Genomic DNA, 144,179 nt, shown 5'->3' with positions numbered 1-144,179 from the left:
AGTGAAATAGAGTTCCATGTAGTCATGGCTCTATGTAGTACTGTGCACCTCCCATAGTCTGTTCTGGACTTGGGGAGTTATAGTTCATAGATGGAAATCAGTCAATTGAAATAAATAAATTAGGCCCTAATCTATTGATTTCACATGACTAGGCAGGGGCACAGCCATTGGTGGGCATAGACCCACCCACTTGGGAGGAAGGTCCACCCACTGAGGAGCCATGTCCAGCCAATCAGAATGATATTTTCCCTACAAAAGGGCTTTATTTCAAATAAATTGTCCTCAGCACCCCTTCCCCACAAATTATCCTACAGGTGAAGAAGCCGGATGTGAATATTCCTGTCGTGGTTACACATGGTCTGAGGTTGTGAGCCCGGTTGGATGTACTGTCAAATTCTTTAAAATGACGTTGGTGGCGGCTTATGGTAGAGAAATTAACATTCAATTATCTGGCAACAGCTCTGGTGGACATTACTGTAATCAGCATGTCAATTACACACGCCCTCAAGACTTGAGATTTTGTGTGACAAAATTGCACATTTTAGAGTGTCTTTTTATTGTCCCCAGCACAAGGTGCACCTGTGTGATGATCATGCTGTTTAATCAGATTCTTGATATGCCACACCTGTCAGGTGGATGGATTATCTTGGCAAAGGAGAAATGCTTACTAGCAGGGATGTAAACAAATTTGTGCTCAAAATTCAAGAGAAATACGCTTTGTGCGTATGGAACATTTCTGGGATCTTTTATTTCAGCTCATGAAAAAAATGGGACCAACACTTTACATGTATTTTTGTTTAGTTCAATACATTTTGGAATATTGTTGAATTCCGTTTTGATGTCTGGATTCCGTGATACTATCCTCATTCTCCGCAGAGCAGATTTTATTGGGCCTTAGTTACTTACAGCTAAAGTTGAGGACCCAGCAGCCGATCAGGAGACCCAGGAGAGAGAACAGGGTGGTGGGCATCGGCCCATCTGGTACCACCACATAGGTGACTGGAGGAATGGGAGAAAACTGGATTTCATTGAAGAGCTACCATTCACAATATGTTCCAATTAATAGAAATAGACAGTTGAATAAAAGTTTAATAGAATACTCCATAACATTATTTAAATAAAAAGCTTGGTAGTGTCGTGCAATGTCTTTGTTGTGAGTGATTGCAACACAGACGTGGGTATAATCGGCCCCATTCACAACAGGCTTAGATAATGCGACTTTCTTCTAATAAAAAATGTAAGACATTCTTATTGCATCTTCAGTCAACAAGGCTCTGTGGCTGACAATCTGCAAAATGACCTTAATTGTATCTCTGGGCTAAACTTTATGGTTTACATGCTGTGGAGCTTTGCTTTGCCTTCACTTTAAATAATAGGAGACACTCAGACACTAAAGTCTTTACTACCCAAAGCCCTAAAGACAGACTTTGAGACACAGAGAGAGACAAACATTTCCATTTTCTGTTCATTTGAATACTGTAGTCTAGTGTTCATCACAACAGAAGTCACAAACAGCTTATGAGAAATTACTTCAATTACTTTACAGGCATTCAGCCATGTTCCCGGTTCTAACTGCCATTACCAGAGAGCTGACAAACTGCCTTCTCTGTTGCTCTCTACTACTAGGATTTGCAAAGCTCCAAGAAACATATAAGGTACATCTGTATCATCATGTACCTGTATGAGAAACGATTTTGCAACTATTCCTTTCACACTACTAAAACTGTCTTTGATTTCCGGTAGTATCTAAGCACTATGGTTAGACTATCTTGGGTTGTGATGAGATCATCCCAGATACAGTTAAGGTAACAAATGTGCTCTAGCAGGTTGAAGTGGACAGGTAAGTTACCTGAGCAAGAGAAGGCATCAGCCCTCTTTCCTCCCAGGGGGATTCCCAGTTTGGCCAGCTGGTTATGTTGGGACAGTTTACTGCCCAATACTACCACCTGTTCACCCCATCAATGGCCTGAAACACAATAGACTGTAGACAGACCAACTCAAATATTACATAGATATTTTGGGGGGGACCTTAATTTATACAGGCCCATTGAGAATTTTTTTTTTTTTTCAGAGACCAGTTAAAACACTACCCACAATACCACAACTCCTTTAAACTCCTTTGTTCATAGTTGTATTGTACATTGGGGAATAGTACATCCAGGAAATTGTTAATGTAACATTGATTTTATCTGAGAACAGTGTTGGGATGATGACCATACCTTACTGAGGTTGGGTGGAGGACAGAGAGGGGAGTTGGGGTCCTTCAGAGGCTGACTGACGGATTGGCTGAGTTCACAGCATAGTCCACATGACGAAGACCAAACATATTCCTGTTTGACAAACTGTCTATCTCTGTCTAACTTAAACCAGACAAACCATACAAAATACTATATCCTGACACTAATCAATGGTTATACTTGTCTCTTGTGACATACCCTTTGCCATCTAGTAGCTGTCCTGCATGAAATACAGATTTTCTTCTGGATGTGGAGATTAGGGTTACACAGGCATGGTAACATGAAATCGCTCATTGGTGACAATATGATACAAGAACACACGGGCTATGCGAATCCAGTGTGCAGCAACGCAGCATAGAGACACCGAAGACAATGTGAAACAGCACGTTCCTGAAGGAGGAGGGGAAGAAGGAGGGATGAGAAAAAGGAGGAGAAGAGAGGGGAGAAGCAGAACGGGTTGGTGCCTAAAGATTAGGCGTCAGCAAAGATAACACCTGGGGGACAATTAATAGGTCCACTGGTCCATAAAATATTTCATTTGGATTCAAAACCCCCCATACACACTGATAGATACACACAAACATATATATACAGATAGGCACACACCTACAAACACACACATACAAACGCCTGCACACACACACACACACACACACACACACACACACACACTGAAAGGAAGTGCATCGTTTTGGTTCATGGAACAGCACACCAACGAAGTAGCTAAATAAAAGTTAAAGGCATGGAAAATGTTTTGGGCAGCTGTTGTGTGTCTCCAAGGCCTCGATCAGACCGACATTCACCTTTTGCTACTATTTCTGTCAAGGTTGCTCATACAATTGAATTAAATCCAACCTACGCACCACACAGAACACATTGCAAACGCAGCATTCCATTGGAAATGAATGTACTTCTGGTGTACCAAATGCAATAACGCTGTTGGTCTGATCGAGGTGTTAGGGGTGTGGGTAACCACTGAAACCAAGCCTTGCATAAATGTATTAATCGATCAATTCAGAGTTGCACACATACTGTACACAGTGCAAAGAGTTCTGTCCTACAATTTGCTCAAACTTCCCCCATTTACATATGACAAATCCTGCTATAAATGAACAGGCCAAATGTTTAATATTGAAGTAGATACCCCATTGAAATCCAATTTTATTGATCCTGATGCATACATAATGTGTGAGGATCCAAGCCAAGCCATTGACAGACAGAAGAGGCACCAGAAACACCAGATGCATGAATGTGCAGCTGGGGAAGCAAGGCGAACAGCTGTGAACACTCCAAAACACCTTGTCTGGGAGTGCCGGGAGGGGAGCATGTCATCTGTAGCTTCAGATATCGTCTGTCTATAATCATCATTTGGTGGGTGCTTTTATTTGTCCTATTTCACACATGTAGAAGTGTGTATTAATGTGTGAATTTGATGTAATATTGTTTTGCATATCCAAACTATTTCCGAGTCTACAGAGACTATGTCATCTGTATTGACAGAGAAGACATGTGCCTCCACCCGTGACAAACACACACTTTCCAAGTAATCTAAATCCACAAACAAAGAAGACAGTCTGTCCAATGTTGCAGATGCAGAGCTGGGTTGAGGCAGGCACTATCAAGATGGACGATCTCAAAGTGGATATGGCCACAGAGAAATATTCGTCCCCTCACTGTGCAGCTCTGTGTGGCAATCAATCCAGTAGGAATGGCACTGGTTCTCTGTCTCCAACCCAGCCTTTAGGGAAATAATTTCTGACTTAGAGAGCCAGGGGGTATGTGTGTGTGTGTGTTATCGCGCAGCAGCATGTGTGCATCCCTGCGTTTGTGTGGAGGCTAGATTAATTGATAGTGTGTGACGGGCAAGGGTTGCATTTGTCTTGTGGCATCATGACAGATTGTCTGGGAACCGGTCTCTTTTGCCTTGCAGACAACTAGCAGGCAGGTAGGATAAACCTGAGTAAATCTGCTGTCGCTAACCTCCGTCGCCAAGGCCCCGGGCGCCACCCACTACAGCACATCAATGTGATGAGTTGGGAAAAGAGAAGGAAGGAGAGAGAAAGGAAATATGGGGGGAGATAGAGGTGGAAAATATATCGTAGAAGGGATAGAAGGAGGAGAGAGTAGAGAGGGGGGAATGGTAAAATCAAGGGAGGAAGGAAGGAAGAACAGACTGGAAAAAGAGAAGCAGGAAGGAAGGAGGAGAGAGAACAGACTGGAAAAAGAGAAGCAGGACGGGAAAAGACAGGACTAAAAGAAAGCAATTGCTGCTCCAGCTCTCCATTAATGACTGTCCTCTCACAACACACACACCAGAACACATCAGCCCCGCTCCATTGGTCTGTACATTATGAGGTCACAACACTTCACCATCCAACAACCAATGAGTGTCACCTACTGTGTGATTGTAGTTATCCATCTAGTGCACATCATGCTACAAGAAAAATTATTACTACCTCAGTCTCTTTTCATGCTGACTTCAGGTGAATGATTTTAAATTAAGTCAGCATGAAAAGAGATTTTTTCTTGGGGTTGCAGGTAGCCTAGCAGTTAGAGTGTTGGATCAGTAACCGAAAGGTTGCTGGTTTGAATCCCCGAGCCGACTAGGTAAAACATATGTTGATGTGCCCTTGAGCAAGGCACATTGCCCTTTTTCTGTGGTGCAAAAGAATGTAGAAATAAACATCTCTATTCTATCCATACTCACAAAACGCTCTGTGAAGCCCAGTGTTGACAGCGTCAAGTAGAGGAGAGTCGTTCTCATTGCCTGGTGTGTTCAACAGCACCCCTCTAGTAACCAATGCCTCCACTACACACTGGTGGCCCAGGTTATACGCTTTGTGCTGAAACACAGGAGTGTTATTACATGCAATATACAGTCCCAGTCAAAAGCTTGGAGACACCTACTCATTCAAGGGTTTTTCTTAATTTGTACTATTTTCTACATTGTTGAATAATAGTGAAGACATCAAAACCATTTTTATTTTTTATTTTTATTTCACCTTTATTTAACCAGGTAGGCTAGTTGAGAACAAGTTCTCATTTACAACTGCGACCTGGCCAAGATAAAGCATAGCAGTGTGAACAGACAACACAGAGTTACACATGAAGTAAACAATTAACAAGTCAATAGCACAGTAGAAAAAAAAGAGAGTCTATATACATTGTGTGCAAAAGGCATGAGGTAGGAGAATAATTACAATTAAATAACACATATGAAATCATGTAGTAACCAAAAAAGTGTTAAAACAAAATATATTTTATATTTGCGATTCTTCAAGTAGCCAGCTTTTGCCTTGATGACAGCTTTGCACACTCTTGGCATTCTCTCAACCAGTTTCATGAGGTAGTCACCTGGAATGCATTTCAATTAACAGGTGTGCCTTGTTAAAAGTTCATTTGTAGGGAATTTCTTTCATCCTAATGAGTTTGAGCCAATCAGTTGTGTTGTGACAAGGTATGTGGGGTATACAGAAGATAACCCTATTTTTTAAAAGTTCAAGTCCATATTATGGCAAAAACAGCTCAAATAAGAAAAGAGAAACAGTTCATCATTACTTTAAGACATTCAGGTTAGTCAATCCGGAAAATTTCAAGAACTTTTAAAGTTTTTCCAATTGCAGTCAGAAAAACCATCAAGTGCTGTGGTGAAACTGGCTCTCATGAGGACCGCCACAGGAAAGGAAGACCCAGAGTTACCTCTGCTGCAGTGGGTAAGTTCATTACACGGAACACAAACTGGCTGCGCGCGTGCGTCATCGTGCGCTATCGTGCATACATTTATTTTGCCCCCCCACACCAAACGCGATCAGGACACGCAGGTTAAAATATCAAAACAAACTCTGACCCAATGACATTAATTTGGGGACAGGTCGAAAAGCATTAAACATGTATGGCAATTTAGCTAGTTAGCTTGCACTTGCTAGCTTACGTTAATTTGTCATTTAGCTAGCTTGCTGTTGCGAGCTTATTTGTCCTGGGATATAAACATTGAATTGTTATTGTACCTGAAATGCACAAGGACCTCTACTCCGACATCACATATAAAAACGGCCAACCGAATCGTTTCTAGCCATCGCTCCTCCTTCCAGGCTTTTTCATTGTTTAAATTATATGGTGATTGCATCTAAACTTTCATTGTATTACCACGACTACCGGCAAAACAGTTAGTCTTTCAATCACGTCTTTCAATCACCTGCTTCTATAAACCAATCAGGAGATGGGAGAAGCAGGACTTGCAGCGCGATCTGCGTCAGATATAGGAATGAGTTCTATTTTAGCCCTTGGCGTGGCAGAGGCTAGTTGGCGCGCGAGCAGTCTGGGTGCAATAATTGAATAACATGGATTTCTAAATGTATTTTGCAACGCACGCGACGTGTCCGGTATGGTCAGCATGTTAGAGTTAGCAGTCTCAGAAATTGCAGCACAAATAAATGCTTCACAGAGTTCAAGTAACAGACACATCTCAACAACTTGGGACAAGAAACACAAGCAATGGATATTAGACTGGTGGCAATCACGTGCCTTTGTGAGACGCAGTGTATGTGAACAGATGATCTCCGCATGTGTGGTTCCCACCGTGAAGCATGGAGGAGGTGATGTGAGTGGGTGCTATGCTGGTGACACGGGTCTGATTTATTTAGAATTCAAGGCACACTTAACCAGTATGGCTACCACATCATTCTGCAGCAGTATTGCCATCCCATTTGGGTTGTGCTTAGTGGGACAAGTAATTTGATTTTCAACAGGACAATGATGATGGAGTGCTGCATCAGATGACCTGGACTCCACAATCACCCGACTTCAATCCAATTGAGATGGTTTGGGATGAGTTGAACCGCAGAGTGAAGGAAAAGTAGCCAACAATTGCTCAGCATGTGGGAACTCCTTCAAGACTGTTGGAAAATCATTCCAGGTGAAGCTGGTTGAGAGAATGCCAAGAGTGTGCAAAGCTGTCAAGGCAAAGGGTGGCTACTTTGAAGAATCTAAAATATTTTGATTTGTTTAACACTTTGTTATTACATGATTCCATATATGCTATTTCATAGATTTGATGTCTTCACTATTATTTGACAATGTAGAAAATAGAAAAAAATAAAGGAAAAACCCTTGAATGAGTTGGTGTGTCCAAACTTTTGACCGGTACTGGACATTTAAGCAATAAGGCCTGAGGGGGTGTTGTATAGGACCTATATACCGCGGCTATGGGTCATTTTATTTTGCACGAGTACCTGGATACAGCCCTTGACCGTGGTATATAGGCCATATACCACTTAGTCCCCGAGGTGTCTTATTGCTTTTATAAACCGGTTGCCAACACAGCAAGGCAAGGAACGACACATCTAAATTGAACATTTAGCTTTAATAAATATATTCATAAATACATTCCACCAGAAAAAGTAGTCCGGACAAAAGTTGTTGCTAGACTGGCTGCTGTGAAACATAACCACAGGCTAGATAGCAAACGTACATTACATTCATGTAAAAACTGTGTCTGTACATATTTTAAATTAGTCAGTTTTAAGAAAATGTTCTCCCTCCTTCCCCTTCGCCCAAAATTAAATTGAACATCAAACCACACTTTGTTCACCAAACCCTCAGATGTTTCAGTGTCCAGAGCCTTGGATTGTTTGATGAGCTGCATGTCGTGTTCAAACTTCAGTTATGGCTGCGTGATGGGCAGTTTTGTCACGCCCTTCTTCCCTCAACTTTTTAATTACGCCAACAAACACATTGTTGCTCGTTGTGAATTTGGTGTCCTTCTGTATATTCCATGCCAAACTGAGAGGGGGGTCGTTGACATGTCGGTTCAAACCAGCTCTGAGTGACTCCTTCGCCAGTCATGTTTCTCACTGAACCATAACAGTCCTGTAGAATGATGTTCAGCTGTTTTTGTTGTATTCCCCAACTCAATGAATCCCTAAGAAAATGGGCACATGGCTAAATCTAGTGGATGATCCCTGCTGTATCATATTACAATTTACTAACTACATCACTAGCACTGATAACATTACAAATAAAGGTACATTTCACTTGAATATTTATGGTAGATATTCAGTGAGTTCGTTAAAAATACAAAAATCATAGATTAGAAATATGCTTAAGTATAACAGCTCCAGCAAGACAAAGTTAAAGACTGGCATGCTATAACAACATGTACTGTAGATGGTTGGTTGTATTTTGCTGTCTAGACAGGAAGACTGAGGGAGATGAGGCTTCACTCACCAGTGGGGTCCATCCAGCGTCGTCTTTCAGGTTGGGATCAGCCCCCTGGCCTAGGAGCTCCTTCACGGTCTCCACATCTCCCTGTGGGGTGGACAGATCGGTGAGACAAGCCACAAGTTTAGGGTCAAAGACACATGTGCACATGCTATCCAAACACATTGGCTGATCCAAACTTATCTTACACAGGCATCATGGGCCCTGCAGCTGTTATCAAATCAGGTTATCAGGTACAGAGTCAGTAATTAGAGACATGAGAACATGCCCTTCACACAACCGGCATCATATATATATATAGGGAATAGGGTGAAATTTGTGACATGTCCAGAAATGAGATCAGAGACATATTCCCCCAGGTTTAATGTTTGTCACACCCTGATCTGTTTCATCTGTCTTGTGCTCGTCTCCACCCCCCACCAGGTGTCTCCGATTTGTCCCCATTATCTCATGTGTATTTAAACCAGCGTTTTCTGTTTGTCTGTTCGTCTTGTCCTACCAGCGTGTTTCCTGTGCTCTGACCTTTCTGCCTGTCCTGACCCTGCCTGCCGTCCTGTACCTTCCTGACTGATTGATTTGGATCACAACTCTTTGCCTGCCTTTACTTACCATTTGCCTGCCCCTTGTACTGTAATAACCTCTGAGACTCGTACGCTATAATTGGTACTATTACAGCTCAGGCTAAGACCCATATGCTGACACAGGAGGCGGATAGTACAAGTCTCAGAGTGTATTATAGTACAAGGGGCAGGCAAAAGGTAACTCGTAGACAAAGTCGTAATCCAAATCAGAGTCAGGCAGGTACAGGACGGCAGGCAGGGTCAGAACTAGAGCACAGGGAACACGCTGGTAGGACTTGACGGGACAAGATGAACTGGCAACAGACAAACAGAAAACGTAGGTATAAATACACAGGAGATAATGAAGACAAAATGGGAGACACCTGGTGGGGGGTGGAGACGAGCACAAGACAGATGAAACAGATCAGGGTGTGACAATATTACTCTTGTATTTTATTGTAGTCTTAAGGTTTTCTGAGTGCCTTTTGAATCTGGCTTAAATCTGACTTTCTAAATCTCTCTTGGTTGTACTGTGGTTCTCTCATTGCCCATAGTACTACTCTTAGCTGATCAGACAAGCATTCCCTTCCTTTCTCAGCCCTGGGAGAATAGTGGGAGCTTAACATAAGCCCTGTAAACACAGCTGTAATCCCTGCCTGGATCCTCCACAAGGTAATCAATGTTCCAACGCTGTGAATGGTTGATAATAGCACCAGGTCAGGGATCAGCTGCTGCTGTGTAGAGCACATGTTGACATGTCTCTAGTAACTGACTCTTGGCCTGTAACCCTGATTGATAATAGCAGCAGGTCTGGGATCAGCTGCTGTGTTTGGAGAGCACCTGTCTCTAATAACTGAACCTGGGAATGATTGATAAAAGCAGCATGCCTGGGATCAGCCTGAGATCAACTGCTGTGTTTGGAGGGTATTTTGCCATCTCTCTTAAGAACTGACCCAGACCCTGTGAAACATGTCCTGTTAATCTCACCTTTATAGCAGCCAGGTGCAGGGGTGTCTATCCCTTGCGGTATCTTTTCACAACAGCTGGGCTGCTCTGTGAGACTCTCCCTGGAGATGTCTTCCCCAGGGGGGCCGGGAAACAAGGGCTGCTGGTGCTCTCCTCCTCTGGATCTCCTGGTGCTGGTGATGGTCCTTCTGTCTGGGACTGTCAACATGGTAGGAAGGGCTGGGAGTGGAGCCCTCTCCAGTCTGACATCTACTCTGGCAGGGAGAAGCCTTGTTTTTTGGGGGTGTACTCTGTGAAAGGTTTTTCTCTTCTGCACAGGATCATTTGAGAGTGTGCTTGGCATGAGAGAATAGAACTGGCTTTGTAGTAGATTTCTCATTTTGTTTGAGGTGTTTAGCAGAGAATTTATCTAGCCGAGAGGGGCTGGTGTATGACCTGCTCTCCTTCCTCTCTGACATCTCCTTCTCCCCCACTGCCAGTTGATCGCCTCCAACCTCTGCATCTTGATCTTCTGCTTGGTTTCTTTACGTGTCGTTGGTTTCTGCCAACCCCAAGCTGCAGGCTTCCTGACACCACCATTTCTTGTCTTAGTTTTTGTGCTTTAACACAGTTCTCTGACTGTGCTTGTAGTTCAATGGGAAGGGCATCTGAAATGAGTGAAGAAAACAAAAGGACTGAAAAACACCAAAACTACTCTCACCTAAGCTAACATTGCAAGTCAAAGTACATTAGACTATTGCATTTCCAATAATCTCATCCCCAGCCTATCGCGCACAGCACATATAAACCTGGGATTTTAACAATTCAAAGTTTGCCTTAATGGGAGTGAACATAGATTACTATTAGATTGAACAACTGAGTAAATTATTTATCATTTCATTTTGGTAAATTATACGACTGTGAGCTGCACAAGACATATACAGGGGAGGGTGAGGGGTGAGATGATTGGTAAATTAAGACCATTAAGACAATGCATATGCACCAGGAGTTTCTCCAAGTTTGACTCATTGGTCCACCAGACTCTGCATATTTGGGTGGAAACGTCTGGGAATGACATTACATTTCCAAAAACGAATCCAATACAGGGGCTATAATGGCATTGGTGAAAGCAAGCAGTAAGGTAGCACTATAATTTCCTCTTTCCTTGTCACTGCACAATTTATATTCAACTAGAATCACCTGTGGTTGTGTTCGGTTGTCTGCTCTGCATTCATTCACAGAGTCTGCCTTGCTTGTCACACACCCAGCCTGTTCTGCCTAGCAAGCAAGCTAGCATCTAATTTGGTGACCCAGGGGGGCATGTAGCTGCCAGTCAGTGTAGTCCTCTACCACTTCTATAACATGAACATCACCCCTGTTTGTCAGAGCAGAGGTCTACAAGCTAAACACCACCATACATAATAGCAATGTATTATTACTGTCATTAACAGGGTGGCTGATGGGAGATAAGGAAAAATCCCAGAGGGAATACATGGTAATACTGCCATTCGGGGCTTAGGGATATAGGCCTACCTATGTTAAAGAATACTATCATTTATATCCTACAGGTTGTACGTACCTACAGGGGAAACAATGGGAAAGCTTAGTCCTTTGACTAGCTTATTATCATATTTAGTGACACAGTCTTAACCTGTCCTCAGGGGGAATCAACAGTGAGTCTAGGTTGTGGAAGAGTTCAGTGCTGTCTGTAAAATATTTGTCTATTCATCCTGTTCAGTGATGGTTGTTATACTAAGGTTATAAGGTTATAATACTTTTGTAAAGTACCTGAATCTTTGGGGCCTGAGGGATTAAGCAGTGAGTCAAAGTTATGGAAGAGTTCTGTGATATTGATAAACTGTCTGTTTATTTTGTATTTATTTAACCTGTATTTAACTAGGCAAGTCAGTTAAGAACAAATTCTTGGGCCTGTGGTCAAATTCTTGGCGCACTGGTCTAAGGCATCGCAGTGCTAGCTGTGCCACTAGAGATTCTGTGTTCGAGTCCAGGCTCTGTCGCAGACGGCCGCGACCGGGAGAGCCATGGGGCGGCGCACAATTGGCTCAGCGTCGTCCGGATTAGGGGAAGTTTGACCACCAGGGATGTCCATGCCCCATCGCGCACTAGCAACTCCTGTGGCGGGCCAGGTGCAGTGCACGCTGACATGGTCACCAGGTGAACGGTGTTTCTTCTGACACATTGGTGTAGCTGGCTTCCGGGTTAAGTGGGCATTGTGTCAAGAAGCAGTGCGGCTTGGTTGGGTTGTGTTTCGGAGGACGCACGGCTCTCGACCTTCGCCTCTCCTGAGTCCGTACAGCAGTTGCAGCGATGAGACAAGACTGTAACAAATTCTTATTTACGATGACGGCCTACCCGGCCAAATGCTCCGTTTCAAAACAAGAAAATCAAGTCACCATTTTGAGCATCTGTGGGTGACGTCAGTGTGTCGCATACTGGAAAGGGGTCTGTCTATATGATGGATAATCTGTGGTTGTTTTTCACTATATTGGATCACTCTGCAGAGGATGGATACATCTGAGGTGAGGATTTAGAGATTTACTCCCGTGTACACCTGTGTCACGGCTGGGGTATATAGACCCCATGGCCGCGACACACGTTCTATTTCATTGTCTCAGCGGACGTCTGTATTGTTTGAGGAACACATCTTCTGAAGTTCGCTTGGTAAGTCACTGGTAAGTGTAATATCTTGCATGGAAGTATACTCACTCGCTGTGAGGCATTAACTTTGGAGTTCCTGAACGGAGTTACTCCATCAAATGGTGCTGTTTTTACTGCTTGGATATTCAACCAGGTAATATTGCAGTTTGCATAAAACATCAAAACAAATCAATCAAATCCATTACCTGGTTGCCGTTTTTTGTCTGCCTGTTGTCCCACACGGGTCTTCGCCATTTTTTACAGAGGCACTGGGTAATTATCCCTCACCGGGTTCCTATTCCTTCAAGCGAGTCATGACATAAACTCTCCCAGGGCGTCAGACCCCTGCTCCGTGGCCTTGTAGGCTGGGCTGAGCTTATGGCTTCCCTTTGTGACAGGTGTGATGTTGGCATCCCCCCTGGGGATCCGGATACCTTGTGTATGCACTGCCTGGGTGTGAGCCATGTGGAGAGGGCGGTGGAGCACCCTACTGGATGCCTGTTTTGTGTGGTGGTCTCAGAACGCCTTTGCCTGGCGCAAATGGGGGCCATGCGCGATTGGGTCGGCCAGGCTCGGCCTCAGGCGTCAGCGAGCTGTTAGTCGCACTACTGGGCCCAGTACCCCGTCGGAACCTACCTGCACCCGAACGACAGTGGGGTCCTTCTCCTGCCATCGCCTCATGCTATGGGACGACAATGGGGAGGGGCACAGCGTGCGGTGGAGCAACAACCTGTCAACCGTCACAGGGATGTGCCTGGAGGACCCAGGCGCTCGGAGCACCAGAGGAGTGGTGGGCCTGGGGCAGGACCCCTGACACACCCTTCCCTGGCCTCGGCCGGTTCTCCCGGTCTCAAAGGGCGAAGTGAGAGGAGGGTATGGAGCTCTTATCCAGAAGCGACTTACAAATTGGTGCATTCACCTTATGACCTCCAGTGGAACAGTTTACAATAGTGCATCTAAATCTTTTCAGGGGAGGGGGTGAGAGGGATTACTTTATCCTATCCTAGGTATTCCTTAAAGAGGTGGGGTTTCAGGTGTCTCCGGAAGGTGGTGATTGACTCCGCTGTCCTGGCGTCGTGAGGAGTTTGTTCCACCATTGGGGGCCAGAGCAGCGAACAGTTTTGACTGGGCTGAGCGGGAACTGTACTTCCTCAGTGGTAGGGAGGCGAGCAGGCCAGAGGTGGATGAACGCAGTGCCCTTGTTTGGGTGTAGGGCCTGATCAGAGCCTGGAGGTACTGAGGTGCCGTTCCCCTCACAGCTCCGTAGGCAAGCACCATGGTCTTGTAGCGGATGCGAGCTTCAACTGGAAGCCAGTGGAGGGAGCGGAGGAGCGGGGTGACGTGAGAGAACTTGGGAAGGTTGAACACCAGACGGGCTGCGGCGTTCTGGATGAGTTGTAGGGGTTTAATGGCACAGGCAGGGAGCCCAGCCAACAGCGAGTTGCAGTAATCCAGACGGGAGATGACAAGTGCCTGGATTAGGACCTGCGCCGCTTCCTGTGTGAGGCAGGGTCGTACTCTGCGGATGTTGTAGAGCATGAACCTACAGGAACGGGCCACCGCCTTGATGTTAGTTGAGAACGACAGGGTGTTGTCCAGGATCACGCCAAGGTTCTTAGCGCTCTGGGAGGAGGACACAATGGAGTTGTCAACCGTGATGGCGAGATCATGGAACGGGCAGTCCTTCCCGGGAGGAAGAGCAGCTCCGTCTTGCCGAGGTTCAGCTTGAGGTGGTGATCCGTCATCCACACTGATATGTCTGCCAGACATGCAGAGATGCGATTCGCCACCTGGTCATCAGAAGGGGAAAGGAGAAGATTAATTGTGTGTCGTCTGCATAGCAATGATAGGAGAGACCATGTGAGGTTATGACAGAGCCAAGTGACTTGGTGTATAGCGAGAATAGGAGAGGGCCTAGAACAGAGCCCTGGGGACACCAGTGGTGAGAGCACGTGGTGTGGAGACGGATTCTCGCCACGCCACCTGGTAGGAGCGACCTGTCAGGTAGGACGCAATCCAAGCGTGGGCCGCGCCGGAGATGCCCAACTCGGAGAGGGTGGAGAGGAGGATCTGATGGTTCACAGTATCGAAGGCAGCCGATAGGTCTAGAAGGATGAGAGCAGAGGAGAGAGAGTTAGCTTTAGCAGTGCGGAGCGCCTCCGTGATACAGAGAAGAGCAGTCTCAGTTGAATGACTAGTCTTGAAACCTGACTGATTTGGATCAAGAAGGTCATTCTGAGAGAGATAGCGGGAGAGCTGGCCAAGGACGGCACGTTCAAGAGTTTTGGAGAGAAAAGAAAGAAGGGATACTGGTCTGTAGTTGTTGACATCGGAGGGATCGAGTGTAGGTTTTTTCAGAAGGGTGCAACTCTCGCTCTCTTGAAGACGGAAGGGACGTAGCCAGCGGTCAGGGATGAGTTGATGAGCGAGGTGAGGTAAGGGAGGAGGTCTCCGGAAATGGTCTGGAGAAGAGAGGAGGGGATAGGGTCAAGCGGGCAGGTTGTTGGGCGGCCGGCCGTCACAAGACGCGAGATTTCATCTGGGCAAAGAGCTTCCTAGGGTTAGAGGCAGATGCTTGGAATTTAGAGTGGTAGAAAGTGGCTTTAGCAGCAGAGAGAGAAGAGGAAAATGTAGAGAGGAGGGAGTGAAAGGATGTCAGGTCCGCAGGGAGGCGAGTTTTCCTCCATTTCCGCTCGGCTGCCCGGAGACATCAGAACGACTAGGTGGGTTCTACTCCCCTTATTTTGTGGTCCCCAAAAGAGACGGAGGGTTTCGACCAATTCTGGACCTCCGCAACCTCAATGGGTACTTGAAGGTACTGAGGTTCCACATGCTGTCCCCAGCCCCAGTGTTGCAGGCCATTCCAGGGACCAGAGGTTTGTTATGATGGACCTGAGGGATGCGTACTTCCATGTTCCTGTTCACCCAGCTCATTGGCAGTACCTCCGATTCACTTTCGAAGGGATGGCTTACGAATTCATGGTTCTTCTCGTAGAACTCTCCTTGGCACCCCGCACTTTCACAAAGTGCATGGACCCTGTCCTGGCACCTCTCACATCCCAAGGATTGTTGATCCTCAATTACCTGGACGATTGGCTGATTTGTGCCCCGACCAGGACCCAGGACCTGTCAGACAGAGAGATGCTCCTGACCCACACCGGTGGGCTGGGCATTACTGTAAACAACAAGAAGAGTCGTCTGATCCCCACCCAGAGGGTGGCCTTTCATTGGCATGGAACTGGACTCAGTCCCCACGAGAGCACGCCTGCCCACCAGAAGGCTTCAGGCGATCTTATCTTGCCTCGACCACTTTCGTCAGGGGTGGTATCCACCTGTTGGGCTTGCTGACGGCAGCCTCATTGCTGATTTCCCTGGGCCTGCTCCATCTCCGGCCTCTTCAATGGTGGATCAACTCCCACCGGCTGCACCCGAAGCACCACTGCCGCATAGTGCCTCAGGCTATTGTTGAGGTGGCGCTGTTGCTCCTTTCTCTCAGGTGGGGTGGAGATGCTGAGGATGTGTCAGCACAGACGCCTCCCAGATCAGCTGGGGGGAGGTGTTACCAAGGGCAGGTCGGCCAGCGGCTGTTGGCTGCCCCCTTGGAGCAGCAGGCACATCAATACACTAGAGCTCCGAGCTCTACTCAGCCTTTTCTTCCACATCTGAAGGGAAGACATGTCCTGGTGAGAACGGACAACACCACAGTAGGTGGCTTACATCAACCATCAGGGTGGACTGAGGTCACACCGCCTCCATCTTATGGCAAGGGAGCTCCTTCTTTGGGCTCAGGGTTGTCTAGTGTCTCTACGCGTGGCGCACATACCTGGCATCCTGAATGTGGCAGCGGATATGGTCTCGGGGGAGGGCCTGCCACCTTGGGATTGGAGCCTACATCCCCAGGTGGTGTAGCACCTGTGGAATAAGTTCGGGAGGGCACAGATGGACCCGTTTGCCTCCCTGGACAATGGACACTGCCCCCTGTGGTACTCCATGTTGGAGCCACCAAGACCTCTGGCTCATGATTGGCCAGGGCTGGAGCTTTACACATTTCCCCGCTTTCCCCTGATCCAGGCTGTGCTGGAGAGGACCAGGATGGTGGAGCATCGTCTGCTGTTGGTGGCCCCATACTGGCCCAGACGACCCTGGTTCAGCCTTCTCCTGTCACTGTTGTCTGGGACACCTTGAACAGCACCAATGGTCCATGTTAGGACTACAGGAGGGTGTAATGTACACCATACAGAGCGCAAGGGCACCGGCTACAACCGCGGAATACCAGTTGCGCTGGCGGTTGTTCTGCTCTTGGTGCACTGGTATTGAGGTTGTGCCCGAGTAATGCGGGGTGTAGTATGTCCTCCAATACCTGCAGTCTCACTTGGATGAGGGCTTGGCAGCCTCTACACTGAGAGGGTATTTTGGCTGCTACGTCTGCCTGCCATGTGGGGTGGATGGACAGGCCAGTGGGCCGCCATCCCTTGGTCTCCAGGTTTATGAAGGGGGTTCGTCGCCTGCGTCCAGCTAGGACCCACTCAATGGCGGGCTGGGATCTGGATGTGGTCTTGGCAGCTTTGGCAAAGCTGCTTTTCGAACCATTGGAGTCTGCCTCCCTGAAACACCTCTCTATGAAGGTGGCTTTCTTGGTAGTGATTACTTCCATGAAGAGGATGGGTGAACTCCATGCTCTTTCGATAAGTTCTGAGTGCTACCGGATGGTGGGAGGAGTATATTTCTCTGTCCCAACCCTTAATTTCTCCCGAAGGTTCTGTCAGGCAGGCATGACAACATCCCTTTTATCCTGTCTGCTTACGACCCCCCGGCAGTGGCGGGGGAGTCTGGGTCTCCCCCCGGCATGCTGTGCCCTGTGCGGGCACTGGCTGCCTATGTGGAGCGGACACAGTGAGAACAACAGACCAGCTCTTTGTCTGCTTTGGTGAGAGAGTCCTGGGGGCTGGGCTATCTAAGCAGAGGCTCTCTCACTGGATCGTGGACACGATTACGACAGCATACCACCTGGCTGGCAGGCCAGTGCTGGGATCTGTGATGGCACATTCAACACAAGGTGTGGCTGCGTCCTTGACTCTACTGAGAGGAGTGCCCCTCTCTGATATCTGCGCTGCGGCCAGCTGAGCTTCCTCTTGCACCTTTGCTAGGTACTATCGGGTAAATGTGGCACCTCCCTCTGTGGTTGGTTCAGCGGTCTTGGGCATCGCCTCCCCTTCCAGGGACTGTGCCGGAACCCCCCTTTCACATTGATGGCCTCTGTGACTCGGTCCCACACTGGGACTTCGCCACTGGCTGGCCACGTCCCTCTAGCACCGACTAAATCTGGTACGAGTATACCAATATATTGGAGTGACCCAATATAGTGAAACATAATAAAGGTTACGTATGTATCACTCCAATCCTCTATGGTGCTAGAGGCGCCTTAAAATGATGTAGAGAACGTGTGTCACGGCCATGGGGTCTATATATAGGGGCGGGCCCCAGCTGTGACAAAGGTGTACACAGGAGTAAATCTGTAAATCCTCACCTTGGATGTATCCCTCCGCCACGGAGTGATACCGATATATTGGAGTGATCCATATAGCTCACATAACCTTGGTTTACATACGTAACCTTCATTCTGACAATCTTTGGTCCACTACCTACTGTGTTGTTTCTCCTGCCAAAGCGTCAGGGAGGGGGGTGTCCGTGATGTAACTGCGTTACCCCACCTTGCAATTCTTTGTTTTCTTTTTCTTCTTTGGTATTATGGCGGTCTGCAAACAAATGTTAAATGTACATGCCGCCACCTACTGTATTGGATGTGTATCAGCCTACTATTCTGTAGTATGAATTCATTACACTTTGTGAAAAAATGTCCCTACCAACTAACTCAGGGTACAATAAAACCTCACCGCTATTCCACTACTTTGGCCCTATCTGATCCTACCCCAAACCAGCAGCCTGGGAGGGCAGGACACTATCATTTAAAACATCATGTAACTATTTTGCAGTAAAATCTTGTACAACCAAGTATTTCTCTGCAGCTGCCACCACAACATATTTCCTCTGTGATTTATGTTCCATTCCTGCAGTACAATTGACAACCAGTTTACACACACAAATTTTCCACTGAATCTACACATTGCTTTGTCTCATATTGTTGGAGGAAATTATGGTTACATTTACATTTACATTTAAGTCATTTAGCAGACGCTCTTATCCAGAGCGACTTACAAATTGGTGCATTCACCTTATGACATCCAGTGGAGCAGCCACTTTACAATAGTGCATCTAAATCTTTTAAGGGGGGTGAGAAGGATTACTTTATCCTATCCTAGGTATTCCTTAAAGAGGTGGGGTTTCAGGTGTCTCCGGAAGGTGGTGATTGACTCCGCTGTCCTGGCGTCGTGAGGGAGTTTGTTCCACCATTGGGGGGCCAGAGCAGCGAACACTTTTGACTGGGCTGAGCGGGAACTGTACTTCCTCAGTGGTAGGGAGGCGAGCAGGCCAGAGGTGGATGAACGCAGTGCCCTTGTTTGGGTGTAGGGCCTGATCAGAGCCTGGAGGTACTGAGGTGCCGTTCCCCTCACAGCTCCGTAGGCAAGCACCATGGTCTTGTAGCGGATGCAAGCTTCAACTGGAAGCCAGTGGAGAGAGCGGAGGAGCGGGGTGACGTGAGAGAACTTGGGAAGGTTGAACACCAGACGGGCTGCGGCGTTCTGGATGAGTTGTAGGGTTTAATGGCACAGGCAGGGAGCCCAGCCAACAGCGAGTTGCAGTAATCCAGACGGGAGATGACAAGTGCCTGGATTAGGACCTGCGCCGCTTCCTGTGTGAGGCAGGGTCGTACTCTGCGGATGTTGTAGAGCATGAACCTACAGGAACGGGCCACCGCCTTGATGTTAGTTGAGAACGACAGGGTGTTGTCCAGGATCACGCCAAGGTTCTTAGCGCTCTGGGAGGAGGACACAGTGGAGTTGTCAACCGTGATGGCGAGATCATGGAACGGGCAGTCCTTCCCGGGAGGAGGAGCAGCTCCGTCTTGCCGAGGTTCAGCTTGAGGTGGTGATCCGTCATCCACACTGATATGTCTGCCAGACATGCAGAGATGCGATTCGCCACCTGGTCATCAGAAGGGGGAAAGGAGAAGATTAATTGTGTGTCGTCTGCATAGCAATGATAGGAGAGACCATGTGAGGTTATGACAGAGCCAAGTGACTTGGTGTATAGCGAGAATAGGAGAGGGCCTAGAACAGAGCCCTGGGGGACACCAGTGGTGAGAGCACGTGGTGAGGAGACGGATTCTCGCCACGCCACCTGGTAGGAGCGACCTGTCAGGTAGGACGCAATCCAAGCGTGGGCCGCGCCGGAGATGCCCAACTCGGAGAGGGTGGAGAGGAGGATCTGATGGTTCACAGTATCGAAGGCAGCCGATAGGTCTAGAAGGATGAGAGCAGAGGAGAGAGAGTTAGCTTTAGCAGTGCGGAGCGCCTCCGTGATACAGAGAAGAGCAGTCTCAGTTGAATGACTAGTCTTGAAACCTGACTGATTTGGATCAAGAAGGTCATTCTGAGAGAGATAGCGGGAGAGCTGGCCAAGGACGGCACGTTCAAGGGTTTTGGAGAGAAAAGAAAGAAGGGATACTGGTCTGTAGTTGTTGACATCGGAGGGATCGAGTGTAGGTTTTTTTCAGAAGGGGTGCAACTCTCGCTCTCTTGAAGACGGAAGGGACGTAGCCAGCGGTCAGGGATGAGTTGATGAGCGAGGTGAGGTAAGGGAGAAGGTCTCCGGAAATGGTCTGGAGAAGAGAGGAGGGGATAGGGTCAAGCGGGCAGGTTGTTGGGCGGCCGGCCGTCACAAGACGCGAGATTTCATCTGGAGAGAGAGGGGAGAAAGAGGTCAGAGCACAGGGTAGGGCAGTGTGAGCAGAACCAGCGGTGTCGTTTGACTTAGCAAACGAGGATCGGATGTCGTCGACCTTCTTTTCAAAATGGTTGACAAAGTCATCTGCAGAGAGGGAGGGGGGAGGAGGATTCAAGAGGGAGGAGAAGGTGGCAAAGAGCTTCCTAGGGTTAGAGGCAGATGCTTGGAATTTAGAGTGGTAGAAAGCGGCTTTAGCAGCAGCGACAGAAGAGGAAAATGTAGAGAGGAGGGAGTGAAAGGATGCCAGGTCCGCAGGGAGGCGAGTTTTCCTCCATTTCCGCTCGGCTGCCCGGAGCCCTGTTCTGTGAGCTCGCAATGAGTCGTCGAGCCACGGAGCGGGAGGGGAGGACCGAGCCGGCCTGGAGGATAGGGGACATAGAGAGTCAAAGGATGCAGAAAGGGAGGAGAGGAGGGTTGAGGAGGCAGAATCAGGAGATAGGTTGGAGAAGGTTTGAGCAGAGGGAAGAGATGATAGGATGGAAGAGGAGAGAGTAGCGGGGAGAGAGAGCGAAGGTTGGGACGGCGCGATACCATCCGAGTAGGGGCAGTGTGGGAAGTGTTGGATGAGAGCGAGAGGGAAAAGGATACAAGGTAGTGGTCGGAGACTTGGAGGGAGTTGCAATGAGGTTAGTGGAAGAACAGCATCTAGTAAAGATGAGGTCGAGCGTATTGCCTGCCTTGTGAGTAGGGGGAAGGTGAGAGGGAGAGGTCAAAGAGGAGAGGAGTGGAAAGAAGGAGGCAGAGAGGAATGAGTCAAAGGTAGACGTGGGGAGGTTAAAGTCGCCCAGAACTGTGAGAGGTGAGCCGTCCTCAGGAAAGGAGCTTATCAAGGCATCAAGCTCATTGATGAACTCTCCGAGGGAACCTGGAGGGCGATGGTTGAAATGATTAATTATGTATACATTTAAATTAGAACCATTTATTTTAATACTATTATGTTATGGTATGAAATGTATGGGTTCTTGGTTAAACTAGGACCGAAAATATAGGTAAAACAAATTAATTGTCTGTACCTTGCGGGTTTAAGGGAGAAAGGAGGGCATACATCTTTTCAGACAGATAAGAATGTTTATTTGATGTTCCATTAGTGGAGAAAAGTATATATTTTAGACAGATTGGAATGTTTGTTTTATGAGGGGAGTAGAAGACATCTCCAGACCTGAAGACACTGCGCTATTGTGTGGATCGGAGAGAGTGTGAGAAACTGATGACGTCATTTTATGTTCTCTCTTTAAAATGTAATGTTCTTTGTATTTTGGGTCAGTACTCTCTTGAATTAAACGCTGTTACCTGACTTTTAAGACTGGTCTCCATCTATTTCATGCATAAATGATAAACTTACAACTTATTATGGAATAGAGAGAGGGTGAATTTGGTTTTGGCTACAAAACATATAGGAATTTAGAATTCCTCTAACACATGTCCTCCTGCACACTTCTCACATCTAGGAATCTCCCTCCTACAGACTGCTGCCACATGCCCATAAGCTTGACACCTAAAACACCGTAATGGAGTCGGGACAATAGCTCGGATAACTGACACATCCTAACTTGACCTTGTCAGGCAAAGGCTCTGCACCAAAATTCAGCAGGACAGACTTAACGCAACCCAGTTATCACTCCTTTCAATGGTGCCTTGCTCCGGAGAGCAAAGCAAGTCAGAGCTCTTGTCCCTATTTGCGTGGTCTAGAGCGCCTGCTCCCTCTGGACAGAAGAAACTCTAAAAATCAACAGTCCCCAACCTCTTCTCCCACCCTCCAACTCTCTCATCAGCATCATTGAAAGGGGAGAGTTATTAGTGAAAGAAGATAGGAATCCCATTAGCCAATGAATGGAGAAAGTATAACACCTCAACCAGCAGACTGTCGACCAATCCCGTTCCATTTAACTATCTTGTGTCCATAAAAACAGCTGGATGTAATGACATTTTCACAAAAACCTACAATTTCCATACAATTCGCAACAGATATGTATTGTATGCGGATATTCTAAAATCTGCATTTAAACAATATCCACATTTTCCCACCAGAGATGCTTTCATCAAATTGACTTGTTGTGGATAAAAGGCTGTGCCTGATGTACTGCACACAATTTACTTTTTCATAAAAGTTTTCATGTACCAAATCAAAATGTAAAGTTCAATGTGTTTCCATCCCATTTTTAACTCTACCGATAGTTGGGTCACAAAAACTGTTGCGTTAAAAAGCAAATATCCCTACAATGGTTTTGACAAATGCTTATAATCAGCCGCTTGCACATAGAGTGCAGGTAGGCTAGTCTACATGAAGAGATTATTATGGATAAGAGTGAGAATATTTTTATTTGTCAAGCGGCAGTCAAGCCTCGATTATCATGTTACCTGGATAAGACCCTCAATATTTATAGAAAATGAGCATCAAGATCACTGTGAACTTACACCACCCTGTGAAGTTCATCATTAATGATTTCATCTGTAGTCTAATAAATGGAATGGTTTCCAGAGTCTAGTGGGAGGACCACACAGTATATCATTTGCGTGACTCCCAAGTTTACTTCCATATGATTATTATTATATCAATATTTGCGCATAAAGCCGTTTCCACCGACATTCCTAACACATATTTTATCCACACAAAAAGATCCCACCATGTCGACCTAACAAATTATCTGTCGGCATTTAAAATTGTAGGCCTATCGAAACTTCCTGTTTCCATCACAGCTGATCGTAATTTGTTTTGTTTATACTGTGATTTTACTCACATAAAACTGTGGATGGAAACATGGTTAGTGTCTAATAAGAATGTAGTGGATGAAGTGTTTCCATTACTCATTTAGGAAAATTGCGCATGAATAAATTGCCGACAGCCTGTATGCCCTTCCACCTATCTGTTTCATGTCTCAGGTTGCCCGCGAAAGCCAGCATTGATGAAATGTAATAATTGACTAATATTTCCCATATTCTAATCATTCTAATGTGCCAATGTATCGCCATGGTCTGTGCCATGGTGAACCTTGCACTCCTGTAGATCTTAAATAATTGGATGGTGAAACTTGCATCCAGCCAACCAGAAAAGCAAGGCGAAGCAATTCAGTAATTCTTGAAAGTCAGGTCAATCCCTGTCCTGCAAAGAAACATTATTTGTATAGTTTTATTTTGGAAGCATTAAGCATTACTATCATGTAATACGGTGTATAAAAGAACCATGTACAGTGGCAAGAAAAAGTATGTTAACCCTTTGGAAATACCTAGATTTCTGCATAAATTGGTCATAAAATTTGATCTGACCTTCATCTAGGTCACAACAATAGACAAACAGTCTGCTTAAACTAATAACACACAAAGAATTAGACGTTTTCATGTCTTTATTGAACACACAGTGTAAACATTCACAGTGCAGGGTGGGAAAAGTATGTGAACCCTTGGATTTAATAACTTGTTGACCCTACTTTGGCAGCAATAACCTCAACCAAATGTTTTCTGTAGTTGTGGATCAGACCTGCACAATGGTCAGGAGGAATTTTGGTCCATTCCTCTTTACAAAACTGTTTCAGTTCAGCAATATTCTTGGTATGTCTGGTGTGAACTGCTCTCTTGAGGCCATGCCACAGCATCTCAAACGGGTTGAGGTCTGGACTTTGACTGGACCACTCCAGAAGGCATATTTTTTTTCTGTTGAAGACATTCTGTTGTTGATTTACTTCTGTATTTTGGGTCGTTGTCCTGTTTCATCAACCAACTTCTGTTGAGTTTCAATTGGCGGAAAGATAGCCTAACATTCTCGGGTAATGGGTATCGGGTAATGTTTCTTGTGAATAGCAAACTCAAATGTTGTGAGTGTTTTTTATAGGGCAAGGCAGCTCTAACCAACATCTCCAATCTCGTCTCATTGATTGGACTCCAGGTTCGCTGACTCCTGAATCCAAATAGGGGTTCACATACTTTTTCCAACATACACTGTGAATGTTTAAATTATGTAATCAATATCGAGAACAAAAATACAATAATTTGTGTGTTATTATTTTAAGCACACTATGTTTGTCTATTGTTGTGACTTGGATGAAGATCAGATCAAATTTGATGACCAATTTATGCAGAAATCCAGGTAATTCCAAAGGGTTCACATAAGTTTTCTTGGCTATGTTAAGTTAAATAATGACTATGCAGATTTGAAGTAAACCTATTTTGGGTTAAGACAAGTAACTATGAGTAAGAGCAAACATGATAAGCTTGCTATGAGTTTGAATAAGACATTCAATTACCACTTTGCATTTAGAATGGTTGGTTTTATTATAGCTAATAAATAACCAAATCATTAATGGATCACTAAATAACAGAAATGCATGTCTGTCGTCTGCCCCGGCAAGCCAGTTGGCATACGAGTCATCACTCTCCCTCATCAGTTAGTCATTCCTCATCATTTAGTCATTTCCCACGAACAGTAACATGCTGACCAGAACGGACACGTCGCTTGAGCGAGCGTCGCAAAATAAATGTAGAAATCCGTGTCATTCAATTATTGCACCCACACTGCTCCGCGCGCCAACAGCGTCTGCGATGCCAAGGGCTAACATGCTGACCAGACCGGACACGTCGCGTGCGCGAGGATCGCTAAATAAATTTAGAAATCCATGTTATTCAATTATTGCACCCACTGCTCGCACGCGCCAATGATCGTCTGCGTTGCCAAGGGCTAAAATAGAACTCATTCCTATTTCTGACGCAGATCGCGCTGCAAGTCCTGCCTCTCCCATCTCCTCATTGGTTTATAGAAGCAGGTCCCCACGTGCCAACGTTAGCTAGCAAGTGCAAGCTAACTAGTTAAATTGCCAAACATGTTTAATGCTTTTCGACCTGTCCCCAAATTAATGTAATCGGTTCAGAGTTTGTTTTGATATTTTAACCTGCGTGTTGTGATCGCATTTGGTGTGGGGGGCAAAATAAATGTATGCACGATGGAGCACGGGCGCAGCCGGTTTGGGTTCCGTGTTAAATAGAAGTCCTTTATATTTCTGACGCAGATCGCACTGAATGTCCTGCCTCTCCCATCTCCTCATTGGTTTATAGAAGCAGGTACCCACGTGCCATCTCCTCATTGGTTATACCCACGTGGGTGATTGAAAGACGAACTGTGTTGCCAGTCCTCGTGGTAATACTATGAAAGTTTAGATCCGATCACCATATAAGTTCAACGATGAAAAAGCCTGGAAGGAGGAAAGATGACTAGAAACGATTCGATTGGCTGTTTTATGTGTGGATTAATTTGTCGGAGTAGAGGACCTTGTGCAGTTCAGGTAAAATAACAACTCAATGTTTATATCCCAGGACAAATTGGCTAGCAAGTGCAAGCTAACTAGCTAAATTGCCATAAATGTTCAATGCTTTTCGACCTGTCCCCAAATTAATGTCATTGGTTCAGAGTTTGTTTTGCTATTTTAACCTGCGTGTTGTGATTGCGTTTGGTGTAGGGGGACAAAATAAATGCATGCACGATGGCGCATGCGCGCAGCCGGTTTGTGTTCCGTGTTAGCCGGCATACGTATCATCACACTTCCTCATTTTATATTCATTAAATATCTTTTTTTTAAGCAGACTTTCTTTTTTTTTACCAACAAATCAATACAGGAAGTACATGTGGGAACACAAGTACATATAAATAATATACAAAAGACAATTGGGCTAGGGGGTACAATATCACATTACACAAGGACCTAACTACACTTATTATTCTACCAGCTTTTGTGTTAGTAGAGTATTTAATTGTCTTAAAATACAGTTACATTTATTTTTGTAAGGTAAGAGAATGTTGTGTTTTGTTTGTAAATGTACATTTGTGAATATGAAATTTGGCCTAAAGAATGATGAAATTAATTACATAAAATTGTTTCAGCTTATTTATATTGTAGGTAAAGAATCCAAGCAGTACATCACTCCACAATAGTGTAAAATCTTCATAAATGTGTTCAATTATGAATCTACTGATGTCTTGCCACAGTTTTCTTACATGAATACAATGCCAAAAAAGATGCAGCACTGTTTCTGGGTGGTCATTACAAAAGGTACAATTTGAGTTGATGTTTTCCTTAAACTTCTTCATATAGTAGTTGGCAGAATAATATTTATGAATAATTTTAAAGTAAACTTACTTAATTTTGTTAACAAGTAGGTATGTGTGGCAACATCCAAACTTTTTTCCAACAGATATTATCAATATATCCAATAAGGCATGACATAAGGTATAGATACAACATCCTGCTGAAACAAGGTTCGTATCGCTCTGTTGTTGAATGGACCAAAAGAGAAAATATTTCCTACTGATGAGTCAACAGGGCCAATGGAAGGTAGGCTCTAAGGGTCAGGTCTTGACACGTTCCTGAATAATAAAGCAACACTTGAGGGAATGGCATTTAAAACAATTGCAAAATCTTTAGGTGTTACAGGGACCTTGTAAATTGATAAGAATTCCTTATTAACTATGTAGAAGACCCTCTGCATTTACCAGTTGGCTCACCAATAGGATATTATTTCGGAACCAATATTCTACAAAGAAAAGTATTTTTATACAATATGCCCCGATTATTCCATATATAATATCTGTGCGGAGAAAAATTATGCTTATAAATTAAGGACCATGACAAGAGAACTTTCTGCTTTTCATCAGTAGGTTTCACCTGAACTTTGTCAATATTATAATTGCAAACCAACATGAAGTTAAGGCCACCAAAAGTAGAGAAGATATGATGAAGAACACAATTCCACATGGAAGTGGATCTTCTTAGGAATTGTTTTATCCAATTGATCTTAAAAGTATTATTTAAGGTAGTAAAGTCCAGAAAATTCAGCCCACCATACTCATGTGTTTATTTAAAGTGTTTCTAATGTAATGGGTACTGTACTGTCTGCCATGTTTTTGGATGACGTCATAACGTCATCGCTGCTCGCACTGCGTACTAGCGCGCTTGTGATGTTGGTCCTTTATAAATGTTCATATCTTTGCCTGTGAGCGATGGAAAATAATCCATCTCAGCGACAATTGTTTGAATAATTCAACGGATGTTTTGTACACAAAGGTGATGACTAAAGTATCTTATTAGGAATTTTCAAATCTGACTTCTCTATGTGGCCGTCTATGGAAATTGTCTTTCTGGGCCGGGCATTAGTTAAACTGCACTACCAAATCAAAACTGTAGCTGTCGAAACCATTTTTCGAAACCGGAACATTGGCCAACTAAGGTATAAAGAACTGGAGATGGCCGACCATTGTTTTCAACGCACTCTACTCTACTCACGTTCGCAAACGCTGTCGTGGCTGCTGCCATCTTGGGACTACTCCACCAGAGCAGCGTGAGAATGAGCACGAGCAGCAATGTCATCACAAGCATAAACTCAGGAAGGTTTTGGACATTCTGCCAGAGTAGCCTGGGACGTCGATCAGCATGGCTGCGACAAGTTGGGTGGAGGGGAAATCTGCAGGCACCACAGTTCCCACAACCACTCTAAACATGAAAGGCAATTTTGTGTATGTAAGTAATTTATCGAGGACTAAATCATACATGCTCTTGCTAGCTCTACATGTGCACCTCTGGAGACCTAGCAGTTGTATATTTTCTATTCAACACAATACATACCACTATACAGTTATGATTTGCCTGTTCATAATTCAACCGGTGTCCCAAGTATTCAGTCAATTCATCAGTAAAATGGCCTTGTATTATTTGACAAAAGCTTTATATACAAGTAATATAATATACCACCTCAAGGATTCTATTAGACCCTCACAACATTATGTATTTACAGAGCCACTGATATTGTGAGTTATGTCCAACCAATATTAGGAGTGATGACAGAGACAGTGCATTCAGAAGTATTCAGATCCCTTTACTTTTTCAACACATTTTGTTACGTTACAGCCCTATTCAAAAATTGATTAAATAAATGTTTTCCCCATCAATCGACACACAATACCTAAAATGACAAGGTGAAAACAGGTTTTTCCAAATATATTAAAAAGAAAACAAATACCTTATTTACATAAGTATTCAGACCCTTTGCTATGAGACTCAAAATTGAGCTCTGTTTACATTGAACATCCTTGAGATGTTTCTACAACTTGATTGGAGTCCATATGTGGTCAATTCGATTTATTGGACAAGATTTGGAAAGGCACACACCTGTCTTTTTAAAAGGTCCCACAGTTGACAGTGCATGCCAGAGCAAAAACCAATCCATGAGGTCGAAGGAATTGTCCATAGATCCCGAGACAGGTTTAGGTCGAGGTACAGAACTGGGGGACGGTACCAAAACAAGTCTGCAGCATTGACGGTCCCAAAGAACACAGTGGAAGAAGTTTGGAACCACCAAGACTCTTCCTAGAGCTGGCCACCTGGCTAAACTGAATAATCTGTACTGGTACCCCCTGTATATAGCCTTACTATTGTTATTACTATTGTATTTATTGCTGCTCTTTTGTTACTTTATTTCTTATTCTTATTTATTTTAATTTAAAATGCATTTATGGTTAAGACTTGTAAATAAGCATTTCACCCGTTGTATTTGGCGCATGTGACAAATAACATTTGATACGATTTTAATCCGGGCTAGAAGGGCCTTGGTCAGGGAGCTGACCAAGAACCCAATGGTTACTCTGACAGAGCTCCATAGTTCCTCTCTTGCGATGGGAGAACCTTCCAGAAGGACAACCATCTCTGCAGCACTCCATCAATCAGGCCTTTATGGTAGAGTGGCCAGCTGGAAGCCACTCCTCAGTAAAAGGCACATGAGAGCCTGCTTGGAGTTTGACAAAAGGCACCTAAAGGATTCTGACCATGAGAAACATGATTCTCTGGTCTGAAACCAAGATTAAACTATTTGGCCTGAATGCCAAGCGTCACGTCTGGAGGAAACATTCCACCATCTCTATGGTGAAACATGGTGGTGGCAGCATCATGCTGTGGGTATGTTTTTCAGCAGCAGGGACGGGAAGACTAGTCAGGATCGATGGAATGATGAATGGAGCAAAGTACAGAGATCCTTGATGAAAAACCTGCTCGGACTGGGGCGTAGGTTCACCTTCCAACAGGACGACAACTATAAGCACACAGCCAAGACAACACATCAGTGGCTTCAGGACAAGTCTCTGAATATACTTGAGTGGCCCCGCCCGGGCTTGAACCCAATCGAACATCTCTGGAGTGAACTGAAAATAGCTGTGCAGCGACCCTCCCCATCCAACCTGACAGAGCTTGAGAGGATCTGCAGAGAAGAATGGGAGAAACTCCCCAAATACAGGTGTGCCAAGCTTGTAGCGTCATACCCAAGAAGACTTGAGGCTGTAATCGCTGCCAAAAGTGCTTCAACAAAGTACTGAGTAAAGGGTCTGAATACTTACACATTTTTTTATTTATATACATTTGCACACAAAAAATGAAACTGTTTTTGCTTTGTCATTATGTGCTATTGAATGATGAGGAAAAATAATTATTAAATCAATTTTAGAATAAGGCTGTAACGTAACAAGATGTAGAAAAAGTCCAGGGGTCTGAATGCTTTCCGAATGCACTGTACTATTTGCTGTGACATTAGGGGGTCCACCCTTTAACCCCTGCCAAGAGATCTCTTTGACCTGTCTTTTCAACATGAGTCTGTCCTGCTATTCAAAAACAATCAAGTGCTGCATCAGAGTAAGAATGACAAGATAAGAACCCCTTACAGAAGTGGAAGATTGTTCATCCTGATGTAAACTATATGTTAATTTGCTCCTATTTATGTGTAATATTTTGAATTTATACAACATGATCTAATCTTGAATGCTGATTGGTTAAAACCGCATTCCGGCCAGTGTATTCCACAAGTTACCACCGGCTAAATCTATGACATTAAAATGCCTATTTACTCTGTTCCATCTGATTGCGCAATCCACTGTCCTATCAGCCCAGCCAAGGAATTTATAAACTTGATCTCCACCAAAAAAGCATATAGACATTATCTCACATTTTCTTTTAGACATTCAGTTTTCAACAGCAGAGATTTGTATAAACCTGGCTGTCTGTCTCTCCGACATTTGCAACACTGTTTCAATATTCAAATTCAATCTCCAAATATCCCATAGTAATGAACGAGTCGGGATGAGACAGACAGGCAGCTTTTGTCAGCCTGTCGAAATTATGAATCAGCATCATGTTTATGGATATATACAAATAACTATCAATAGAAAACAGGTAAAACAAAACAAAGTGCAGCTAGTTTGCTGTCTTTTCCAGCTTCAGTCTGAAGTGATTGTGTTGGCTAGCTCCTCTGAACAAGTGTCCTGACGAGAGAGCAGTTTCTACGCCAGGCAAAATCGCATATTTAGCTCATTGTTATGGATGTATCCAAATAAATGTCACTAGCAAACAGCTTAAATAAGCTACTAATAAACTACTATTCTGGCTGCACTGTTTGATGTGACTGTAAGTTAGCCCTAGTTGGCTAGCTAACAATCAAGGGATAAGAATGTTGCCAGCCTGTATGTAGATACAGAACAAAAATACTGAACGACTAGGTCGAGTCTCTGGCAACTGAACCAATAGAACGAACGAACGGCCAGCCGGCTTGGGTAGCAACTCTAGATTTGTATCGGGACAAAATATTTTTTTCATGAAAATATGTCAATCATTATTTGAATATGTTAGTAACCCGTTGTATAAAAGTGATAATGGCCTCGAAGCCGGTATTTTGAGGATATATCAACACCCGTGCCAAAATATCCTCCAAACCCCGGCTTCTTGGGCATTATCACTTAAATGTTATCTGTAAATAGTCAAATAAATTGGGCTTCTTCTACTGGCCACCTACTTGTTTTCTTTCTTGTTCTACACAAATACCATCAATACTTTCTGTCTGTAATAATAAAGCCCTTTTGTGGGGAAAAACATATTCTGATTGGCTGGAATTGGCTCCTCGGTGGGTGGGCCTATGCCCTCCCAGGCCCACCCATGGCTGCGCCCCTGCCCAGTCATGTGAAATCCAAAGGTTAGGGCCTAATTTCTTTATTTCAATTGACTGATTTCCTTCTATGAACTGTATTTCAGTAAAAATCTTTGAAATTGTTCCATGTTGAGTTTATATTTTGAAATTGCTCACTATATTTATGAGCAGATATTAAACAATGAAACTGTTTGAACCTCAGAACAGCCCCCCAATATCCTGCCAGCTTGTAAGAAATACACACAAAATGTTAAAATACAATAGCTAAAGGATTTGTGCATTAAAACGTTAATCCGTTCAGCTGGCTAGCAAATCAAGCGCTGATTGAGCAATGTCTGTTGTCACCTCCAGAGATTGGACAGTTTGATGAGTCGAGCTGGTGATCCCTCTTTTCTGCATCTGGGGGCATATTGTCCATCAACAGGGCACGGATATCATCAGCCTGATGGAGGAGGCATTACTGGGTGACAAAATATATTAAATGGGAATTCTAGTGAGCAGATTACGTCATTGTAAATCAGATACTTATTTGCACAACTAGAAATATATAACACATGCATACATCCACTATGCCCACGTGCTGTAGAGTAGAGACAAAGGATGGAAGTGACAGAGGACATGATTTAACCTCATTAGGATTTGCCCAGAGACTGATGATATCTAGGCTTTCCACAAGGTCACTTTCATCACTGTGTGGGTGTTTTGACAGAAACCGGCAGTACGATTATTTTCTGTAGGAAAGAGACCAACAAACTAGTTTGTAATATTTATGGATAGCATTATCAATAGTTTCTGTGTTACACTTCTAAAGCCATATGGTTATGCCTCTCATCAAAGCTCATAAAACATATTAGATGCACACAAGCACCATTGTCAATCCAATTGTTGAGTAGAATATAAAAGAGAATCTTTGTATTCAACCAAAACGCTGAACTACTGTACCATTGAGGATCTACTGCATGGTTTGTCAAATTGGCTAAATGAGGGGTGGGAGCATTGCCTAGTGACGTCAGCAGCCTCCAGCTCCATTGTAGTCAGTCAGGTAGCTCTCTGGTAGAGGCAAGGAATCAACAGCGGCTGGCTTGGAACACACAAGTGAAATTGGATAAAATGAGATTAACAACGTTAGCTGGAACACACAGAGGACTTCAGGTAAGTAGCATGTGAAAACAAATGGTAAATGGCACTCACGCCAATAAAGAAGTATGGAAAGGCCTTTAAAACAATTACTTGAATAATTCAATTGACGTTTTGTTTACAAAGTTGATGACTAAAGTGGCTTGTCTGAAATTTAAAAATGTGACTTCTCTATATGGCCGTCATTGGGAATTGTCTTTCTAGTCCGTACTGCAGCTAAACTGCGTGTTTCCAGTCCGAAAACCTAGTAGTCCCTTGCCCCTTTTACAATACCTTGAAAAGAACGGTCTGACAACTTAGACTCAGTCTTCAGTTGTTCTTATACCTCAGTGTCCCCAACCTACAACCCAACCTCTCCCCTTTTCAACTTGTTCGGTACAGCACTGTTTCCATTCAATTTTCAGATTTTCAGACACTTCCCGCGACTTATTGGTAAAATATTGCCTTTGGGCAGTTTTGAAACCAATGGTTTTGATAGCATTTAGCCATGGACGGATTGTCGTCTGGCAATTCTGGCATCAAGGACCATATTTTATTAGGATGGGCTGGACGAAATTGACCCCCCAAAATTTTTGATTTAAAATATGGACACGACCGGAAGACCATGAGCTTGTTTTAAAAATATTTATGACTTAAAAAATGTTTACTTCAAAGTAGGCAAAGGGTGGCTACTTGAAGAATCTCAAATATAAAATATATTTTGATTTGTTTAACACTTTTTTTAGTTACTACATGATTCCATATGTGTTATTTCTTAGTTTTGATGTCTTCACTATTATTCTACAATGTAGAAAATAGTAAAAATAAAGAAAAACCCTGGAATGAGTAGGTGTTTCCAAACTTGTGACTAGTACTGTATATATTATTTAACTTTAAATGAAACAATTCTCCACACTGAACTTCAATGATTAAAACCAGGTAGAAAGTGTGTAGAAATGATAATGAATTTTAAAAAATACAATAATTTCATCTCTGAACAAGTTTTCAATCACAGTATTTTCAATAAAGAGCTATTATCAGCTCTATTTGGTTTGATTGTGTGGGCTCAAGCCAGTGAGTTTATTAACATTCTTCATCAAGAATATGGGCAACATTTAATTATCAACAATGAAGGAGGTGGGAATGTTGTTCCCTTGTCATAATTGCTACATTTACGATCAATATAGCATTAAATTCGTTCTCCAGATTGTACATTCTTTTCGCTGCAAAAATTTTGTCCGACTGAGACAACCTGGTTCAATTTGGGTCCCAAGGCAAAACCAGTTGAGAACCACTGATGTAGCCAGTTAGGTTTGATATTTTGGCTATAGGCTATATTGTATGAAATATATTTTTAATGCCTACTATAGTAGGCTAATCAAGGAAGGGGGGATTTGGGAGAACATTTAGACACTAGGCTACTTGCAATATAGCCTAACAAGCCGTTAGATTGGCTTTTATAAATCAAATCAAATCAAATTTATTTATATAGCCCTTCGTACATCAGCTGATATCTCAAAGTGCTGTACAGAAACCCAGCCTAAAACCCCAAACAGCAAACAATGCAGGTGTAAAAGCACGGTGGCTAGGAAAAACTCCCTAGAAAGGCCAAAACCTAGGAAGAAACCTAGAGAGGAACCAGGCTATGTGGGGTGGCCAGTCCTCTTCTGGCTGTGCCGGGTAGAGATTATAACAGAACATGACCAAGATGTTCAAATGTTCATAAATGACCAGCATGGTCGAATAATAATAAGGCAGAACAGTTGAAACTGGAGCAGCAGCACACTCAGGTGGACTGGGGACAGCAAGGAGTCATCATGTCAGGTAGTCCTGGGGCACGGTCCTAGGGCTCAGGTCCTCCGAGAGAGAGAAAGAAAGAGAGAATTAGAGAGAGCATATGTGGGGTGGCCAGTCCTCTTCTGGCTGTGCCGGGTGGAGATTATAACAGAACGTGGCCAAGATGTTCAAATGTTCATAAATGACCAGCATGGTTGAATAATAGTAAGGCAGAACAGTTGAAACTGGAGCAGCAGCATGGCCAGGTGGACTGGGGACAGCAAGGAGTCATCATGTCAGGTAGTCCTGGGACATGGTCCTAGGGCCCAGGCCAGTTGAAACTGGAGCAGCAGCATGGCCAGGTGGACTGGGGACAGCAAGGAGTCATCATGTCAGGTAGTCCTGGGGCATGGTCCTAGGGCTCAGGTCCTCCGAGAGAGAGAAAGAAAGAGAGAAGGAGAGAATTAGAGAACGCACACTTAGATTCACACAGGACACCGAATAGGACAGGAGAAGTACTCCAGATATAACAAACTGACCCTAGCCCCCGACACATAAACTAATGCAGCATAAATACTGGAGGCTGAGACAGGAGGGGTCAGGAGACACTGTGGCCCCATCCGAGGACACCCCGGACAGGGCCAAACAGGAAGGATATAACCCCACCCACTTTGCCAAAGCACAGCCCCCACACCACTAGAGGGATATCTTCAACCACCAACTTACCATCCTGAGACAAGGCCGAGTATAGCCCACAAAGATCTCCGCCACGGCACAACCCAAGGGGGCGCCAACCCAGACAGGCCGACCACAACAGTGAATCAACCCACCCAGGTGACGCACCCCCCCAGGGACGGCATGAGAGAGCCCCAGTAAGCCAGTGACTCAGCCCCGTAACAGGGTAGAGGCAGAGAATCCCAGTGGAAAGAGGGGAATCGGCCAGGCAGAGACAGCAAGGGCGGTTCGTTGCTCCAGAGCCTTTCCGTTCACCTTCCCACTCCTGGGCCAGACTACACTCAATCATATGACCCACTGAAGAGATGAGTCTTCAGTAAAGACTTAAAGGTTGAGACCGAGTTTGCGTCTCTGACATGGGTAGGCAGACCGTTCCATAAAAATGGAGCTCTATAGGAGAAAGCCCTGCCTCCAGCTGTTTGCTTAGAAATTCTAGGGACAATTAGGAGGCCTGCGTCTTGTGACCGTAGCGTACGTGTAGGTATGTACGGCAGGACCAAATCAGAGAGATAGGTAGGAGCAAGCCCATGTAATGCTTTGTAGGTTAGCAGTAAAACCTTGAAATCAGCCCTTGCTTTGACAGGAAGCCAGTGTAGAGAGGCTAGCACTGGAGTAATATGATCAAATTTTTTGGTTCTAGTCAGGATTCTAGCAGCCGTATTCAGCACTAACTGAAGTTTATTTAGTGCTTTATCCGGGTAGCCGGAAAATAGAGCATTGCAGTAGTCTAACCTAGAAGTGACAAAAGCATGGATTAATTTTTCTGCATCATTTTTGGACAGAAAGTTTCTGATTTTTGCAATGTTACGTAGATGGAAAAAAGCTGTCCTCGAAATGGTCTTGATATGTTCTTCAAAAGAGAGATCAGGGTCCAGAGTAACGCCGAGGTCCTTCACAGTTTTATTTGAGACGACTGTACAACCATTAAGATTATAACTTACCTATAACACATAGGTAAGGCAATAGCCGTCTGCTAGACATTTATACAGTGCTTTTTTACTAAACACAATCATCATATATTACAATAAAGGTCAATTCGGGGACTGTCTGTGTATTTTAATTGTTTAATCAATGTTTATTCGCTTCTGAATCTCTTCAGCCCAGTGAGTGAGTTTATGAGCTGTAGTAACAAGTAACTCAGGTGTTGGATTAGGTAAATCCTGCCTATCCCGTTTATTTCATTCGCTGATAGTCCCGTCACTTCTTGGCAGAAAGATACGCACACGCGCGTGGCATGCCCAGATGAAGCACAATGCTGGAAATCTATCCACATCCACATAAACTAGTCCCAGCATCTTCCTTTGACCAACACATAACATCTATTGAATTCAATAGAAGAAAACAGAGACGTCTTTAATGTAGCCATTGGCTACAGCCAAAACATTAAGGAACTGGCAGTCTCTCTCTCTCCTTGGCTCTATCTGTTTTCCTCAATTGAATTATATGTAGACTATTATTTAAACACTTATCTAAAGTGGGCAGGGGGAAAACTTGAAATGCACTAATTTGACATATGTAGTACCACCCATCGGGTATAGTTGTTAATCAATAAACACATATATTAGATAAGAAAATTAATAAATGCCATTATATAATAACTTTGGAGTTACACTTTATTTTAAGGGTCCCTTATAAACCATTTATTAGTCATTAGTGAGGTATTTTTTCAGTCCCTAATCTAAAGTGAGTGCTATTTATTCTTTATAAACACTTCATAAATGTTTTGAGTGACCAGTGTAACTTCTCACTAAAAGAAGGACATGTCATTGGTAGCCATTCCTACTGTACCTAAAAGAACAAGCACACAGGATGTTTAAAGGAAATATTTATACGTGTGAGTAATTAGCTAAGTAACATTTACAAATGTGTGAGTAATGATTAATAAATGGTCACCAAACGGTTTGTAAATGCCTTATAAATGCCTTTTAAATGTTTTATTATGGAGTGTTACCCTAGGAGGTTGCTGGGACCAGTGTGGTGCTCTGGTCTCAGTGATGCTAGGCTTAGTGGCACAGACATCTCAGCTGCATAATGGACGTAGGGAGAAAACAGAGAGACACTGACACATGTACAGTTGAAGTCAATTCCCTGTCTTAGGTCAGTCAGGATCACCACTTTGTTTTAAGAATGTGAACTGTCAGAATAATAGTAGAGAGAATGATATATTTAAGCTTTTATTTCTTTCATCAGATTCCCAGTGGGTCAGAAGTTATACACTCAATTAGTATTTGGTAGCATTGCCTTCAAATTGTTTAACTTGGGTCAAACGTTTCAGGTAGCCTTCCACAAGCTTCGCACATTAAGTTGGGTGCATTTTGGCCCATTCCTCCTGACAGAGCTGGTGTAACTGAGGCAGGTTTGTAGGCCTCCTTGCTCACACATGTTTTTTTCAGTTCTGCCCACACATTTTCTATAGGATGAGGTCAGGGCTTTGTGATGGCCACTCCAATAGCTTGACTTTGTTTTCCTTAATCCATTTAAGCTTGCGACCAAGCTTCAATTTCCTGACTGATGTCTTGAGATGTTGCATCAACATATCCACATAATTTTCCTACCTCATGATGCCATCTATTTTGTGAAGTGCACCAGTCCCTCCTGCAGAAAAGCACCCTCACGACATGATGCTCCCAACCCCGTGCTTCACAGTTGGGATGTTGTCTTTGGCTTGCAAGCCTCCCCCTTTTTAATAAAAACGTAACAATGGTCATTATGGCCAAACAGTTCTATTTTTGATTCATTAGACCAGAGGACATTTCTCAAAAAAAGTACGATATTTGTCCCCATGTGCAGTTGCAAACTGAAGTCTTGTCTTTTTTATGGCGGTTTTGGATTAGTGGCTTCTTCCTTGCTGAGCGGCCTTTCAGGTTATGTCGATATAGGACTCATTTTACTGTGGATATTGTAAGGGGTGCGTAACTGCTGGCAGTGAAGTCAGACGCAGGAGAGCAGAACTAGGTAATTGCCTGAGCAGTTTAATATCAAAACCAAAGGCATAAAGAAAATACAAACATGGGTACAAAACCCAACGCACACCAGTAACTATGTGCACAAGCACTTACAACAAACTATACCACACAAAGACATGGGAGGGAACAGAGGGTTAAATACACAACATTTAATGAAGGAACAGAGAACCAGGTGTGTAGGAAAACAAGACAAAACAAATGGAAAATTAAATGTGGATGGCTAGAAGACAGGTGACGCCGACCGCCGAACACCACCCGAACAAGGAGAGGAACCGACTTTGGTGGAAGTCGTGACAGATATAGATACTTCTGTACCTGTTTCATCCAGCATCTTTACAAGGTCCTTTGCTGTTGTTCTGGGATTGATTTCCACTTTTTGCACCAAAGTACGTTCATCTCTAGGTGACAGAACGCGTCTCCTTCCTGAGCGGTACGACGGCTGTGTGGTCCCATGGTGTTTATACTTGCGTACTATTGTTTGTACAGATGAACGTGGTACCTTCAGGTGTTTGGAAATTGCTCCCAAGGATGAACCAGACTTGTGGAAATCTACCATTTCTTTTTCTGAGGTCTTGGCTGATTTATTTGGATTTTTCCATGATGTCAATCAAAGAGGCACTGAGTTTGAAGGTAGGCCATGAAATACATCCACAGGTACACCTCCAATTGACTCAAAGGATGTCAATTAGCCTATTAGAAGCTTCTAAAGCCATGACATCATTTTTTTGAATTTCCAAGCTGTTTAAAGGCACAGTAAACTTAGTGCATGTAAACTTCTGACCCACTGGAATTGTGATACAGTGAATTATAAGTGAAATAATCTGTCTGTAAACTATTGTTGGAAAAATTACTTGTGTCATGCACAAAGTAGATGTCCTAACCGGCTTGTCAAAACTATAGTTTGATAGGGGGCAGCATTTTCACATTTGGATAAAAAGCGTGCCCAGAGTAAACTGTCTGCTTCACAGGCCCAGTTGCTAATATATGCATATTATTAGTACATTTGGATAGAAAACACTCTGAAGTTTCTAAAACGGTTTGAATGATGTCTGTGATTATAACAGAACTCATATGGCAGGCAAAAAACTGAGAAAAATCCAACCAGGAAGTGGGAAATCGGAGGTTTGTAGTTATTCCAACTCATTGCCTATCCAATATACAGTGTCTATGGGGTCATATTGTACTTCCTAAGGCTTCCACTCGATGGCAACAGTCTTTAGAACCTTGTTTGATGCTTCTACTGTGAAGGAGGGGGGAATGGGAGCTGAATGAGTCAGATGTCTGCCAGAGTGGCATGAGCTGATCACGCGCGCTCACGTGAGAGTTAGCTTGCGTTCCATTGCATTTCTAAAGACAAATTAATTCTCCGGTTGGAACATTATTGAAGTTTTATCATAAAAACATCCTAAAGATTGATTCTATACTTCGTTTGACATGTTTCTACGAATATGACTTTTCTTCTGAACTTTCGCCTGGACGCCTCGTGAGTTTGGATTTGTGAACTGAACGCGCCAACAAAAGGAGGTATTTGGACATAAATTATGGACTTTATTGAACAAATCAAACATTTATTGTGGAACTGGGATTCCTGGGAGTGCATTCTGATGAAGATCATCAAAGGTAAGTGAATATTTATAGCGATATTTCTGACTTCTGTTGACTCCACAACATGGCGGATATCTGTATGGCTTGTTTTGTTGTTTGAGCACTGTACTCAGATTATTGCATGGTCTGCTTTTTCCGTAAAGTTTTTATGAAATCTGACACAGCGGTTGCATCAAGGAGAAGTATATCTCTAATTCTGTGCATAACACTTGTATCTTATATTAAAGTTTATGATGACTATTTCTGTAAATTGATGTGGCTCTCTGCAAATTCGCTGGATGTTTTCGAGGCACAACATTACTGAACAATAACGCGCCAATGTAAACTAAGATTTTTGGATATAAATATGAACTTTATCAAACAAAACATACATGTATTGTGTAACATGAAGTCCTATGAGTCCCATCTGATGAAGATCATCAAAGGTTAGTGATGAATTTTATCTCTATTTCTGCTTTTTGTGACTCCTCTCTTTGGCTGGAAAATGGCTGTGTGTGTTTATGTGACTAGGCTCTGACCTAACATAATCATATGTTGTGCTATGATGGGTAGATTAACAAGAAGTTAAGCTTTAATTTGGTGTATTGCACTTGTGAATGTATGAACGTTATGAGCTACTGTGGTTGAAATGCCAGGGTTTCATTTTTGTCCCAGTCTGCCCCTGCATTTAGCAACTTTTCCCACTCTATTCTGCTGCAAAGAGAGTGGGAGAAGTGGGAGAAGCTGTATAACATAAGTCACAGCAGAGGCGCACACACAGGCAGAGAAGCAAAAGGGGAGGAGGTGTGAAGGGGAAAAGGGGGGGGGGAATTATGTGGGGATCGCAGCCGTGCTGCAGCAAGGCAATTTGGGGATGTGACGTCTAGTGACAAGTCAAGGAGCCAATTGCGGATCTCAATGAAAAATTGTTGGCAACACAGCATAGCCTGCCCCCATAGAAAGCAAATGTAGGCTAGGCCTATGCACGCCTATAGACATGTTTGTTGTTTAGACACAAAACAGACAAGTGCGCAACAATGAGGCGAAACAGACGAGGCTGGCTTAGATTGTTGACAACACGCAAACCATATTTCCTCTCCAATGTTTATTGAAAACAAATACATTTGCACAATGAGCACTTGTCTCTCAAATACATTGTTACAGTTGTTGGTTCGCTAACGGATTTGAGCCATATTAGCATTACAGTGTGGAAAACAAGTATTTGATACACTGCCGATTTTGCATGTTTTCCTACTTACTAAGCATGTAGAGGTCTGTAATTTTTTATCATAGGTACACTTCAACTGTGAGAGACGGAATCTAAAACAAAAATCCAGAAAATCACATTGTATGATTTTTAAGTAATTAATAACCTGCAAAATCGGCAGTGTATCAAATACATGTTCTCCCCACTGTACGTGACATAATTTATTATTCATAGCATGAATAGATAATGAATTATGATGAAGATGAAGGTAGCTAACAACAATCTTTAGGAGGGTCATTTTCTTGCACATGGTGAAATGCAATCGATAGGGCGTAATGGATAAAGTATTGTTTCATGACACACTGTTATAATAAGCAACACTGTGTGTGCTATCATATAATAGCTTTATTAAATGTAAAAAAATAAGTTCAGTACATTCATATCCATGTGGATCTGTGCATTAGGAAGAAAGTGAACAATAAAATATTGAGATATGCCATTAGAGGAAGTGTTAAGGATGCCAAAAAGTTTGGTATTGACTTTTACCTTAATAGCCGTGATTATAATATTGTCACCATAAGTATGAGAACCTCTGCAGATATACTAGGTAGTAGGCTACATTTAAAACATATATATAATTCTAACCAATGGGCCAAATCAATAGAATTGAAAGAACAAAAGATGTGAGTTTCACCAATGGAATACAGAGTGATAAAAGTGGAGAATGCTTGTCTCTCTAAGGTTACAACTATTTTAAAGAGCAGTGACTCCACCACAGTACTCAGATTTGCAATGGTAATAACATGACAATACAATGTATTTGATCTTAAGGCACAATTTCCATTCATATATATTTTGTTCATGACAAGTAAACAGATAATTGCACTTTTGTTCATTGGTTATAACCTACAAGTGAGGAAGGAAGGCCATTACATTTTTGAGATTTTGACACAATAGTGAAGAAACATGATAGAAGCATGTTCACATCTCTATGAATCTCATTACCTGATGAAACAAAAAGAGACACACCCTGTTCAATTTAACAGTCCAAAGTGGCAACAAAGTAACTCCATAAGTTATCCTTCATAAGGTATGAATTGCAGGTTGATTTACATTTTACATTATTATTAAAACTTAGAAATTAATAAACGGATCTATCTAGTGCGAATGTTGCTCTTCTTCCTTCAAAGTTTGTGTCTTCAAACAGATGCATTGTGAACAAGATGGTCGCCAAAGCTATGTCTCTGAAGCCGCGATGGATTCGAGGCTGATGCTGTCTGCTTCGGAATATTCGTCGCTGTGGATTGGGATAGTCTCGATGCCAACCTTCCCCATTGCAAAGTTGATGAAGACCTGGAGGGGAATGAATGATTCAACAGGATCAGTGACTGGGTTGGTTGTTCCGACTGCTTTACATACTTTTCACAGAGAGTTCTACATGGAACCCAAAATTATTCTACCTGGATCCAAAAAGGGGACAACCAAAGAACCCTTTTAGAACCTGTTTTTCTACGAGTGTTGGTTGTACCCTCCGTCAGTTACTCTGAATAGGTTTCAAAACCTCTTTTTGCACCTTGATTTCTGAAGTGTGAAGACATAATGGCCTTTTAAGTCTGTTAGGTCTCTCTCTCCCTCCAACAGACTCCCCCCCTTGGTTTCTCTCTCTTTCTTTTTTTCTCTCATTCTCACACCCCATCACTCACTCTCTCCATCTGCCTTTTTCTCCGTGTCCCTCTCTCTCCCTTCCACCCCACACCCTCCACCATCCTTCCCTCCCTCTTTCGGACCATCCCTCTCTCTCTCACCTCATCCAGGGTAGTCTGGCTGACAGAGAAGTGCTTGATCTGCAGAGTGGCCTTGTTAGACTCCAGCTGGTCAAAGATGTCCGCCACACCTCCAGGTGCCACAGGCACATGATACTCCACCATGGAAGAGTGCTGGTCCTGGGAGGAGGAGACATTAGGGCACATCTCAAACAATCAGGTGCCACATGTCATAAACTGTGCTGTTCTACAGTACAAAGGCAAACCTCATGAACTACATTTTTTGTTACTGCTAAATCTGACTTCAAAGTATTTTTCTATCTTGACAGACAACCATTTCTGATCAACTGGCTTGTTCTTGTGTCAGGAAATTAAATACAAGATGAATCAGATAATATACCTGACCGTAACAACAGATCAAAGATGTTTGACCAAATTCATAGTTACTGCGTTTTGCCATTATAGTGCAGTGTGTGAGAATGTGCTTTGTGGGAATTTTATAGTAATGTATTTTATACTGGCACAAATCAGATTTCCCCTCTGGGGATCAGTACAGTTCATTCATTCAGTCCCACAGAACAGACTGTCCCAGGTATCTTACCTTGAGGTACGTGCTGGGGAAGTGGCACTGCATGAAATTGGTGATGACCTCCACGTCACAGGAAGACACAGCCAGGTACATCTTCACCGTGAAGCCGCTGCCAAACCTGAGAGAAACACACATCATCCCGAAGAAATGTTGACTATTTTATTACCAATCAGAGTTATTGTCTATTGTTCTACGACTTCAGAGAAGGCCTAAGGATTTCTAAAATATTTGTTGTAGTTTTAAAATATACATTTACTTTTAATTGAACTTTTTTACTTTTACTTTCTATTTAATCTTTTCAATAATATTTCAATTATATTCTAACTATATTCCTATTTTCAATTATATTCTGATTTAATCTCTTCAGTTTGTGTTGGAAAGGAAAGTTTTAACACCGAAGAGAAAAAAATCCAATCAGAATATTTCTTTGGTGGTCTCTAGGGACATAAATCAGCCATTAGTTAAGTCAGCCATTGGCTAGGCCCTCAGAAACCTGCCATACAACTGTATTAGGGCAGAATTTTGGAGTGACAGTGGAATCAACTAATCACATTAATGGGTGGGACATTTTTACAAAAATTTATGGAAACTTCCGTCTTCTCGAAGGTCAATATGTCACTGCGCAATAGCGAGCAGTAGTTTTCCCACGGTCTAGATAGCTAAACTCAGCAAAAAACTAAACGTCCTCTCACCATCAACTGCGTTTATTTTCAGCAAACTTAGCAAGATTCAACAACTGAGACATAAACTGAACAATTTCTACAGACCTGACTAACAGAAATTGAATAATGTGTCCCTGAACAAAGGGGGGGTCAAAATCAAAAGTAACAGTCAGTATCTGGTGTGGCCACCAGCTGCATTAAGTACTGCAGTGCATCTCCTCCTCATGGACTGCACCAGATTTACCAGTTCGCTGTGAGATGTTACCCCACTCTTCCACCAAGGCATCTGCAAGTTCATGGACATTTCTGGGGGGAATGGCCCTAGCCCTCACCCTCCAATCCAATAGGTCCCAGACGTGCACAATGGGATTGAGATCCGGGCTCATCGCTGGCCATGGCAGAACACGGACATTCCTGCCTTGCAGGAAATCACGCACAGAACGAGCAGTATGGCTGGTGGCATTGTCATGCTGTAGGGTCATGTCAGGATGAGCCTGCAGGAAGGGTACCAAATGAGGGAGGAGGATATCTTCCCTGTAATACACAGCGTTGAGATTGCCTGCAATGACAAGTTCAGTCTGATGATGCTGTGACACACCACCCCAGACCATGACGGACCCTCCACCTCCAAATCGATCCCACTCCAGAGTACAGGCCTCGGTGTAACACTCATTCCTTCGACGATAAACGCAAATCTGACCATCACCCCTGGTTAGACAAAACCACGACTTGTCAGTGAAGAGCACCTTTTACCAGTCCTGTCTGATCCAGTGATGATGGGTTTGTGCCCATAGGCGACGTTGTTACTCGTGATGTCTGGTGAGGACCTGCCTTACAACAGGCCTACAAGCCCGCAGTCCAGCCTCTCTCAGCCTATTGTGGACAGTCTGAGCACTGATGGAGGGATTGTGCTTTCCTGGTGTAACTCGGGCAGTTAATGTTGCCATCCTGTACCTGTTCCACAGGTGTGATGTTCGGATGTACCGATCCTGTGCCATTGCAAGGATGATCAGCTGTCCGTCCTGTCTCCCTGTAGCGCTGTCTTAGGCGTCTCACAGTATGGTCATTGCAATTTATTGCCCTGGCCACATCTGCAGTCCTCATGCCTCCTTGCAGCATGCCTAAGGCACATTCACGCAGATGAGCAGGGACGCTGGGCATCTTTCTTTTGGTGTTTTTCAGAGTCAGTAGAAAGGCCTTTTTAGTGTCCTAAGTTTTCATAACTGTGACCTTAATTACCTACATTCTGTAAGCTGTTAGTGTCTTAACGACCGTTCCACAGGTGCATGTTCATGTATTGTTTATGGTTCATTGAACAAGCATGGGGAACCGTGTTTAAACCCTTTACAATAAAGATCTGTGAAGTTATTTGGATTTTTACAAATTATCTTTTAAAGACAGGGTCCTGAAAAAGGGACGTTTCTTTTTTTTGCTGAGTTTAGGTTTTGTTGTAGGATAGTGTGCAGCAGCTGCAGCAGGTGTTATTGAAGAGGATGTTGTTGCTAATGTGTTAGCTTCGCCCTTTTCAAGATTAACTTTCAACAAGAAGTTAAAGACGTCCTCCAGAGATTTTTGAACTTTTACTGTTGAAAATCTGTATCCAAATTATAAATACAGTAAAGTACATACACTAAAGGGTAAAACATATATATAGATATTGCTAAATAGTGTTTAGACACAACTGCAAACTTCAAGGAGCAGAGTATTCGAGCAGTTAGTCTGGATGAGAATCTGTGATGTCAGAAAACTGTCTCTGAGCCTGTTGGTATCAGACCTCATGTTCTGATACTGTCTGCCCGGTGGTAAGGGAGTGAACAGCTTGTGGTTGGAGTGTGTGGGCTCCTTGATGATTCTTTAAGATAACTGGTTACTTTGTGTACTGAATGTGGGAAAAAAAATTCAATGAGAAATAAGACTTGTACATTTTGATTGGGAAATGCTTAGCCTAATGGTTGGGTTTTTGTTTTATGATTGAGACCTACTGGCTTATTATGTCTGAGTGAATGTACTGCTTATTCTTTAACATCATGCTAAGTGTGACTGCTGTCTTTCTATCAACCTTAGCAATGTCTTTAACAAAAGGTACAGTCACAGTCCTTACAGCATCACCAGCCTGTCACACTCACATTCTTTGATATGTCACTGTTGTCGCTTTTAGTGATAGTATGATAGCGATAGCATTAGGCTACCATAGGTTGTGTAAGCAGTTAGGTTGTTGTTGCTAGTAGCATTATCCATGCTGGGGCTGTCTGTGTGAGTGGCATCCCGGAGCATGGCTCAGCCTCAGGCCTGTTTGATTCAGTTGGGTGCATTAAGTGATGCTATGTTTCTGTTACTTCCTTGATTTTTGAGTTTGGTACAATGTGTTGGAAGATTTTTTACCCCCACCGAAGGCCTAGGTCCAATAGTCACGGTTCAACACTAATATTTGTCTACAAGCTACAGCCTAGCATAGAGTTAGCCTGGTCCCAGATCTGTTTGAGTTGTCATTGTGCAGTAGTTGGCTATACAACACAAACAGATCTGGGAACAAGCTAGCCTAGAGTACAGGAAACAAACGTCAGATCAGTCAGAGAACAATGGGAATAGCCTGGTCCTAGATCTGTTTGCACTGTCTTGCCAACTCGTATGGACGTTTTCATGCCAAACAATGATCATATGAGTTGGCAAGGCAGCACAAGCAGATCTGGGACCAGGCTAGGTGTACGATACAGGGAATAAATGATGAGTCAGAGAACAATAGGAATATGTGGATCCCAAATCTCCTTTGGCTGTTGTAATGCCAAACAATTACTGTTATAGGAGTTTGCAAGGCAACACAAAAAAACCTGCAACCAGTCCAGCATAGGCTCTGGTACAGAGAACAACAGATCAGTGAGAAAACAATAGGAGGAGAGCAGCAGAGGACCAGAGGTGACTAATGACTAGCTGAGAGGGGATGAGAGAGGAAGGAGAGGTGGAGGAGAGGGAAGGACGAGAGGCCACTGACCTGTTCTTGATGTGCTGCAGGGAGCCCAGACACCTGAACTGACCCTTCACCATGATGGCCAGACGGGTGCAAAGTGCCTCGCACTCCTCCATACTGGAACACACACAAACACAGTAGAAGTTATAGGGGGAAAATGAACCATTATCTATCAGAATATACAACATATACTACAACAAGCACACACACATTTGAGTTTAGTTGACCATTTTAAAACACACATAAAAAAACACATAAAATCATTGAGGATGAGACAAGGAAGTCAGAGACGTATTTCCATTGTTGTCCTTATGATGGGAGATTAATTATTATTATTAGAAACTGGGTGGTTCAAACCCTGAACGCCGATTGGCTGAAAGCTGTGGTATATCAGACCATATACCACAGGTATGACAAAACATGCATTTTTACTTTTCTAATTACAATGGTAACCAGTTTATAATAGCAATATGTCACCTCGGGGGTTTGTGCTATATGGCAAATATACCACAGCTAAGGGTTGTATCCAGGAACTCTGCATTGTGTCGTGCATAAGAACAGCCCTTTGCTGTAGTATATTGACCATATACCACACCTCCTCGGGCCTTACTGCTTAATTATATAACTCATACAGTATACTGCGTAGCTTCACAGAAACCCAGTACCTTCCCTAATTTTATGATCACTCAATATCTTTATTAAAGAAACTTTCTAAAAAATGTTGTGTAAAAGACAGGCTATAGTACAGTATCTTTAAAAAAAAAAGGTCATGCGTTTGTAGAGGCGTTGGAGAGGTAGGGACGTTTACCTGTGAGAGGTGAGAACTACAGCACACTTCCCCTTGACTTCCTCTGAGATGATCTTCCACAGGTGACGTTTGGAGCGAGGGTCCATACCTGAGGTAGGCTCGTCCTGAGGAGAGAGGGACAGAGGAAAAGAGGAGAGAGGTGAGTTCAAGTGAGATGGAATAGGGAGGAGTGAATGCCTGGTGCTTGACCCGTGTAGTGGTCAAACTTGACTTATGTAAAGGTGAGGTAAGACACTGATGTATGTCTGAAGATGTCCTAATATGGACACCATATACTGTATAGGACTGAGATAAGGCTTTCACCGGAGGAGCAGCAGCAATATGTTTGCTTCAGTATGAGGCCTAAGCCACGTGAAATAGGGGTGCTGAGGGTGCTGCAGCACCCCCTGAAATAAGAAATATGAATAAAAAATGTAATAAACACATTTCTGAGGATTTCCTAAAATGGACACCATACAGGGATGAGATGAGTATCTGCAACATTGTGTTAGCAGTAGGTATGATGATGTCACACTGTTAATTTGACAGATTGATGAATGGTGTTGCTCTCGGATGGGTCCTCAGACTGCTCACCAGCAGCCTTTTGTGTTTGTGTGTGTGTGTGTGTGTGTGTACATGTCCTCACCAGCAGCAGTATATTTGGGTGTCCTATGAGTGCCAGGGCAGTGGAGAGCTTCCTACGGGTTCCACAGCTGTAACTGTCACTGATGGTGTGTCTATGGTACCCCAGCTCCAGCTTCTTCAGTAGGTAATTGACCACCTGGGAGGGAAAAAGGACAAGAGAAACCAGTTTGGGTAAAAAAAAAAGAACAAGTCCAGTTATGTATATACCTATTATGGAGGAAAGAAGAATACATACTTTATTTTCCATTTTGTGAGAAACTGAAATTTTTCTAAAGATGATTTTGGGTTAAAAACAGAGACCAGTTATGTACTGTAAAACTTCAAATGCAATCTCAAATAGCCTCCTGTCCCTTTTTTGCAAGCTGAGCATCAGCACACATTTCAGCAAATAAATGTTTCATATAAACCTGTGCCTAAATGAATTGTTTAGGAGTGAACTTCAGTGAGTACTGTAAATATTGTGCAAAAGAAGATAAAGGAAAGCAACATCATGGCCATGGATGACACAGCAGTGTGGTTGGACATGGACGGCTCAGCTACGTTGGGATACAAGGCTCAACGAGTCAGAGAATGACGATTAAGTGCAAAATCGGGGGGTGTATGATAGTCTTTGCAAGTCTGATCTGCAATTGATTTGTTATTATAATGTTTATACTGGCCATATTGGTCACAATTAACAGTGTGGTATTCTTTTGAACATTTTATTGAGAAAAACCTGTGTGCATTGAGGAAATAAATGCCTGGCTCAAATAGAAGCCTCTTTCTACTAAGCACTGGTTGTTTTCAGTGATTGAAGCAAATAAACTCCTGGGCTATTACTTGAAGACTTACAGATATACTGTAAACCTATTATGGAGAAATGTTAAGAAGAATAGGATACTTTACTTTTTGGTTAGAAATGTAAACGTGTCTTCTGCCTAGTTAAAGAGACCATTTTGGGTTAAAAAGCAGTTAAATACCTATTACCCAGATTAATATCTAGTTTGAATTTTCCGCCATGCATATTTAATGACATTTGGCAATCAAGGGTGGGTTTGGTTGTTTTGTGTCCTATATTACCTGTCTTCTCTACCTATGTACATTTGCAAGCTTAAACCAGTCTGAGGAAGAACATAGTCTGCTTGCAATGTATCAATTTAAACCAAAAAGCTATAAGCTCGAGTTGACTAATAAGCAATTGACATTGACTGAGAGCAACAACACATTGAATTGTCTATGTGGGCATCGAAGACATTAACAACAGTATACTAGACTTTTTGTTGCATTTAAAATAATCCATATTCCATGCACCATAAAAACCCTAGACAGTGGAGCTGCTCTAAATGCAACTGTTTTATATTCATTCTACACTAAGGCTCCTTTACAGCAATCTTAAGCATGAGCTATTTTCCCATAGGTCGACAACATTTACACATGATTGTCTTTTGTATTCCTGGTTAATAGTCCTGAGCAAAGATATAGAACGCCTCCACACTCTTTAGGTCCTGAAAAATCTCTCTGGTCCGCCCCAGGTATACTTCGATTAACTTTGTATAATAAACAGCTTTATAACATATGTGTTCCATGGATAAAGACACAACATCAAACAAATGTGAATTTTGAATGATTATCTAGCTAAAACGTTGATAAGAAAATATCTAACAGTTAGTTCAAAAGTATGTTCGGTCTCCTAGATTGTACTAACAGTAAGTGTACTAACATTTAGTTTAAAAGTGCTATTTTATTCTCTCTTCAGGTGGCCTTTAAAACCGAGCTATAATATAATGTTTCCCCTAAATAAATAGTGGCTAAACCATGTAATTATGAAACAACCCCATTAAGGCATTAGGCCTTGGTCTAATTACCTCAAGTTATGACTGTCTGATGAAGAGCATTACAGAGGAGGGAGGCTATATATAAACCAACCTTTCCCTGTGAATTATTTTAAGACTATAACCACTGTTGTTATGGTCATTAAAGCCATTGTTGTCTCTCTCTCTTTCCCTCCCTCCCCCCTCTACCTATTTGTGTGAATTACCTAAGACTAGCAGCCACTGTTGTTGTGGACATTAAAGCCATTTTTGTCATCACCCTGAACGGAACAGAGAATGGTAACGACAGCAGTAATGGCCAGAGCCCTTGTAAGGCTCTGGTATAATGGAGATTATGGCGAGTCATCCGCATCATTTCTGGGTCTGATTGGCTGTTTGTATCTATTGGTGACATCATTGAGGTTGTCAGAGCCTATCAGTGTAATGGGGCTGATGTGTCCAAAATGAAAGGATGGAGAGGGAGGAGGGGAGAGGAGATGGAGGTTGAGCGAGCGAGAGCGTGGGGAGGAAGGGGAGAGAGAGGGTGGTGTAGAGAGAGCCCTTGATAGATGCTAGACATCCTCAAAAACCCACACAGTCAAAGGATGCTAGCTTTCTGCCTTTGTAAGCAGATCTGGGTCATCATGTATATGTATTATTCTCTGTAAATATGATTCAGTTTCTTTGAAAATGCTTTGAATGTGCTCACATGTGACTTGTAGCCTCTTGTGACATGTCAGATAGAAAAAAAATAATCTAAAATCTCATTATCTTTGACTGTTCTCCGTGCAGACTTCATCAGTATTGCAGCGAGAGGGAAAACATCAGAAACACTCACTCTCCATAATAATCCTTGGAGAATGAATGCACAGATTGATTACCTTTCTGAGTGATGAATTAGGTGGAGCAGTGCCTGCGGTGAACTGTCAAACATGATCCTCTCATCATAGCATGATCTCTCTGCTAGGAAGAAAAATCCATCTGGATCCATTGATACATCCACTACAGTCTGCCTTAATTGGAAAACAGAGGTAACCAAGCTCAGCTCTGTCTAAACTACATTCAACTTTATACCAGCCCGGTGTACTGTATCTTTAAGGGTTCTTCACTAGGTTTCTCGGTCTTACTCATAGTGAGTGTGCCAGCATTTAGTACTACAATAGCTAGTGATGGAACTTTTATCCTTTCTGATTCTAAAGTCGATCTGTTGATGTTGTTCTCGGTGTTTTGATGGACAGCAAAGGACAAAAGGAGTACAGTGTCAAGCTAGATGTCAATCTTAACTTTTTTTATTTTGTTATTCTGTTATGTTGATGTTCTCCATGCTTTGATGAGAGCAAAGTAGGAAGGAGTACCTCAGTACCTAGCTAGATTTCAATATTTTATTTTCAGATTCTGAAGTTCTTCTGTTGATGTTGCTCTCCGTGCTTTGATGTAAAGCAAAGAAGAAAGGAGTACAGTACCTAGCTAGATATGGATCTTTTATTTTCAGATTTTAATGTTGTTCTGCAATGGTTCTCTGTGCTTTGGTGAAAGATAAGTGTATTGTTATGGGTGTAAGGGAGGGCCATATCTCAATGGGGAGAAACACAGTTAACCAGATCCTAGGTGACATAATCCACCCTCTACACGGTCACAAAGAAAACAGTCCTCTATGGACTGTGGGAGGTCTTACCCGGTCTATCTCGCTCTTGGAGATGCCTCGGATGCGGGCATAGAAGTACATGTGCTCCTCCCCTGTCAGCAGGTCATCCAGAGCGTCCACTTGGGGACAGTAGCCGATGTTGATGCCCTCGTTACGGCAGTCAATGATGTCAACCATCCTCCTGAAAGCACGTACGCAGATAGAGATTTAAGAGTGTAAGAGGTTAAAAGGTTCCTATGCTCTCAGGATATGGTTCTGAATAATACAGGCAGGCGACATGAGAAAAGTATACTTCACTTTTTTTTAAATTATCTCACAAGAGCATAATTGCAGGGGATAATCAAATGGATCATGTGCTCAAATCCATTAATGAATGGATATTTGTAAAATACAGTGCATTCAGGAAAGTATTCAGTAGCGATTACAGCCTTGTGTCTTCTTGGGTATGATGCGACAAGCTTGGCACACCTGTATTAGGGAAGTTTCTCCAATTCTTCTCTGCATATCCTCTCAAGCTCTGTCAGGTTAGATGGGGCACATCGCTGCACAGCTATTTCCAGGTCTCTCTAGAGATGTTCATTCAGGTTCAAGTCCGGGCTCTGGCTGGGCCACTCAAGGACATTCAGAGACTTGTCCCGAAGCCACTCCTGCGCTGTCTTGGCTGTGTGCTTAGGGTCATTGTCCTGTTGGAAGGTGAAACTTCACCTCAGTATGAGGTCCTGAGCTCTCTGGAGCAGGTTTTCATCAAGGATCTCTCTGTACTTTTCTCCGTTCATTTTTCCCTCGATCCTGACTAGTCTTTCAGTCCCTGCCTCTGAAAAACATCCCCACAGCATGAAGCTGCCACCACCATGCTTCACCATAGGGATGGTGCCAGGTTTCCTCCATATGTGACGCTTGGTATTCAGGCCAAGTAGTTCCATCTTGGTTTCATCAGACCAGATAATCTTTTTTCTCATGGTCTGAGAGTCCTTTAGGTGCCCTTTGGCAAACTCCAAACGGGCTGTCATATGCCTTTTATTGAGGAGTATCTTCCGTCTGGTGACTCTACCGTAAAGGCCTGATTGGTGGAGTGCTTTAGAGATGGTTGTCCTTCTGGAAGGATCTTCCATCGCCACAGAGGAACTCTGGAGCTCTGTCAGGGTGACCATAGGGTTCTTGGTCACCTCCCTGACCAAGGCCCTTCTCCCCCAATTGCTCAGTTTGGCCGGCGGCCAGGTCAAGGAAGAGTCTTGGTGGTTCCAAACTTCTTCCATTTAACAGTGATGGGGCCACTGTGTTCTTGGGGACCTTCAATGCTGCAGAAATACTTTAGTACCCTTCCTCAGATCTGTGCCTCGACACAATCCTATCTCGGAGCTCTACGGACAACTGCTTTGACTTCATGGCTTGGTTTTTGCTCTGACATGCACTGTCAACTGTGGAACCTTATATAAACAAGTATGTGCCTTTCCAAATCATGTCCAACCAATTGAATTTACCACAGGTAGACTCCAATCAAGTTGTAACAACCATCTCAAGGATGCCAGACCCACTGGCTCCAGGTCATCTATAAGTCTATGCTAGGTTTTTGCTTTGCCATTATAGGGTATTGTGTGTAGGTTGGTGAGTAAAAACAATTATTTCATAAATTTTTGAATAAGGCTGTAACGTAACAAAATGTGGCAAGAGTGAAACGTTCTGAATACTTTCCGAGTGCACTGTATTGTAACACATATTACACCATAGCCTTACCCATCCCAGTCCTTGATCTGTGCTGTCCCTTCAGTAGGGCTGATGTCTCCAGTCAGCATCTTAAAAGTGGTGGTCTTCCCTGCACCGTTCACCCCCAGTAGACCAAAGCACTGCACAGCACAACCACACAACCACACTCATGTCAAGGACCAAAACAGCCGCTGTACCAAACTCAGAACGAGACTTAATTTAGACTCATCCTCAAAGACTTAACTTAAGACTTGGACTTGCCTAAAGTGACCTATTGGCAAATCTTATAGTGACTTCATAAACTTTGTAAAGTATGTGATTGCTGCAGAATCAGATGAAGCCTGAGGTTACCTCCCCAGCAGGAATGCCCACAGACAGCCTCTTGACGGCCTGGACCTTCTTGGCCAGGTGATGGTAAACCTTGGACAGCTGGTTGACCTGCAGCAGGTCAGTAACAGCCGCTCCGCTGGTCACACGTTGGCACTCTGCCACAACATCCTCATCCTCGTCCTGGCTACCTGTCTGAGGCACTGCCTTCTTGGGGAAGATCAGGTTCCTATGGAGGAGAGGGATGGAGGGATGAGGAAGGGATAAATACATATTTTTTTATTGTCACATACAACGGATAGGTGCAATTAAATGTTTTACAGGGTCAGCCATAGTAGTACCGTGCCCCTGGAGCAAATTAAGGTTAAGTGGCTTGCTCGAAGAGGGAGAAAGGGAGAAAGAATGTGAGAAAAGATGCATATGAGGGTAACAGTAACAGAAGAACTCAGCAACATATGGGGACCAGGAATTTACGCTTTTCCACCATTGACCCTCTAGCCTGATAATGACTCATATGTTCGTTGCCATGCCATAGGAGTTGGTAAGACAGCAAAAACAGATCTGGGACCAGTTTAATTGTGCCCTACATGTCCACCATGCCTCCCACATCCATATATCATCATTGCCCATTCCAATCTGCTATAGTTCTCTATCACCACAGCAGACTCACCTGACTTTACGTATGAGCCACTTGTTGAGCAGCAGACGCAGGGTGAAGCCAATGAAGCCTTGGAGGAAGAGGGAGACGAACATCCAGCCCAGCATGTCCATGGCGAAGGGGTTCTTATAGGCATCCACTCCATATACACTGAGGATCTGAACCTGCATATCAACCCTGGCCAGCTCCATCAGGCCGTTCCCAAAACTAAACTGGGGGAAGATCAGGAACACATAGGACAGGATGCTGTACACCTCGTGTATCCTCTGTGGAGAGAGAGAAAGAGAAGGAGAAATAGATAGGGAGAGAGAGAGAAGGGGTGCTCAGTCCATGGGATGTCAAGTAGGTAAACAAAGAATGAGTTAAATGATTTAACAATATTGACAGGAAGTTCAAAACCCCTCCAATGCTTTATCAAACCTAAAGAGTAATGGACTCAGAAACCCCTTCGATATAAAAAGGCAATCAGAACAAACGTCTGAACTACATATCTTGTCAGGGAAACATGGCTCCAGTTATAAAATGTCTCCTTCAGTCATCTCTACATTGTGCTGCTCACTTCATTATTCTCATTGAGCTGTCCCAGGAAGAAGACGACGGAGGTGGAGATGATGGTGTTGGTGCTGATGAAGAGGTTGATGCACACATAGCTGATGAAGGCCATCTCTGCATCCTTAAAGACCCCTGACAGCAGGTACATCCACGGGAATGTGGCAAACCTGAAAAGCAGATGACAACACGACACTTGTCAGTCTTTACATTATAACATGTTGTTTAATGTTCAATGCATGAGACATTTAGTCTCTCTAATGACAGACTGTTAAACATAGCAAGCTAGCACATGTGATATTTGGTATGATTACAACTTTCAGCCTTTAACTTGCAACTAATCTCTCGTGAAAGACTCTGTGGAGGTGGTGCTTGATGTGAAGGCAGGGATTTTTACCAGAACATGTGGGTGGTTCTGTAGTGGGGAGCAGCTGAATCTGATGTTTCCACTAGCTCAGACTTCAACACTTTTGCCCCCACAACTAGATGGAATAGAGCTAGCGCACGTACATTTTTATTTTCTGGGTTCTGAGATTCACTTGCAACAGATGATGAATGCATGATTTCCTTAATCTCATTGTAATTGACTCGGTGGAATGACTATATGAAACAAGAGACCAAGCCAGAGAACTTTGAAAAATAAAGAAAAAAATAAAAGAAACTTTAACTCCATTTTCAAGGAGAGTAAACACTTAAACCACAAAAGCTAAAAGAGAAGAAGATAAATGAGTTCCTTTATATATTCCCCCATGGTGAGGCCCTATCCTCTCTCTTACTCTAAATGATCTGCCTTTTTCTTTTGATTGGGGTGCCTGGGTCAAGGGAGAGTGTGTGCAGAGGGAAGTGAGTGGAAGAGAGGAGAGAGAAATAGAGAGGTGGGGAGACGTGAGTGAGAGAGATGAGAGGGTGGAGGAGGAGGCTGTGGGGCAGTCAGACTGACTAAATAGGAGAGACCATCTGCTCCAAGCCAAGCTGCCACACAGAAGCAGAGAAACCAGTCCAGAGTATGTACAGTGGGGAGAACAAGTATTTGATACACTGCCGATTTTGCAGGTTTTCCGACTTACAAAGCATGTAGAGGTCTGTAATTTTTATCATAGGTACACTTCAACTGTGAGAGACGAAATCTAAAACAAAAATCCAGAAAATCACATTGTATGCTTTTTAAGTAATTCATTTGCATGACATAAGTATTTGATACATCAGAAAAGCAGAACTTAATATTTGGTACAGAAACCTTTGTTTGCAATTACAGAGATCATACATTTCCTGTAGTTCTTGGCCAGGTTTGCACACACTGCAGCAGGGATTTTGGCCCACTCCTCCATACAGACCTTCTCCAGATCCTTCACGTTTCGGGGCTGTCGCTGGGAAATACGGACTTTCAGCTCCCTCCAAAGATGTTCTATTGGTTGGGATGGTGTTCTTGGGGTTGTACTCATCCTTCTTCCTCCAAACACGGTGAGTGGAGTTTAGACCAAAAAGCTCTATTTTTGTCTCATCAGACCACATGACCTTCTCCCATTCCTCCTCATTGACCAGGTCCTGCCGTGTAGTTCTGGGCTGATCCCTCACCTTCCTCATGATCATTGATGCCCCACGAGGTGAGATCTTGCATGGAGCCCCAGACCGAGGGTGATTGACCGTCATCTTGAGCTTCTTCCATTTTCTAATAATTGCGCCACCAGTTGTTGCCTTCTCACCAAGCTGCTTGCCTATTGTCCTGTAGCCCATCCCAGCCTTGTGCAGGTCTACAATTTTAACCCTGATGTCCTTACAGCTCTATGGTCTTGGCCATTGTGGAGAGGTTGGAGTCTGTTTGATTGAGTGTGTGGACAGGTGTCTTTTATACAGGTAACGAGTTTAAACAGGTGCAGTTAATACAGGTAATGAGTGGAGAACAGGAGGGCTTCTTAAAGAAAAACTAACAGGTCTGTTAGAGCCGGAATTCTTACTGGTTGGTAGGTGATCAAATACTTATGTCATGCAATAAAATGCAAATTAATTACTTAAATATCATACAATGTGATTTTCTGGATTACTGGATTACAGACCTCTACATGCTTTGTAAGTAGGAAAACCTGCAAAATCGGCAGTGTATCAAATACTTGTTCTCCCCACTGTATAGGCAGACAGGCCGGCAGACAGACAGGCTGCTGTGAAAGAGGAATCACACTGAAGTAGGCTCTGAATTGATGGAATTCTGCTTCACATTCTACCTTGCGTGAAATAGACTGGGGTCTTAAGAAGACATGTTCAGTAGCAAGCAGCCACCCATCACTTAGTGACAAGAAATGGTTTCATCCTTTGATGAAACCTCCCCACCTGCTTGAGTTGATAGTACTGGGGAGCTACTGTGTATATGGTACTCAAGGAAAGGAAGGTGTGATCTTCCAGCAACTGAGATCCTTCACCTCTGACATGGATAAGGGAACCTGTACTGTGTGTGCAGTCACTATGGTGATACCCATTCACCCAAAGTGTGTGCGTGTGTGTCTGCATGTGTTTGTCCGTCTATCTGTGTGTGTGTGTGTGTGTACACGTGTGTACGTGTGTACTTACCCAAACATGACCAGCAGCAGACTCACAGCAGCAAGGTTCTGCCTGTCAGTAAAGGCTGGGAGCTGAAAGGCTGCTATCGTGGCAATTGAGAGAGCGACTGGGACCATGTATAAGGCCTGGAGAAACAGGAACGCTTAACACACCGTAGTACACTGGTCGCTTAAATACATCACATACATCAAACTGTAGAATCACTGGCAACTGCCTCTTTCAATAGTGGAAATCAATCAAGTTCATACCAGTCATATTCATTTAACAGCTAAACATCATATTCTTGTAGTCTACAATCCCAAAACAAATAAAGAAAAGGTGTGGGCCGTAATGCCGTCATTGACTGTATGAAGGAAGTGCAGGATGAGCAACATCAAGAATCTCCTGGCTAGCATTTTTGGACAATGCAGCAATGCTGGTGGAAATGTATTGTATCAGTTAACCGTGCATGGTGTTGACATAGTCCTACCATGTCGTAGAAGAAGTTGATAGCCCAGTAGAAGGGTTCTCCTATCCCAGAGATGTGCTGCAGTGTCTTGGAGCCGCTGTGGTGTTCCTGGACCTCGTAGATCGCGAAGCTAGCAGTCATAATGGAGTAGCCAGTCAGGGCACACACAGCCACCAGGATATGGACCAGACCTTGCACTCTGGGGAGACGGAGAGAGGGAGAGAGGGAGAGAAAGAGAAGAGAAAAAGAGAGAGAGAGGTCACTAAGCTGGGGGATCACACAGCCAAGTGTCCTCTTATAGCCAGAAGAGGATGGAGAACTGCTGATGTAAAAAGGGCTTTATAAATGCATTTGATTGATTGATTGATCACCAGAGCCAAGTGTCCTATGTTAATTAGTCCTCATATGAACTGTCCTGTGCTTATTTTACAGGCCTGAAAACATTGTTAGTAGGTTTCCATGCCAGCTGAGCCAGTAATTCATTTGAAGGGTTCATTGGAGAAACTCACAACAAACCAGATTTCATTAATAATAAATGGGTCTCTCGTGAAGAGAGATGTTCCAACTCCAGCAGTGACAAGATAATAGCCACAAAGAAGAAATGACTGTTTTACCAACACCACCTGCCAGAGCTCTCCTACAATTTATGAGTCGAACCAGCTGCTTCCTGCTATTGAGACGTCTATGTGATAAAGATATTTTAAGAGGCATTGTTGAGAAGCGTCATGGTTGTCAGATTCATAGCAACTGGCTGGAGCTCTTTAAGATATTACCTACTGTGTCGTTGTCTTTGATGCCTCCCCATTCAAATTCACTCAGCTAGATTCATGCCTCCCCTTTACTTCTTTTGTTTTTGATCGAGCTACCCTACATGATTGGTGTTCTGCCTCCCTCTTCATTTCATTTTGGCTAGGCTGCAGGAGGCAGGAGGACCACAGACAGAGGACCATGGACAAAGAGAATATGTTGGACGAGGATAGCTGGAAAATGAAAGACAATCACTGGCAGAGGGACAAAGAGACAGGCTGTAGTGTGTCATGTAACCAGAAGCAAAGACAGTCTTATTATCAGTATGACCAACAGGCCATCCCGAACCCCACTAAGGCAGATGCATGAACACCATAGTCAGGACGAGACATCATTTGGGGTCATCTTAAACACCAGTTAGGCCAAAAATGATATTAGACACCACAAATGTTAGCTAGTGATTTTTTATTTGTCATCTGAAGGAAAAGTTCAGATTGAAGTTAAAAGAAATACAGCAGTTGAGACTCAACTCAACAGATCTTTGATACTAATGAATGTCTTAAGGGAACCCCTTGATCAAAGCAGTGACCTTCTCCCTCAGAACAAAATGACAGGCTTTGGGCTAAAATTGGACCAGTGTGTGTGTGTGTGTGTGTGTGTGTTTAGTCGGGGGGACTGCCACACTGTATAGCCTAGTCAATTAGGTCAATTAGTAACTGTAGACAACAAATATCAGCTATTGATTGTGATTTTTCATCTGATGGAAGAGCAAACGTTAAGAGGTCAAAAAACCTCAAGAGATCTTTGATAATGATGATGAAAGTATTGGGGAACATCTGTCTGAAAGCAGGGTTCTGTCCTCTGCTCTGTCAAGTCCTCTTAGTCTGAAAAAAACAGAGCTAACCCAGGTTGTGGGTGGGAGAATACTGTCGCGATGCATAGCCAACGACTGAGAAGAGCAATCCCAGGTCCCTAAAATTTCAAAAGTATTGTACTATATAGGGAATAGGGTGCCATTTTGCACACATACACATTATATTGGGCCTGCTGACTGTCCCTGATCAATAATGCCAGCTCAGGAAAATCCATTCATCAAATCAGATATGGGTAAATACAGCAAGTCAGATTACATTAGGACTTTAATTTAAATGTCAGGGTTAGTCTCCATATAATCCTTGTTATCTCAGTCTAGCACTAGACTGGTTTCCTTTTGGAGATATCAACACAGTGTCACGCCCTGACCTGAGTATTCTTTGTTTTCTTTATTGTTTTGGTTAGGTCAGGGTGTGATATGGTTGATGTATGTGTTTTTGTACTGTCTAGGGGTTTTGTAGGTTTATGGGGTTGTTTACCATCTAGGTGTTTTATATGTCTATGGTTGCCTAGATTGGTTCTCAATTAGAGGCTGGTGTTTATCGTTGTCTCTGATTGGGAACCATATTTAAGCAGCCATCTTCTTGGGGGTATTTCGTGGGTTATTGTCTATGTCTAGTTGCCTGTGTCTGCACGTTTGTAGTATAGCGTCACGTTCGTTTTTGAAGTTTGTTTAGTGTCCGTCTTCATTAAAATATATCATGTATTCAATTCACGCTGCGCCTTGGTCTTCTCACTACGACGACCGTGACACACAGGTTAATGATAGTAATAAACATTGAAGTATATTTAGGTATGTCAGGCAGACACTGGATCATCAGGCTTTGGCTCGCCAACCAAAATTGAAACAATCTCACGAGGACCAATGAAAGGCATGGTAACTCCGTTTAGCGAAAAGCGGCATACTTTGTAGAGTGAACCAAGAGCAAGAAAGAGAGCGAAAGAGAGAGAAGAAGACAAGGGAGTGTGTGTACTGTGTCCTTACATGGCATCTTCTTCTTGTACTTCACCAGGATAGGGATGACTGGACACAGAGATGGCTGTATAGACACAAAAACAGACAATCAATTTAGCCACATTCATAAGATAAAACCATGACACTGCACAGATATACTGAACCAAGGATAAAACAAATGAGTCAGCCAGAGTAGCGCTAGACACAATCCCTAGATTTCTCCTCCCTCTCATCCCTCTCCTTCCTCCTCCTTCCTCTCCTCCCTCCTCCTTCTTCCTCTCCTCCCTCTCCTTCCTCCTCCTTGGCCTGTGTGAGTCTACAGATTACATTTGAATGATTGCATTCCTTCCTCCCCTCCTCCTCTACCCTCCCCTCGGCTCGCTTATTGACTGGGCAGACAGTATATTTCAGGTGGTGCTGAAATAAGGTTGAAACGCCAGTCTGCCTGCCTCAGTCCCTGAGTACACCTCTCAACACTCCCTGATTGGTATTCAGCCTGCATAGTGATTGTAGACTGAGGAGAACACACTACTGCCCCCTGGCTCTAAACAATGGAACTGACCTTACTATGACCCAACTGTGAACACTTTGTGCATGGATTTAACAATGGTGGAAACCCTTCAGTCAACGTTTACACAATCCACTGCTTTTAAATCTATGGCAGGAAGTGTGCAAATGCATACTTCTGGAAAAGGGTGCCAAATTGAGCCTTTCAGCCTATAGAATCCAAAAGGGGTCTCTCTGAAAACTATTTTCAGAGGGTGTGTGTGTGTTTTATTATTGTAATTTTCATTTTTTATTTAATCTTTATATAACTAGGCAAGTCAGTTAAGAACAAATTCTTATTAAAAATGACGGCCTACACCGACCAAACCGGAACGATGCTGGGCCAATTGTGCGCCGCCCTATGGGACTCTCAATCACGGCCGGTTGTGATACAGCATGGATGTGTGTGTGTGTGTGTGTGTGTGTGTGTGTGCGTGTATGTGCGTGTGTGTGTGTGTGTGTGTATGTATGTGCGTGTGTGTGTGTGCCTAAATCCCTTTCAGCAGATTAGCTTGGTTTTAAAACTTGGCTCTGATATATACAATTGGATTTGAAAGTGAAAGTGATTCCAGGTAGTGTGGCTGATCATTGTGAACCCCCTGAGAAGCTAGCTTCAACACACCAAGTTTTTAATACTGTTTATCAAATTACAATTGTTATGCTATCCCTAGAGCTGGTGCATCACAATTATTCAAGGTGCATTTCCAAGCTCTGATTTGATGAATTAGCGGCGCGTGAAACAGGCTCCTGGTGTCTTTAGAGATAAAGCTGCTGTTGTTTTCTTTCACAAAAATAGGCTTCTTGCGCTGCTCACCATAATTCTGTGGGTCCTTGCCGGCTGGAAGGTTGGTACGTAGGATGAAGTTGTTGAGGCTGTTTAGGTATGCAGGCATGGTATGGTGACCCTCAGGGTTGTACCAGACCTAGAAGACAAGAAAACACACACACATGCGCACATGCATACACACACACACACACACACACAAAAGTTCAAGTTCAAGTAAAACTTCAAGTTTGAAGACACACATTCATGAATATCTCGGGATTGCAGCACATGCTTCTCAACATTTCTACTTCTAATTCTCTTATCTCTAATAATACACTTATCTTGAGAAGGTGTCTAAGTCTAAATCGCTAGCATCATTATCCCTCAGGGGCCATTTCAGATTCAGCCAAAACATAATTGATGCGAGTAGCTGCGATTAACAATGTTAACGACGACATTGATGGTGTAATAATCCCGTTCCATCTTGGTACAGTGCTTAGTGCTTCTGTATCATAACGGCTCCAATTAGGAAATCATGGCTAATTTAACCACTATACATAACAACAAGATAGCCTGGTCCTAGATCTGTATGTGCTGTATAGCCAACTGCTACAGTCATTATCAAGCCAAGCAAGACAGCAAAAAACAGATCTGGGAACAGGCAACCAACAAGAGATATACTAGGACAGAAGAGCAGTTAAGAGGGTTGTTTTCTTGGTGGGGTAAGGACAGGGTTTTAATATTCTGTACATAACAGCAGGAGACTGATATAGGTACAGAAGGGTAGTTACACTATAGTAACCCATAAACATATATATTCATACATATTCAGTGTTTATATATATATATATATATATATATATATATAGTTACCTTGGAGAGGGTTCGGTTTGCGGGCACCTCCAAGAGGTCCATCTGGAGACTAGTTGGGAGTGGCTCCCCGAAATCAAAGCCACCATACCTATGATGATTTGTTCATATATATAATCGATTATTATTTACATGTTGTACATGTTTGCACACACACACACATACATGGCAGAGCTACACCACGCGTTTAGATACATGCACCACTTAGTAAAGCCAGATAATAAAGAATATGGAAAGAGGACAGTGGGAGGAGAGAGAAATCATAGCCTCCGTACCTATGATGAATTGTTCATATAGGTATCGGTTATTCATTAGAAATAAGTCATTACCCAATGTTACTGTCTTTTTAACTCTGTGATCAAGGCATGAGACTCATTCCTGAATGAGACCAATAAAGTGAACTGAACAGAACTGAGCTAGAAGAAGATGCATAGTTCAGGATATCAGATTCCCCAGCTCCATTCATTTACTATCCAGCCAGTGATCCTTTGCATTTCATGTCATTGAAAACAGTTTTTTCCTATGATTTGTTATGATAGAGAGAGAGGGATATATACCATAGAGCATATCTAGAAACAGACACATTAGTGTATGCAGGTTGCATTGAAACATACTGCTTACCTGTTCCTGATGTAGTTGTTGGCTGTAGCCAGGAGATAGTTTTCAACCTTGATGCCAGTCAGGTTATAGACGATCTGGGAGGAGGGGTTCATCTTATGGGGAGGCTGGTATTGGTTATATTGACACACCTGGTTGGAGGAGCAGAAAGGAGAGTAGAGAGGGTGTAGGATACGCACACGCAGGCGGGCAGACACACACACACACACACAGAACATCTGCTGATTTTTACTGTATGTCCTTTAATGAACTCTAACCCACCTGCTGATATTGGTTGCAATTGCAGGACTCAAACGGCACTGAACTGTTTCCTTTAGTTTCCCAGCTGGCAGACTTGGTGCTTCTGGTGCAAACCCTTCAAAAAGACAAAAGACATTCACAAGGTAAACCACAGGCCCGTTTTAAATGGTAAGATGCCTACAATGCATACATGTATTGATTCACAATGACACTAGCTAACCCACTCCATTTACACTTGTACATACACTCACACACATGCATAAACACCACCACAGTAACACACCAATACCAGTGTTCAATTCATATGGACAGTAAATCAGCATTTATTCTCGAGGTATAAACAGGCATGACATCACAGAGTGGTGGAGAGATATAATCAGTAGTCAGGAAGTGCCATGGCACTCAGCACTCTCCAGTGATTGTCCACAGGGCATCTCTATCTCACACACACACACACACACACACACACACACACACACACACACACACACACACCTGCTGCCTAGCTGCAAGTCTAGCTAAATGTCTTTTTTTTTTGGCCGACAATTTTATAGTGCCTCTGAGGTCTGGTTCATGAGTGCCAACATTGATTTGAGTGCCTGCGAGGGGAAATCTATCCTATAAACACAGAGTGTTTATGGAATACCAATGATTCCTCAAACACACACACGTTCAGAAACACACGCACCCACACATCAGTGGAGGCTCCCCAGAGGAGGAAGGGGACGACCACCCTCCTCAGTGAATTTCATAATCTTTTAAAAAACATTTAAAAAGTTATCATTTTTAGATGAAACTATACTAAATATAATCACGTCACCAAATAATTGATTAAAACACACTGTTTTGCAATGAAGGTCTACAGTAGCCTCACAGCACTCTGTAGGGTAGCACCGTGGTGTAGCCAGAGGACAGCTAGCTTTCATCCTCCTCTAGGTTCGTTGACTTCAGTACAAAACCTTGGAGGCTCATGGTTCTCACCCCCTTCCATAGACGTACACAGTAATTATGACAATTTCCAGTGGAGGTCCTCCAACCTATCAGAGCTCTTGCAGCATGAACTGACATGTTGTCCACCCAATCAAAGAGACTCAGAGAATGACTCTCGTACTGAAAGCTTAAGCTAGCTAGCTGGACTAATGATTACAACCTATATCAACTAGATGCAGGCAAATGTGTGCAAGGCAGCATTGAATGTGTAACTGTCTGTCCATGTGTCACTGTCTGTCACCTCAAATTTTTATCTCGACTTGTGTACATCTACGTTGTAAACTTTCATTCATTGGCTAGGTTGTAGCAACCTCATGATGAGTATAGGGGAAATTAGAGTATCACGTAGCAGCCTAAACCTATCGATGTTATATTGAGCTGGGTGAATGGAATATGAATGACAGTCATCCAATATGCTGTAATAGAAATAAGGCCATGCTCATGAAAAAAGAAAAACCTCCTCCCTCATCTTAAATGGCACTGACCCCCACTGACCTTCACACTCGAGCATGTCCAAATACACGCACACATACATACACACAGACGGCAAAGCAGAACTGCTCCAGGCGTTTAGAGACATGCACCATGTAGTAATGCTGAAGAGTACAGAGTATGGCGAGAGGATAGTGGGGAGCGGGAGAAGTGGAACAAAGAGAGATACTAAAAGGGAATAGATTGACAATGGCATATGAAGGAAAATAGGGTAAGAAGAGAATTCGGAAGTGCTAGATATAGACAAAGTAAGAGTGGCGGAGAGAAAGTAGCCAGACAAGTAAGAGATCTATCTTCAACACAGTGATTATGTAGAAGTTGGTCAGGTACATACGGTTTATCAGGGCTGTTCAGACACCCATTATCAATCCCAGGGAATGACATCATAGAGTTGACCAGGTTGCTGGAATTTGGATTCTGGTTGCTGTTGACGACATAAAAACAAAACGTTTCAGGACAAACTTATAACAGAACGCAACATTATGTCTCGTCTAATACTTTCTAGTTAGCCTGGTCCCAGATCTGTTTGTGCTGTCTAGTTTGCCAAGTCCTATGATCATTGTCATTCCATGTTTTTGAAATTTGGCATGTCACTGACCATGACAGTTGGTTATACAGCACAAACAGATCTGGGACCAGGCTATACTTTCAAGGGACTTTGAGCAAATCCTTCAGTACAGTATTAGTAAATGATCCAATTAGGACAGTGGTTTGGAAGGTAATATGAGCCCAACATCAAAAAAGGCTAATTCAATCTCATTTAACCATCAACCAAGGACAGTGAGAGGGCACACAGTGTTTGATGTGTTTCTACCTCAGCGTATCCTCTCCTTTATATCTCTCTCCATCTCTCCTCTCCTCTCTACCTTCCCTCAGATCAAAGAACTGCTCTTCACAATCAAGACTTCGTCACTTCGACTCTCTCCTTCCTTCTCTCTATACTTTCATCTCACACCTCAGATCACATCATCATAATAATCTCTCTCTCAACATCCCACTCCCTCTATCTCTAAATCTCACTCGCTCTCTCTACCTCTCACTGCCTCCCCCCTCTACCATTTATCTGAGTCACCCTTCAAGAAACGTCTACTCTCTTACCCAAAAAAACGAACTTACAACCTGAAAATGAGAAAGATGGCACAGCAATAGACAAACAGTGACCGGACGGGACTGATCTGGGACTGTACAGTGCATTCTGAAAGTATTCAGACCCCTTCACTTGTTCCACATTTTGTTACATTACAGACTTTTTCTAAAAATGTACTTATTTTTTTATTCTCTCATCAATTTATAAACAATAACCCATAATGACAAAGCAAAAAAACGTTTATTTTTTTTGCATATTTCAAATTAAAATAAAAACTGAAATATTACATTTACAGAAGTATTCAGATCCTTTACTCAGTACTTTGTTGAAGATGCAGTGAATACAGCCTCGAGTCTTTTTGGGCATAACGCTACACGCTAAGCACACCTGTATTTGGGGAGTTTGTCCCATTCTTCTCGGCAGATCCTCTCAAGCACTGTCAGGTTGGATGGGGAGCGTCACTGCACAGCTATTTTGTGAAAGATGGTGCTTGAAGAGGATGGCTGACATTTTACATGCTCCTGACCTATTGTGCTATTTCTTAATATTTTTTCGCGTTGTTTGAAACTTATTTTGTACATAATGTTGCTGCTACCGTCTCTTATGACCGAAAATAACTTCTGGACATCAGAACAACGATTACTCACCACAAACTGGAAGAAGCTTTTTCCTTTAAAGAGTCCGATAAGAAGGATATACTGCTCTCCTGGGAACAAGCCCAAATCCCAGTCATTTGCATGAAGAAAAGATGGAGGAAATGTCACGACTTCCGCCGATGTTGGTCCCTCTCCCTGTTCGGGCGGTGTTCAGCGGTCGACGTCACCGTTCTTCTAGCCATCGCCGCTCCACCTTTCATTTTTCCATTTGTTTTGTCTTGTTTTCCACACACCTGGTTAGTATCTCCTCATGATTACTATGTGTATTTAGCCCTCTGTTCCCTCCATGTCTGTGTGGGGTATTGTTTATTGTCTAGGTTGGCACGCTTCCGGCTGGGTTGCACAGGGTTTTATTTGTACCTGTGATTTGTGGCAGCCGGTACTTTGTACTTGGTTGTTGTACTTTGTGCGGCCTCACTTGATCTGTTGGCATTTGTTTCTGTTACGCGGTTGCGTTCTGTTCTTACTATTGCCTCAGTAAAGTGCTTCTTTGTTCACTCATCTCTGCTCTCTTGCGCCTCACTTCCATGCACCAGCTACACCCATTGCATGACAGGAAAAGAGGACACAGATTGGGCTTCTGAGAATCAACCGGCAAGCGAGTAAACTCCCACTGCCTTCCGCTCTACTTGCTAACATGCAATCATTGGAAAATGAAATTGATGACCTACAATTATGATTATCTTACCAACAGGACATTAAGAACTGCAATATCTTATGTTTCATGAGTCGTGGCTGAATGACGACATGGATAATATTTAGCTGCCGAGATTTTCCATGCACTGGCAGAACAGAGATGCTAAGTCTGGTAAGACAAGGGGTGGGGGTGTGTGTCTTTTTGTCAATAACAGCTAATATTAAAGAAGTCTCAATGTATTGCTTGCCTGAGGTAGAGTACCTTATGATCAGCTGGAGACCACACTATCTACCAAGAGAGTTCTCATCCATATTATTCGTAGCCGTCTATTTACCACCACAGACCGATGCTGGCAATAAGACTGCACTCAACCAACTCTATAAGGCCATAAGCAAAGAAAATGCTCATCCAGAAGCGGCACTCCTAGTGGCCAGGGAATTTAATGCAGTCAAACTTAAATCCATTTTAACAAGTTTTTACCAGCATGTCACATGTGCAACCAGGGGGGAAAAAAATCCTAGACCACCTTTACTCCACACACAGAGATGCAGAAAAAGCTCTCCCTGCCCTCCATTTGGCAAATCTGACCATAATTCTATCCTCCTGATCCTGCTTACAGGCAAATACTCAAGCTGGAAGTACCAGTGACTCGCTCAATACGGAAGTGGTCAGATGACGCGGATGCTACGCTACAGAATTGTTTAGCTACCACAGACTGGAATATGTTCCGGGATTCATCCAATGGCATTGAGGAGTATACCACCTCAGTCATCGGCTTCATCAATAAGTGCATCGATGACGTCGTCCCCACAGTGACTGTACATACATAAACCAACCAGAAACCATGAATTACAGGCAACATCCTCACTGAGCTAAAGGCTCCGGATGCTTATAAGAAATACCGCTATGCCCTCAGGCGAAACATCAAACAAGCAAAGGGTCAATACAGGATTAAGATTGAATCCTACTACAAATCCGACAAGCTCTAATGCTCGGATGTGGCAGGGGTTGAAAACTATTACGGACTACAAAGGGAAACCCAGACGCGAGCTGCCCAGTGACACGAGCCTACCAGAAGAGCTAAATGCCTTTTATGCTCGCTTTCGAGGCAAGCAACAATGAAGCATGCACGAGAGCACCAGCTGTATTGGATGACTGTGTGATAACGCTCTTGGTAGCCGATGTGATCAAGACTTTTAAATAAGTCAACATTCACAAAGCCGCGGGGCCAGATGGATTACCAGGACGTGTACTCAAAGCATGCATGGACCAACTGGCAAGTGTCTTCACTGACATTTTCAACCTCTCCCTGACTGAGTCTGTAATACCTACTTTTTAAGCAGACTACCATAGTCGTGGTGCCCAACAAAGCAAAGGTAGCCTGTCTAAATGATTACCGCCCCGTAGCACTCATGTCGGTAGCCATTAAGTGCTTTGAAAGGCTGGTCATGGCTCACATCAACAGCATCCTCCCGAATTCCCTAGACCCACTCCAATCTGAATCACACTCCACCCTGCCCTTTCCCACCTGGACATAAGGAACACCTAGGTGAGAATGCTATTCATTGACTACAGCTCAGCGTTCATCAAAATGGTGCCCACGAAGCTCATCACTAAGCTAGGGACCCTGGGACTAAACACCTCCCTCTGCAACTAGATCCTGGACTTCCTGACGGGCCGCCCACCAGGTGGTAAGAGTAGGCAACAACACATTTGCCACACTGATCCTCAACACTGGGGCCCATCAGGGGTGTGTACTTAGTCCCCTCTGGTACTCCCTGCTCACCCACGACTGCGTGGCCAAACACGACTCCAACACTATCATTACATTTTCTGACGATGCAACAGTGGTAGGCCTGATCACCGACAACGATGAGACAGCCTTTGGGGAGGAGGTCAGAGACACTGCTAGGACAACAGCCTCAATGGGAGCAAGGTTAAAGAGCTGATCGTGGAATACAGGAAAAAGGTGGGTCGAACAGACTCCCATTAACTTCAACGGGGCTGTAGTGGAGCGGGACGAGAGCTTCAAGTTCCTTGGTGTCCACATCGCCAACGAACAATCATGGTCCAAACACACCAAGACAGTCGTGAAGAGGGCACGACAAAACCTTTTCCCCGTCAGGAGACTGAAAAGATGTATCATGGGTCCCCAGATCCTCAAAAGGTTCTACAGCTGCACCATTGAAAGCATTCTGACCGGTTCCATCACCGCCTGGTATGGCAACTGCTCGGCATCTGACCGTAAGGCGCTACAGAGGGTAGTGCCCAAGGCCCAGTACATCACTGGGGCCAAGCTTCCTGCCATCCAGGACCTATATAGTAAGCGGTGTCAGAGGAAAGCCCATAAAATTATCAGAGACTCCAGCCACCCTAGTCATAGATTGTTTTCTCTGCTACCGCACAGCAAGCGGTACTGGAGCACTAAGTCTAGAACCAAAAGGCTTCTTAACAGCTTCTACCTCCAGGCCATAAGACTGTTGAACAATTAATCAAATGGCCACCGGACTATTACATTGACCCCCCCATCTGTGTTGTACACTGCTGCTACTCACTGTTTATTATCTATGAATAGTCACTTCACCCTACCTACATGTACAAATGACCTCAACTAACCTGTACCCCGGCACACTGACTCGGTACCGGTACGCCCTGTATATAACCTCGTTATTGTTATGTTATTCTGTTACTTTTTATTATTTTTTATTTAATTTTTTACTTTTGTTTATTTCTGAAATATTTTCTTTACTCTTCTTGAACTGCACAGTTGGTTAAGAGCTTGTAAGTAAGCATTTCATGGTAAGGTCAAGACTTGTGACAAATAAATGTGCATGTGACAAATAAAGTTTGATTTGATTTTCAGGTCTCTCCAGAGATGTTAGATCGGGTTCAAGTCCGGGCTCTGGCTGGGCCACTCAAGAACATTCAAATCAAATCAAATATTTTTTGTCACATGCGCTGGATACAACGTGTGTAGACTTTACCGTGAAATGCTTACTTACAAGCCCTTAACCAACAATACAGTTCAAGAAATAGAGTTAATAAAATATTTACTAAATTTAAAAAATCTATCAAAAGGTAATACATAGGTAATAAGAAATGTACATAACAATCCAATCAAATCAAATTTTAACGAGGCTATATACAGGGGGTGCCGGTGCTGAGTCAATGTGCGGGGGTACAGGTTTGTCGAGGTAATTTGTAAAGTGACTATGCATAGATGATAAACAGCGAGAAGCAGCAGTGTAAAAACAAAGACTTGACCCGAAAAAAATGTATGTAATCAATTTTCAAATAAGGCTGTAACGTAATAAAATGTGGAAAAGTGAAGGGGTCTGAATGCTTTCCGAATGCACTGTATATCAGATGTCTCAAAGAGTGCTGATCTAGGATCAGGTTCACCCAGTTCATTATGATCTATATGTCACGACTTCTACTGAAGGTAACTCCTCTCCCTGTTCGGGCGGCGCTCGGGGTCGCCAGTTTACTAGCCGCCACTGATCCCTTTTTCCTTTTCTGGTTGATTTGTCTGTGTTCCTTTTCACACCTGGTTTCATTTGCGTTTATTTCTGTGTGTATATAGGGCACCTGTTGCCTGCCTTAGTTTGTGCGGGATTAAGCTTGTGTGTATTTGCGCTCGATTATCTTTGATGTTTATTGTTTTCACTATTACCCACGTGTAGTTAAGTTTCGGAACTGAGTTTGTTCCTCCGTGAGTTTTCACAAGTTTCTGTATTGTTTTCACTATTTAGGCACGTGTATGTAAGTGTCGGAACTGTGGTTGTTCCTCCGTGTGTTGGCACGATGGATTTTCGTCTGTGCCATTTTTGTATTGGTGGACTATATATACATTAAACATGCTTCTCAGAAATCCCTGCTCTCCTGCGCCTGACTCCTACACCTCTCACCGAGACACACCTTATCACACTATAACCTTAATCAGCACTTGATACATACTGCCCCTGATCTCCCATAATGCAGCAGTGCAGTGTGTCCTGTACCTGACCTGAAGAAGGAGGTCCGAGGTGGTAGAGGGTGAGTGTGTGTGTGTAAGTAAGTAATATGTGTCTATCAGTGTCTCTGACCTGAAGAAGGAGTACTGTGGTCCGAGGTGGTAGAGGGCAGGTGACAGCTCCATCTCTGGGAAGTGTTGCAGGTCGCTCTTGATGGAACCCAGACCCATGGCCAGGATGATGAACACGACAGGTAGAACCACCTGGGAGGAGAGACCCTTCCAGTCCCGTCTGGAGTGGTGAACCCTCTTCATCAACATAGCAGTCACCTGCTGCCAGGTCAGGGCCAGGCCGTGCACCGTAGACGAGCCCGTCAGACCTACAGGACAACAAGGATTGGTGTTATTATTAGTAGAATTAGCATCTGTACCAAGGCTTACAGTAGTAAGAGGCTGGTGTGATACTATTACCAGACCAGACTAGGGCCCAACGGGAAAGAGGCATCTAAAATAGCCCAGAGGACAGGAAGAAATTGACAGAGTTTGTGGAGGCCTGCTATGCCATTAGGCACAATAACGTCTAAGTAAATATGTTTTATTCCTAGGACCAGGACTTTTTCCTGACTTTTTATTTTTCATTAACTGAATGGGAATAACTGGCCTGTGTCAAGGACCCAGAGTTCTTCCTCCTGGTAAGGTACCAGCTAGCTGGTCAGTCTAGTCTAGGACGTCAAAGAGCAGTGAAGTGGACGTGACTCACTGGCTTTGTCTCCGAAGATGGAGTTGTTCTGGAGGTCCTCTGGTAAGCTGTCTCTGGAGGCAGACAGGTCTGGCATGGATTCAGACACAGAATATGGCTTATCTTCTGCAGGCTCTGTATCATCTTGGGTCAGCTGGAGGAACACCTGCACAGACCACAAAAAACATAAACATGTCAATGGGTGTGAACTGTAATTGCATGTCATGTACATTATCTGAGTGTGTCTATCTCTGTATATGGAGTACACTGTATATGCATGAGTGCTGGTGTACTCTGTGAGTGCACACCACATTGATAAGCATCTGTGTATCTCTAACCTCCTCCAAGGTAGTGTCCGAGATGCCGTAGCAGCCCAGCTGTAGAAGGTCCAGGTTAGAGTCCAGGCTGGAGAGCAGGGAGCGGTAGGCCTCAGCATTGGAGGAGCTGAACGGGGGAAGGGAGTAGACCAGGTCTCCCATCTCAGCTTCCTTCAGACGAGCATCTGGCATGTAGGACTGGATGAACGTCTTGACCTCGACACCGTCAAACCTGGCCTGGGAGTCTGGGGCCTGGACCTAACAAGAGACCAGGGTGAGGAAGAAGAGGAGTGCTCATACAGTATGGCCTACATCAGGCCATTTTATTTACTATGTTTATTATGTTATTTATTTGACAGGGACAATACACATCAATTAACATTTCTACACATTTTTTTATCTGTAGTCCCTGTGTTAGTTTTAAAACTTGATATAAGCATGTACAGTAATGTCTTTTTTTGAATGTCTTATAATAAGGCTCATAAGTACCTTCTTGGTGAGTGTGAGGTTGTATCCCTGGGCCAGCTTATCTTTGAGGTAGAAGGGGGACCCGCAGCACTTGAGGCCTCCTCTCTCCAGGAAGGCTATACGGTCGCTCAACACCTCTGCCTCGTCCAGGTGATGGGTAGACAGGATGATGGTACGGTCTGAGAGAAGATAAAGAGAGAGACACAAGGACACACACACACACAGGCACACACAGGCAAGGATGCAAGGACGCACACACACACCCGAACATACAGATGAATGCATGCACACACAACAGGAAAAGAAAAGTACAAAGGAACACCAACATACAGATAGAGATACCCCACACGCAGAGACATGTGACAAACAACACAGAAACAAAAAGTATGAGCAATCCCATTCTGAACCTTTTCAGTTTTCCCTTCCCTCCCTGAGCAGCAACTGTCAGTCACATCGACTGAGACAAACCCAAACAAGTAGCAGGCATGTCTGTGTGTGTGTGTTAAATAGCAGATTCCACACCCATATGACGGCTCCCGGTCCCTCTGCTCCCCCACTACAGATGCTGTGGGATCTCTTTTTCTCCACAGCTACACACACACACACAATACACACTATACTGCTATGTGCACTTGGAGAAAATCTATTTCTGCTTCATTAACTGTAGAGAGAGAGAGAGAAGGCGAGGGGGGGGGCATTTGAGCTGTGAGACTCACCCTTCTTGTGCTTGATGACAACGTCCCAGATGGCGCGTCGGGAGCAGGGGTCGACCCCGGTGGTGGGCTCGTCTAGGACCACCAGACGAGAGCCCCCGATAAAGGCGATGGAGATGGACAGTTTCCTCTTCATTCCTCCAGACAGTGTCCCCACTCTCTTGTGTCGGTGGGCATACATGCCAGTCTCCTCCAGGATTCTGGGAAAGACAGTAGAAGGAAAAGACGTGTTACTGTATGTGGGAAACGTCAATTTGACTCAGAGCGTTTCAGTCATATTTAGTCACTACAATCTAAAAACAGATCTATGTGCTAAAGCAGTTCATCTTACATGGTTAATATGATGTAATTTAGAGATTTCTGGGGCGGATATGGATGTGATCTTGGTTCAGATTGTACTTTAGGTTGACTTGCTGTTAGACACAACAGCAGTGCGGTAAGTGACTACTCACTTGCGGACTTGCGCCTTCAGGTCATTCTGTGACCAGTGTGGTGCCTTGATCTGTCCGTATAGTAGCAGGTGCTCCTTGGTGGTCAGATGGTCAAAGTGGACATCATACTGCATGCACACACCCAGCTCCTGGCGAACGTCATCAATGTTAGTCTCCATGTCCTTCCCATACACCTCAATGGTACCAGAGGAGGGGGCGAACAAACCGGTGAGCAGAGACCTGGAAACAGAGACAATAATACATCACATAAACTCATGTTTTTCAATAGAGAAGACATTGTGAAAAAGCAATGAATAAATATATTCAGCAGGCCTAAATCCCTAACCCCAATGACATATTACAATGTGCCTAATAGATTATATCTGATTAAAGAGAAGTAGAGAACAGATAGATCATTGTCAGAACTCACATGGTTGTGGTCTTGCCAGCTCCGTTGTGTCCCAGCAGTGCAGTGACTTGTCCCTCGTAGAATTTGACATTGAGGTTCTCTATGGCTGCTCTGTCCCCATAGGTCTTAGTCAGTCCATGGAGAGCCACGCCCACAGGAAGACCTGAGATCTCCTCTTGCATATGAGAGGGGAAGCCACCCTCAACTGAGAGAGAGAGATGGAGGGAGGGAGGCAGAGAGAGAGAGAGAGAGAGAGAGAGAGAGAGAGAGAGACGAGAGAGAGATCAAAACATATAACGACACAGTCACATCTCTTGATCTGTTAGCTGCAGCAAGCTGCTTTAGGAAGGCTGTTGTGTTGCAGTACTGTACCTTTGCTGTCCTTCTCATTGGGAAAGGCAGAGAGGTTATTCTTCATGATGTTGGAGAAGAGCAGTCCCCTGTTGACATTCTCAGGGCCCTTGCTGCAGCAGCAGAAGAGACCAGTCCAGAATGAGGGCATCACAGGGAAGTACCAGGGTTTTGCAATGCCATACTTTCCTGATGGGCACAAAGTATATGATCAATAGAGAAAAAGCCATACATCATTTGCCATAGGGTTGGGGTCAATTCCATTTCAATTCAGTCAATTTAGGAAGTGAACTGACATGCCATGCAATTCCTCATTGCAGTGAGTTACATTGGCAATTGGAATTTCATTTCACTTCCTGAATTGACTGAATGGAAATGGAGCTGACCCCAACTGTTGAACAGTATTTGACTCTGTCTCCAGTCTAGTCTGGCTCGCTGTGTGTTTTTATTACTTGACGCTGTGTTGTGTGATTACCTGGGAAGACTATGCGAATGTAGGCTCCAATGATGAAGTAGCAAACTGAGTCGATGAGGAGAAGCCAACATAGCCAGCCGAAGGATGACGTGTCACCGGCCATGGGTGAGATATATTGGTTGCTCCACTGGATCCCTAGAGGAAGTAGAAAGTAGGAACATAAAAAGGTTTCAGTTCATTTGTTAAATCGCACTCTCTCCTCGTGGCTAGTATAGAGGCTGCTTTCTCCTCATGAGTTTGTTTTTTTAAGCAACTTTGATGGCTTTGTGACACACACACACACACACACCACACATTTACGAGCGTACGCATGCACACACGTACACACACAGACACACACGCAGACACATGCCTAGCACGCACACACACACAGACAGCCATCTTCCCAGCATGTCGTACCTTCTCCCTGGCTCTCATAGCGAGTGATGTATTGACTGGCATAGCTGAAACCGGTGGGGGCAAACAAACTCTGAGGGAAACAAGAGGCACAGATAAGGCATAACACAGGGACATCAATTAAAAAATATGTCTGTATCAACCCCTCTATCTCTCTCTGTTACTCTTCCTTCTCTTCTCTGTTTCTAGATTGTGATCTGTCTCTCTATCTCTCTTTTCTCCCTCTCCCTCAGCCCCTTCCCTCTCTTCCTCCCTCCCCCTCACCAGGGCGCTCTTGGTGGAGAACGATAGCGAACTCTCCAGTGACATCACTATGATGAATGGGAAGAAGCTGATGACGTAGATGAGGGCGCCGCTCAACCCAGCGATGTTTGTCTTGTCAAAGAATGAGCTCACCAGGAAACTGATGGCCAGGATGCTGTAGAATATAAGAGAGGAGAGGAGAATATTATGTCACATTTTTCAATAGAAATTGAAAAATGCCCATTCACATACAGACATACACACACACACCCAGGTTACCCTGCCACCCTGAGGTAGCCTACCTGAGTCCGTAGTCACTGAGGTAGAGGAAGAGCAGGAAGCCATCACTGTGGGGCAGGACGCGCCCAGCCTTCAGGATGATGGTGAGGGTGATTATGGTGATAATAAGGAAGCATGCACTCTCTATGAACCAGGCGAAGAAGTGACTGATGGGATTGACCCCCATCATCTTCATGTACTGTGGAGGTCAAAAGGGAGGGGTTAGGAAATCAAACAATCAGAACGCATGACTCAAATACAGTATTTAGAATGAATAGAATAATTCATTAATACATTTTAATGTCTTACCACCCTTGTGATTTGCAAAATATGTGTTTGTTTGAAAGAGACATCTACAGGAAATGACATAATTGCCAGGGGAGATGGTTGGCGGCTACTATACCTCATGAAGTCTGAGCTCTCTCTCATGAACCAGCTTCTTCACAAAGTTGGCGATGAACAGAACCCAGGCAATCATCAAGACCAGAGGGAATGCAAATGCAATGCTGTTCAGGTACCTTAGGAAGAGACATAACAGCTGTCAATCATTCAATCAATCAATGTCACAGCCTAGCTACCAGCACTGGGACTGAGAAAGAAAAACAACATTTGCACTCACTTGCTAAAAATATGGATTGCAGTCATGCATACACACAATCACTCTCAGATGAACACATCATGATGAGCATGTATATAACACACACACAAACAAAAACAGTTCCCTAGAAAAAACAATAACAACGACAATGTCCTAACCTCATGTAATTCACTCAAAGCTTTTTTCCATAATCAAAGAGGGTATACCCTGATACATGGACCTTGTCAATGTTTATAATAATACAAGTAATATTTCAAAGTGATTGTATCGGGAATAATGTGTTGTTCCCTAATAAATCAATGCACCAGAGCTGCAGGGATCACCATGTCTGCGTCCCAAATGGCACCCTATTTCCTTTACAGTACATTATTTTTTAACCAGGGCCCATAGGCCCATTGAGTCAAAAATAGTGCACTATATAGGGAATAGGGTGCCATTTGGGGCACAACTTATATCTCACACATGAATGGGAGGCAGCCAGGCAGGGAGAGCAGCTACGCTGCGTTTGCGAGATGAGATATCCATGTTGGCTTCAGAAGCACTCTCAGTAAGATGTAAACATAGACATTATGCTCAGCCATGATTTATGGCGAAGCGTGTACTGTATTGATGCAGGGGACATAGCTAGTAGTTTATGTGTAACTGATCGGAGGCTAGATGAGAGATGAGGGCGTTTTTTATTGTGGGTCTGTTCATCAACAGGAGGGGAGATAATGCGTGTGTGTGCATGTGCATGCCTGTGTATTTGTGTGTGTGTGTGTGTGTGTGTGTGTGTGTGTGCGCCTGCATTCACGTGTGCATGTTGGGCCTACTCACTCGTCCTTGAGGAAGCAGGGGTAAGGGAAGGCCTGTAACTGGACAGCTGGCTCAGTGACCTGCTGTCCTGTCTGGGTCTCTGAGAGATGATGAGATAGACAGTAAAACATCACATCACATAATACATCATCACATAACACAGAACAGTGTTGTTTTCTTCTTTTCTTAACAGCACTGATTTAGCTGACAGCTGCTTTTTGCAGGAATGTTTTTACTATGACTATGATATGGGTTGTGTCTTACCTACCTTACCTACTCTTTGGAACCCTTAGAAAAAAAGGATTCCAAAAGGGTTATTTGGCTGTCCCCATAGGACTCTTTTTAGTTCCAGATAGAACCATTTTTGGTTCCAGGTAGAACCCTTTTGAGTTCCTTGTAAAACCTTCTGTGGAAAGGGTTCTACAGTACATGGAACTAAAAACGGTTCAACCTAAAACCAAAAAGCATTCTTCAAAGGGTTATCCTATGGGGACAGCCGAAGAATCCTTTTAGGTTCTAGATAGCACCATTTTTAAAAAAGAGTTTACCTTGGGTAAAAGCACTGACTGTACTGTAAGTCACTCTGGATAAGAGCATCTGCTAAATCCCCAAAATGTAAATGTAAACATATCATCAACAACATAACGTTACCTATGATGGCCCTGTCGATGCTCTCCTGCAGGTACACAAAGCCTCGGTTGTAGCGCTGGGTCTTCAATGAGGAGATGTAGGGGTCCTTCACCCAGAAAGGGTTGCGGGAGCGGTCGGTCCGCATGGAGTTCTCGATGGACATGCGGATGGTGTAGTCCACCTTGGGAGGCAGCGCAGAGGAGGAGGAGCGTGAGGCGTCTCGCCGCTTCCTGTGTGAGTCGTCATCATCCTTGGGCAGCTTGAAGATGATACCTGCAGAAAGAGAAACAGGAACAGATCACAAACTGCTATTTTATTAGATTTTTGACTACTTGAATATTATATTAAGAAACTGTATTGTTACAGAGAAATGATTTAGGGCAAAATGTTAAAACACAAGGCATTTATTTTGAAATATAAAGGATAGACTAACTGGCGTAGAGGTCTCTGGTCTGGGTGAGGTGTTCAGCCACGGTGTTGAGGTCGTTAGTAGAGTTGATGCCGTGGAAGCGGTCAAAGTTAATACAGGAGGACAGGTTCATCATCAGGTTGGACAGAGTGGTGATCTGGGTCACAATGTCCTGGTTTTTCTCCAGGAGGGTCGCTGTGCTAGCTAGGGGGAGAACACAGGTCTATTAGATATAATACAAATACAAATAGAAAGATAAAGAAGAACTATAGCTAATAAAGTGGATAAATATCTTAAGACAGATTAAGATATTTAAGTAGTGAGAAGCGGTCAGAGGGTCAGGGGGTCAGGAGGGAAGATGTATATTAAATACAAAGATAATATAAAACTAAAGAAAAAAAGATGCACATTATAAAGAATGTATGAATTAATGAAAACATGTATCGCTCCGAAGGGAATTTGAATGTAGAGATATGTTAAGACACATTTTATTGGAATGTCTTAATTGAAGGCCTTGATATGTTTTATATTTTACATAGAGATAACTAGAGAAGAAGGGATAAGGGTTGTCTTGTATGTACCCATTTTCCAAAGTAAGACCTTCAAATACAAAACTCACAGAAGTTCTTGAGAGTATCCTTCATCTTGCTCACATCAATGTCTGTCTGCATCTCAATGAAATTCTGAACAAAGGAATTGCCAAGGGAATTCTAGGAGGGAGAAAGAAGTGGAGTAAAATAACATCAATATAAAGTTGCTGAAACTTTCAGTTGCTGAAAAAACGTTCTAGTACTTTCCTCTACTTTCCTAGATAGATGGAATGTTCACCCTATTTGCTAGAGAGTGCACTACTTTTGAGCAGAACAGTATAGAGAATAGGTGCCATTTGGGACACCGCCATGGATTCCAGAAAAAAAGCAGATAGTAGCTTATATAAACCCATTGTAGCTTTGAGAATAGCTGGTTCATACCTGGAGCATTGGCAGGGTTTGATTCAGTATCTTGGCTGAGTCCATAATGTAGGAAGAGGACTGGAGCCAATCCTGGGAGTACATCTTCAGGTTGGCAAACTGCTGCAACGTGGCATTGGACTGGAAGACAATACATACAGATGGTGTTACAGTGTAGTGTAGTGTGTGTGTGTGCACATGTGTGTGTGTATTCATGGTTGTGTGTGTGTGTGTGTGTACCTTTTCTATGATGGCCCTAGTGAGTGGTGTGTCTGGGCTGTACAGGACCTGTCCCAGCAGCATGGGCTTGAGGAAGGCCCAGGCTATGGCTCCCCCAGTGGTGTTCACCATGTCCAGGTAGAAGTTCATACAGAAAGGAGCTGGCCAGGGGAAGAGAAGGTGCAGGTTATAAGATGTGTCAGTCCTACATTCTTATAGGAAAATGGCACAATTTTCAACCTCATATTAAATCATACTTAATAATAAAAATATATATTCATAATCTTGTTGTAATGATGTAATTTCAATTAGCTTTGAACACTGGGTCTATGCTTAAACCAAATAAGCAATGTGTGCTTATGTATGTAAAATGTATGTAACGGCTAGAGCAGCCTATTTTATTTATTCTTTATTTAACTCTGCAAGTCAGTTAAGAAAAAATTCTTATTTACAATGACGGCCTAGGAACAGTGGGTTAACTGCCTTGTTCAGGGGCAGAACGACAGATTTCTACCTTGTCAGCTCGGGGATTTGATCTAGCAACCTTTCGATTACTGGCCCAACACTCTAACCATGAGGCTACCTGCCACCCCAGGTAGCATAAAAGCCTACAACTTTTAATTCTCTAATAAATTATATCAATCAACAAATCAATCAACTAATCAACCATCTGCAAAGTGGGTTCCATACTGGCATTGCGAGGGATCTTGAACTTGTTGACCAGCTCCTCGATCTTGTGCTCCTGCTGTGTGGAGGGGTCTGTCTCAGTCATGATGGGCAGCTTGGAGATGCCAAACAGAGACATGATGCCATGGTTACACATGGCTCTGGACACGTGGTGAATGTAGCTCTGCTGGACATTGTTCTGGTTTTACCATGCACCATCTGGGGGTGGGAAAAGAAGAGAGTTAGGAGGGATGAATGAGAGAGAGAGAGCCACAGCCAGACAGACCTGCAGCCAGAACACAGACTGATAGCAGCAATCCTCTCAGACACAGCCATTCACTACTATCTCAGTATGAGTAGAGCTCTATATCAGACTCAGCCATTCAGTACTATCTCAGTATTAGTAGAGCTCTATATCAGACTCAGACATTCACTACTATCTCAGTATGAGTAGAGCTCTATATCAGACTGAGCCATTCACTACTACCTCAGTATGAGTAGAGCTCTATATCAGACTCAGCCATTCACTACTATCTCAGTATGAGTAGAGCTCTATATCAGACTCAGCCATTCACTACTATCTCAGTATTAGTAGAGCTCTATGTAATACGCCATAGAGTCTCCATAAAGAAACAAAATACTACTGTTCTATCTTATTCTGTGTTTGTCTCAGTATGAGCAGAAGGAGAGAAAGAAACAGGAAGACAAAGACAGGTAGACAGACTGCTAGCTACAATCCTCCCAGATTGTCGCAGCATCATGCTTCAATACTCACACTGCGGAACTCTGGGTCAGAGACCAGGTTGAGGTCTCGTATGGACAACATGTAGTCCTGAAGGTGGGCGATGGCAGGAAGCAGCTTGCCCATCATGTCCGTCAGGAACTTGACTATCTGCAGCATGAACCCCACTATGCTCTGCATCTCACTGGACAGCATCAGCTGTGGAGAGACATATGGAGGGACATTAGTATCACACATTAGACAGCAGAACCCTCTGTCATTAGGACTAGGCTGTAGACAGCTGAACCCTCTGTCATTAGAACTAGGCTGTAGACAGCAGAATCCTCTGTCATTAGAACTAGGCTGTAGACAGCAGAACCCTCTGTCATTAGAATTAGGCTGTAGACAGCTGAACCCTCTGTCATTAGGACTAGGCTGTAGACAGCTGAACCCTCTGTCATTAGGACTAGGCTGTAGACAGCTGAACCCTGTCTGTCATTAACCCTCTGTCATTAGACTAGGCTGTAGACAGCTGAACCCTCTGTCATTAGGACTAGGCTGTAGACAGCTGAACCCTCTGTCATTAGGACTAGGCTGTAGACAGCTGAACCCTCTGTCATTAGGACTGTAGGCTGAACCCTCTGTCATTAGACAGCAGAACTGAACTCTGTCATTAGAACTAGGCTGTAGACAGCTGAACCCTCTGTCATTAGAACTAGGCTGTAGACAGCTGAACCCTCTGTCATTAGAACTAGGCTGTCATTAGACTAGGCTGAACCCTCTGTCATTAGGACTAGGCTGTAGACAGCTGAACCCTCTGTCATTAGAAGACAGCTGCTCTGTCATTAGGACTAGGCTGTAGACAGCTGAACCCTCTGTCATTAGAACTAGGCTGTAGACAGCTGAACCCTCTGTCATTAGGACTAGGCTGTAGACAGCTGAACCCTCTGTCATTAGGACTAGGCTGTAGACAGCTGAACCCTCTGTCATTAGAACTAGGCTGTAGACAGCTGAACCCTCTGTCATTAGGACTAGGCTGTAGACAGCTGAACCCTCTGTCATTAGAACTAGGCTGTAGACAGCTGAACCCTCTGTCATTAGAACTAGGCTGTAGACAGCTGAACCCTGTCATCTGTCATTAGGACTAGGCTGTAGACAGCTGAACCCTCTGTCATTAGACTAGGCTGTAGACAGCCTCTGTCATTAGAACTAGGCTGTAGACAGCTGAACCCTCTGTCATTAGAACTAGGCTGTAGACAGCTGAACCCTCTGTCATTAGAACTAGGCTGTAGACAGCTGAACCCTCTGTCATTAGAACTAGGCTGTAGACAGCTGAACCGTCTGTCATTAGAACTAGGCTGTAGACAGCTGAACCCTCTGTCATTAGGACTAGGCTGTAGACAGCAGAACCCTCTGTCATTAGGACTAGGCAGTAGACAGCTGAACCCTCTGTCATTAGGACTAGGCTGTAGACAGCTGAACCCTCTGTCATTAGGACTAGGCTGTAGACAGCTGAACTCTCTGTCATCTGAGAGCCTGTAGACAGTATCCCCTTCGGTCTTACTGTCCTTAATTACATTACCATGTCTACCTATCTCAGGGTTTCTTAACCCCGGTCCTGGTGATCCAAAGGGGTGCACATTTTTGTTTTTGCCCTAGCACTACACACCTAGCACTACACACCTAGCACTACACACCTAGCACTACACACCTAGCACTACAAACCTGATTCCACCAATCAACGCATCATCAAACCTTTGATTAATGGAATCAGACGTGTAGTGCTAGTGATAAAACAAAAACGTGTACCAGTTTGGGTCCCCAGACGCACATATAGTCACAGAGAATCCCGATGTGTAACCTTTACATGACCTGCCCTGACACTGAGACATAACCATTCCTTACCCTGTAGACGACACTCTCCATGTGGACGTAGCAAGCCAACAGCACTATGAAGTTGTACTGTAAAACTGCAGATGGCAGGTTACACACACACACACACACCCTGTATATCACGTTCTCCATGTGGACGTAGCAAGCCAACAGCACTATGAAGTTGTACTGTAAAACTGCAGATGGCAGGTTACACACACACACACACCCCTGTATATCACGTTCTCCATGTGGACGTAGCGAGCCAACAGCACTATGAAGTTGTACTGTAAAACTGCAGATGGCAGGTTACACACACACACATACCCTGTATATCACGTTCTCCATGTGGACGTAGCGAGCCACGATGACTACAAAGTTGTACCACTGGTTTATAGGCAGGTTGCAGAAGACCTGGAAGAGGAGCTGCTCTGTGCTATTCATCTGCAGGCTGGTTGGGTCCCTGCAGTGGTGCATGTTAGCCAGCCACGCTAGGATCTATAGAGGGGAGATAGAAATTGTGTATGGGTCAGATCACTAGATATAGTACTAGCTAGTAGCAAATTAGAAGAGTAAGAACATATGATGGAGAGAAGAGAGAGATGTTTCACTGCAGTGGTGCATGTTAGCCAGCCAGGCTAGGATCTACAGTAGACAGAGAGGTTGAAGACTGGTCTGACTTTCATGACAACATCTAAAAATGACGATTATATGATTTCTCTCTCTTTTGAGATAATTGTATTTGGTGTTATTGTTACACATCATATGGGCATCACAGCTGATCTGTGGCTTAGAATAAGCTGAAGTGAGCTCACCTGGAAGTTGCTGTTAGGCATGGTGGTCTCCATCAGCAGGTGGAGGATCTCAGGTGGGATGTCAGTGTAATGATGGACCTCCAGAGCAAACGCTGTCTTGTTCCTCAAGAGCTCCGACATTTTCACCGCACCTAGGAAATACAATACAATAGGTGACGGCAGAGAAAATACAGGAGGTTCAACACCTTGACCACACCTGTAGAAAAAAATGTAACAAGTGACTGAAGAGAAAATACAGGATCTTGACCACACCTGGGAAACATAAAATATATATTTTACATGATATATTTATACGTTGGCCTCCCGAGTGGCACAGCGGTCTAAGGCACTGCACCACAGTGCTTGAGGCGTCACTAAAGATCAGGGTTCGATCCCAGGCTGTGTCGCAGCCGGCCACGACTGGTAGACCCGTGAGGTGGCGCACAATTGGACCAGCGTTGTCTGGGTTAGGGGAGGCCACATGCACACAGACACGGTTGCAATTGTACGGTGTTTCCTATGACACATTGGGGCTTCTGGGTTAAGCGAGCATTGTGTCAAGAAGCAGCGCGGCTTGGCAGGGTCGTGTTTCAGAGGACGCATGGCTCTCGACCCTTGCCTCTACCAAGTCCGTATAGGAGTTGCAGGAATGGGACAAGACTGTAACTACCAATTGAGGAGAAAAAAGGGTAAAAAGTAGAATATATATAAATATATACATATACAGTACCAGTCAAAAGTTTGGACACACCGAATCATTCAAGGGTTTTTCTTTATTTTTACTAGTTTCTACATTGCAGAATAATAGTGAAGACATCAAAACTATGAAATAACAAATAGGGAATCATGTAGTAACCAAAAAAGTGTTGAACAAATCCAAATATATTTTATATTTGAGATTCTTCAAAGTAGCCACCCTTTGCCTTGATGACAGCTTTGCACAATCTTGGCATTCTCACAATCAGCTTCATGAGCTGTCACCTGGAATGCATTTCAATTAACAGGTGTGCTTTGTTAAAATGTCATTTGTGGAATTTATTTCCTTCTTAATGTGTTTGAGCCAATCATTTGTGTTGTGACATGGTAGGGTTGGTATACAGAAGATATCCCTATTTGTTAAAAGACCAAGTCCATATTATGGCAAGAACAGCTCAAATAAGCAAAGAGAAGTGACAGTCCATCATTACTTTAAGACATGAAGGTCAGTCAATATGGAGAATTTCAAGAACTTTCTTCAAATGCAGTCGCAAAAACAATCAAGTGCTATGATGAAACTGGCTCTCATGAGTATCGCCACAGGAAAGGAAGACCCAGAGTTACCTCTGCTGCAGAGGATAAGTTCATTAGAGTTACCAGCCCAAATAAATGCTCCACAGAGTTCAAGTAGCAGACATATCTCAACATCAACTGTTCAGAGGAGACTACGTGAATCAGGTATTCGTGGTCGAATTGCTACAAAGAAACCACCACTAAAGGACACCAATAAGAAGAAAAGACTTGCTTGGTCCAAGAAACCTGAGCAATGGACATTAAACCGGTGGAAATCTGTTTTTTGGTTCCAACTGCTGTGTCTTTGTGAGACGTAGAGTAGGTGAACGGATGATCTCTGCATGTGTGGTTCCCACCGTGAAGCAAGAAGGAGGAGATGTGATGGGGTGGAAGTTCTATGCCGGTGACACTGTCTGTGATTTATTTAGAATTCAAAGCATACTTAACCAGCATGGCTACCACAGCATTCTGCAGTGATATGCCATCCCATCTGGTTTGCGCTTAGTGAGACTATCATTTGTTTTTCAACAGAACAATGACCCCACACACCTCCAGGCTGTGTAAGGGCTATTTGACCAAGAAGGAGAGTGAAGGAGTGCTGCATCAGATGACCTGGCCTCCACAATCACCTGACCTCAACCCAATTGAAGAAGCCAACTAGTGCTCAGCATATGTAGGGAATTCCATTAACTGTTGGAAAAGCATTCCAGGTGAAGCTGGTTGAGAGAATGCCAAGTGTGTGTAAAGCTGTCATCAAGGCAAATAATATATATTTAGATTTGTTTAACCCTTTTTTGGTTACTACATGATTCCATATGTGTTATTTCATAGTTTTGATGTCTTCACTACTATTCTACAATGTAGAAAATAGTAAACATAAAGAAAAACCGTTGAATGAGAAGGAGTGTCCAAACTTTTGACTGGTACTGTATATGTATGTGTTTATACACTACCGTTCAAAAGTTTGGGGTCACTTAGCAATGTCCTTGTTTTTGAAAGAAAAACACATTTTTTGTCCATTAAAATAACATCAAAATGATCAGAAATACAGTGTTGACATTGCTAATGTTGTAAATGACTATTGTAGCTGGAAACGTCTGTTTTTAATAGACTATCTACATAGGTGTACAGAGCCCATTATCAGCAACCATCACTCCTGTGTTCCAATGGCACGTTGTGTTAGCTAACCCAAGTTGATCATTTTAAAAGGCTAATTGATTATTAGAAAACCCTTTTGCAATTACGTTAGCACAGCTGAAAACTGTTGTTCTGATTAAAGAAGCAATAAAACGGGCTTTCTTTAGACTAGTTGAGTATCTGGAGCCTCAGCATTTGTGGGTTCGATTACAGGCTCTAAAAGGCTAGAAACGAAGAACTTTCTTCTGTAACTCATCAGTCTATTCTTGTTCTGAGAAATGAAGGCTATTCCATTGCGAAAATTTGCCAAGAGACTGAAGATCTTGTACAACGCTGTGTACTACTCACAGAACAGAACAGCGTAGACTGGCTCTAACCAGAATAGAAAGAGGAGTGGGAGGCCCCGGTTCACAACTGAGCAAGAGGACAAGTACATTAGAGTGTCTAGTTTGAGAAACAGACACCTCACAAGTCCTCAACTCGCAGCTTTATTAAATAGTGCCCGCAAAACATCAGTCTCGACGTCAACAGTGAAGAGCCGACTCTGGGATGCTGGCCTTCTAGGCAGAGTTGTGATGCTCCAGATACTCAACTAGTCTAAAGAAGGCCAGTTTTATTGCTTCTTTAATCAGACAACAGTTTTCAGCTGTGCTAACGTAATTGCAAAAAGGTTTTCTAATAATCAATTATCCTTTTAAAATTATCAACTTGAATTAGCTAACACAATGTGCCATTGGAACACAGGAGTGATGGTTGCTGATAATGGGCCTCTGTACACCAATGTAGATGATACCATTAAAAACCAGCCATTTCCAGCTACGATAGTCATTTACAACATTAACAAAGTCTACACTGTATTTCTGATCAATTTTATGTTATTTTAATGGACAGAAAATGTCATTTTCTTTCAAAAACAAGGACATTGCTAAGTGACCCCAAACTTTTGAACTGTAGTGTATATTTAGACAATAAGGTCCAAGAGGGTGTGGTGTATGGCCAATATACCAGGGCTAAGGGCTGTTCTTATGCACAATGCAAACCCCAGAGGTACCTTATTGGGATTATAAACTGGTTACCAACGTAATTAGAGCAGGAAATGTTTTGTCATACGTGTGGTGTATGGTCTAATATACCACTGCTGTCCGTCAATCATCATTCAGAGCTCGAACCACCCAGATTATAATTATATTTAAAGGTGGTATATTAGAAGTCATTCTAAAAGCAGTATGGGCTGCATGTTCAGAAGAGCAAAACACATTACATGAGCTTTACGCTTCATAGTATAATTAGGCAATTAGCTAACAAATGATCTAAGTGATTAGCTAATTAACCCTGAATTAATAAGCAATTAGCTCATTAATGACTTGGTTTATGGAGTGCAGTAATTGAAGTAATGGGGCAGTGGTGAATGGAGTTGATCTAGTCTAGTGGTTAAGGCCACTGCCTCCAGCATATATTGTCCCCCCTGCCTGCATGACATCGAATCCCGGCCTCATCATCCTTCTCACCTCTGTATCTCCCTTTAATTCATCTATCTATCTCCCCTTCATCCATGCCTGTCACCGTCAAAAACAACAATAAAATCCGAATAAATAAATGTTGAAAAGTAATTGGTATACCTGGAGAGGTCATGTTGATGTTGAGGGATTTCAGGCTGCTGATGTCCAGGCCAAGCGTCTGGGTGAGTGCAGAGGTCCTGTGTCACAAACATACACAGGCACATCACACACACGCACACATGAACATTTGTCAACGATAACTTCCATTTACACAATATACCATTTAGTTCTTCATTTATTTTGAAGTCTACATGTCCTATAATGTTTCCATACCAGTTTATGTTGACATTGTAGGTGTTGGGGTCTCCTATGAAGGTATCGAACAGAACTTCAAACAGGTCAGAGCTGTCCTGAGCCAGACTCCGGGTCATTATGTGGAAGGCCTGGAGAATGGGCATGGCAGTCTCACACAGGAACCCTGGGCCAAGAGACAGAGCCTGCATCACCTGCTGGATGGAGTCCATATCCTCCAGCGCACACACCTGCAACACAAGTTACAAGTTTATTTGCAATGTGTAATGAATAGGCCTATATTAAAAATCTTGCTCACTCACAAAGCAGAACGTGCCAGATGAGTCATATGGACTGTGAATTTTGTCAGTATAGAAGCCCAATGGTAGCAGTCAAAACACTGTAAATAAACCATGTTACTGTATGTGTGTGTGTCTTGTTGCAGAACACATGTAGCTCCTCGCTGTTGCAACAAATGTCTGTGTCTACCCTAGTCTTGGTGATGTTATGGTAGTCTAGACATTATTCCAGAGAGAATAGCCTCTGTATCCCTCTCGCCCTACAGATGAAAGTTTCATGAGAAGTACTGTGTTCTAACCTTAGAGGTCAGGTAGACCAGTATGTTGCTGAAGTTTCCATCTGACCAGCTGCTGCTGAAGAGTTCAGACCCTAACTGGATGGTCTGGAGTAGGAGGTGTAGGTTCACTTTGGAGGGAGGGAGGAAGAGGGAGAGAGATAGAAAAAGGGAGAGAGAGAGCGTGGGAGGGAAAGGGAGGGCAGTAGAGATGTGTTAAGGTGACATGGTAACACAGTGTCCCACAGGGCATCATTACCACCTCTATTTCAGGGTGGCTTCTCTGAACAGCAAGCAGCAAATGATGTGGGACCCTGCATACTACTGACGAGGCAAAGGGACCAACTTTCTACGCCTCAAATGGCACCCTATTCCTCACATAGTGCACTACTTAGGTCTCTGGTCAAAGCAGTGAGACCTCAAGGCGAAACATCTAATTAAAACGAGACACGAACTACGGTGAATGGTAAATATTGGTGCACTGCATTGAAAACCCAGAAGAAAAGCGAGTGACTTAACATACTCTTTGAATCATTTAGGATCTCAGGGGTACTGCAGTGGAGAAAATAATAAAAAGGGTATGATCCTCAAGCTAGGATCATACCTCTGGGAAATGAAAGGGTTGTAGCTGAAGTAGCTGTGGTGCAGTTTTTCAAGTGACTATATTGCATATACAGAGATATAACCTTGTTACGTGGCATTATAAAACAAGTACAGTAGCCAATTAAAATGTGGTCACAAAGCTATTATATTTGTGTGTGTGTGTGTGTGTGTGTGGGAGGGGGGGTATTTAGTGATTGAATTCTTACTTGGCTAATGCGATTGAATAAGGTTTAATAAGGAGCAGAGTGTCTTTCTCTTGGAGATGTGCCATATGCCTCCTGGCTTATCTGGAGTTCTAACAAAGCTCACATTATTAAGCCCATCCTATTGCACTGCCTGGTTTCAATATGAAATATGTCCATTATATAATAATGGTGTTTGGAATATGGCTACATTAAAAACACATTGTGAGCAGTGATGTATATAAACTCTGGATTGCTGATGCTATGTATTGGCCAATGAGAGGCTTTGAAGCAACCGGTCAGCCATATTGGCACTCCCCCAGAAGGAGCAGTCCTCCATAGGAATGGATGGAATCCTACAGTATATATTGTATGTATTTAAGTGTATATTTTGATGTTGTAGTGGGGACAGTAACATTAGTACTTTCAAAAAATTATACCTTAAGGAAAATGTATATATTTTCATATATTTTTTGTATGTTTCGCTCACATAATTGACCAATAAGGCACAAGAGGCAGTGCTGCATCATGAATACAGTCACAGGTAAATGGCGTTGTTTGGATCGACACGATACCAACATATTAAAATGACAATCAATTACACATTTTCATCAAAACTTTCATCAAATTTCATTCTTCCACCTCAAGATATTGTCTGGACAAAAATGTGGTCGTTAGTTCTTTTGGTCATGTTGCTACAAACGCGACCCAGTTGTTAATTATTTTTCACAAAGTTGCTATGCAAAAGGACTGGTCGTCTGTTCTAAACAGAATGGTTGCTATGCAGGCTGGATAATGTTCTTGTCACTTGTCACCGACTTCAGATAACTCAGTCATGTCAAACATTGAAACTGGAATGACAGTCCACTTGCTGCATTTTCGTTTGTTTGAGTTATTGTCTGTTGGTATTTACTTGGATATGTCCATGATAAAGACATTGATGTGTGATTCAACTAGCTCTACAGTATGTATGGTACAACAGAGATCATTAATCAAAAGTGAAACATTTTTTCTGAGGTCAGACAGGCAGACAGAGAGACTTATATTAACCCCTGCTGTACGAAACTAAATGCTATGTTGGAAGCAAGGAGAAATATTGTGCGAGTAGAGATAAATACAAGCGATGATTCTGACAGCAACATGAGCATGATATTCTGATGGAGTGATCATTTTTAGATGGAACTGTTAGCAGGCATTGGTGTGTCTATGACAGGCAATACAGCATAGTGTGGAAAGCTGCTCGTCCAATCAGTATCCAGGATCCAAACAACCAGTTTTATAATATAACTTTAAAGTATGCATTAAGGTGTCGATAATATCATAAAATTGGCAAAAACAAATGTAGACATTAAAAAAATGCATTTTCTATAGCTTCCAAAATATTTTTTTACAATGGTGGGGTAGTGTCAAGATGGAGGCACGATGGCTTCAAAACAGCTCCCCCTGTCAGTCATCTAGTGTATATAAATAATTGATTGCACGGGATTCCTCAAGTAGCAGTTCCTAGTAGGAGTTCCAAGTAGGAGTTATATAAAGGTCAAATAGAGAGGCGGAGGGAAGGTCTGACTTCTGACTTCTGTATCAGAGGACACCTGACACGTGGGGCTGTAGAAATCAAATTATGCATATGAACATTTAACAGTGTGAAGACTGCATGTGGTTGTCTGTGAGGGTTAGGTCTGTAGGAGTCTAGAGGAGCCGCTATGCAATTAGACACAATGTGAGTAGGAGGAGGTAAGACACCAGGGGAGTTTGTCTGTGAAAGTTAGTAGGAAAACATACAGTTAGAGGCATTTTGGATGTTTTATTTTTTTATTCTAGAATGTTCTTATTTAAATGTATTTAGGTACATCTTCCCACTCTAAATCAACTAATATGGCAGCTTAATGACTTTACACATTTTGGATATTATGATAACATTGTGCCACCAGTAGTGACACCAATGATGGTAAGACTAATGAGACATTTTAGGTTGTTGAGGATATTTTCTTAAATGGATGCCAAATATACTCAAATCAAGGGTATGCTCAAATCAAGGATATCCTCAAATCAAGGGTATGCTCAAATCAAGGGTATGCTCAAATCAATGGTATGCTCAAATCAAGGGGGTGCTCAAATCAAGGGGTTGCTCAAATCAAGGGTATGCTCAAATCAAGGTTATTAACCCTTTAAAAATAATTGACTAAAGTGATATGATTAAAGATTTTGCTCACAATGTTATTTCCCTTCATTTACATTTAGTAACACCAAGTGACACTTTGGATTTAGACACACCAAATTATCAATGGAATCCTCAAATTGATGACATTCTAAAAGGGTGTGATAAGCTAATCATTGTCTTTAATATAGACACCTCCCCCAATAACAGTTTGCCACTGGAGGGAATGCTCAAGGTCCTTGTATGTCTTCGTAAAGAGTGATTTTCAAGGCGCTAACACCAATGACATATGGTATAACTGAGGGACAGAAAGTATACTAGTAAATAAAATAGGTATTTTGATAGCTTTGTTTGTTTTTAATAATCTATACAATATGATAAATACTTTTGTTCACTTTCTAGCATTCATAATAGATAGATATCTCTAAATCCCCAAAATATGTCACTATTAACTCTACACATCACTACTGGGAACAAGACAGTTTGCTTACCCTACTGTAATGTACTTTGAACAATGCATAAACATTGTATAAAGGACTTGAATTAAGTTTTATCATTGATAAACAGCTTAATATTAACAAAAACATATATGATGTGTAACTATTTGTCATTTTAAAGTGTTTTCATGGTTGCAAAGGCAAGGGACGCAAATGCTACCGCAACTCATGAACGACCCCACTACTTTTGACCAGAGCCCTATGGCCCTTGGTCAGAAGTACTACACTAAATAGGGAATAGGCCATTTGGGATGTTGGCATAGTTAGAGGTATTCTAGGGTTAGAGGCTAGGATAATGGAAGAATGAAGAAAAGTAATCTTGTCCACTCAGCGGATTCCCGTCCATCAAACTAACGATGGAAACTAAATGTGATTTTTTTTTGTCCTTGTAATGTCTTTCTGGAGCCAATCGGTCAGGTCTATAGTGAGACTTGTCTCCTTTATTTATCCTCCATTTAAACAACGTGAGTCCTATTGAGCAATACATCTCATTTCAAGGGAGTCCCGACTGAGCCATGAACCTCTGAACCCCTAAGAGAGGAGGGGGAAATGAAGAGGTAACTAGAAGAGTAAAGTAACTAGGCTTACCTTGTGATTCAGTGGCCAGGCCCATTGTGATATTCTTAATAAGGGGAGCATAGGGAAGGTCCTCGGGAACCCTGTTAGATATGTCTGTCAGAACCATTGACAACCTGTGGGAGTGGGGCGGAAGACAAAAAACCATCATCATCACCTGCTCCTCTCATTTCTGCATGTACTACTGTAAACTACAATTAGTTACATCTTTCATCATGGTTGTTATGCACATGATCCTCACAGACGAGATGATATTATTAGTAGATTATAATATTACAGTAAATACTAAGTAACTGGAAAATACTGCTTCTGAGATAAAATAATAAGTCATCAAAGCTGAGATCTCTGAATGCTACAGCTGTGAGCACAAGCCATTGTCATGGGACAGACGGGACACTTATTCAGCTTCATTAACCATTTATCTCCAAAGCAACAGCAAAACGTAGCCTGGTCCCAGACCTGTTTGTGCTTTATAGCCAACGTCTATGATCATGTTCATGCCAACGACCATAGAAGTTGGCAGGACAGGACAAACAGATATGCAATCAGTCTAAAAACAGAAAACGAACTTGTGTGTCCAGTTGGTCTCGTTCATCATTAGCAGATGTCCAGTGTTCATCTTGGCTGCAGCCAATACCAGACGAACCACGCTGGCCTCCATGCTAGTGTTTGCCAGGCCCAGGAGACCCTGAACATTATGGAGAAGCAGCTGGGTGACATCAGCAGTCTGGGCCAGGGGGCCTCGGCCTGACCGTAACACCTGCAACATCTTCTGGATGGCATGTTCCAGGTCTCCTAAATGGTTAACAGACACAAATATATTCATTTCTACAGTGCTAGTTGTAATGTAAGCATTCCTTCAAGGAGGAACAAGTATATATTGGTTAATTTGTTTGAATCAATACATTTAAAATGCTCAGCAAATGTTTAGCTTGATCTTAACTGTAAGTGCTCATCCATGGAGGAGATAATTATAGCTTGCCAGTCCCTGACACAAGAGGGACCATAATCTTGTATCATAGTTCCCTGGTACAAAAAAAAAAAGATGAAGAAACAATTACCTATGATACTGCCTGCTGTCTGCAGGCTGGGGTATGAAGACAGAGAGACCAGGAGACTCTGAACCGAGCTGGAGATGACAGCCATAGCACCGGCTATGTCCCCAGTGGTGGTGGTGTAGTTGATAGCCATGGCGGTGATGTGCAAGATATGGAGGGAGACATTGAAGTAGTGTTCACTGCCATCGGGCATCAGGGGTGCCACAGCCATGGCAGCCTGGTTGAGGGATGCCAACGCGGAGGGTACGTGGACGGCTGATTGGGGCATTGATAAACCTTGCCACAGGCTGGTGGACACCTGGTGATGATGATGATGATGATGTTTTTTAATTGTTCAAAAATCATTGTACAAATAGCAAGCCACAAGCTCAATTGCAAGAACAATTTACAACGTAATAATGCAATATGAAACATTACAAATATGGCTAACATATTTACTGTTGACCCACTTATGTATGCATTCATAAAGCACTTATAACAGCTACTAAAGACATTATAATATCTGTCAAAGGCAGTCACAAACATTACCTGTTGTGACACTCTAAACAGGACCTGGACCGTGGCACCAGCACTGTCCCCCTGGTACCCTGTTGGGGTGTTGGTTAGGTTGAGCATGGTAAGGATAGACATGGTGACCTGCTTGGAGATCCCCAGGAAGGATGGAGGGATCTGGGCCGTGTTGGAGACCCCAGAGAGGGCAGCGAGAAGGACCGACTCCAGAGGGAGAACGTATATCCTCTGGTCCTCAGGCAGAAAGGCCACCAGGGCAAGGAAAGTCTGATTGATCATTGCCTCTTTCTCGTGAGGGCTGCTGAAGTTGTGACTTGCAGTGGAGAGGTTGAATAGGGTATGAGTGGCTAAGGCACTGTTCAGGAAGAGAGGGTGAGTGATGGACTGGATCGGCTTCCTGTCCGGAAGGGTCGTCTCCCTATCGGAGGCCAGGAGATGATCCAGTGAGGCAGAGAGCATGCTTGTAGCCTTCATCATGTTCTTCATGTCCCGTGGATGTGAAACCAGCAGTGCAAAGCCTTTCACCATCTGGCCAGAGGTGTTGAGGTACATCAGGCTGTCCGTGGGTAGGTAAGAGGTGAACACAGCAATGGTCTGGTCTAGAGCCATCATGTACGGAGCCAGACTCATGTAAGCTTCTGGTCTGGACAGAGAGCTGAGGATGTTCTGAATGATGGCATTGATCTGAGATGTAATATCAGAGACCTCTTCAAGGTTATCTGCCAGGATGTCGTTGAAGGCGGTGAGAAACTGAATGGTCATGTTGGATCCATTGTTGGGGCCACTGTAGATGATCCTTGCCACCTCAGCACTCAGCTGCCTAACCATATGCTCCACCCTCTGGGCGACCTGTAGTGGGGGATGCTGGGACAGCACCATGGCCATGTCCGCCATCTTGCCCAGGCCTGCTGACAACTTCTGTATCTTGGCCAAGTCCTCCATGATCCAGTCTTCATGGGCTATCTCCACGAACAGCTGGCTGTATGCCTGCCACTGTCTGGGGAGGGTGAGGTAGGACAGGATGCCCAGGGCCACGTCGATGGGGTCGTCCAGAGGGGGGGGGACTGAGGGGCCCCATGTCATGGCTCCGGCCCTGGACATAGACCTGGAGACGTTCCCCATGGATGGTAGTGATGGTGGTACCATGCCAATGTCCCTAGAGACCCCTTTGAGCACTACAGACAAGTCAGGGTTGCCGAAGAACATATGGGCAGTCTCCATGATGTCTGGCATGGTGGGTGGCATTGCCAGGGCCTGGAACAAGACAGTGTAGTCCAAGTAGAACAGATCAAGGAAGTCATCCATTGGCTCTTTCATTGGCTCCCTCCTCATCAATTCGCGGCGGACCCTCCTGAACACACCCTCATTGTGGTGGGGGAAAGGACTCCTGCTCCACCCGGTCATCTCGTCTTGTAATTGGCTCAGGTAGTAGTCCAGCGGGGCGAAGAGATCACTGGTCTGAGATACCTAAAAATTCAGAAAAAAAAGGCCAGCACCTACTTGAATATGATTGCCAATTGAAGCTTTGTGTTTATTTTATTTAACTTATAATAACATCATATCTTAATTAACCACATGCATGTGTCTGGGATACCTGTCTGAGCATGGTGATGACGTGCTCTGCTAGCTCCATGGACATCTCAGAGATGGGAGGGAAGGGGACACTCATCTGTCTCAAAGTGGATAAGAAGGCCTTCACCACCTCGTACATCCTGGGCAGAGCCTGGGTTACCAGATCCAACCCGGAGGCGGTAGAGGAGCCCCACCAGCCGCTGAACTCAATAGCCTTCTCCAGGATGAGGTTTGTGGTGTTGACAGATAGGAACTGCTCCATGACGCCGTAGACCATAGGCCAGTCTCCCAGCAACTGTACACGGACCAGCTCCCTGATCATATCTTTCAGCAGCTTGTTGATCGACCCTCCGTCTGGCCTGGAGAAGATGTTCTCTGTGAATGGATGAATGGATTTCAATTTCTGTAACGTTCATGTGACCAATCGTTTATGTGATAATTAGACACAATTTTAAATGACATAACAGTGCAAAGTTGTACCTGTGAGTATGGCCTGGATGGAGTCCTGGGTGAGATTAGACCCGGTGAGGAGCATCTCTAGGGCTTCCATCAGGAGGTGCTGGGCAGATGTGGCATTCTGCAATATAATAGAATAGAATAGAATATTGTCCATTTGGTGAAAACTGAAATTCCGCTTCTGCCTTTTCCCAACACCCCCAGACAAACACACACAGACACACACACACACACACACAAACGTTGATAGGCACAGGGGTCAGCAACCATCGGGTGCATGGAGAGCACTTCTGGGTTAAGTGATTGCCTTGATCAATGGCACAAGGGAAGAAGATGGCACAGCACCTGGAGGAGCTGGTTGTAGACCATGGTGTAGTTGATAGTCATTTCCATGGCTTGGAGGTAGGGACGCATCCACAGGTCCAGGTCCTCGGTGAAGTTCATGCCTGTCAGGAGGATCTCCATGGCTTCCATGAACACATGCTGTGCGGAGGTGGAGTTCTGAAATAGAATAGAATAGTTTACGCACACACACACGCACACACACACACATTGAGTGGAGATTGTAAAATACCTGGAGTAGATGGCTATTCTCCAGAGTGTAGTTTAGGGTCATCTCTACAGCCAGGAGGTAGGGTCTCATCCAGGGGTTGTCCATGGCCAGGGCATCCAGCTGATCCAAGGCCATCCTAAGATCCTGAGTACTGGGGAGGACAAGAGACATGGATTAGGACCAATGACTGTAAACTAATCATTTACAACAAGAATATACAGATCTGTATGTTGAAGGTTATGACTGTGAGTGAGGACAATAGGAAGCGGTTTCCAAGCTCGATGGAGAATATGTGTTCGGGAAACAGGCCCTATGTGTTAAAGACATAGATCAATGTAATGCTTTCACAGATATTGTAATTTCATACATGCAGGATAGAAATGCTACTTATGTGTCAGTGAAACTACTCTCCCATTAGTGAAATAGCAGCAAGAGATATGTTGGTGTCAGAAACAAAGAATAGAATAGCATATAGCTAAAGTTGGATAGCCTGTGGTTAAATTGAAACAGAGAATGTATTTACTGCTGTTGTTTTCATGTACTGTAATGTACTGTAATGTTTTCATGTACTGCAACTGCTACACTTTTCCCCTATATAAAATAATAATGAGTCAGTAATACCATTATTTCTCAATCTGGATTGAATATAATCATAATTCATCATCATCATATTTTTGGGGGGTACTTATTCATAATTTTGGGATATAATTTAGGCCGTGGTATAAGATTGTTTCTTTCTTTGGGATATTTCCATTACAGTGGTCAGTGATCTACGACTCTCGCCGTCAAACTTGGTCTACATCCCAGATGGCACCCTATTCCCTTCATAGAGCGCTATCACATTGGGCCCTGGTCAAAAGTAGTGCATTATATAGGGAATAGGGTGCCATTTGGGATGCAATCGTGATTGATTCCATGAGATATGTATAATGTGATTCTTATCAGCACTGAGTTCATTATTAGAGAAAACGAAATCAATTAAAGAGGAAAAGAGACTGATAACTGAATAATAGTTAGACATCACTATCTGTACACACACACACACACACACACACACACACACACACACACACACACACACACGATCTGTGTTCAGGTAAAGAGTCAAACTAAACTAATGCACATTTGATTGTTCCAAATTCTCTTATGTAATTTAGGAAGGAATCTATATTGGTTTGCCTCTGGTTTGTGCGTGTAGGTGATATAATTACTGTGATTTGTGTCTTTATTGGTTATTTAATTCTCTCTCTAACCCTCTGAGATAAACATTTTATTCTGCCTAATGCTTTTCTCCTCGTCCTTCTCGATGTCTTGTATTTGAGCACTCCCAGGGCCCATATTCACAAAGTGTGTCAGAGAAGAAGGGCCGTTCTAGGATCAGTTTTGCCTTCCAGATCATAATGAATATGATTATATGGACAGAGTGAACCTGATCCTAGCTCAGCACTCCTACTCTGTGATGCTTTTTGAATACAGTCAGAGAAACAGCTTATAAACAGCTTATAAAGCAAACAGGGTGTGTCAATCGGGTATAGTGAGAAAGGCAGAATACACAAGAACACAAAGCAGCACCGGAGATGACTTGCACTCTTCCTCTGACTGTCAAAGTTGACCTTGTGGTGACCCAAAACAACAATTAGTGGCACATAGAAACAAAGTCATGCCAAAGTTGTGCGAAGGTCTGGTCAGGTAAGTATTTGTCACTGTTATACCCTTTTTACACTATTGTTCTGACCCAAACCGTCCTATACTGATATTTTCATTTCACATTGTCCTTTCCAGCCACTACCATATAGTGGATACGTAACCAGGCCAATGCAGTACAGCTCAGCTCAGTCATGTGAAAGGGGCATTAGTGTTTTGGTTGTTAACTAATATATAATAATAATATTTAGCAGAGACTTTTGGGTGTACCCAGGGGGAATTGAACCTGCAGAACTTGGGATTGCAAGTGCCATGCTATGCCAACTGAGCCACACAGGACTCACCTCTGGCTCAGTTGTAGTTGGAGAAACTGTGTGTTCCAGTGAGCCTGGTCCTCGGTGGTCATATTTAGTCCCTGTAGCTGGTGTAATGTGTTGAACAGCATTGTACCAAGCTGCTCAGTAACTATGGTGCGGTTAACCTGGACCCAGTAGAATGAACGCAGAGCTGCCACCATCATAGCTGCTGTAGTGTCCACTGATACTGTCCCATACCCCATCCCCATGTCCTGGGAAGAGAACACAACAGAAGACAACAGGCAAAGGAGCTGTGTCAGTAACGTAGCAGCAGAGTTTACTAGGTGCTACCACAGTGCCCTCTAGTTGGGAAGTTTTACAAACTGAAATCCTAGTGATGTGTGATTACTACTACTCACGGTCATGTTTGGATTGGCATAGACATAGTTGGACGCAGCATCGGCCTCCATGACTGGTAGCAGGCTGATGTTACACCACAAACCCAGGCTGGCCTCACTCAGCCCAGCCGCCTCTCTAACTGGCTCCCAGGCTTTCAGGACCTGCCTGCACTCCAAGGTCTTACTCCTATTAGCAGCCTTATGATGGGTGAAAATGAAAAACAGCAACAAGGAGGGACAGTGAATTATGATTTCTACTTAATTGGAAAATGGACTCATTCTTCTCCACAGGCAGTCCCAGTGAAGGGAAGGGCAGAAGATTCACACCGTCATCAGTGATAGTATGGTGACTTCAACATTGTCTCATACATACAATGGGGGATAAAATATCGGCCTTATTTGACTTCTTTATTCTGGACAGTCATCAGATTCTCTCTAGGGTAAACACACAACAATACAGTATATCATATGCAGGGTGATAGAACAGACGGTAAAGTAAGACGGTCAAGTGTGTCAATAAAACGTGTATGGCCTCCCTATTTATGTAGAAACACTTCCTTTTATTATACCATATTATACCATATTATACCATACCATCTACCATAAATATGTATGGCATGACTAAGAGTCTGGTCACATGAAAGGTGATCTATTGAGAATGAATCATAAAACGTACTAAAACTAAACTCAATGGTGTAGTTTTTCCTTGTCTCTTTTCCTTGTTGAATCATCCACAAGTTGAAAGGAAGTTGGGGAAGCTGTGACCTATTCTCTTTCTATTCATCTTTTATTGTACCTTATTGTCCAAGCTTGGGCGTGGGCTGGAATCTGATCCACATTTACCCTTTTCACACTGTCGTACCAACTCAAACTCAACTGTGCTGGCTCTGACATTTTGTTTAAATTTGTCCTTCTCGGCATGGTTCCAGCATCTATGGTGGATGTGTAACCTGGTCAGCTCAGTACTGCTTAGTTTGGTTTGGCTGGGTTTGACTAGGTAATGTGAAAAGACCTATTGTGATACATCTCCCTCCTGATTCTTAAGGTTGTGAAACTGTTCTAGACAACTTTTTTTAGGCAATATTGACAGGTAATGTGGCTGACAACGAGATGGGATATGAGATACTGGGGCAATCAGTTTTGGCAACGGTCAACTGAATATAATTTTTTTTAACTGAACACAATGATCTTGGGCCACCGTTCATATAGCAAAGGTGATGACGGTGTGAATCTTCTGCCCTTCCCTTCACTGGGACTGCCTGTGGAGAAGAATGAGTCCATTTTTCATTGTGTTGTCATTAAGAACATCTCTGAACCAGATTTTTTAAAAGTATATTTGTGACCATTCCTGAGACTGTTCTCTCAGGGACAGATATCTAAACAGACAAACAATAGCCTACCCAAGTCAGGACGAACGTTTAAAACACGAGGAGCCTATTGTCTTTCAACAGCAGCATAGCTTGAGGTATTTAGTTTCCCTTCCACTGAAGCCATCAAACCGGTAAGTTCTTTAACAATTGAACATGAATTCATGAAATTGGCTCATGTTATTTATTGTGAAGAACATGACATTCCTAGTGAGCACTGAGGACATTGTGTTACCAACCACGTAACCTAGTAAATGTCACGAAGAGGGTGAAAACCAGCAGTTGTCAGTAAGGCAGAAAGAAGAAAACATAGAGAATGCAGCCAGTGCTCTGACCAAACCTGTATGGCAGCTTCCACAGTGAGCTCGATGGCAGGGATCATTCCCTCAGACACGTCAGCCATGTTGAAATCACTGCCATTCACAGCTTGTACCAACTCTGACATCAGGACAGCCAGTGGCTTCTGGAAACTTGAGATGAATGCTGGGAAAGAGAGCGAAAGGGGGGCAGAGAGAGAGAGAGAGAAAGAGAGTTTTACAATGGGACACTTATGGGAACATTTGTGAGCAACTAAGATAAGCATTTGCATAAATAACGTTCAATGCTAGGCTACAGTTCACTAAATCCCTAACTTGTGTATCTAATGTACTGTATGTCTAATGTACGGAATTACTAGCAATCTGTGGTACAAAGGAAACAACAGTGCTGTCAAGGGTGTATGGAAAAAAAGGTGTGTGGAAAGCTGCCTCTCAGTCTCACCTGTCTCAGCCTGCATATTGTTGACCAAGGCACCCATGACTTGGCTCATCACAGAAACAGCAGGGGGAACAGACTCCCACACCGGGGTGTCCCTGAGGGTCGACAGGAGGGCCCCAATCATCCCCTCCAACCTGACAACACAGGGAAGCACTTGGTTTAGAAACTTTACAACCAACATAATATAGCTAATTTAAAACTATCACTATATACACATAACAGGCTATTATGTTGTGGCCCTCAATACTATAAAATAACATATAATACTATACTACCAAAACAAACATGATAATGTTCTCCCCACTGACTAAAATATAATACTATACTACCCAAACAAACATGATAATGTTCTCCCCGCTGACTAAAATATAATACTATACTAACAAAACAAACATGATAATGTTCTCCCCGCTGACTAAAATATAATACCATACTACCAAAACAAACATGATAATGTTCTTCCCGCTGACTAAAATATAATACTATACTACCAAAACAAACATGATAATGTTCTCCCCACTGACTAAAATATAATACTACCAAAACAAACATGATAATGTTCTCCCCGCTGACTAAAATATAATACTACCAAAACAAACATGATAATGTTCTCCCCGCTGACTAAAATATAATACTACCAAAACAAACATGATATAATGTTCTCCCCGCTGACTAAAATATAATACTACCAAAACAAACATGATAATGTTCTCCCCACTGACTAAAATATAATACTACCAAAACAAACATGATAATGTTCTCCCCACTGACTAAAATATAATACTACCAAAACAAACATGATAATGTTCTCCCCGCTGACTAAAATATAATACTACCAAAACAAACATGATAATGTTCTCCCCACTGACTAAAATATAATACAACCAAAACAAACATGATAATGTTCTCCCCACTGACTAAAATATAATACTACCAAAACAAACATGATAATGTTCTCCCCGCTGACTAAAATATAATACTATATTTTGTTTAACTAGGCAAGTCAATTAAGAGCAAATTATTATTCACAATGACAGCCTACCCCAGCCAAACCTAGACGACGCTGAGCCAATTGTGCACCGCCCTATGGGACTCACAATCACGGCCGGATGTGAAACAGCCTGGATTCAAACCAAGGAATGTAGTGACACCTCTTGCACCACTCGGGAACCCAAGCATGCTAAACTATACTATCTTACTATAGTTAAATCACCATGGTAATTCTCTTCCCTCTCACTATCTAACCAGATACCACTTTCGTCCTTGTACGGATGACCCCTGACCCCTGAACCTACTTATCCCAGCTGCTTTGGTTAGCCTGCTGAGTGAGGATCTGTATCAGCACAGGTAGTATGTCAGGGAGCATCTCAGGAGAAGGCAGCGGGAAAGGCATGAGACCCTGCTGCCCAATGATGAGGGGTAGCACAGAGTTTAGGAGACCAGTCATCTGAAAGGATACAAAAATATCACGTTGCTAGTGTTCTCCATTGGACAACTATTAACAACAGCTCCATTTATTAAGGCATGGTTATTAGACGTAATATGTGTCATTGGAAATTGCCTTCATTGTTAGTTTTCTCCAATTATGAAGTATTCAATTGTTCATTGGAAATTAGACAGAAAGAAAGATTGATTAACTGAAATGATTATTGGAATTGTCCACACCATGAGCTACTGTGACTCTTGAATGTCAGTGAGACAGCTCAATCTTTGTATTTTTTAATGTTTTATTTAACTAGGCAAGTCAGTAACCCATTGAGGAAAAACACTGGCACATATTTTAACCTGTAAACTGGACAAACCACAAAATATACAATCTTGATATCTGCATTGGATAGCATTTTGTGCTTTGGCATGTTGTTGACTGCCTGAGGTATATGTCATTCAACTGACAAGCCTTCAGCACATGTAGAAAGATGACTTTGCAGAACTGCCATAGAAGGAATTAGATTACAGATTTTTTTTAACCTTTATTTAACTAGGTAAGTCAATTAAGAACAAATTCTTATTTTCAATGACGGCCTAGGAACAGTGGGTTAAGTGCCTTGTTCAGTGAAAGAACAACAGCTCGGTGATTCTCAGGGATTTGAACTTGCAACCTTTTGGTTACTAGCCCAACGTCTCTAACCGCGAGGCTACCCTGCCACCCCATTTCACTGATAATAAAGGTGTAATATATTATGCCTTACCTGACCAGCAATTTCTGCAAGGTTTTCAGCAGTCACATCATTACCAATGTTAGCCCATAGACTCATGTTGCTACCTGTTGACGATAATAATGTTACAATTATGAAAAATGACAGCATATCGTTAGTTATTAACATAACAACTGTAGCCAACAATCAAACAAATTGATAGCTTCTGTTAGCTAACTTAATTGTTTTCCAAGAAGACACAGATTCTGACAGTGAGACAGATAGATGTACAATATATTTTGCCATGTTGATTTCTGGCCACTGTTAATATACAGATACAGTCATTTTTTCCTAGAGGACACAAACTCTGACTTTGGCATGTCAATAAACTGTGCTTAAAGTGTCTGGCTGAGATCCTGGTAGGGTTATTTAATAATGAAGTGTATGGTGGCAGCAGTACTATATCACAGGCCATTAGGACAGTAGACGCACTGTCCCAAATTGCCACCTTTCCCTATATAGTGCACTACCCTATGGTCCCTGGTCAAATGTAGCGCACTACTGTATGTAGGGAATAGGGTGCCATTTGGGACGTAGTCCTACAGTGATATTGAGGAGCTATTATAGGCAACTTGCCTTGGCTTTGGCTGGAGTCCAGGATGACATGAGTGATGTTGATGATGATAGAGAGATAGACCTCGGCACTGCTGTCAGGGGCCAGGAGGCCCTGGACCATCTTCAGCTCGTTCACAATGCTGAGAGGAAAGAAAATGTCATTGTTATCGTTATGTTATCGTTTATCGTCATCAGCAGCAGCAAAAGTAGCAGCATCATTGTCATCATCTTCACTGTGAGGGGAGGGAGTAACAAAACAACCTGATGATAACATTTTTTGTCATCATCAACAGCATCATCCTAAAAATCACTGACGTCTTCTGATTTTCAGTGAGCATTTAGAATCAGTAAGGTTACATCCCGAATAGCACCATATTATCTCGGGAACTTCTTTTGACCAGGATCCACGCACAGCACTACTGCCATTTGGGACGCAGCCTAAAATGCATTAATATTTACAGTCCACACACAGTACAACTCACATCTCATTCCACTTATCAGGCCCGCCCGGTCTGGAGACTGTCTCAAGGTAGGTGCTAATGAACCTGAACCCTGGCAACAGATACCCAACAGCCTCCTGGGGGACCAGCAATCTAACCACGCCCTCCGCCCTCCTGACAATCTCCATGGTGATGTTGAGTGACTGGGCGTTGCTCATGTTAGGTCTGAATGCCAGCTGGAGGGCATCCTGAAGAATAATCTGGACCTCTTCACCCAGTAGAATACCCTGGATCTCTGCAGTGCCATTCTGTGGTGTGAGGCCCATGGTGAAGCCACTCAGGACAGAGCTTGCAGCATCCATGAATGCCTGGATGAACTGGTCACTACCCAGACCTCCTTCTTGACTGGCCACCAACAGAACCTGAAAGGATAGGAGAGGAAAGGAGAGAAGATATATTTTTTTTAAATAGAAGAAAAGGGAGAAGATAAGAGAAGAGAAGAAAATAGAAGATACCAGATTTTGTGTTAGAAATCCCCAAGTAGAAATTTGTTTGTTTGTCATACTACAGCCATAGGGGCTGTAATCCTAATTTAAAAGTATCAATTTTCACTTTGTATCCCATTGACAGTTCAAATTCACCCCATAGTAAAATATTTACAAATACTGTCAACACTCAATGGGACTACCTGTGTAAAATGAAATTACCTGGTTGAGAGCCTGGCTGTTGTTTTGGATGGCTGTGAGGTAGGCCTGTTGCTCTGGGGTGAGGAGAGAGCCAAGAGTCCTGAGAAGTTGCTGGAGGTCCATCCCAGGAGTAGTCACGTTCATCATCCCACCACTTATGTTCCAATGCAGCATATTGGTCAGGACCTGGGTCACACGGGGCTGTCTCAGCCAATCCTGTGTCAGGTTGAGGTACTCCCTGATCTGGGTTTCGAACTCGCTTAACAAGCTGTGGTTTAGCCAGTTTACGTTCCCGAAAGAGTTCTGCAAAACCTCTTGGCAAGCAATGTTTAACTTTAACAGGTTCAGGTTTTCATTGAGTATCCTGATGACCGATTGGCCGATTTTACTCACATCTGTTCCATTGATGGGGTAGTGGATACTTCTCATCAAATACTCTACCTCTTTACTAACAAAGATGGTGAATTCTGTCTGAGAGAGTTGGAGAGCCAGCTGCATCTCTGCGATACGGAAGAAAGGGTCAAGGATTTCTGAGAAGGCACTGGTGCTGGTGTCATTCTCTAGCTTCCTCAGGTACCACTGTGCTATCTCCAAATACACTTTCTGTGCGTAATTTGGATCCTGCATAAGTGTATCAGTGGAATTGAGTGAGTAGACTGGAGAATGTCCAGAGGCGGCGAGTTCGATCAAACCCTCAAGCACAGTGAGTTCATTATTGATCAGGGTTTCGGCCTCATTAATCAAGCTGTAGTTTAGCCAATTGTTCCCCATAACCGCTTGGTAAGCAATGTTTAACTTGAACAGGTCCAGGTTACCCTTGAGTATCCTAATGACCGATTGGCCGATTTTACTCACGTCTGTCCCGTTGATAGGGTATTGGATACTTCTCATCAAATACTCAACCTCTTTACTAACAAAGATAGTAAATTCAGTCTGAGAGAGTTGGAGAGCCAGCTGCATCTCTGCCATATGGAAGAAAGGGTCCAGGAGTTCTGAGAAGGTACTGGTTCTGGTCACATTCTCTAGCTTCCTCAGGTACCACTGTGCTATCTCCAAATACACTTTCTGTACATTACCCGAGTCCTGCATCAGTGGATCAGTGGAATTGTGTGAGTAGACTGGAGACTGTCCAGATGCGGACAGTTTTATTAAACCCTCAAGGACATGGAGCTCGTTACTGATCAGCTCCACAGACTCCAGGTTGAGATGCTGTAGATTCTCTCTGATGCTGGCTATGGTATCTGTAATAGCCTCAGTTGTTGGTATGAGTGGGGTTGGGCCAGAGCTGGCGGCAAGGCCGATACTCACAGAGTGGTTGACCAGGATGGGGAGGAGGGAGATTAGCGCTGTGCAGTTGGACTGGCATCCTGGAGGTATAGGCAGAGCATGGATAAAACCAGTGACCTTCTCACTCAGCTCCAGTGCACACTGGGCCATGCTGATGGTATTGTTGGGCTGGGGCTCCAGGCATTGTTGCACGTTGATGACGCCCATGATGCTAGCCAGGAGAGCTGGTGCGTTGGTTGCGCCGGCCAGGGCAGCCATCTTCTCCAGCTCCCCCAGGGTAAGGTTGGATTGTAGCATAGCTTGCTGGAGAGAGGATACGCTGATGTTGGGAGTCGATGTAATCTGCTGGAGGAAGAAGGCAGTCTGGTCCACGGTCTTGAGGACAGACTCTGGCGTGACGGACTTATTGTTAGACATGTCGGTATCGTGCCAGGCGAAGAGGAGAGTAAGCAGGTTGACAGTCACTTTCATGGACTCCTGGCTTAGCATGCTGGGTTTAGCTTGGTCCCCACTGAACGTGTGGTCCCCACTAGCTGCCAGGATCTGGAGCACCTGTAATAATAACAATAATAATAATACATTGGATTTAAAATGCCTTTAAAAAAAAGAAGGACAATGGATAGCAAAACAAATACAAAACCAACCTGTGGGACCGCAGCCGTGCAGTTCTGACCTGCCGCTGTACATGACACCAAGCTCTCTATCACAGCCTGGAAGTGGCTGACCATCCCAAGGTACTGCTGTTGGAGCTGTAGAGGTAGTAGGGCCGAGAGTCTCTGTAGTAGGGTCTGTAGGGCAGCCTGATCCCCAGCCTGACTAAGCTGCTGGACGTACAGGAGCTGGAAGAGGTCCACCACAGCCAAATGGAGGTCTGTCACCTGAGCTGTGGTGAGGTTCCCATCTGGAAGCAAGAGCTGCTCATATCTGCGTAGCTGTAGACTCGAGACCAGCAACTCCTGTAGTTGGATCACGTACCCCAGGAGAATGGGCGTTGAGTCGCCGTTAGGAGCATCCAGCACAGTCTTCAGCCGCTCCATGGCCCGCAGGATGTTGTCTGCTATGCCCGCTGAGCTCTGGTTGGTGAGAGGATTGAGCAGCTGTCTGAGGAAGGCCAGGGAGGTAGAGTTGAAAGAGCCAGAGTAGGTGATCAGAGCATCTCCCATGCTGAGAGACAGAGGCAGGGTCAGGTTTCCCTGAGCTACTGAGAGCCACTGCATCAGCAGAGCCTCCACCCCGGCCAGGTCTGGCATGTTGGCGTTCTCGACAGGGAGCCCGGTAACTAGATGCCGGGTGTCCTTGGCCACCTGAGAAATTTTCATTGACTTTATTATTATTACATATTATGATATTTTTGGGTGTTTTAATGATGTTCTGAATCATTAAGGAATACCTAGGATAGGATAAAGTAATCCTTCTCACCCCCCCCCCCTTAAAAGACCTAGATGCACTATTGTAAAGTGGCTGTTCCACTGGATGTCATAAGGTGAAAGCACCAATTTGTAAGTCGCTCTGGATAAGAGCGTCTGCTAAATGACCTAAATGTAAATGTAAATGTAATTAATCATATCTACAGTTTCACATCTACAAAACATTGATCTTGAATAAATAATACAATTGCAAAATACTATACGGTGTGGTTTCCCGGACACAGATTAAATTTAGTCCTGGTCTAAAAATCATGCTCTATAAAGAATCTCCTTTGAAAATGCTTTCTAGTCCAGAACTAGGCTTAATCTCTGTCTAATGTTTTTGGCTACCTTCAGGGCAATGGCCATCACAGATGAAGCATTGGGAGCCTGGAATCCACCTCCCTGGGTCCACAGGTCTTCCAGAGGCTTCAGGCCCAGGGCCTCTAACATCTCCCCCAGGAGAGAGAGGGGCAGCTCGGAGTTGGTGCTAAACTGCTCCAGGGACATGAGGTTGGAGACCAGCGTGATGTCCTTGTTCAGGATGGTGATCAAGTTCTCCAGGAGGGCTGGGATGGAGTCGTCCCCTAGGACTAGGTCGGACCTGAGGAGCTGGGTGACTGCGCCTGTGGCAATGTTTCCATAGACAGCCTGGAGGAAAGACAAGGAGCCCTGGACATGCCTGTGGAAAAGAGAACAAAAATATTTGTTATCTCCTCACTTGGCACCAAACACATGCCTCATAATCAACTAGAAAAGGTACATTTACATCTAATAAACCACTAATCAAAATCAATGACAAATCATTTGTTTCAGTAATAATAATCTACTAGTCTATATGTTGTAATAATAATCTAGTCATAAAAATATGATCAATTGACAACAAAACAGATCAATGAGAGCGCATCACTAAGATGTAAGTGTGAATCGGAGTCATTACAATGTGAGGAACAATTAGACACAATGTGAGCAGGAGAAGGAAAGACACCAGGGGAGATAGTCTGTGGCAGAAGTGACGTTACAGTAGTTAGATAACACTTTACTTAGAGGCACGGTATGCATCCCAAATGGCACCCTATTCCCTATATAGCGCACTGCTTTTGAAAAGAGCCCAATGGGCCCTGGTCAAAAGTAGTGCACTAAGTAGGGAAAATGGTGTCATTCTGGAAACAGCCTAAACCATAAACTCCACACCTATGGCCAGGCTCTATCCTTCTCTGCCCTATGAGATTACTTACCTAAGTAATACAGCAGGATTAGCAGAAAACTCCTGTACCAGAGCAGCGGTGGTTGGGATAAACTGCTGCCAGGTAAACCCAGTATTGCAGATATAGGCGTATGTGGTAGAATCAACAGTACCTGTTATGATATATATTATATATTGTTTTAAAACAGATAGAGCTCATGAGTGGAACAGACAGAGCCTGCGTCCAAAATAGCACCCTATGTAGTGCATTACTTCTGACCAGGGGGCTCTGGTCAAAAGAAGTGCACTCTATAGCGAATAGGGTGCCATTTGGGACAAACAGTGTATCTTGTCATTATGTATCTTTGTCACAGAGCTACTGCTCAGCATTGATGACAACACCAAGACAACCAGGGCAATGAGTATTCACGTTATCGAAATGTGCACACGTGCAATGGTGGCCATATTGCCAAAAATGCATGTAGCTTTGAGCATTGGATATGGATACTGGATATTGCTGACTATGAACATTTGCCTATTCCTCATTATAATGAGTAATCAAATTGCTAGCTCTCAGCAGCTTCTGTTCCATGGTATGATTGGCACGTAACTGATCAGTTATAACAATAAGTAAATATCATACTGTCTATTTGTGTACTTGTGAACTAAAACTGTATTGTATTCAGAAAGTATTCAGTTTGTACCTTTGGAAAGTATTCAGACCCCTTGACTTTATCCACATTTTGTTACGTTACAGCCTTATTCTAAAATAGAAGAAAAAAATGTTTTTCCCTATCAACAAACACACAATACCCCATAATGACAAAGCGAAAAACAGATTTTTTTGACAATTTTGCTCATTTATAAAAAATTAAAAAACAGAAATAGCTAAGTATTCAGACCATTTGCTTTGAGACTTGACATTGAGCTCATGGGAATCGTGCTTCTGTTGATCATCCTTGAGATGTTTCAACAACTTGATTGATCCGCCTGTAGTAAATTCAATTGATTGGATGTGATATGGAAAGGCACACACTTGTCTATATAAGGTCCCACAGTTGACAGTGCATGTCAGAGCAAAATCCAAGCCATGAGGTCGAAGGAATTATCAGTAGAGCTCTAAGACAGGATTGCGTTGAGGCACAGATCTGGGGAAGAGAGTTCCTCTGTGGAGATGGGAGAAACCTCCAGAAGGACAAACATCTCTGCAGCACTCCACCAATCAGGTCTTTATGGTAAAGTAGCCAGATGGAAGCCACTCCTCAGTAAAAGGCACTTGACAGCCCGCTTGGAGTTTGCCAAAAGGCCCCTAAAGACATTCAGACTATGAGAAACAAGATTCTCTGGTCTGATGAAACCCAGATTGAACTCTTTGGCCTGAATGCCAAGTGTCACGTCTGGAGGAAACCTGGCACCATCTATACAGTGAGGCATTGTGGTAGCAGCATCATGCTGTGGGGATGTTTTTCAGCAGCAGGGAAAGGGAGACTAGTCAGGATTGAAGGAAAGATGAACAGAGAAAAGTACAGAGAGAACCTTGATGAAAACCTGCTCCAGAGCGCTCAGGACCTCAGACTGGGGCGAAGGTTCACCTTCCAACAGGACAACGACTCTAAACACACAACCCAAGACAATGCAGGAGTGGCTTCGGTACAAGTCTCTGAATGTCCTTGAGTAGCACATCCAGAGCCCGGACTTGAACCCGATCGAACATCTCTGGAGAGACCTGAAAATAGCTGTGCAGCAACGCTCCATATCCAACCTGACAGAGCTTGACAAGATCTGCAGAGAAGAATGGGAGAATCTCCCCAAATACAGGTGTGCCAAGCTTGTAGCGTCATACCCAAGAAGACACAAGGCTGTAATCACTGCCAAAGGTGCTTCAACAAAGTACTGAGTAAAGGGTCTGAATAATTAAGTTAATGTTCTTTTCAGTTTTTATTGTTAATACATTTGCAAAATTTCAAAAAACTGTTTTTGCTTTGTCATTATGGGGTATTGTGTGTAGATAGATGAGGGGGAAAAAACTATTTATTCAATTTTAGAATAAGGCTGTAAAGTAATAAAATGTGGAAAAAGTCAAGGGGTCTGAATACTTTCCAAATGCACTGTACGTACCTTACCTTATGTGTGCATGTGTTCTTTATGTGTTTGTTGTATTGGTGTATGCATGCCTGACTCACAATTTGGTGAAGCGGTGACATTGGGCTGGTAGTTCATTATCCAGTAGGCGATGTGGAAGTATGACTCCATAGACGGCCACATTGAGCTGTTCTGGAGGTGAGAGCCCACAGTGATGAATGCCCCCAAACCCCTGAGAGACATAGAGAAATGGATGTTGAGTTTATACATGACAACCAACTCATAACTTAAACACACTTACATATCCCACTAACATACCTCATCTCAGCTAGGGCTGTGGCGGTCATGAAATTCTGTCAACCGGTTATTGTTATGCAAAACTCTGCCGGTCTCACGGTAATTGACCATTAATGAACATAAATGTGTTTAGCATCTCCAGGCCTCCACACATACAAGCCGGTGATGTGCCTTTGGAACATCTACATTTCAAAAGGTCTATTAAATCTATTATTTATTTTAGTCAGGTCTAAAGAAACATTATGATGTGAAGAAAATGTATTTCAGATAAACAGAATATGAGTTGGCCTTTTACTGTATGTTATCTGGCTATGCTCCATGCCGTAGGCTGTAGGCTTGTTCATTTAGCAGACCATATATGTTTAAAAGTCCTGTGCCATTATTTTATATTATATGACTTTATAGTAAGAAGAATATAATTAAATATAGCTGAATAAAATAGGAAGGATTTTTTACCAGTCCGGAGGGAGTGCACATATGAAATGGCTATGCTGAGCGTAAACGTGATCATTTGAAACAGGTCCTATAAAATAGATTTAGATTTATTTGGAAAATGTTGTTGTGATTGATAAACCTTAGAATGTCTTAAAAATCAAAACATATATGGGCTGCAAGACGAAACTATAGGCTATTGATGATTTGAGAAAGTTCCAAAAAAAAGCTTGCGCTATGTTCATTGCCTCAAGATGCACAGCTGTTCTCTCATCAAGTGATCATATTTTCACCCATCAGATTATTCTCAATTTAATCTCGTCTTCACAAATATGTCAAATTAATTTCGATTTAGAACGGCCCATTATCAAATGGGCAGGAACAGGGGGTGGGGAAAAAGACAGGGAATGGAGGCCGCAAGCTTCCCACCGTCCCTTTTTCAATGATCCCTGGCAGCCTACTTCGGTTTTATAGCAGAGCTGTGCTTAATATGAGCAGCTGGAAAAGAAATACAACAACACTTATTTCACTTCATGCATCAACCACTGTTTGAGGTGCATGCTATCGCCCACACTCTGCATGCCGTGGGCTCCCCAACCCTGTTTCTGCAGCTACCCAGTGCTTAATTTGGGAAACCAAGTGAAATCTGTTTGGGAACATCAATAGTAACACGTTTTCACAACGAAATACAGCTTCTCTGAATGCTCCAGAAAGGAATAAAGGAGAGAGAAGGGGATGGAAACACTTGGTGGTGAGATATTCTGTATAGCTAAAGGTAATGTGCCACCCGATTAACCCTATTACTAGGCTATTCAAAATCAAATACAAATGCACTATAATTGTAGGCTACCCGTAAGCTCCCCTACACAATCAATGAACCAACAGCAACGCCTAGGGCTATTCATTCTCTCCCAGACTCATGAATAGAAATTTGGAGCATAAGCTAACCAGTCCATCCAGTATGCATAATAATACAGTACACGCTCAAAGGTGATTAGGCCTACTCAAATTTGTTTAATTTTGGAGTATAGGCTAGACCAACGATGTAGCAAGGACATCTTAAATCAGTTTTATTTGATGTTTTTCTGCCATGCATGATAAGCGGTAGGCTATGTATTGTACAATTTAGTTTTTAGGGCTCATTCTAATATGCATATGGGTGCTTTGAATTAATCATCACCTTTGAAAACAACATACAAAACAACCATGTTTTCCACTCAGCTTCAACTTGTTTTTGAACTTCTTTCTTCAAACTGATCATCACAGTGAGGTGAGATTTAAAAGCTCATACTGTTTTGATGGTAAGTGTTGGATGTGATTTTTGATTGCATTTGCATTGACATCAGAGTGGTTAGAGGGACAATAGAGCCCTGAGTACCAGGTTGTTAGGACCTGATGGTCATTAGCAAGTTGGGAACTACCAGAGTATGTCCAGAGCGCATAAAAGGACTCAGCGGTCAAGTGGAATCTCACTTTACATCAATGATATATTCAGTATCATTTCTACATGTTGTATTTGCTAACGCATGTTGATAGACTCAATATTTTCATGATGTCGGCTCGCCTACAGTACCAGTCAAAAGTTTGGACACACCTACTCATTCAAGGGTTTTTCTTTATTTGTACTATTTTCTACATTGTCGAATAACAGTGACGATATCAAAACTATTAAATAACACATATGGAATCATGTAGTAACCAAAAAATATATATTTTAGATTTAATATTCTTCAAAGTAGCCACTCTTTGCCTTGATGACAGCTTTGCACACTTTTGGCATTCTCTTAATCTCAAATATAAAATATATTTGGTTACTACACGATTCTGTATGTATTATTTCATAGTTTTGATGTCGTCACTATTATTCTACAATGTAGAAAATAGTAAACATAAATAAAAACCCTTGAATGAGTAGGTGAGTCCAAACTTTTGACTGGTATGGTACATACTGATAACTCCGCTTGTGGATGCAAGGATATTGTATACTCATTTATACACAAACCTTGATTATATTATCTCAAGACAGCATGGTCATCCTGTGGTTACTAAAGGTACACTGACCATGACAAATGAAAAAGAAAGAGTATACACTCATCTCTACTTGGTCGATTTATTTGACCAACGTTTCGGCCAAAGGGCCTTCATTAGTGTGTGTATGCACTAACCTTGTCATGAGAATCTGTGTCCAGTCCACTGCAGTGATGTTCTCAGGGACCCAGCCCACCAGGTAGGCAGCATCCAACAGATTACTGAAGTTCCTCAAGGCCACCTCACCGCTGACAAAGGAGCCAGCCAGTGCATGCCACTCAGTGAGGATCATGGGAACGGTGACATTGGCGTTGGTAGTGCCCTGTACTATGTTCATAAGCTGAGTCGCCTTGGATATAGAAGGAAATTACAAAATGATCAAAGAAAGTTGAATATGTTTTAGGATATAACATAACAACAATTGCTGGCTTATACTAAAACGTCTTAATGTCCCAAAAAATGTACTTAAAGTAACTTCTCAAAATTACAGAAAATGGTTTCTGGAAAAAAATCTATAGAAGGAAAATCCATAGGCTCATATATGACACAGTTTCTGTTTACTGTTTACTACCAATGGTATTCTCACTAGACCATTCATCAATGTTTCTAATGTTTCTAATGGAAATGACCTACATGGTCTAAACCAGTATTGGCTCTGAGGGAGGTGTGTGTTGTTTGTATTCTGCTTTTGTGATAACCTTTTAATCTTCAGTTATTTTATCAGAACCTCATTTTCTAGGGGTGACCTAGCCAATAAGACACAACCTGTGAGAGCTGTCCAGGTACACATGACTTACCTTGTCAACCACAGGCATCCACTCAGCCAGCAGAGCGTCTAGGAGACGAGAGTTGTTCCCTGGGCAGAAGAGGGCGTTCCACAGGCTGGGGTCCATGGAGCTCAGAGACGAGAGCCAGGACCACTGGCCCAGCAGATCTTCACACCTTACTGGTCCTTGAGATATTAGGACCTATTGGAAACCAACAAGCAATGAATAAATGAATGAATGAATGTCACTGAGCCATTATAACCTATTGGAAACCAACAAGGAATGAATGAATGGATGGATGAATGTCACTGAGCAATTAGAACCTACTGGAACCTAACAAGTAATGAATTAATGAATACATGTATTTATTTATTAATTAATGATTGAATAAATCTATTAATTAAATAATTAATTAATGATTGAATGAATGAATGTCCCTGAGCCATTAGGATCTATTGGAAACCAACAAGAACATCATATCACTGAAAATATAGGCACTGTGTATAACCCATACACAGTGCCTTCAGAAAGTATTCATCATCATTTTAGAAATGTTTGCAAATTTATTAGAAATAAAAACCTGAAACATTACATTTACATAAGTATTCAGACCCTTTACTCAGTACTTTGTTGAAGCACTTTGGAAGCAATTACAGCCGCGAGTCTTCTTGGGTAAGACGCCACAAGCTTGGCACACCTGTATTTGGGGAGTTTCTCCCATTCTTCTCTGCAGATCCTCTCGAGCTCTGGCAGGTTGGATGGGGAGCATTGTTGCACAGGTATTTTCAGGTCTCTCCAGAGATGTTTGATCGGGTTAAGGTCCGGGCTCTGGCTGGGCCACTCAAGGATATGCAGAGAATTGTCCCGAAGCCAATCCTGTGTTGTCTTGGCTGTGTGCTTAGGGTCGTTGTCCTGTTGGAAGGTGAATCTTCGCCCCAGTCTGAGGTCCTGCGTGCTCTGGAGCAGGTTTTCATCAAGGATCTCTCTGTACTTTGCTCCGTTCATCTTTGCCTCGATCCTGACTAGTTTTCCAGTCCCTGCCGCTAATAGATATCCCCACAGCATGATGCTGCCACCACCATGCTTCAACGTAGGGATGGTGCCAGGTTTCCTCCAGATGTGACACTTGGCATTCAGGCCAAAGAGTTCAATCTTGGTTTCATCAGACCAGAGAATCTTGTTTCTCATTTTCTGAGAGAATATAGGTGCCTTTTGGCAAACTCCAAGCGGGCTGTCATGTGCCATTTACTGAGGAGTGGCTTCCGTCTGGGCACTCTACCGTGAGGGCCTGATTGGTGGAGTGCTGCAGAGATGGTTGTCCTACTGGAAGGTTCTCCCATCTCCACAAAGGAACTCTAGAGCTCTGTCGGATTGACCATCGGGTTCTTGGTCACCTCCCTGACCAAGGCCCTTCTCCCCCGATTGCTCAGTTTGGCCGAGCGTCCAGCTCAAGAAAGAGTATTGGTGGTTCCAAACTTCTTCCATTTAAGAATGATGGAGGCAACTGTGTTCTTGGTAACCTTCGATGCTGCAGACATGTTTTGGTACCCTTCACCAGATCTGTGCCTCGACACAATTCTGTCTCGTAGCTCTGCCGACAATTCCTTCGACCTCAAGGATTGTTTTTTACTCCGACATGCACTGTCAACTGTGGGACTGTCACATTCTGACCTTAGTTCCTTTGTTTTGTCTTTGTTTAGTATGGTCAGGGCATGAGTTGGGGTGGGCAGTCTATGTTTGTTTTTCTATGTGGTTTCTGTGTTCTGCCTAGTATGGTTCTCAATCAGAGGCAGGTGTCGTTAGTTGTCTCTGATTGAGAATCATACTACTTAGGTAGCCTTTTTTCCACCTGTGTTTCGTGGGTGTTTGTCTTCCGTGTCAGTGTTTGTTCGCCACACGGGACTGTTTCGTTGATGCACGTTATTTTGTTTTGTTCCAGTGTTCTGTTGTTTTTATTAAACATTATGAAACACTTACCATGCTGCGTTTTGGTCCTCGATCCTTCTCGCTACTCCTCCTCAGAAGAGGAGGATGAGATCAGTTACAGATACACCCACCACAAAAGGACCAAGCAGCGTGGTAACGGGCAGCAGCAGAAGAAGCAGCGATCGCAGGACTCCTAGACATGGGAGGAGATTCTGGACGGCAAGGGACCCTGGGCACAGGCTGGAGAATATCGCCGCCCCAAGGCTGAGCTGGAGGCAGCGAAAGCCGAGAAGTGGTGGTATGAGGAGGAAGCACGGCAACGAGGCTGGAAGCCCGAGAGGCAGCCCCAAAAATGTATTGGGTGGGGGAACATGGGGAGTGTGGCGAAGGCAGGTAGGAGACCTGCGCCAACTTCCCATGCTTACCGGAGAGAGGGACCGGGCAGGCACCATGTTCAGCTCCTCATATCGGCCGGGCTAGAGTGGGCATCGAGCCAGGTGCAATGAAGCCGGCTCAGCGCATCTGGTCTCCAGTGCGTCTCCTCGGGCCGGTGTACATGGCACCAGCCTTACGCATGGTGTCCCCGGTTCACCAGCACAGCCCAGTGCAGGCTATTCCACCTCGCCACACTGGCCTGGCAACGAGGAGCATTCAACCAAGTAAGGTTGGGCAGGCTCGGTGCTCGAGACCTCCTGTGTGCCTTCGCAGTCTGGCCTATCCGGTGCCACCCCCACGTACCAGCCCTCCGGTGGCAGCCCCCCGCACCAGGCTGTCTCTCCGTCTTCTCCCTACAGGTGCTCCCGCCTCTCCAGTGCTGTCAGAGCCTTCCTCCTCTCCAGCGCTGCCAGAGTCTCCCGTCTGTCCTGAGCTGCCGGAGTCTCTCGTCTGTCCTGAGCTGCCGGAATCTCCCGTCTGTCCTGAGCTGCCAGAGCCGCCAGTCTGTCCTGAGCCATCAGTCAGCCAGGAGCTGCCAGAGCCGTCAGTCAGGACCTGCCAGAGCCGTCAGTCAGCCAGGAGCTGCCAGAGCCGTCAGTCAGCCAGGAGCTGCCAGAGCCGACAGTCAGCCTGGAGCTGCCAGAGCCGTCAGTCAGCCAAGAGCTGCCAGAGCCGTCAGTCAGCCAGGAGCTGCCAGAGCTGCCTGTCACGCCGAACACAAGTGTTCTATAGGATTGAGGTCAGGGCTTTGTAATGGCCACTCAAATACCTTCTTTGTTGTCCTTAAGCCATTTTGCCACAACTTTGGAAGTATGCTTAGAGTCATTGTCCATTTGGAAGACCCATTTACGACCAAGCTTTAACTTCCTGACTGATGTCTTGAAATGTTGCTTCAATATATCCACATAAATTTCGTACCTTATGATGCCATCTATTTTGTGATGTGCACCAGTCCCTCCTGCAGCAAAACACCCCCACAACATGATGCTGCCACCCCCATGCTTCACGGTTGGGATGGTGCTCTTCGGCTTGTAAGCGTCTCCCTTTTTCCTCCAAACATAACGATGGTCATTATGGCCAAACAGATGAACATGGTACCTTCAGGCGTTTGGAAATTGCTCCCAAGGATGAACCAGACTTGTGGAGGGCTCCAATTATGTTTCTGGGGTCTTGGCTGATTTCTTTTGATTTTCCCATTATGTCAAGCAAGGAGGCACTGAGTTTGAAGGTAGGCCTTGAAATATATCCACAGGTACACCTCCAATTGACTCAAATGATGTCAATTAGCCTATCAGAAGCTTCTAAAGCCATGACATCATTTTCTGGAATTTTCCAAGCTGTTTAAAGGCACAGTCAACTTAGTGTATGTAAACTTCTGACCCACTGGAATTGTAATACAGTGAATTATAAGTGAAATAATCCTTCTGCAAACAATTGTTCGAAAGATTACTTGTGTCATGCACAAAGTAGATGTCCTAACCGACTTGCCAAAACTAGAGTTTGTTAACAAATTCGTGGAATGGTTGAAAAATGAGTTTTAATGACTCCAACCTAAGTGTATGTAAACTTCCGACTTCAACTGTAAATGCATATTACAAAAAAAAACCACCAAGACAATGGTACTACTCTCCCAATCATTGGATTTAAATAAATGTATTAGGCTCTAATATTTTGATTTCACATGACTGGGCAGGGGCGCAGCCATGGGTGGGCCTGGGAGGGCATAGGCCCACCTACTTATTACAGACAGAAATACTCCTCAGTTTCATCAGCTGTCTGAGTGGCTGGTCTCAGACGATCCCGCAGGTAAAAAAGCCAGATGTGAAGGTCCTGGGCTTTCATGGTTACACGTGGTCTGTGTTTATGAGGACGGTTGGAGGCACCAAAACAACGTTGGAGGCACTTATGGTAAAGAAATTACCATTCAATTCTCTGGCAACAGCTCTGGTAGACATTCCTGCAGCCAGCATGTCAATTGCACTTGAGGTACATCTGTGGCATTGTGTGGTGTGACAAAACTGCACATTTAAAGTGGCCTTTGAATATCCCCGGCACAAGGTACACCTGTGTAATGATCATGCTGTTTAATCAGATTCTTGATATGCTACACCTGTCTGGTGGATGGATTATCTTGGCAAAAGAGGAATGCTCACTAACAGGGGTGTAAACAAATTTGAGAGAAAGAAGCTTTTTGTGGGTATGGAACATATCTTGGATCTTTTATTTCAGCTCATGAAACATGGGACCCAACACTTTACATGTTTTGTTTATATTTTTGTTCAGTATACTTCTGGTTGTAAACAGATTATAAGTACTTTAGTTATTTTTATGATGTCATTTTAACCAGCTTTGCCTGCTTTTCCTAATTAAAGCCAGTCCACTCACCTTCATGATTGTCTTCACTATTGAGTCCATGACCTGTCCAGCAAAGTTGTCAGCAGCAGCCTGGTTGGACATCAGGGAGAGGAAGGTATCCTGGTAGGTATGGGCGTCCGATGACACCTTCCCCATCATCTCTGTGTGTCAGAAATAAAACACAAGGTGATCATGGTCAATTCAATTCAAAATGCTTTATTGGCACAACAGAAGTATACAGTTCCAGTTCATCTTCATTGGATACAGTATATGCAGCACTCATACAGTACTATACACAGAGTACATACCCACTAGAGTATCCAAGCCTGTCGTAGCCAGCTGCATGGAGGCATGGCCGGTGGTGAGGGCCATCTGAACGTAGTTCCAGCCAGGAATGCCCTTCAGAAGCTCAACTGCTACTGAGGACACACTCAGGAACCTGCCAAATCAGAGTTTAGATGTCACCCATGGGAGAATGGACACTATGGATATACTTTGGGCTTCTTTGCTTGGTAATATACTTTCTTATGGAGATTATAGACTATTCTGAAGCTTCCAGGTACTAAGATAAGTTACACCTATTTCAGGTAGATTCAATTGGAATTCCTATCATCACCGACGACTACTTTAAGTCTATTTCCAAACCTTGTTGAATGACAAATAAAATATTGAGCTGCCAATTTTAAATGTGCAGTATTTGACATGTATCTAGCACCAGAACTACACAATGAGAGAAACAAAACAATATTCACTCACAGCTCTTCCTCTATGGTCTGAGGCTGTGTGTCAATGCTACGCTGGGACCTTGTGTTGTTGGAGGAGCCGTGGCCCTCGGGGGCCACCAACAGTCCCATCAGGCTGTGGACGAGGCCTCTGGCGAAGGTAAGATCCCCCGGAGCAGTGTCTTTACTCGAGGCCAGGAGGCTCTGAGGAGGGGAAACACAGCAAGCCACACAGAGGACCAATAAACCCCATTGAACCCCAATCTCCTTTGCGACCCTGTAAGCACAGTATGTTTTATACAGTTACCACTGATCATCAAATAAGCCTATTAGGGATCAAACAGTCAGCCTGAAGAAATATATTATTTCTGAACCCAGTTCAGTGAGTGAGCACACAGATGAGAGGCGGCTTAGCTCACTGCATCTGCCTCTGACTGGTAATAAGTTTAAAGCTCTACCCCCAGCCTCGTGGCAGCCTGGCAGAAAGGTGTAATTGGTCATCTCTGGGGTCCTGTTATACAGGTGGCCCTGTGAGTTCCCCCATCAGTCCCCATTGCTCTGTTATGTTGTTGTAGCTAGGATGTTACCAAGGTAACCCTTTGTTTGGTTTGCCCCTGTGTCTCTGATTGAGTGTATGTATTGAGAAGGGGGTAGAGCGAGGAAGGGAGGGACAAAGAGAGAGAGGAGGAAGAGAGATAGAAAGAAAGTGGAATTATATAATGTATTCATGTCTTTACATTTGAACAACAGAAAATAGAATAAGGGGGAAAAGGGTTTGTAATGCTATTCAGATAGGAAATGAAAAGACAGCAACAGGCCCTACCCCAGACATAACATTCACTGCCTGTTTTCCTCTGTTCTCTGCTCATCTCTGTGCTGATGCCATAACACATTGCCACCTACACACACACACATACCTGTTGGGCCACCTTGTCGGCACTGATCCACCCCAGCAGCATATCCATTGTCACTCCAGTACAAGCTGCTTGGAGCTCAACACTGAGGTTTCCTGAACATATGTAGGAATGCAGGAGTGCCTTGTCCATTGTAAGTGCCACAGCCTAAAGGTTGGGGTTGGAGAGGTTCATGTTTGAGTATGCATCAGTAAAGTAATTTATACTATAATAATCCCATAATTACTTTGAACGAACATAATTTTTTAGGAGTAATTGTACATATCTCCTTCAAAGGGATAATTTGGGATTTTGGCAATGAGGCCCTTTATCTACTTCTCCAGACAATTGTTATGTCGCTGTGTCCAGTATGAAGGAAGTTAGAGGTCGTTTCTCGAGACAATGCTAACTAGCGTTAGCACAATGGCTGGAAGTCTATGGCTGGAAGTCTATGGGTATCTACTAGCATGCTAGCAGATACCCATAGACTTCAGTCATTGCGCTAATACTAGTACTGACTCGCGAAACTACCTCTAACTTCATTCATACTGGACACAGAGACATAAAAATGGTATCCACCAGTTCATCTGACTCTAGGCAAGTAGATAAAGGGCATCATTGCCAAAATCCTGAAGTATTCCTTTAAAGGGACAATCGGGCATTCAAATAACAACAAAACAGGCACCCCACCACTTTTGGCGGGAAATAGCTTAGGGATGGGGCTGAGGAACTCTCAAATTCATAGACTGAGCTATATTGTCCCTTTTAGAAAATTGGTGATGAGTATCACTGTTGAGTAAGAACAAGTTTTACATCCATCCTGATATCAGATAGAAGCATTCCTAGTCACTTCCTGGTACCGAGACTAATCAGATTATATGATTTAGTATGCCGTCATACAGGCTAAATATTTATTTACTGGAGGATATTCAGACACATACTGTGCTGTACTAAGAACAGATTTAGCCCAGGGAATGGAATCTTTAGCCTGGTCCCAGATATGTTTGTGCTGTCTTGCCAATGTGACATGACAATGAACACAGGAGTTGGCTAGACAGCACAAACAGATCTGGACCAGGCTAGGGATGCTTAACTCACATTTCTAAAGCATTCAAACGGGGCCTTTGGCCAGGGAAGGGAGGTTTACCTTGTCTAGTGGTATCCTGACCTGCTGCATGAAGGCGTTGACAGCTGCTGGTACTGAGGTATTGGGTGGCACCATGATAACATCACCAAGGGTGATGTAGACATCTGTGTAAAATCATATTTTCTGAGAAATGTCAGATAAAAGTGGCCTATCTAAAGAGGTTACTGACAAGGGAGAGCTGAAAACACGACAGTCAACATTCCCCTGAGGGGTTTGTATTTTGATCTAGTATGAATGTTGGATGTAAGTTCACATTCTAGTTTCTTTCATGGTGTTCCCTTCCAAATCAAAAGAATGTTGTTTGATTCTGTAAGTCATGACAAATAAAAACACTACCTCTGTCCTCTTCCAATTAACCTGGCTGATTCACATAGCTGAACTTAATTGAGCTAGTTTTGTAGTTGCCAGGATTTATTCTAGCACAAATTGTTTATCCAAAAGCAACAGGTCAGAAACTCCTGATACTTTATTTAATAGTTATTAAAGCGATTGCATCTTGTTTTAACCCAGATGATAACGCCATAACATGGCGAAACAGTATTGTGCTTTGTGAGGGAGTTTCCCCTTGGGGATAAAGTTTTATTGTTGTTGGCCTGCATGTGGAGTCTGAATTCAAAAATGTCAAATGCATCTGATTCTGAGCATCAGATTATATTTATGTCTTCCCAACTGAATAAATACACTGACAAATCAAAAACATGTAAATGAGTGCAGATGGACATGTGGTGCTTTAGGTAAATTAGTCATTAGAGAAAGAATAAGGATGTTAATAAGAGAGTCATCAGAAAACAATAGAGATAGTAAGTAGACATGGAGATCAAACATGATGTATGAAAAAAGGTTGGAAGTGATTTAAAGAGGGCCACAATGTAAATATAAATGTTTTGTGTAATCCTCAATAATTGTATTTATGCATGTTGTCTTTTTCTACTTGTGTTTAAATAAATAGTCTAATAAACAGATCTGATTTTGTTGATTGCTTTGTTCTTGGCATAGGTACCGTACCTCTGCCATGCCAGTTCCTGATGTACTGGAGCAGGTTGATGCTTTCGACAATAGCAGGGTTCACCATGGAGACAACTGAAAGATTAGCCTCTGGGAAGTTGCTCTCGATGGCAGCTATAGTCCTACACAGGAGAGGGGAGGAGGAGAAAACATATGCCTGATAATGATTTACGCACCTAATGTAGGCTATGGTGAGCACAGACATGGAGATATCGGAGTGTGCACATGCACGTAGCACACACACGCACAATATTGGATCATAAATTGTGCTTCTTGTGTTATACTTATGCTACAATGTTTATTCTATTCTACTGAGCAATTTACTTTATGTTTGTATTCTTATCGTATCTTATTTCTTATTGTTGTTGCATTGGCGAGAAGGAGCCTGGAAGTAAGCATTTCGTTGGATGGTGTATAACATGTGTATGCCGTACATACGACAAATAAAACTTGAAACACACACACACACTCACACACACACATTCCAGACACCTGCAGCAAGATGAGTTTATCATGCTTATGTAATACCTTGAAGAAACTAGTTTTGACATGACTTTTGTCACGGAGAAGAAAGAGCCTGTCATTCATCATGAATAAAACACAGCTTAGGAGGTATGCATTTTTCCACCATGGTGCAGTTGACAAACCAGATTGTTGAGATAAAAAGGAATGGTAAAGTTCAGCAGTGTTTGTCGAAACTCCCTCTATAGTTCATCCTGTACTCTATAATTATCTATCTCTTGCTAAACTCACAGAACCACACTACAGGCGGAATATTTCCCTAGGTACAGATCTAGGATCAGTTTCCCCTCTCCTAATCCTAACTTAAACCATTGGTGGGGGAATGCCAAACTGACCCCAAATCAACATCTGGGGGCAACTACACCCTACACCCAGAACCACCCAAAGTTTGAAGCTAGGGTCAGTACAGTTTAAAACTCCATCAACAGTATACCCTCCATACTACAACTATCTCTCTCCTCCCAAACTCTGCCCGCTTCCTCAACAATACTCTCCTCAGAGCCTGGTTCCTTTCCAGGGTCCTTCCTTCTAGTTAGTTGTTTCCTTGTCGGTGTGCTACTGCTTGCTCTTTGTGCTCTAGGCCGGGTTACTGTTACGCACTTTGTTAGGCACTTTGTTAAGCACTTTGTTAGGCACTTTGTTAGGCACTTTGTTAAGCACTTTGTTAGGCACTTTGTTAGGCACTTTGTTGAGTACTTTGTTAGGTACTTTGTTATGCACTTTGTTGAGCACTTTGTTAGGCACTTTGTTAGGCACTTTGTTAGGTACTTTGTTAAGCACTTTGTTAGGCACTTTGTTAAGCACTTTGTTAGGCACTTTGTTAGGCACTTTGTTAAGCACTTTGTTAGGCACTTTGTTAGGCACTTTGTTGAGTACTTTGTTAGGCACTTTGTTGGGCACTTTGTTGGGCACTTTATTAGGCACTTTGTTAGGCACTTTGTTAGGTACTTTGTTAAGCACTTTGTTAGGTACTTTGTTATGCACCTTGTTAGGCTTTGTTAGGTACTTTGTTAAGCACTTTGTTAGGTACTTTGTTAAGCACTTTGTTAGGTACTTTGTTGAGCACTTTGTTAGGCACTTTGGTAAGCACTTTGTTAGGTACTTTGGTTAGCACTTTGATAAGCAGTTTGTGACAACTAATAATAGTAAATGCCATTGAGCAGAGGCTTTATCCAAAGCGACTTACTATCATGCATGCATGCATTTTCATATGGATGGCCTTAGTGGGAATCAAATCCATGATCCTGGCATTGCAAGACTTCTAAGAGGCATTCTCTACCAACTGAGCCACACATGACCAACTGTTGATGTAAAATACATTTGATTAATACATTACCTCTTGATGTTTTGCAGAAGACTCTCCCCCTCATCCAGCACCTGATCCAGGATCTTATCGGGGGTGGTGGGCATGAGGAGACGTGGCAGGGCCAGTAGCCCCTCCCACAGCCAAGTCTCCCTCTGCAGCCTCTCAAACACTACAACTGCCGTGCCCATTGTGGTCAGGGCCTGCGCTGGGTCTTTCAGCAACAGTTCCGTCAGCACCTGAGGGAACCAGCAGCATGCTTCAACATTAAACATCAAACATCTTATGTCTGAATTTCCTTCCAAGTCTTGTTTGTCACTGTTGGAACAGTGAGGAAGAGGAAATTTGAGAGCACACACACATACACACACCTGGTTGATGGTGAGCAGTGAGACCTCCAGCAGGGTGTTGTTGGACTTGCAGAAGGTGACCAGTCCATAGGTGAGGGGGTCAACGGAGGACATGGAGGACACGTTAAGGACCATCAGGGAGAAGGAGCACAGAGACTTCTTCAACAGGTTCACTGAATCCAGCATCACATCCAGCGCTTCCTGCTCACTCGCACAGGGTAGAAGGATGGCACATAGGTATTTGGAATGAGTTATATATACAGAACATCATCTCAATACAAACCATTTTCTTAACATAATCACTGTCGGAAAAGGTTGTTCTGAATAACCTAAGACAATAGACTACACCCATATAACTGTTCTAACAGGCTAGAATACTCTTGTGATTGATTTATGGGTTGCCATATTTGTCCTTCTTTCCAAACATTACAGACCTACACTACATCTAACACTGCAGGGAAATGAACACTGTATAACCCTTGTACAGAGTACTCCACACCATAGACACTTCCAAACAAATACATCTGTAATAGAATTAGTATTTCAAAAGAGATTACTGGAGGGTAGCAATTATATTAGAAGTATTACAGTTTACTACTGTTCCACCTCAGTCATGATGATATCTAACCCAAAGGACAAAGTTAGCCATCCATGTTATCTACAATAAGAAGAGATGCCTCAGGTGTCAATATGACCCCAGAAAAAAATAACTTTATTACAATAGCCTCTGTCCAAAACTGTATTCGATTTAGATACTGTCAGGCCCGGGCAGAGGTTACTTTTTTTTTATTTTGGATACTTATACATATACATTACCAGTCAAAAGTTTGGACACAAGTTTGGAAAAGTATTCCAGGTGACTACCTCATGAAGCTGGTTGAGAGAATGCCAAGAGAGGGCAAAGCTGTCATGAAGGCAAAGGGTGGCTACTTTGAAGAATCTCAAATATAAAATATATTTAGATTTGTTGAACACTTTTTTGGTTACTATATGATTCCATATGTGTTTTTGATGTGTTGATGTCTTCACTAATATTCTACAATGTACAAACTTTTGACTGGTACTGTACATATTGATGATTTCCATCAGACGCACCTTGTCTCCCAGTAGGGTGTTGTTAAATCCCTCCATGGGAGAGTTGTACTTTGATTTATCTTGGTGGCTGGCATCTGGAAAATGTGAAGGATATAGTTAATATATAAGCCAGCATGGTACCATTCATTACACCATCCTTATGTCATTGTATAAATTGTAACAAATATAAACAAGAGACATTGCCACAGAGATAGTTAACATAGGCTACAAGGGAAACAAATCAACATAGTCATATAGAGTGTAGTATTTATTAGCAGTTCATCTATATGTTTTTAGACTTTCCTATGGTTTCTCTAGCCTGAGTGCCAGTCTGTTTGTGCTATCATGTCAACTTCTTGTTACTTTTTGTCATGCCAAACATTGACAAAAATGCTTGGCTTGACAATGACAGTAGTTTTGGCAAGAGCACAAACAGATCTGGGACCAGACCATGGTTTTCTGTTACTGAGGAAGTGGACCTACTCAGAAACTTATCCCAGAGCTCCATTATCTGAGGCTGGTCAGATGTCTGGTGCAGCACAGCACGGACTCTACCACCCATCCCAATGTCCATTAGCATGGGGGTGCCATGGGGCAGCAGGGATACCCTGTTATATATGGAGAGAGGGGGAGGAGAGGAGAGGAGAGGAGAGAGAAAATACGGTGAGAGTGGTTATGCAGGGAGAGAAGGGGTGGAGAGAGTGGACCACTTAGACTGGTCTCAGATCTGTTTGTGCTATTTTCAACTCCATTGCTTTCATTGTCAAGCCAAACAGTCTGGCATGATAATTCAATAATGAGAGAGCAGAAAAAGACAGCCACCTAAGATATTAAAATAAAAGGCGGCAGTATGTGAAAATATAAATGTACCATATAGTAGAGTACAATGACAAGCAATAACCTTTACAAATGCCTACCATCATACATAGCCTCTTCACAGTCTTTTCACACAACCCTACACTTTGACAACAAACACCCATCAGTTACTTATGTAATAGCTGTTGTTTTTAACACAAAGAAACACTTACTGCACTTGAATGGCAGTGATAATGAGGATTTATGAAAGGCTGAAGAATGTGTCCAAACAAAAAGGTAGAAAATAGAAGCTATGAAGGTTGAGGCATTGTGAAAGCAACCTGTCAATCAGCCATGTAGCCAGTTACGTATTCCACCAGGTAAAGGGGAAACCAAACAGGTTCTCCTATTGTTGGCGCCCTCATGGAATGTTCTTATGCCCAACAACAATAAGTAGAATTAAGTGACAACGACAGCATGGGCTAAACATGATGATGGAGTCACTGTTGATTCCACAGAGGAACTTGAAATATGCAACACACCTAACTCTACAAAGCAAGACTTTTCCATGGTCAAACGTTCAGAAAATGACTCAAATCTATCTTACCTTAAACATATTATTTGAAATGATATTGTTGACCAATACAAATTCAAAACTGTACGACTAATTAATGACATTCTCATTGTTGTTGACGACAGGCCATTAGCAGTCAGCAGAAGAAAACTGAGAGTTAGAAAGCACCCCCAAGGTAATTTTCCATGAAGACACTAATCCCCTCCCTTGTGATGTGATGCAGTACCATCAAGGTGTCTCCCTCCTCTGTGTTGTGGGGTTGCTGATCTCCGACCTGTCTCTTTGTGTCTCTCTACTCACTAAAACTATACCAGATGTTAAAATGAGCCTCAACGCAAAACAAAAATATATTTATTCCTCAGTGGCATCACAATATTGATGAATCTGAGAGGAATAATTGATGTGACACATCCACAAATGACTTAATGTATCATTATATTCATTTGTTCAGTTCTGGTGGATGTTGAGGTTTTTTATAACTTTTTACTTTTATAACTTATATTATGACTCATGAGGCATTTCTGCTCTGAAATCAAAGACAGCCTGTTTCCTCACACGATTCCCTGACTCTATCCTTCTAGGCAGTGGAATTGCAAAATCAAAACCACAGCATCATCCAATTCTGATAGATAACTTGACCACAGAAGCACAGTAGTTCAGGTTCAGGAGAATGTTGTATGAGAACGGACAGTGATAGATGAGTTGAATATCCCCCCTTACTATGCAAAGTGCTTTGAGCATCTGGAAAAACCTACACTCGATCCCTCCGATGTCAACAACTACAGACAAGTATCCCTTCTTTCTTTTCTCTCCAAAACTCTTGAACGTGCCGTCCTTGGCCAGCTCTCCCGCTATCTCTCTCAGAATGACCTTCTTGATCCAAATCAGTCTGGTTTCAAGACTAGTCATTCAACTGAGACTGCTCTTCTCTGTATCACGGAGGCCCTCCGCACTGCTAAAGCTAACTCTCTCTCCTCTGCTCTCATCCTTCTAGACCTATCGGCTGCCTTCGATACTGTGAACCATCAGATCCTCCTCTCCACCCTCTCCGAGTTGGGCATCTCCGGCGCGGCCCACGCTTGGATTGCGTCCTACCTGACAGGTCGCTCCTACCAGGTGGCGTGGCGAGAATCTGTCTCCTCACCACGCGCTCTCACCACTGGCGTCCCCAGGGCTCTGTTCTAGGCCCTCTCCTATTCTCGCTATACACCAAGTCACTTGGCTCTGTCATAACCTCACATGGTCTCTCCTATCATTGCTATGCAGACGACACACAATTAATCTTCTCCTTTCCCCCTTCTGATGACCAGGTGGCGAATCGCATCTCTGCATGTCTGACAGACATATCAGTGTGGATGACGGATCACCACCTCAAGCTGAACCTCGGCAAGACGGAGCTGCTCTTCCTCCCGGGGAAGGACTGCCCGTTCCATGATCTCGCCATCACGGTTGACAACTCCATTGTGTCCTCCTCCCAGAGCGCTAAGAACCTTGGCGTGATCCTGGACAACACCCTGTCGTTCTCAACTAACATCATGGCGGTGGCCCGTTCTTGTAGGTTCATGCTCTACAACATCCGCAGAGTACGACCCTGCCTCACACAGGAAGCAGCGCAGGTCCTAATCCAGGCACATCTCCCGTCTGGATTACTGCAACTCGCTGTTGGCTGGGCTCCCTGCCTGTGCCATTAAACCCCTACAACTCATCCAGAACGCCGCAGCCCGTCTGGTGTTCAACCTTCCCAAGTTCTCTCACGTCACCCCGCTCCTCCGCTCTCTCCACTGGCTTCCAGTTGAAGCTCGCATCCGCTACAAGACCATGGTGCTTGCCTACGGAGCTGTGAGGGGAACGGCACCTCAGTACCTCCAGGCTCTGATCAGGCCCTACACCCAAACAAGGGCACTGCGTTCATCCACCTCTGGCCTGCTCGCCTCCCTACCACTGAGGAAGTACAGTTCCCGCGCAGCCCAGTCAAAACTGTTCGCTGCTCTGGCCCCCCAATGGTGGAACAAACTCCCTCACGACGCCAGGACAGCGGAGTCAATCACCACCTTTCAGAGACACCTGAAACCCCACCTCTTTCAGGAATACCTAGGATAGGATAAAGTAATCCTTCTCACCCCCTTAAAAGATTTAGATGCACTACTGTTCCACTGGATGTCATAAGGTGAACGCACCAATTTGTAAGTCGCTCTGGATAAGAGCGTCTGCTAAATGACTTATATGTAAATGTAAATGTAATGGAAAAGCACTATATAAAACTACAACGTTATTTGAAGACAGAGTACCTCTTTGCATCGTGTTCTGTCCAGGATGCCCTGGTGTTTTTAGTTGGACTCTTGGAGAACAGACGAGTTGTGTTGTGGCAGGAGCTGTCTGTGTTACACATGAGGGTCTGGAGAAAGGGGAAGAAACCTGTACTGGGGAGGTTCCTCGGGGCCACATAGCCTGGGACAGACAGACAGACACCACAATAACAGTCATTACAGAATAACAGAATGATTTAAGTCATTTGGGTAGCACTTAACACTATAACATGGAATCGAAACATACTGTGTATATAGTTAAGACATTACAGTACTGTTTCTCTGTATTAATTAACTGGTATTTCATGGGAAGGTAAAAATTTGTATTTTATAGGACTTACTTACAAACAATTCAACATAGTTAGTAACTACCTGACACCAAATACTGTTGGAATATACAGGTAATAACATGGTAATAAAGTGGAAACTGCTGGTAATTATTAGGCCCACTGTTTCTCACATTAATCACCTTATAATTGTTAATAATATGTTATTACTTCAAATACCCTTAACGTAGTTCACATAGTTCTGTTGCATAATTTACATTCCATCATAATACAATAACTTATATTTGTGCAATAATTTTCCAAATGGTGAAATGATTGTTAAGCAAACAAATGTCCATTATGTCCAGAGAACCTATGGAAGAAACATGAAGAAACACTGGACCTGTCTCGGAGGTCATTAATCTGGTCACTCACATGATCAAAAGGTTACACAAACATGACTAAGCAATATCAAACACATATACAGTGAACGCTAACCTGATTATTTGGATTGGTAATGAATATGGAGAAATGTAATCATCTATATTACTAAAAATACTGATCTCATCATTTGACCAGCCCATCACTAATAAAAACTGATAATACAGCAAACACTATGAGAATATGACTTGATGGAGGACATAGGACATTCCGAGCAATGAAGCACAGAAGATGGTGTCTTTCATTTCATCTAACCTCAGTCAACAAACATTCCATCTAATCTCTGGAGCACCCACACACATCACCACACTGGAAACAATACAGGCCTCTGAATGATCTCTGTGGTGTCAAGTCATTTAGGGCAAGGGTCACTATCATCAACCCTCCCTGCCCTGGCATTGACAGACAAATGATACCTTGTCTGTCAACTCCACAAAGCTAAAATAATTGAGAGTGGCAGGTGGAAAATCCTATTCGATAATTACAGATGGGGGGAAAATCAATACAGTTTCATATGGGGATATTATTTTGGGGGCAATATCGCAATATTCTTTTTGCGCTAGTTGGCTGTACCTGCACCAAAACTCCAGTATTTTTCATGGCTCTCTCTTGTCCCTCTGCAGTAGACATGTGGTCAGCAATATGTTCAGAACATCGAATCACAATAAAATCACAGTATCAAATAGCAATACATATAGAATCGTGAGAATCATAAGAATCACAATACATATTGTATCGGCAGCTAAGTATCGTGATAATATCGTATCGTGAGTTCAATGGCAATTCCCAGCCCTACCGATTATGCATCTTAAATGTAAGTTATTTTGGTCATTCTTTGTTGACTTAAAACTGGACAGAAACAACACAATTTACTGGTATTGCTATACGAAAGCCCATAGACCAATGATGATGGCATCTCAACTAACACAATTTGGTCACTCCTATTTGTGTTGTTAGTGTCTTTTATTTGCTGAATCACATGACGAGGAGCTTTGTGAGAGGTGAGGACCCCAGGGTCACGAGATCTCCCACGTCATATTGGCCGTCTTAACTAACTCTTTAGAGTTTTACGTCAGGGAGGGAAACATACACACAAATCTTTTCATCTGTTGTTTTCAAGGTTTGGAAAAGATATCCAGGACAAAACCTTGTGACTGAATATGAAGCAAACAATGTAGTTAAACTCTGTCACTAAAGGAAATGTAATTTAACGCAGTAGTATAGTGACCACATACATCTGTAAAAAAAAAAAGGTTTATGATTAACTCAAGTGAAATCACTTTAGTTTAGTATTGACTGATGTATTCTCTAATCTCAAGGAGTAAATATTTTTTTTAATGTGTCATAGATTCACCAACAAGTTATTACGCAACGTCATAAATCAGTGCACCTCTCTAGAAACGGTCCTTTACTTACATGAGTCTTTCATCTTAGGGGGGAACTGGGAGCGGGTGATGGCCAGGATGATGAAGATGACCAGTGGCCAAACCAGGAGGGCCACAGTCCAGCCCTGATGGACAGAATGCAAAGTTTCAGATCAAACAGTCCAGCCCTAACACACACAACACCTTACAAAAAACACAGACCATTTCTGAAGACAGTCAATGTTGCTTTCATTTGTTCATAGTTTTGTATACATTTGTTTAAGTGCATTGAAATTACAGAACATGTAATGCTGAGGTAAAATGTGTGTCTTAATGTGTAATAGATCATCAGAGACTTAGAACATGAGAAAATTAGTTTGGTATGACATCATTATTTATGTTCAAGATGTCACTCATGCTCTTCATATAATTATTGAAGGAATAGCTTTCACAATAAACCAGCTTGTTTTTTTACATACCGGTTGTCTAATGACACCAAGGGCATTTTTCCAAAGTAAAAGTCGCAGCTGTTGGAAAAATCCGGCCATCAGTAAAGGAAGCTGGAGGAGAAAACGATGGGGAAAAAAGGACTTGTCAAATGATGTATATGTCATTGTTGAATACTATAAAATACAAATCATTATAATATGCTCAGTACTATAATATAATCAGTATTATTTGTACCATTATATAAAGTCATTTAATCATTGCATTAAACAGACACTAAGGAAAAAGCCTATAGGGTTTCGTTATGTATTAATTTATCCTGAATTCGAAGATTAGAAAAGTGTGAGGTTTTTTCGTGTTATTTGAATGCATTCAAATCTGAGCAAATGGCTTTAATGTAGTCTATCTACTTTGTGTCTCTGTGAATATAACATTGGTCGTAAATAGTTAGAGATGGGTTTTTTTAAGATAGAGAAACTAGACAATGACCTGAATTCCCTAATATAATTTGGCCAGATCTAGGCCAACATTGTTTTTTTTATATCAATACGATCACGTTACAGATTCACCCCACATTAGTCTGGCTATCATCATGTTTAGAACATATTCAAATGAACACAAAACATATAACACGAAAATAACATTTCAATTTCAAATAGGTTACATTTTTTCTTGATTTTTCGCGGGTAGCCTAATGTCCTTATCGGATATTATCGACAGACTCCAACCGGGACATCGTAAAAGTAAATTCTAGCAGTCGCTCTCCGTCAGTCGGAACAATTTGAAGAAAATAAAGAAAACCGGCTACTTCAATCCACAGCTTTTAGTGATTTAGTATAATATGCGGAATAATTTGTGGGCCCAGCCAACAGTTACAGTCCAAAGTGGTTGTCTGAATCCAAATGAGTTTTGTCGTGATTCTTGGCTTCTGCAGGTGCTTCAAAGACAGTCATGGACTAATAATGCAGCCTAAGGGGCGGGTGTTGTAACTTGCCTGTCCTGTTTATTTGAATGTGTGTGTGTGTGTGCGTACGTGTGTGCGTAAAATTCGCTCCCAAGCTAATATTATAAAATGTTATAACTATTTTAATGCAGGCTACAACATGTTGTCTATGAAGTTAATTTGCCTTCGATTTGTGTTGTGAATTCTGTTCTCCAATAGCTAATTGTGGTCTTATTAGTGAGCGGCAAGAAACAGGCAGCCCACGTTACCAAACACGTTACATATTGCAAACCACAACTTCCCACCCGGCACAAACTGGTTGAAATAGAGTTGTTTCAACGTAATTTGTCAACGTATTGTGACGTGGATCTATGTTTAAAATACACTGGATTTGTAAAAAGTAATCAACATAAACTGTTGTTTTGAGATTGAAGTTTTAACCACAGGATTATTTCATTATTGTAACCCACTTTCAACATAGACAAATCTTGTATAAAATATGTTGAATATGTGCCTTTCAAACAATGTCAGATTTTCAACTTTATATCCACTATCAAAACAATTAACTATAGGCTGGGCAGCACTTTCTACAGTTATGTTGACATGCAGCTATTTGGTCTCTCATCCAGGGTTTTAACCAAAACCAAATGGCTTAGCTTTTATATTTGTCACTCACGATTAACAATGTGCTATGTTGAGAATGATTATTAAGAAACCTCTTCATAACTAAATCTATTCACTGTTGCTTTGAAGTATTTCCAAAGAATATGTTCAACAGAGCAAATCAAATCAACGTTTATTTGTCACGTGCGCGGAATACAACAGGTTTCACCTTACAGTGAAATGTTTACTTACAAGCCCTAACCAAAAGTGCAATTTTTAAGTAAAAAATAGGTATTAGGTAAACAATAGATAAGTAAAGAAATAAAAATAAAAACAGTAAAATGACAGTGAAAATAACAGTAGTGAGGCTATATACAGGAGGTACTGGAACAGAGTCATTGTGCGGGGGCACTGGGGCTAATTGAGGTAATATGTACATGTAGGTATAGTCCGGGAAGCCATTTGATTACCTGTACAGGAGTCTTATGGCTTGGGGGTAAATGCTGTTGAGAAGCCCTTTGGTCCTAGACTTGGCCTTCCTCTGACACCGCCCAGTGTAGAGGTCCTGGATGGCAGGCAGCTTGGCCCCAGTGATGTACTGGGCCATACGCACTACCCTCTGTAGTGCCTTGCGGTCGGAGGCCGAGCAGTTGCTGTCACGTCCTGACCATAGAAAGCCTTTATTTTCTATGGTGGAGTAGGTCAGGGTGTGACTGGGGGGTGTTCTAGCTTATTATTTCTATGTGCAGTCTAGTTTTTGTATGTCTATGTTGGCCTGGTATGGTTCCCAATCAGAGGCAGCTGTCTATCGTTGTGGTAGCCTTTTCCCACCTGTTGTTTGTGGGATCTTGTTTTTGTATTGTTGCTTTTGAGCACTACAAGGCTATACGTTCGTTTGTTTGTTTCTCTTTATTGTTTTTGTTGCTGGTTCACATTCAAATAAATTATGATGAACCCATATCACGCTGCGCCTTGGTCTACCCATTATGACGATCGTTACAGTTGCCGTACCAGGCAGTGATGCAACCAGGATGCTATCGATGTTGCAGCTGTAGAACCTTTTGAGGATCTGAGGGCCCATGCCAAATCTTTTCAGTCTTCTGAGGGAGAATGGGTTTTGTCGTGTCCTCTTCACGACTGTCTTTGTGTGTTTGGACCATTCTATTTTGTTGGTGATGTGGACACCAAGGAACTTGATGCTCTCAACCTGCTCCACTACAGTCGATGAGAATGGGGGCGTGCTCGGTCCTCCTTTTCCTGTAGACCACAATCATCTCCTTTGTCTTGATTATGTTGAGGCATAAGTTGATATTCTGGCACCACCCAGTCAGGTATCTGACCTCCTCCCTATAGGCTGTCATGAAATTAGTTGCAAAATGAATAGGAAATATAGTCAAGATGTTGACAAGGTTATAAATAATGATTTTTAATTTGAATAATTGTGTTCTTCAAACTTTGCTTTCGTCAATGAATCCTCCATTTGCAGCAATTACAGCCTTGCAGATCTTTGGCATTCTAGTTGTTAATTTGTTGAGGTAATCTGTTGAGATTTCACCCCATGCTTCCTGAAACACCTCCCACAAGTTGGATTAGCTTGATGGGCACTTCTTACGTACCATACGGTCAAGCTGCTCCCACAACCACTCAATAGGGTTGAGATCCGGTGACTGTGCAGGCCACTCCATTATAGACAGAATACCAGCTGACGGCTTCTTCCCTAAATAGTTCTTGCATAGTTTGGAGCTGTGCTTTAGGTCAGTGTCCTGTTGTAGGAGGAAATTGACTCCAATTAAACGCCATCCACAGGGTATGGCATGGCGTTGCAAAATGGAGAGATAGCCTTCCTTTTTCAATATCCCATTCACATGTACAAATCTCCCACTTTACCACCACCAAAGCACCCCCAGACCATCACGTTGCCTCCACCATCCTTGACAGATGGCGTCAAGCACTCCTCCAGCATCTTTTCATTTTCGCTGTGTCTCACGAATGTTCTTCTTTGTGATCCGAACAGCTCAAAACTTAGATTTGTCTGTCCATTACACTTTTTTTTACCAATCTTCCTCTGTCAGGGTCTGTGTTCTTTTTCCCATCTTAATCTTTTACTTTTATTGGCCAGTCTGAGATATGGCTTTTTCTTTGCAACTCTGGCTAGAAGGACAGCATCCCGGAGTCGCCTTTTCACAGTTGACATTGAGACTGGTGTTTTGCAGGTACTATTTAATGAAGCTGCCAGTTGAGGACTTCTGCAACGTCTGTTTCTCAAACTAGACACTCTAATGTACTTGTCTTCTTGCTCAGTTGTGCACCAGGGCCTCCCACTGCACTTTCTATTCTGGTCAGAGACAGTTTGCGCTGTTTTGTGAAGGGAGTAGTACACTGTGTTGTACGAGATCTTCAGATTCTTGGCAATTTCTCGCATGGAATAGCCTTCATTTCTCAGAACAAGAATAGACTGACGAGTTTCAGAAGAAAGTTATTTGTTTCTGGCTATTTTGAGCCTGTAATTAAAATTTGATTTGATGCTCCAGATACTCAACTAGTGTAAAGAAGGCCAGTTTTATTGCTTCTTCAATCAGAACAACAGATTTCAGCTGTACTAACATAATTGCAAAAGGGTTTTCTAATGATCAATTAGTCTTTTAAAATGATAAACTTGGATTAGCTAACACAACGTGCCATTGGAACACAGGAGTGATGGTTGCTGATAATGGGCCTTTGTATGCCTATGTAGATATTCCATAAAAAATCAGCCGTTTCCAGCTACAATAGTTATTTACAACATTAACAATGTCGACACTGTATTTCCGATCAATTTGATGTTTTCTTTAAAAAAACAAGGACATTTCTAAGTGACCCCCTCCCTTTTGAACGGTAGTGTACATTGAACTATTTCAGACTTGAAAAACATATACAATGACTTGCAAAACTCCTCTCTCATAGCCGAACAACTAACTCTTGAATAGGATTATTGCCTACTGTTGTGCTATAGTAGTCAACTCTCATTATTACAAAAATGAACTCTCAATTGTACAAACAAACTGTATTTGATCAACTGATAAGATACATTCTGAGGTTTTTCCTCTTGAAATGAACCAATACATGTCCTCATCGAACATATTTGCTTTCTCAGGAATAAAATCAGGGCTGGGTCTAGTTCTTTGAAAATAGCCTCTTTAATGGCGGTCACCTTAGAACATCTTGACATGTGATAGCTTTGTGTCAGTCCTTTTGTTGTAAGAAAAAGGAAAGAAAAAAGATGATGTAATCAGCGAAAATAAGGTATGAGCTCTGATTTAGTCTTGAAAATAGTTTAAAATTAAATCCTTTCCCAAATGGCAGTCATACAATTGGAAAAGTACAAAAATGTCACAACATTTGTCATTCAATTGTTATACAGTATATGTAGTCTGTAGAACAAACGTTACTGTAATTGTAATCTTTGTCAGAGTTATGTTGATATCTGATCATATAAAATATAGATAATATTTGGGGTTTCACCATAATAAACTGGTCCATCCATGTTCACTATGCGGCTTTGAACTTACCTTTTAACAGGTCAAGTGGAACAAAAATGGCACATCAACATACTATATTTAGCCACATATCTGCTTCTCTCTGTTGGAAAACTGCATTGTCAACCAAGCAGCAAAGTTTCTATCATAGGCTACACACAAAGGAAAACAAAACAAAGGAAAACAAAACAAAAAGAACAAAGGTTTCTCAAGCTCACTAAAATGTGGTACAGCATAATAAGGACGATTCACAACCAAATAGACTTTGAATTGGCAGAAGTAAATGAAAGAAGACACTGCTCTTTCAATTCATGTTACCCCAACAAATAATTCCCCTAAAAGTATTCAGACCCTTTGACTTTTTCCACATATTTGTACATTACAGCCGGATTCTAAAATGTATTAAATAGTTAGTTCACCTCATCAACCTACACACAATACCCCATAATGACAAATCAAAAACAGGTTTATAGAATTCCTCTCAAGCTCTGTCAGGTTGGATGGGGAGCATTGTTGCAGTTATTTTCAGGTCTCTCCAGAGACATTAAATCGGGTTTAAGTCCGGGCTCTAGCTGGGCCACTCAAAGACATTCAGAGACTTGACCCAAAACCACTCCTGCATTGTCTTGGCTGTGTGCTTAGGGTCATTGTCCTTTTGGAAGGTGAACCTTCGCCCCAGTCTGAGGTCCTGAGCGCTCTGGAGCAGGTATTCATCAAGTGCCATTTACTGAGGAGTGGCTTCCGTCTAGCCACTCTACCGTAAAAGGCCTGATTGGTGGAATACTGCAGAGATGGTTGTCCTTCTGGAAGGTTCTCGCATCTCCACAGAGGAACTCTGGAGCTGTATCAGAGGGACCAGTGGGTACTTGGTCACCTCCCTGACCAAGGCCCTTCTCCCCCGATTGCTCAGTTTGGCCAGGCAACCAAACTTCTTCCATTTAAGATTGATGGAGGCCACTGTGTTCTTGGGGACCTTTAGTGCTACAAAAATGTTTTGGTACCCTTCCCCAGATGGGCGCCTCAACACAATCCTGTCTCTGAGCTCTCATGGCGTGGTTTTTGCTTTGACATGCACTGTCAACTGTGGGACTTATATAGACAGGTGTGTGCCTTTCCAAAACATGTCCAATCAATTTAAATGACCACAGGTGGTCTCCACTAAAGTTGTAGAAACATCTCAAGGATGATCAATGGAAACAGGATGCACCTGAGCTCAATTTCGAGTCTCACAGCAAAGGGTCTGAATACTTATGTAAATAGGGTGTCTGTTTTTTTATTTAATAAATTCACAAAAAAAATGTTAAACCTGTTTTTGATTTGTTATTATGGGGTATTGTGTGTAGATTGCTGAGGATTTTTTTATTTAATCAATTTTAGAATAAGGCTGTAACGTAACAAAATGTGGAAAAAGTCAAGGGGTCTGAATACTTTCTGAAAGGAACTGTATACCATTATTATACCATTACTATCAGCCAAATCTGATTATCATTTTCACACATACTAGGTGCTGCCATTATGATTGATAAAACAATGGTTTATATATGTAAAGTTAGCAGACATGAGTGCAAACAAGTGAAAATAAAGTGGTGACCTTGAAAACATCTGACCTATAAAACATCTGTTCTTTAAAACGTATTTGAAGGTTTTTGTCAATTCACAGTTTGCACAATTCTCAAAACAATAAAAACATGACACAAAAAACACTATTAGAACATATATTGTACATATATACAGTTGAAGTTGGAAGATTACATACACCTTAGCCAAATACATTTAAACTCAGTTTTTCACAATTCCTGATATTTAATTCTAGTAAAAATTCCATTTTAGGTCAGTTAGGTTCACCACTTTATTTTAAGAACTTGAAATGTCAGAATAATAAATCGAGAGAATGATTTACTTCAGCTTTAATTTATTTAATCACATTCCCAGTGGGTCAGACGTTTACATACACTCAATTAGTAGTTGGTAGCATTGCCATTCAATTGTTTAACTTGGGTCAAATGTGTCAGGGAGCCTTCCACAAGCTTCCCACAATAAGTTGGGTGAATTTTGGCCCATTCCTCCTGACAGAGCTGGTGTAACGGAGTCAGATTTGTAGGCATCCTTGCTCACACGTGCTGTTTCAGTTGTCAGCAAATGTTCTATATGATTGAGGTCAGGGCTTTGTGATGGACACTCCACTACCTTGACTTTGTTGTCCTTAAGCCATTTTGCCACAATTTTGGAAGTATGCTTGGGGTCATTGTCCATTTGGAAGACCCATTTGCGACCCAGCGTTAACTTCCTGACTGAAGTCTTGAGATGTTGCTTCAATATATTCACGTAATTTTCCTCCTCATGATGCCATCTATTTTGTGAAGTGCACCAGTACCTCCTGCAGCAAAGCACCCTCACAACATGATGCTGCCACTCCCGTGCTTCACGGTTGGGATGGTGTTCTTTGGCTTGCAAGCTACCCCCTTTTTCCTCCAACATAATGATGGCCATTATGACCAAACAGTTCTATTTTTGTTTCATCAGACTCCAAAAAGTATGATCTTTGTCCCCATGTCCAGTTGCAAACCGTAGTTTGGCTTTTTTATGGCGGTTTCGGAGCAGTGGCTTCTTCCTTGCTGAGCGGCCTTTCAGGTTATTTCGATATAGGACTCGTTTTACTGTGGATATAGATAATATGTACCTGTTTCCTCCAGCTTTTTCACAAGGTCCTTTGCTGTTGTTCTGGGATTGATTTGCAATTTTTGCACCAAAGTACGTTCATCTCTAGGAGACAGAATGCGTTTCCTTCTTGAGTGGTATGACGGCTGCGTGGTCCCATGGTGTTTATACTTGCGTACTATTGTTTGTACAGATGAACATGGTACTTCAGGCATTTGGAAATTGCTCCCAAGGATGAAACAGACTATAATGTTTTTCTGAGGTCTTGGCTTATTTATTTGGATTGTCCCACAATGTCAAGCAGAGGCACTGAGTTTGAAGGTAGGCCCTGAAGTACATCCACAGGTACACCTCCGATAGACTAATTGACATTATTTGAGTCAATCAGAAGCTTCTAATGCCATGACATCCCTTTCTGTAATTTTCCAAGCTGTTTAAAGGCACAGTCAATTTAGTGTATGTAAACTTCTGACCCACTGGAATTGTGATACAGTGAAATAATCTGTTTGTAAACAATTGTTGGAAAAATGTGTTGTGTCATGCCCAAAGTAGATGTCCTAACCGACTTGCCAAAACTACAGTTTGTTAACAAGACATTTGTGGAGTGGTTGAAAAACAAGTTTTAATGACTCTAACCTAAGTGTACGTAAACGTCTGACTTCAAATGTATATATAAAAATAACAAAGCTCCACTTTAACACTGCAATTGGCATGTTCTTTGAGAGCTGTTGAGAGGGGTGTCACGTCATTGCATCAGTAGACTATTTTCCAGTGTGTGGGCTGTTCACACTCCTTCTCGCTGTCCCCACAGAAGCGGTTGTAGGTAGTTTTGGGGTCGAATCCCAGAATCTCTCTCTCCTCGTGGATCCGGAAAGAGAAGGTCGACACAGATGTTCCGATAAAATACCTGGGAAATGGGAGGGCGATAGAGGGAATTCAATTCAATACAACTATATCTATCCCAGCAGGGGCAATTAAGAAAGACAAGTCCGTTTTACAAGTATCAAATCAATAGAAAGTCTTCAACACATGAAACACAGTATACAATAGACTTCACATTCCTCATCACCCCATACAGTACACAACAGGCTAATAATATTGATTTAAATGCAGTGCAAATATTCTAAAGTGCAGTAGAAGTGTAATGATGTGTTTAACACTCCAGTACTGTAATAGATTTCTAGTGGTGTGATCCAGAAACTAACGTGACTGGAATGCACCCTCAGACCATGTGATTATAAGGGACAATGGCTTTCAGGCCCATATGTGGGTCTGACGTACACAGGTGACAAAGACAACTATTGTACCATATGATTTGTTAGTTCAGTTGAAAATATTTACTTAATTTAACAGCAGAATCTTCGACCACATAGAGTACAATATATATACAGTATGTTTGAAGTACAGAGTCTTTATCATGAACACCTAGATCTGCCATCTCACATTTAAAATGGGATACAAAAACTTCAATGATCTTACTTTACTCCTTCAAGCGTATTTAAATTATTCTGTTTATCCCTCTATCATGGGTGGCTTATTACATTTAAACATTTTGATGTCGAGTAATGATGATGTAAAGCAAACCTCAAATATTTTAAGGAATTGTTTCGGACTATTTTTACACTGCTCTGACAATCGAATTCCCTTTACAGACATTTGATAAAAATATGATCTTAAAGGAAACTTACAGCCTAATAAAATAATTATAATACTGTAAGTGGTATCACATGACCCACTATCCTACAGAACGTGAGGGTAACAAAAGCTGTTTAACTACAGTATGCTCGTGTGCACTTCAACAAAAGAAAAGTACAAGAATGTCTGCATCATATGTACTTGTCACAGCTCCCCACCCTCAGTCTGCACACATTGTGCAACACTTTCTTTCAACTGAATGGTGGAACATAGAAGCATTCATTGTGAGGAGAGCTGTACCTGGCATGTGCGCAGATCCATTGGTCGACGATAGCCACACCCCCGTCCTTGAGTAGTTCCAGGTCCTCCCAGGTGGGTTCAAAACGCGTAATCTCTGGTAATATCTTCTTCAGCTCCTCCAGCTCTGCACAAGACAGACAGATGCCTCATCAGGAACACACTGGCCTTAGAGCCATACTCTGACTGGCCCTATTGTCTAGATCTAGAGATTAGATTAGAAAAGTGTATTGAAATGTCACTCCACAATGACACAATAATACAAAAACAACAACTCAAATTTAGTTTTGAGACACTAAAAAACAATCATAATCAAACATGGTACAGGCGTTATCTACTGTATAATACATTATATCCTACACATGTAAGCATAATCAAAAAACAAAGTACAGTAAAAAAAGGACAATTAGTCATTTATAAAGAAACATCCCTGTTGGGGGATAAGGGGGCAGGCTTTGGCACAGGCATTTACATTATTGTTACCTGATGAAAATAATAAATCGTGTGAAATTTTATCTAGACCGTTAAAATTATAATTTTGTCTGGAAAGTTGACGAAAAAGACAATCCTTAATGTCATTGTATAACCCACAGACACTCTGTAACGGTTGTCGTCCAGAGAAAGAGAGGAGGACTAATGCGCAGCGTGGTAAGTGTTCATATTTTTAAAGAAACAACTGAACAAAACAACAAAAACGACAAACGAACAGTCCTATAAGGTGATGTAAAACACTAAACAGAAAATAATCACCCACAAAACACAGGAAAAGGCTACCTAAGTATGATTCTCAATCAGAGACAGCGATCGACAGCTGCCTCTGATTGAGAACCATACCAGGCCAAACACAGAAATACAACATAGAAAAAGAACAGACTACCCACCCCAACTCACGCCCTGACCAAACTAACACAAAGACATAATAAAGGAACTAAGGTCAGAACGTGACACTCTCTGTGGAGTAGGCTACAGACAGGATAAACCTGCCAAACCTCTACTGAGTTATACGGTTGGGGTCAATTCCATTTCAAAAGTCAACTGAAATTCTAATTCCTAACACAATTATTTTGTTATTTTCTTAGGGCTGCAAATATGAATGGCTTTATTTTCAACTTATTTATTTTACATTCAACATCAAATCAATGGCACCAAAGTACAACTGTACCTTCCTCATCTGCGTCAGTGGCAACAAAGACTCTGTCTAGTTTGTTTTTCTTCATGAGGTCCCTGATCTTCTTGACAGCTCCTTTGAGGCTGGGCACATCCTCTCTGTGACCCCAGATAAAATCCTTCCTTCTCAGGTGGACACCCAGGTACGGCCCCCCTCTGGCAGAACCCAGCTTATTCTGAGGTTACACACAGAAATTAATAACACGTCAAAACATTCATGCCCAATTAAAAGTACCCCCTAATAGCAAAACAGAACTATTCTTAGCTTAAGACACCCCCCCCTCCATTTTTCCCACACAGTACATGTTGCTAGTGCAACAAGTAATCAATGTGGATAGATAAATACATCTAATTTAAATGTACGAGGCGTGTATGTATGTGAAAAGGTCTGAATACCTTAATGCGAGTCCAGTCCTCGTTGTATACGGTCTGGTCCTGCTCGTCTGTGGAGTTCAGGTACTTTGCACGGAACTCGTCCCCTAGGAGACGCAGGTGTTTGGAAAAGACCATACTGCGGCGAGTCTACAGAGGAGAAGACACAAAAAGACAAAAAATGGAGTGTTAAACAAATCAGGAAAGAACTATTCACCACTCTGCATTAAAGTAACTATCCAGTGTTACCAGATTTCAATTAAATATGACCTATAATTAATTACAATATACAGTTGAAGTCGGAAGTTTACATACACCTTAGCCAAATACATTTAAACTCAGTTTTTCACAATTGCTGACATTTAATCCTAGTAAAAATTCCCTGTCTTAGGTCAGTTAGGATCACCACTTTATTTTAAGAAAGTGAAATGTCAGAATAATAGTAGAGAGAATTATTTATTTCAGCTTT

At 43.0% G+C, this 144,179-nt stretch overlaps 4 protein-coding genes and 1 pseudogene across 4 annotated transcripts in view; all 5 read right to left on the bottom strand.

Annotated features, from left to right (window-relative positions):
- LOC135563030 (BRCA1-associated RING domain protein 1-like) overlaps positions 1–10,190 on the bottom strand; it is a 19,653-nt pseudogene extending 9,463 nt beyond the window's left edge.
- A 30,538-nt stretch (positions 10,191–40,728) lies between these two features.
- Positions 40,729–103,493, bottom strand: abca12 (ATP-binding cassette, sub-family A (ABC1), member 12). The gene is given in 60 exon segments (XM_029637100.2): positions 40,729–42,202; positions 42,655–42,792; positions 43,214–43,319; positions 46,853–46,945; positions 47,637–47,740; positions 48,262–48,396; positions 51,726–51,876; positions 53,430–53,539; positions 53,751–53,955; positions 54,397–54,650; positions 54,944–55,103; positions 57,496–57,611; positions 57,956–58,133; positions 60,540–60,594; positions 61,870–61,978; positions 62,695–62,782; positions 63,313–63,440; positions 63,571–63,664; positions 65,366–65,455; positions 71,497–71,743; positions 72,124–72,268; positions 72,441–72,677; positions 72,909–73,066; positions 73,604–73,800; positions 74,053–74,271; positions 74,462–74,645; positions 74,813–74,980; positions 75,267–75,401; positions 75,666–75,735; positions 75,927–76,080; positions 76,208–76,383; positions 76,588–76,702; positions 77,599–77,677; positions 78,229–78,480; positions 78,641–78,820; positions 79,236–79,326; positions 79,588–79,707; positions 79,807–79,946; positions 80,476–80,619; positions 80,622–80,670; positions 81,227–81,391; positions 83,372–83,542; positions 83,860–83,990; positions 87,864–87,940; positions 88,077–88,285; positions 88,633–88,739; positions 92,637–92,740; positions 93,194–93,419; positions 93,686–93,980; positions 94,211–95,659; positions 95,787–96,139; positions 96,245–96,341; positions 96,566–96,721; positions 96,795–96,924; positions 98,762–98,985; positions 99,133–99,309; positions 100,819–100,961; positions 101,238–101,368; positions 102,530–102,681; positions 103,424–103,493. Coding segments are annotated over 60 exon segments (10,254 nt in total). The 5' UTR covers positions 103,490–103,493; the 3' UTR covers positions 40,729–42,085.
- Positions 103,494–103,895: 402 nt separating this feature from the next.
- Positions 103,896–114,721, bottom strand: LOC115116395 (uncharacterized). The gene is made up of 9 exons (XM_065005696.1): positions 114,626–114,721; positions 113,966–114,177; positions 111,169–111,303; positions 108,155–108,485; positions 107,042–107,701; positions 105,132–106,949; positions 104,467–104,846; positions 104,006–104,124; positions 103,896–103,909 (listed from the first exon to the last, which is right to left on the bottom strand). Exons 1-9 carry the CDS (start codon positions 114,719–114,721, stop codon positions 103,896–103,898), a joined length of 3,765 nt encoding a protein of 1,254 aa, XP_064861768.1.
- A 6,744-nt stretch (positions 114,722–121,465) lies between these two features.
- LOC115116377 (uncharacterized) lies at positions 121,466–135,147 on the bottom strand. Its single transcript, XM_065005694.1, has 10 exons — positions 135,067–135,147; positions 132,126–132,219; positions 129,985–130,144; positions 126,811–126,935; positions 126,349–126,422; positions 125,275–125,454; positions 124,937–125,142; positions 123,079–123,200; positions 122,074–122,177; positions 121,466–121,474 (listed from the first exon to the last, which is right to left on the bottom strand). Exons 1-10 carry the CDS (start codon positions 135,145–135,147, stop codon positions 121,466–121,468), a joined length of 1,155 nt encoding a protein of 384 aa, XP_064861766.1.
- A 2,076-nt stretch (positions 135,148–137,223) lies between these two features.
- The window catches only part of pofut2 (protein O-fucosyltransferase 2), an 18,311-nt gene continuing 11,355 nt past the window's right edge, over positions 137,224–144,179 (bottom strand). The window contains exons 6-9 of the mRNA XM_029644246.2: positions 143,735–143,860; positions 143,334–143,514; positions 142,175–142,298; positions 137,224–141,146 (exon numbers count right to left, since the gene is read on the bottom strand). Coding sequence (XP_029500106.1) covers positions 140,993–141,146; positions 142,175–142,298; positions 143,334–143,514; positions 143,735–143,860 — 585 coding nt within the window. The 3' untranslated portion in view covers positions 137,224–140,992. The remainder of the gene's footprint in view (positions 141,147–142,174; positions 142,299–143,333; positions 143,515–143,734; positions 143,861–144,179) is intronic.

This window comes from Oncorhynchus nerka, linkage group LG3 (assembly GCF_034236695.1).
Source record: "Oncorhynchus nerka isolate Pitt River linkage group LG3, Oner_Uvic_2.0, whole genome shotgun sequence".
Classification (NCBI taxonomy): domain Eukaryota; kingdom Metazoa; phylum Chordata; class Actinopteri; order Salmoniformes; family Salmonidae; genus Oncorhynchus; species Oncorhynchus nerka.
This window is presented reverse-complemented; position numbering and strand designations above follow the sequence as displayed.

Excerpts from the sequence above, each read along its gene's own strand:
- LOC115116377 (XM_065005694.1), bottom strand. The coding sequence starts at position 135,147 with ATGGGCCCTCAGATCCTCAAAAGGTTCTACAGCTGCAACATCGATAGC. Across the intron at positions 132,220-135,066 it reads CACTGCCTGGTACGGCAACT|GGCTGGACTGTGGCCCTCCT; the intron begins GTAACGATCGTC and ends TCTGTCCATCAG. Across the intron at positions 125,455-126,348 it reads ACACCCTACTGGGAGACAAG|GAAGCGCTGGATGTGATGCT; the intron begins GTGCGTCTGATG and ends GCGAGTGAGCAG.
- LOC115116395 (XM_065005696.1), bottom strand. The coding sequence starts at position 114,721 with ATGGACCCCAGCCTGTGGAACGCCCTCTTCTGCCCAGGGAACAACTCT. Across the intron at positions 114,178-114,625 it reads GGATGCCTGTGGTTGACAAG|GCGACTCAGCTTATGAACAT; the intron begins GTAAGTCATGTG and ends TCTATATCCAAG. Across the intron at positions 104,847-105,131 it reads ACAGCCAGGCTCTCAACCAG|GTTCTGTTGGTGGCCAGTCA; the intron begins GTAATTTCATTT and ends CTATCCTTTCAG.